Source organism: Pongo abelii, chromosome 13 (genome assembly GCF_028885655.2).
Source record: "Pongo abelii isolate AG06213 chromosome 13, NHGRI_mPonAbe1-v2.0_pri, whole genome shotgun sequence".
In the NCBI taxonomy this organism is placed as follows: domain Eukaryota; kingdom Metazoa; phylum Chordata; class Mammalia; order Primates; family Hominidae; genus Pongo; species Pongo abelii.
This window is the reverse complement of record NC_071998.2, coordinates 98789742-98933920: the sequence shown is the minus strand read 5'-3', so window position 1 is coordinate 98933920 and position 144179 is coordinate 98789742. Positions and strand designations below refer to the sequence as shown.

The window sequence follows — 144179 nt, the reverse complement described above, 5'->3', positions numbered from 1 at the left end:
TAAACACTGTCTGTAAAGTAACAAGCACTGTATCTGTACAGAATAGTGGGCCTATAAATCATGGGTAACACCATAGCCTGTTGTAGTCTCAGTTGTAAATACCGATGCAGGCATGAGCCACTAGTGTCTCCCAAAGCAGTGGGGACAATAGGACATGAGCCCACTGTCCAGCGAGCCTCTTACTGTTGCCTTTTTCTGGCACTTCTCTGCCTCTCTTCCCAACTCAAGCTCGTTCTAGGCATCATCTGCCTCCCACACAAAGAATCTTCTCCATGTCTTCATTCTGCCTTTTTCTGCAAGTCCTTGTCCAAAAGTTACCAAAGGCACCCAACCTTACCTTCAGTGAGCCCCACTCACAACTCCCTGTGGGTGCCTTAGCTCAAGCCCCCTTTATCTCTCTCCTGTGCTGCAATACTGCCTCTTCTCTGATCTCATTGCCTTTACCCCTTCTCTTATCCCAAACTCTTCATCTCTACAATCCATAGAGTTTATCAAGTCTCTCATTTATAATTTCTGAAACGGAGTACACATACCATGTGGGGTGGTCAACCTGATCCATTGAATACAGAAAGACAACCTTACGTTATCATCTCCATTGTGTTGTGTTGTATTGTATCTTTTTTTTTTTTTTTTCATTTTTGTAGAGATGGGGTGCCCCTGTGTTGCCCAGGCTGGTCTCAAGCAACACTCTTGGGCTCAAGCAAGCCTCCGGCCTCAGCATCCCGAAGTGCTGGGATTACGGTCATGATCAACCACACCCAGCCTCACCTCCATTTTAAAGATGGGGAAACTGAAATTGGGCAAATTAGTCCCAGCTACTTAGGAAGCTAAGGCAGAAGGATTGCTTGAGCCCAGAAGTTCAAGGCTATAGTTTTCCATGATTGTGCCTGTGGATAGCCACTGAACTCCTGCCTGGGCAACATAATGAGACTCCATCTCTTTAAAAAAAAAAAATGATGGAGAAACTGAGGCATGGCTGTGTTAAGTAATTTGCCTGTGGTCACACAGCTGTTAAATGTCTGAGTTTGTGCTATTAGAGTTATTCTGGTATCACAATACCACAACACATATGCATAACTTATTAACAAATATGCACAAATGGGGATGAGGTGCTCCAAATATATTTTTTGTTAGAGTTGTGTGATTTTAAAAGTTTGGATTAAATTTAAATTCTTTATCTTGGCTGAGTGTAGTGGCTCATGCCTGTAAATCCAACACTGTGGGAGGTCAAGGCAGGAGGATCACTTGAGTTCAGGGGTTCAAGACCAGTCTGGGCAACTTAGGAAGACCTTGTCTCTACAAAAAATCAACAAGTTACCTGGGCATGGAGGTGCATGCTTGTAGTCCCAGCTACTTGGGAGGCTAAGGCTGGGAGATCACTTGAGCCCAGGAGATAGAGGCTGCAATGAGTGGTGATCACACCAGTGCACTTCAGGCTGGGCAAAAGAGCGAGACCATGTCTCAAAAAAATAAAAAATAATAAAAAATAAAAATCTTTATCCTGGTCTTCCTGGGTTATTAATATGTTCTGAATACTGCCTACCTCTCACTCTTCTAGCAACTTTCCTCCCCTTACAGAAGTTTCATGACTCCAGGCCTTTCCTGGTGCTGTTATCTCTACCCAGATGCCCTTCCCTCAGGTGAGCTCAAGTGAGATTTGAACTGAAAGGGGAATTTTGTGCTTTAATGGGAAACTGTATATTGTCTAGAGAACACCTTCTAAGTTACCTGATTCTGATTCCAAGGGAGCTATTTTACAAGTCTGGAAATTGTAGATAACTGATGGTGATGCAAAATAATTCTTATTTATGGACATGTAAATTCTGTTTTATCCACAAAGGTTTCCATTGATTCCTCTTCCACTGTAAAGGAAACTAGTTTTGTTTTCATTTGCATATTCATTTCAATATTCCTCATGTATACATGTGCTAGTTCTTCAGATTCTCCTTTGAACTGGTTGTAATATCTGCCTCATTCTCTCTTTAATTAATAAGTTAAATAAAATATTTAACACGTGTTTAATTTCCACCTGTGTGAAAATCATGATGTTAGGCCAAGAATTGTAGCTCACACCTGTAATCCCAGCACTTTGGGAGGCCAAGGTGAGAGGATTGCTTGAGGCCAGGAGTTTGAGATCAATCTGGGCAACACAGTGAGTCCCCATCTCTATTTTTAAAAAAAAGAAGAAGAAAAAACAAAGTCACGATGTTCTCCTTGTTTGGAAATAATTCTCTAACAGACTGAGGTCTCACCCAGAGCCCATGATCTCTGCTGTCCTCCCCTCCATGCAGGAAATCTTCAGTGAAAACCTACATAGTGTCAGACCCTGTGCTGGGTGATAGGCATCTTCGATGAGTCAGGCATGGTTTCTGCTACCAGACAACTCCCACTCAGGAGGCATATGAGGAGGCATAATGACACAGACTGTTTGCCTGGATAAAGTGAAAGACATAAGCTGGGAGCAAAGTGAGAAGTCCCCATCCCCAGTTGGGAACACAGAAGGAGTTTCCTGAGAATCAAGGTAATAATTAATATAATGAGTTAATCGCATTACAACAAATTCTAAAACTCTATTCAAAACTATTTGCCGAAAAACAATTTTATGTTGAATATTACTTGAATTAAGTGAACTAAACCTTGGCAACATCTGGTTTCTTATGAGATATGTTAGTAATAATACTTGACCTGCACTGTATTTAAAATAATGCTGTATGCTATTCCAAAGAACATAGTTCAGGGTTTCCAAATCCCATGGGCAGAACTGATTAGTTGCAGTTATTTAAATAATGTCAATCATCAAACAGCCATCCCCATGAAAAGGAAAATGCATGCATATATAATAATGGATCCAGAAGGCTTTTCTGGACACCAGGCAAAAGGAATGACAGCATATATTTGTCTTTCCACCAAGAAAACTGATTTCATCTTTGTATTTCTTGTCCAATTTATTTGTTCATTCATTCATTCATCCATCCATTCGTTATTTCTAAAGTCTGCACCACTAGGGTCTATAGAAACTTGAGGGGATATAATGATGAAAGAAAGGTATAGTTCTTGTCCTCAAAAGGTTTACAGTCTTCTCACAGGATGGGGTCAGGGCCCAAATATAAATACCCAGAATGTAATTCAATCGTGTTATAAATAGGTTAAATTCAAAGTGCTATGGGAATAAAGAAGATAATAACTTATGAGATAGAAGGTGGCCCATGATGAGGCAGATAAATTGTTTCTACCAGGGGGAAGACACAAGACTAGGCTAAGCTTGAAAAATCTGAAACGACAGGTCACTCCCACTTTTAGGAGTATATATGTCATTAAAAGGATAATTGTTATTTAAGACTGTCATTAAAATATAATTTTTGAAGGGTTAGAAACACGACTTTTCTAAAAAGAAAAAAAAAAAAGAAGGCAGGCAGGACACACAGTGGCTCACTCTTGTAATTTCAGCACTTTGGGAAGCCAAGGCCAGTGGATCCCTTGACTCCAAGAGTTCAAGACCAGCTGGGGTAACATAGCGAAACCCCATCTCTGCTTTAAGAAGCAAAACAAAATAAAACATGACTTTTCTATTTATATTAAAAACAAAACACACACACACACACACACACAAACAAGTATCAAAGATTTTAATCAACTCTACAATTAATAAGACATTAAAACCAGTTCAAATGAGAACTTAAGGAGCTAGGTATATGTGGGCAATGTAATTGTATTAGTCCGTTCTCACGCTGCTAATGAAGACATACCCAAGACTAGCTAATTTATAAAGGAAAGAGGTTTAAATGACTCACAGTTCAGCATGGTTGCAGAGGCCTCACCATCATGGCAGACTGCAAAGGAAGAGCAAAGGCACGGCTTATATGGCAGCAGGCAAGAAAGCATGTGCAGGGGAACTGCCCTTTTTAAAACCATTGATTCACTATCATGAGAACAGTATGGGAAAAACCCACCCCCATGATTCAATTACCTCCCACCAGGTCCCTCCCACGACTTGTGGGAATTATGGGAGCTACAATTCAAGATGAGATTTGAGGGGGGACACAGCCAAAACATACCAGTAATTAAACAAAACTCACGGAGTTCACACTGCCTGAATTGACCTCCATGGTATTTCAACAAAGTGAGCAGTGGATTCATTCAGTTTGGGCTTTTTGGGGTCAGTTATAGCAACAGTGGTGGGACTAGCAGAATAAGCTGCTGTGCCAAATCTCACTAAGCTGCCTCCTCCCCAGAGCTTTGAGAAGACACATCCTGCATAGATGAGGAAGAGGCAGGTGTTTTTAGGAAACATAAAGACATTTGTTATGACAGACAGTAGATTGGAGGTTGGAGGGGATGGGTAGAGCACTATGGAGAAGTGTATGAGTTGTGTTAAGAAGCATGCAGATTCTCAATTCTGGACTTGGATGAAAGCAAAGATACTCCCAGAGGGGTTTAAACCAGAGAGACACATGGTCAATTCTGCATATTAGCAGGACCATATTGAGGAACAGATCAGAGCTGGAAGATTAGACAGAGGCTCAATGGGAGACATGAGAACAATTCAGAGAAGAATGATGAAGGATTATGTGTTTCAGAGAAATATTGAAGTAGCAGCATTCAGAGTCAATAACCAGTTCACAAGGGGAGTGAAAGAGCAGAAAAGTTGAGAATCTTGCTCGGTTTTCTAATGTGGGTGTCTGAATAAGGTGATGCCATTTAAAACAAAAAAATAGGGACTGGTTTAGGGAAATGGTTGAAAGATTATGAATTTAGTTCTACGTATAGTGAGCATAATTGGGCTTAGAAATTTCAGTGAACTGGATGGGACCCAGAAGGTCCACTGGGTCTTTGTTTTCATGGTGAAACTACCTTAGAATAACTTGTTCTTGAAAGTATTTGTAGAAGCAATGCATCTGAGGATCTCACCACAACAATTCTGGCATAATTGAGGCTTCCACCATCATTCTAGCAAACTATTTATGAAGAATTGAATATCTACTGTGTGTCAGGCCTGTGCTGGGATGCAGAGGTGACCAACAAGTTCTTTGTCCTCTAAAAACTCATAGTATCTGAGCCTGAGAAAGTTAACAAGAGTAGATAAGAATGGGGGTTGGGTGGGGGGATGCGAGTCATAGAAAAGAAGAGCCCACCCATCTCCTGGGTAACAGGTAACCACCTTCTCCAAGGATACAAGGTCAGCAGGCCACACAGGTTATGTGCTGCCTTCATCTGATGCAAGAAATCACTCACAGGAGGAAGAGGAGAAAGTAACTAAAAATAACGTGGTTTCTGATTTGAGTATATTGCAACATTCTTTGGGTTGTTTTAAGGAACAAGTGCCTATGTTCTTTCAGGAAGAACTTGGAAATCAGCAAGCATGGGTGATTTGAGTCATTAAATGTTTGAAGCCTAATCCAGGCTTCTAGAAATCCTTCAGACACTGCTCCTACCTAAGCGGAAAACAGAACTTAATTTTTCTTCTCCCCTCTCTCTTCTTCTCCTGCCCTAATTCTCGCTCTCATATTTTCTTGTCTCTCTTTCTAGAATGCAGTTGCTAAGAAACAAGTTTATTTCATCCCTTTGCTCTCCAGTCAATGGCACAATGTCACCAAAGTTGCAGGTTTAATATCAAAACCCTTTTTTCTTTTCCCACTGATGTAGTGTCTCAACTCTTTTGTGTGTGTGTGTGTGTGTGTGTGTGTGTGTGTGTGTGTGTGTGTGTGTTCCATCCAACCAGCTTCATGTTCATCTTCAGCTGCTGAACCCGTCAAAGTCTAGCCAAGCTGATAAGTCAAGTCACTATTTTTATTTTTATTTTTTGAGATGGAGTCTCGCCCTGTTACCCAGGCTGGAGTGCAATGGTGCGATCTCAGCTCACTGCAACATCCACCTCCCGGGTTCAAGCAATTCTCCTGCCTCAGTCTCCCGAGTAGCTGGGACTACAGGCGTACACCATCACGCCCGGCTAATTTTTTGTATCTTTAGTAGAGACAGGGTTTCACCATGTTGTCCAGGCTGGTCTCGAACTCCTGACCTCATGACCCGGCCACCTCAGCCTCCCAAAATGCTGGGATTACAGGCGTGAGCCACTGCACCTGGCCAGTGTCTCAGCTCTTTTAAAGTCTACATATCTTCTTCAGAAGCCCTTATTATAAGGGGATAAGACTCCCCAATTACCCACCTTTCAATCTTTCAAAAGTTGTCTTATCCATGAAGCCTCTTCCCAAGTGGACCTGATCTCTCTTCCTTGAAGCTCACATAGTGCTTGACATGCATCTTTCTCTCTTTCTGCTTTTATAACGATGACCTCTATGGACAGTAACCTTCACTGTTGCATTCCTAGTGCTTGGCATAGTTACAGGAACATTCTTCGGCAGATGTAGGAATTTGTCCACTATATCCTCAGTTCCTATCACAGTGCTGAGTAACTAGCAGGCTCTTAACAGCAAACAAATACATGAACATAAACTCTTCTTTTCCCACACAATCAACAGGTAGGAAGGATTAGATGAGTCATTACTCTATGGCTCTCCTTATTTCTCTGGACCCTTGCACTCAGCTTAGTTTACTATTTTGCACATGGTTAGTATTGGGTATACATTCCAAAAATCATTTTGGTGAGGAATTATCAGTTTCTTTGCAACTTTTACATAAATCTAAAACTATCCCAAAATACAAATTGAATAAGACAATTAATTTGATCTTCCTTGGGAGTTGATCTTCTACCAGTGAACCAATGGAACTCTTGGCAAGTTCTTTTTTATAGCTCTTTCCATTGAGAACTCTACCTTTAACAATTAAATAATTTTATTTGAAAAACATTTGTATAGCACTTACTATGTACCAAGGACCATTCTATGTCTTTTCTAAATATCTTTCATTGACTCCTAATAATAATCCTATGGCAGTAGCAACCCCTTTCTACAAATGAAGAAAATGAGGCATAGAGAAGTTAGGCATCAGGAGACATAAAACAGCACAAAGTCTGTTCATCACAGGTTGTAATTCCTTTTCTGGGACTTCTTTTTTCCATAAGCTGAGGAATGGCTTCATTTCCATTTGGTCTGAACAAGACAGTGTATGGGATTCTGTCACTGGAGAAACCTTGAGCAAGGGCAGCGTTGTATATAGCTCAGAGAGAGAGGCCACCAGATTTGCTTTCCCTGGACATGTCAAGGAAAGAATGATCTTTCTTTCCATTCTTCTGTATCTGAAACCAGCTTCATGTTCATCTTCAGTGGCTGAACCCAAGTCAACGTCTAGCCAAGGTGGCAGGTCAAGTCACCACTTTATTCTTTTTTTTTTTCTTTTTTTTTTTTTTTTTTGAGACGGAGTCTGGCTCTGCTGCCCAGGCTGGAGTGCTGTGGCACAATCTCGGCTCACTGCAACTTCCACCTCCCGGGTTCAAGCAATTCTCCTGCCTCAGCTTCCCTAGCAGCTGGGATTACAGGCACCTGCCACCATGCCAGACTAATTTTTGTATTTTTAGTAGAGACGGGGTTTCACCATATTGTCCAGCTGGTCTCGAACTCCTGACCTCAGGTGATCCGCCTGCCTTGGCCTCCCAAAGTGTTGGTGAGCCTCCATCCCCAGCCGTCACTACTTTATTCTTGCTGGTAAGATTGAGAGATGATTCATTTTTATGCCACATATACTACATGTTTTTCTAATTTTCTGGGTTAGCTTGTCCATTCCCAGATGTTTTCACTACCTCCACTATGCTGGCCACTCTCCCCAAACTCTAGTCTCCAGGCTTCTCTTCTGAGATCCAGGCCTGCATATCCCTCTGCCTTGTACAGTGAGGGACCACCATCTCCTGACCACTTAACCCATCCCTGTGGCTACCCACGCGCCTCTGTAGCCTTATCCCTTGCTCCTTCACAGACTCTCTTTCCTGTCACATCAACTCATCTGCAAGGTTCAGATGCCTCTCTTTCCAACCTGTAGCCTATGATCTCCCTTCTCTTCTTCCTGAAGTAAATTCTACACCTTGGTCCATCTGGTGGGTTTCTACTGTTTTATAGCTCATTCCAAATATCTTCTCCTCTTGGAAACCTAGGTTGCAGATAAGTTGCTTTGCTGTTGCCTGACATTGACTGTCAAGTTCACCAATTTCCAATGCCACAAGTGTACTTACAGGTCTGGTCTAAAATGAATCTGTTAGCCAAACATGATGGTGTGTGCCCGTAGTCCCAAATACTCAGGAAGCTGAGATGGGAGGATCACTTGAGCCCAGGAGGTCCAGGCTGCAGTGAGCCAAAATTGTGCCCCTGCACTCACTCCTGGGCAACAAAGCAAGATCCTGTCCCTAAAAATAAAAATTAGGCCAGGCGCTCTGGCTCACACCTGTAATCCCAGCACTCTGGGAGGCTGAGGCGGGTGAATCACCTGAGGTCAGGCATTTGAGACCAGCCTAGCCAACATGATGAAGCCCCATCTCTACTAAAAACACAAAAAATTAGCTGGGTATGGTGGCGGGCGCCTGTAATCCCAGCTACTTTGGAGGCTAGGGCAGGAGAATCACTTGAACCTGGGAGGCAGAGGTTGCAGTCGGCCAAGATCACGCCACTGTACTCCAGCCTGGGCAACAGAGAGAGACTCCGTCTCAAAATAATTAATTAATTAATTAAAATTATATTAAATTAAAAAATAAATCTTAACTTTTCTCAAGAGCTATTTTAATGGACAACTAAACTGCACAGTCTTAAATATATAATTAGATGAGTTTTGACACTCATGAAGTAAATATCCCAATCAAGAATTAGAGTATTATCATCAGCCCAGAACATTCTCTCATGCCTCTTCCAGTCAATCCCCACCCCACCCCATAAGTAACTATTGTTCCAGTACCTCTCACCAAAGCCTCAACTTGTTTGACCTCAATTTTATATAAATGGAATGATGCAATATTCTTTTCTTCGTTTTGGTCTGGCTTCTTTCACTCAACATGTTTTTTGAGTTTGATCCACGTTGTTTTCTATCTCAGTAGTTTCTTCTTTTTCACTGCTGAGTAGTATTCCATGGTATGAAGATACTGTATCCTGAGTTGGTTTGTCCATGCTCCTGCTGATAGACATTTGGGTTGTTTCCAGTTTCATGCTACTGTGAATAAAGCTGCTGAAAATGCTCTTTTACACATCTTTTGTGAGCATGTTTTTACTATTCTTAGGTAAATATCCCCTGAAATTGTCTGACCCTCCTACTACCAACTTATCAAACTCATTTTCTATCTCAAATGTTTTCATTGTTTCTCCATGGCTTAAAGTTGCGGTCCAAGTTTTCCTTTTTTTTTTTTTTTTTTTTTTTTTTTTTTTGAGATGGAGTTTCACTCTTTTTGCCCAAGCTGAAGTACAATGGCACAATCTTGGCTCACTGCAACCTCCGCCTCCTGGGTACAAGCGATTCTCCCACCTCAGCCTCCCGAGTAGCTGGGATTACAGGTGCGCATCACAATGCCCAGCTAATTTTTTATATTTTTAGTAGAAACAGGGTTTCACCATGTTGGCCAGGCTGGTCTCGAACTCCTGACTTCAGGCGATCCACCTGCCTTGACCTCCCAAAGTGCTGGGATTACAGGCATGAGCCACCGCACCTGACCCAGTCCAAGTTTTTAAGGACCACCCTTTCAATAAAACCATGAGGGAACCCTAATGAACCCCAACACTCAGAGGAGCCAAGAGATTTGCCCAAGGGTATTGCTCAAGGGACAAAAAAAGACTGGAAGATAGAGTTTCTGAGCCCAAGCCTACCTCTTTCCCTTCTGGGAAGAATGCTGCTGCCAAAAGGTGGGTGTTTTGTGAGCAGCGTCAGCTCACTTCCACCTTTGGCAGCTCCTTCAGATTTGCCCACTTTTTTGCTTTTCCTCCCACCAGCGTTTCAGAGCCCTCAGGCCATCCTAACAGTCCAGGTTCTACAAAGGGCAAGAACTCCAAGCCCAACATCCATTTATCTGCTTTGTCTTCTTCTTGCTACCCCTGCAAGTAGATACTGACTGGTTTGCTACAGATATTCCGGCATTCTTTGATAATCCTGCCCTGGAGGGGAGGGGCTAATATTTGAGCCATTCAACTATAATTCACATGGTGCTAGAATCAATCCAAAGGAAACCTTTGAGTATCTATTTTATACCAGATACAGGGACACAAAGATGGCCAAGGTCTAGTCATGAGCTTCAGGGCACTCATGGCCCAGTGAAGGCAGATAGATAAGGAAATATTGCAAACAAGACAGGTCTTGGCACTAGCTGTTAATGGTGAAGGGAGACTCCTTTCCCGGAGGAGTTAAGACTGGAAGTTTTCTTGGAGATGACAGCATTTGAGGTAATCCTTGAAAGTTGATTTATTAAATTTCTACATTTGGAGATAGAATAGTGTGAGCAAAATCCTAGAGGTGGAAGAGTTCAAAAAAGATAATGAATGCAGTGCCAGGAAAGTGTGGCTAGAGTTGATCATTCAAGTCAATAGTGGCAGGCGGAGGGGTGAGGTTGGCAACTGATTCAGACCAGGCCACTGAGAGTCCCAAATGCTGCCTCCATACAGCTTGACTTTTCCTGATGGGGATCATTAGGCAGATCCATGCTTTAGAAAGATGCTGTAGAGTTGAGAAGATGGGGTTTAGAGGAGAAAAAAGGAGTGAAGTGTCCCCAAAAGAAAGGTTCAGGTGAGAGATGACATAGCCTTAGATGACAGAGACCATGGTGAAAAAGGCACAAAAGCACTTTTCCCAGCAGAGAAAAAGTGACGTTTTAAAGGACAGGTGTTAGCAAAGCAGGAAAGAAAATGACTCTAAGGCTGGGCACTATAGGTGGCAGCCTCAAGGACAGAAGTCCTCACCATAGAAAGTGGTAGCATGGGACAAGCTTGAGATAAGCGGTGATGGAGATGTGGTCAGGGCCTGCTCTGGGGAAACTTGTACAAGCATGGGAGGTGAGCACACTTCTTCACTGGCCCCAAAGCAGCAGGCCTGACAAAGCCAGCTAGAATGTTTTGTTTTTATTTATTGGTTGGTTGGTTGGTTTTTGAGAAAGAGTCCCACTTTGTCACCCAGGCTGGAGTGTAGTGGCATGACCTTGACTCACTACAGCCTCTGCTTCCTGGGTTCAAGCGATTCTCCTGCCTCAGCCTCCCAAGTAGCTGGGATTACAGGCACGGGCCACTACGCCCGACTAATTTTTGTATTTTTAGTAGAGATGAGGTTTCGCCATGATGGCCAGGCTGGTCTCAAACTCCTGTCCTCAAGTGATCTGCCTGCCTCAGACTCCCAAAGCACTGGGATTACAGGCATGAGCCACCGTGCCCAGCCTCTGTTTTTATATTTGTTTGGTTTTTAAGCCTGTTTTGGGCAAACAGTACCTCAGATTCCTGAGAGCCGAAATAAAGGGAGTCTCTCTTGAGGGTCTATCAACCACTGAAACAAACAAATTGGAAGGAAATACTTTTCCCCTCCTCACAACCCCTCTTCTAGCAGAGAGGGTGACAGCTGGAGAACAGGGAAACCCAAGTTTCAAGGTCACCATTTAACTATGAGATCTTGAAAAAGTCGCTTTCCACTTTCTCTATGATCCTCGGTTTCCTTATCTGTGTAATGCCTGCCTAAGTGTCCTCACAGGCTTATCAGGAGGATCGAGTGAAAATGCAGGTGAATGCAGTTTCAGAGTATAGAGTGCTACTCAAATATAACACACTTTCTTTCTCATTATTATACTGCTATTATTATATGCTGCCTGCCAGGAGGGGAGAGTTAATTACCTGACCATCTCTTTAACTACGCCAGAACTCAGAAAAGGTAAAACTACGTTTTCTTGATCCTGTTTTGCCCAAGAAAATTTAAATGCACTTCTGTGCCCACAGCACTCCTGCAAATATGGTGAATGTTCCTAAAACCCACCGGACTTTCTGTAACAAGTGTGGCAAGCACCAGTCCCACAAAGTGACAGAGAATGAGATGGGCAAAGATTCTCTGTATGCCCAGGGAAAGAAGTGCTATAATAGGAAGCCAAGTGGCTATTGTGGGCAGACTGAGCCCATTTTCAGGAAAAAGGCTAAAACTACAAAGAAGATTGTGCTGAGGCTTGAGTGCATTGAGCCCAACTGCAGATCTACAGAAGTGCTGGCTGTTAAGAGATGCAAGGATTTTGAACTGGGAGGAGGTGCAAAGACAAAGGGCCAAGCGATCCAGTTCTAAGTGTCATCTTTTGTTTTATGATGAAGACAATAAAACTTTGAGTGCATGTTCGCTTCAAAAAAACAAAAACAGAAAATTTAAATGTCTAGTGTCTACTGACCGGAAAGAATGACATGTTTTATTGCATTTTTCTCAGTAGCAATTGTCCATGAAAAAGAACCACGTCCCTTGGCTTGAGGGTTTTAAGCAAGACTTACTTTTTTTTTCCTCTTAAAGAACTTCTAAGGATTTCTGCAAACACCAAATCACCCTTGAATTCTTTTATTTCCTATTAATTATCCACACAAAAAAAATAATTCTGACTAGTATAATAATAGGCTATACCATTCTGGAGAACATGGAGCATTCATTCAGACAAACATTACTAGAGGATCCAGATACAGCATGGAACATGAAGTCAAAGGAACCTCATAGGTTCCCCATCTCATCCTTTGATAGGGGCTCATGCCTCAAGGGGCATTCTGATGGAAGGGGGCTTTTCGTATCAAGGGAACACACTTCTCATGGAGAAAGAAAACCAGACTATCTGCTGGGGGTGGAAAGTTGTCAGCCGTGTCTGTAACATGGATCTGCGGAACACATACACCCTCCACCATTACCACTGCTAAAGAGACCCTATGGCCCATTCTTAGGGGAACTAAACAAGGTTCTGACATTCCATGAGTTTGTAGAGTCCCTCGGAGTTATTGCAAAGCAAGCTGTTGACCATACAGCGCTGCTCAGAAGAGCCTTATTTGTGGGAATTTTCTGTTTAATTGTATTTTCAATCAACAAGAATGTGACTTCATTACTTCAGCATCAACTCAATAAGATTATTCTGCCTCATCGTGTCAGATACACTGCCATTAGCCCTGCCCTATACAGCCCTGCCTGCTGCACAGTGCTTACGGCCCAGTGTCTTAGAATGACTGAGTTGAAGAGCAAGATGTGACTATTGAGAGATTTCACACTTTGGAATGCTGCACCTCTAACATGTTTTTTTTTTTTTTCCACTTGTTTGTTTTTGTAACTCATGGTTACTCTTTTTCCAATCCGGAATGAAATAGAAATTGAGAAATAACCAGGTTAACTCAACCCATGCAGACAGAGAAGCTGGTCAATGAGAACTCCCAACTGCACATGGAGCTGAGACGTTCTGTCCTGCTGCCCACGGTGGTCAGATTAACCTAAAGCCACCAGAAAACTAACCATCTTTAGCCAGCTCAACAAAGACTTCAGCTTGTAACATAGGAAAATGCAGAGCAAAAAATGCTATGATAAAAAGAGTTTGGGAGAGATTCAAGGAAAAAAATGTAAAGAGAGCATTGAGGAAACAGGCTGGCAAATCCACATGAAGGACACACAAGGGAATCCTTTTCAAGGTTGAATTGGCGACTAGACCAATTTTACCCTCCCTTAGAAAAACTGGCATTGATTAGTGAGTGTGACTGTATGGGCTATTTGGAGCTTTAGTTTTCATTCCAAGAAACTGGCAGCGTCTCTCACCATGGATCTCCCCAAATTGATGGATGGTAGCAATTATGTAGAGCTATTTATGTAATGCGTTGTAATAGCAGCACACGTTGGCTGTCACTTTGACCCAGACAGCCCCTTGCCCAACTATAAAGAAACCCCATCACAGAGCCGCCTTCAACAAGGGGCCAAGAAAAAAAGAAAAAAATCTTCATCCCACCCCGCCTCTCAAGGAAATAGAAATTTTTAAAGCCTTTGAGAAAATAATGCCCCGTTGGTAGAGAGTTAAAATTGGACTTTGTGGTTTATCAGTCCATCTGAGCATGTATATTTCTGCTCATTCCTAGAGCAAACAAAGGTTATTAAAGACTAAAGAACCTTCTTTCACTCAATGGATGTTTAATGACTTTTCACATTAAGGCCACATCATTGGTCTTGTCTGCAGGGGCATGCAAAGGTGAAATAGAGCCTTGGTGCTCAGGAAGCAAAGTACCTGGTGTCCTTAAGATGAGAACAGCAATAATAATCACACCTTTCATGTACTGTGTACCGGGCATTGTACCAAGTGCTTCAACACATGATCCCTTATAACACTCGGATAGGACCATCTCCCTTCCTGGGCCCTTGACTCTTCTCACTCATCTCTGTTTGTTTTTATTTTTGAGAGAGGGCCTCACTCAGTCTTCCAGGCTGGAGTGCAGTGGCACCATCTCTGCTTACTGCAAACTCACAGCCTCCTGGGCTCAGGTGATTCTTCTACTTCAGCCTCTTGAGTAGCTGGGACCACAGGCAGGCATCATCATATGCCTAGATAACTTTTCATGTTTTTGGTAGAGACAGGGTTTTGCCATGTTGCCCAGGCTGGTCTCGAACTCCTGGACTCAAGAGATCCACCCACCTCAACCTCCAAAAGTGCTGGAATTACAGGCGTGAACCACACACCCAGCCTCTCACTGATCTCTTTACTCTTCCCTGAACACTGGATGTGCTCCTGCCTCGGGATCTGGCACTGTTTTCTCCAAGGACCATTCTTTCCCCAGATATCCAGGTCTCACTCCCTCACTGCATGCAGGTTTCTGCTCCAGTATCACCGTATCTGGCAAGCCTTCTCTTGATCACTGCAGGTAAACTAGCAATGTTGTCACCTCACCCCACTTATTTGTCTTCAGTGACCTTGTCACTCCTAACAAATTAGATAGCCATTTGAAATTGATCTGGAATCAGGTATTGGTAATGGTTGCACAACTTTGTGATATACTAAAAACCCCTGAATTATACACTTTCAAACGGTAGAATTTATAGTATGTGAAGTCTATCTCAACATAGCTGTTTAATAAAATAGAATAAAAGTTGCTGCCATCTTTCTCCCCTGCCAGAAGACAAATAAGAGTTGTTTTTGTTATGTTTTATTTATTTTTTTAAACAAGCTCTCACTCTGTCATCCAGGCTAGAGTACAGTAGTGCTATCTTAGCTCATTGCAACCTCCACCTCCCAGGCTCAAGCAATCCTTCCACTTCAGCCTCCCAAGTAACTGAAACTACAGGTGCATACTACCACTTCCAGCAATTTTTTGTAGAAATGGGTTTTGCCATGTTGTCCAGGCTGGTCTCAAACTCCTGGACTCAAGTGATCTGCTCACCTTGGCCTCCAAATGTGCTGGAATTACAGGCATGAGCCACCATGCCCAGCCTGTCCTATAGCTATTTTCCTGAGGTCTAGAGAATTATGAGCACAAAGCAGGCACTCAATAAACATTTGCTGAATGAATGAACATGTGAGAAGAAACCTTGAAAACTAAAACAACATTAATTAGCCGCGAGGATGTTAGTGTTTTTATTCCACAGATAATGATAGGTTTCTTCTAGAAGACAGAGCAAGATAACTTCTGGCACAGTTTGTCTGCTTCTCAAATAATTAGTTGGGCTTCTAGACTTTCTTCTTTTTTTCTCTCTATTTTTTTTTAGTCAACTGCAATGTCATCAAGCTGAAAACTAAAAAGAACACTTCATCACATAAATAGAATCAGGGATAAAAGAACCTTATGATCATTTCATTAGATGCTAAAAACTTAAATAAAATGCAACATTGCTTTATGATAAAAGCTCTCAACAAACAGCGTATAGAAGGAACATCTCAACACAATAAAGACCATATAGGACAAGCCTACAGCTAATATCATACTGAATGGGAAAAAACTGAAAGCATTTCCACTAAGATCTGGACCAAGACAAGGATTCCCACTTCACTACTTTTATTTAACATAGTACTAGAAGTCCTAGCCAGAGTAATTTGGCAAGAGAAATAAATAAAGGGCATCCAAATTGGAAAGGAGAAAGTTGGATTATCATTGTTTGCAGATGACACAATCTTATATTTACAAAAACCTTTAGGCTCCACCAAAAACCCTTAGAACTGATAAATGAATTTAGTGAAGTTACAGGACACAAAATCAACATACAAAAATCGATAGTGTTGCCATACACTAACAGCAATCAATCTGAAAAAGAAATCAGGAAAGCAATACCATTTGCAATAAACACACACACAACCTAGGAATAAATTTAAGCAAAAAAGTAAAAGATCTCTCACTGATGAGAGAAATTGAAGAGGACAGAAAAAAATGGAAAGATATCCTACATTCATGAATTGAAAGAATTAATATTGATAAAATGTCTGTACTACCCAAAACAATCTACAGATTTAATGTAATCTCTATTAAAATACCAGTGACATTTTTTACAGAAATAAAACAAATAATCCTAAAATTTATGTTGAACTAGGAAAGACCTCAAATAGCTAAACCAATCCTCAGCAAAGAGAACAAACCTGGAGGCATCATACTATCTGATTTCAAGTTATACTACAAAGCTATAATAACCAAAACAGCATGGTACTGGCATAAAAACAGACACATAGATCAATGAAACAGGGTAGAGAAACAATAAACAAATCCACACACAGTCAACTAATTTTTGACAAAGGCACCAAGAACGTACACTGGGGAAATGACAGTGTCCTTAATAAATAGCTCTGGAAAAACTGGATACTCATATGCAGAAGAATGAAACTAGATTTCTATCTTCCACCATATACAAAAATCAACTCAAAATTGATTAGACTTAAATGTAAGACCCGAAAGTATGAAACTATTAGAAGAAAACATTGGAGAAATGCTATAGGACCTTTGTCTGGGCAAAGATATTTTTGGTGTAAGGCCTCAAAAGCACAGACAACAAAAACAAAAACAGACAAATGGAACTAAATCAGCTAAAAAGTTTCTGCATAGCAAAGAAAACACTTAAAGTAAAGAGACAACCTACAGAATGGTAGAAAATATTTACAAACTATCCATCTGACAAGAGATTAATAACCAGAATATATAAGAAACTAAAACACCTCAATAGCAGAAAAACAAATAATCTTCCTTAAACATGGGCAAAAGACCTGAATAGACATTTCTCAAAAGAAGAAATATAAATGGAAGCTGGAAGTGGTGGTGTGTGCCTGTAGTCCCAGCTACTTGGGAAGCTGAGGTGGATCACTTGAGCCCAAGAGTTTGAGGCTAGCCTGGGAAACATAGCAAGACCCCATCAAGAAGGAAAAGGAGAAAGGGTAGGGTAGGGGGAAGGGGAGAAGAAGAAAAAGGAGGAGGAGGAGGAGAAATATAAATGGCTTACAGGTATATTTTAAAATGCTCAACATCACTAATCATCAGGGAAATGCAAATCAAAACCACAGTGTGATACCATCTCACCCAGTTAGAATGGCTATTATCAAAAAGACAAATAATAACAAGTGCTGGTGAGGATGCAGAAAAGGGGAATGCTAGGACACTATTGATGGCAAAGTAGAACAGCCATTATGGAAAACAGTATGGGGGTTCCTCAAAAAAACTAAAAATAGAACTACCATATGATTCAGCAATGCCACTGCTGGATATATCTCCAAAAGAAAGAGAATCAGTATATCAAAGAGATATCTGCACCCCCCTATGTTTACTGCAGCACTATTCATAATAAGCAAGATATGAGATCAACCCAAGCATCCATCAACAGATGAATGAAGAAAATATGGTACATATAAACAATGGTGTATTATTCAGCCTTAAAAAAAAAAAAAAGTCTGTCATTTACAGCAACATGGATAGAACTAGAGGTGATTATGTTAAGTGAAATAAGGCAGGCACAGAAAAACAAATATTGTGTGTTCTCACTCATATGTATGAGCTAAAAACAAAAAATGGATCTAATGGAGGTAGAGAGTAGAACAGTAATTACCAGAGACTGGAAAGGGAAGCTGGGATGGGGAGGAGGAAGAGAAGTTGGTTAATGGGTACAGATATACAGTCAGATTGAAAGAATAAGTTCTAGCATTTGATAGTACAGTAAGGAAATTATAGTCAGCAGTTATTTATTATATATTTCAGAATAGCTAGAAGAGAATAATTATAATGTTCTCAATACAAAGAAAAGATAAATGTTGACTAGGTGCTGTGGCTCACACCTATAATCCCAGCACTTTGGGATGCTGAAGCAGGAGGATCACTTGAGCCCAGCAGTTCAAGATCAGCCTGGGCAAAATAAGGAAACCCTGTCTCTACAAATAGTTTTAAAAACTTTGCCAGATGTGGTAGCATACGCCTGTGGTCCCAGCTACTTAGGAGGCTGAGGTGAGAGAATTGCCTGATCCCAGGAGGTGGAGGCTGCAGTGATCATGCCACTGCACTCAAGCCTGGGAGACAGAGTGAGACCTTGTCTTAAACAAAACAAAAACGAAAAGATAAATGTTTGACGTGATAGATATCCTAATTACCTTTATTTATTATACATTGTATACATGTACCCAAATATTACATGTACCCCAGAAATATGTACAATTATGATACATCAATAAAAAATAAAAATAAACAAGGAACACGTAACTGACAGACATTTCTTGATTCATACACTGGCTCTGCCAATTATAGTGTATGACCTCAAGTGAAATCACTTATTTCTTTGAAACTCAGTTCCTGGATTTATAAAATGGAGATTAAAACATCTCACTGGGTCCTTATGAGGATGGAATAACAGAATGTACATGGAATAGTCTAGCACTTCTAGATATATAACAGCCAGCCAAGAAATGTCCAGATATCTGCCAAAACATCAGTGACAGATCTTAAGTGGACTCAAACTGCAGTTTCAATAGCCTCAAAAAAAATAAAATTCAGTTCTCAAGAATTGTAAACCTGGATTTCAAAGCAATTAGAAAATGCAATGACTGCCCTTCCACAAGATGCCTGGTTACATCCCACTTCACCTCCCCATCTTCCATCTTCGTGAATGCTGATTTTTCTACTCTGACTGCTGACTTCCCCTTCCATGCCAACATTATCACTTAGCACAACAGAGTGGGGACACAGAGTGCTGGTTTTCCAGCCAGACAGGCCTAGGTATGAGCCTGAGATCTGCCTCATTGTAACCCTGAATAAGAAGCTTAGTCACTCAATTCTCAGTTTCCTTATCTAGTCAATAAGAATCATGTATCATGTGCAATTCTCTCTCGCGCATGCTTTCCCTCTCTATCTCTGTCTCTCTCCATTTCTGTAGTTGAGCCAAAGTGAATGAAGTAACAGACATGCAAATACAATACATATTACTAATAATATAAGTACCTCTGTCCCCTACTCCACTCACTGGATGTCAGCTTTGAGAACTGTTCAGAAATGCATTATTGCATTCATTCAATCATTTAACATTTATTGAGCACCTACTCTGTGCCAGATGTCAGGGTTGTTTTTTGTTTGTTTGTTTTTTGTTTTTTTTTTTTTTTGAGACGGAGCCTCGCTCAGTCGCCCAGGCTGGAGTACAGTGGTGTGATCTCAGCTAACTGCAAGCTCCGCCTCCTCCGCTTCACGCCATTCTGCTGCCTCAGCCTCAGATGTCAGGCTTTGAGGAAACAGGTTTACAAGACAGATGCAATCATTTGTTCATTCCCCTATGGAGCAGAGTCTGCAGGTCCTCAGGTGAAAGAACTCTCTATACTGCCCTCACACATTTCAAGAGAAGCAGTAATACCCAGCTCTTTAAAGAGCAAGTAGCCCACTAGTACTTCTTCTTTTCCTTCTCCATAGTCCCAGGATTGTAGGAATTTGAACTCCTGGAAAGAGAGGTCTTTTGTCTCTCTCCTTGGTCACACAAATAAACTAAGGCAAACCATCTCTCCTAAGAGATCAGAATTCCTTGAAAAGATGAAATCTGGGCCGGGCGCGGTGACTCATGCTTGTAATCCCAGCACTTTGGGAGGCCGAGGCGGGTGGATCACGAGGTTAGGAGATCGAGACCATCCTGGCTAACATGGTGAAACCCCATCTCTACTAAAAATACAAAAAAATTAGCCTGGCGCAGTGGCGGGTGCCTGTAGTCCCAGCTACTCCGGAGGCTGAGGCAGGAGAATGGCGTGAACCCGGGAGGCGGAGCTTGCAGTGAGCCGAGATTGCGCCACTGCACTACAGCCTGGGCGACAGAGAGAGACTCCGTCTCAAAAAAAAAAAAGAAAAGAAAGAAAAGAGAAGATGAAATCTGATTCCCAGCCTCAAAGAAAAGAGAAGATGAAATCTGATTCCCAGCCTCAAAGGCCAATGATACAAGAAGCTGAACTACCATCAGACAGGACCCCAGTAGAGGGAGCTTCAAAGGATCACCAGATTGATCAGACTCCCTATTCACACTTGGAAACACTTCTTAGCTATTATTAGGAAGAGAAAGGACCTTCATGGATATACCATCTTCATGAACTTTCTTTGCAGCACTGAGGTTTTCTTTCCAAAAAGGAAGTCTCTCTTTCTTCCATGGACCAATAGCCTTTTTGAAAACAAAAGTATTAAACCTCATGGACAGGAAGACAATTTTAAGTATTGGAGTGCGACAGGCAGGGTTTGACTCCCTGGCTCTCCTTGAAGGGAAAAAAAAAAAAAAAAAAAAAAAGCCTATGCAAACATCAGGGAACTTTATTTTATTGCTTGCCTTAATTACAATTTAGTGAGAGGAACACATCCTTCTTTCCAGGAGACACTGCCTACCCAGAGCTTGGAAAAGAAACAGAGTCCCCCTCTGGCCTTTGTCATCAACTTTTTGCCTCTTCAGCGTTTTTTTTGTTTGGTTTGGTTTTTGGGGTTTTTTTCAGACGGGATCAGCTCTGTCATCCAGACTGGAGTGCAATGGCGTGATCATGGCTTACTGCAGCCTTGACCTCCCAGGCTCAGGCAATCCTTCCACCTCAGCCCCCCAAGTAGCTGGAACTACAGGCATGCGCCACCACACCTGGCTAAGTTTTTAATTTTTTGAAGAGACAGGGTCTCCCTGTGTTGCCCAGGCTGGTCTCAAATCCCTGGGCTCAAGTGATCCACCTCGGCCTCCAAAACTGCTGAAATTACAGGCATGAGCTACCATGCCTGGCCCATTTTTAGCCTTGGAAAGATGACTTTCCAGGCTGTCACAATTCCCCCTTGCTAGGTACCACTGTGTATCTATAAATTTAGATGCTTAGATCTGCTTTCACAGTTTGTGCTCACAATGTCTGGATATAACATTTGCTACATAGATAAATTTCTCTCTTAAAAACATTGGATGCTTTCATATCTAATAAATTATTTTACAATGCATCACCAATTGCATTATCTCATTTAATTCTTGTAGCAATTTTGTGAGGTAGGTATAATCCTTATTACAGAGGAAGAAACCAAAACTAAGCCATTTTATAGGGAATTAGATGAAGATCCAAATCCAGGTCCTCTGATTTCAAGTTCAGCATTTTTCCTCGACTCCACAGCTGTCTTACAAAATTTTTCTAAAGCTCTCTTGGAAATTAAATATATATAAATAAATATATATATATTATATATATAATAAACACATATAACACTGCCCTTATTTTATCGGCAATAATAAAATTAGAAACCAGTGCACAGTTTAGCCATAGTGAAACAGAGAATAGAGCTCACTTCTTTTCTCTACCTAGCCATTTTGCCATAATCTGGAAGATTTAAAGCAGTTTTAATGCATTAAACTTTCTTTAGACTGCTCAGTCTTTATCTGACAATGCAGAATAAATTCTGTTTTCTACATTTATAAGCGAATCACTGCAAGGCCCAGAGAGTTGGCTGGGGAGTGAAATGATCTGGGGCTCCAACAACAGCCAGGACCACTCCTGAAGGGTGAGGGGTCCATGAGGAGTGCCAGTAGAGCCACCAAATTCCACTGTGGTATAAGGGTTTTAACACATACATACTCTTTCTTCATAGTTTTTGGCATTAGGTAGCTTCTGAAAAGTTGTATGAAGTCACACGTTTATCAAGTCACTCAATAAGTAGCTATAACAGGGATCATCCTTTGGGGGAAAATACAGAATTGTCTTTTTCTCCCCTTCTCACCCCACACATCGTTGTTCATGATTTTCCCTCTTTCTGCCCAGAGGCACATATTCCTTATTAAATAAAAAAATAATTAACTAAACTTCATTGAAAGGAAAAAATGGCTTTCTACATTCCATACTTCTCCATTACCTATCAAAACTCAAGTCTAGTGGACCTGGGATTGAGAGTTTTCTACAAGCTATAAGGTAAAGGAGGAGAAACAGAAAATACTCACAAGACAAAAATAAAGGAAGATTAGGAAGGAGGAGGTCAAATGTCACCTCCAACTCCCTGTAAGATTAAAAGCCATAGATGGGAGAAGAAGTAAAGGATAATACCAAAACTCTTAATATAGCTGTGAACTCCAAATGTTGGCATAGCAGACAAGTTTTAGAAATGATTGACACTGGTGCCTTGGACAAGGGACTTGCTCTCAGACTCATTTTGGAAAAAAGAAGATCCTGAGACCGAAGGGCAGAAACAGCTCTGATAGTTTAGATTTGGAATAAGCCAAGTACATATCTAATTGACTGTGAGTTAATCCAGATGAAAGTGTTTTAAACCAGAAAGACAGTTTCCCTTAACCGGCAAACTTCTCCTCCCCACCCATCCCCCAGGGAATGGGAGTGGACGTTCCATTGCAAAATAAGGTCATTTATCGATAAACACAGAATTTATTTTTTAAACTGGGACACTTCTGAGGGTGAAAGGGAGCGCTATTAATAATTTCTCCAGAATAGCAGGCATAAATCAGAACTGTCCCAAGCAAACTAGTTAGTACAATCTCCCCAGCAATAGAAAACAAAAATGCCTCCTTTTGTGTCTTGGTTGTAACGTGTAAATATCTACCCCCACTCATTTAGTGTCTCTTCTGGACAAAACACAGTGGGAGAAGGGTTGCTTCTCTAGGGAAAACTAGCCTTCTACCCTGCTTTGCAGAATGTGGTATCCAAACTGTAGGGATGGCTGGAGGGAAGCCACATCCTTAGGCTCTCAGATGGTAAAGGGCAGTGGGAATGCAGGAAGATGGAGACCCCTGCCCACTGGGATAAGGATGTCAGGAAAGGTGCTAAGCAAAAAGGCACCTGAGACGGGGGGAACTTGAAATGGTGGAAATAAGAATATTAGAATGGAGGTGAAAATATTTCAGGATGAAAGAAGAGTATAAGCAGAAATGTGAAAGCAGGGTCCATGGATATGAACAGGGCACTGCAAGGCATTTATTTTGGCAGCACAGCTGTGTGCAGCAGACACTGGTAATGACCATTCCTACTGCCATTTCCTTCTTTCTTTCACAGAAAGCCCAACTTTGTTCTGAGTGACAGTGGTCCCACCTAAAGATATGTGGATCTTCCCGGCTCCATAGTACTCTGGCCAATGAGATCTGGCGGAAGTTCTTGTCCAGGACACTCTTTCCCAAAGCCCTGCTATGAGAAAGCCCTTTACTCATCACTCTTCACCTTTATTTTAGCCCAGGCGGAAGCCATGCCTGGAAGTGCAGGAGCCATCTCATCTTCTGTGAAGAAAGTTATAGTCTGTGAATGGCAGAGCAGGAAAATAAAAGGAAGCAGGGTTGCTGGTGGCGTATACACGCTGCCATACTAGCCCTAAACTGTCTACCTTGAACTTCCTGTTGCATGAGACAAATACATTCCTTAATTGTTTGTTCCACTGTTGGTGGGATTTTCTGTTATTTTCAGGCAACATAGTTTTAACTAAATAGATGTAAAACGGATGTAAGGCCAGTTGCAAATCAAACAGTGAGGGCCTTGAATACCAAGCCACTAGTCTGTGGAGTGTCTTATATTATCACAAATGATAAGTTTGAAAAAAAATAAACAGTAGACAAATGGAAATGCTAAGAATCTGAGGACATTGTTATTAAGATTTGTTTTTCATTCTTTGTTTTTGTTTATTGCAAATAGCTGGGGTGATCAACATAGTCCTTAAAGTCAGTGGCCAATCAAAACCTTCAGAAATACTTGAGTTTGTTGACTATTAATTTTTTTTAATTCTAACATTAACTGAGCACCCATTGTGGGCTAGTTTCCAGAGTAAAATGAACATTTTATGTCACTACTCTTAAAATGCAAAAGGTTGACATCTGTTCCCATTCTGAAGTATCTTTCTCTGTTGGCTCCTAAATTTCCTGAAATGTATGATTATAGCAGAGTAAAACAGATTTTTCAATTATTATATTCCTGGTTTGAAAAGTTTAACGAGGTTTACATACTCAGGAAGTCAATGTTTGTATACCCTACCAAGATTCAGCTCAGAGAAAAACATCACCCACAAAGTTCAAAGCTGATAAACAGCAGAAATCAGGCATCTCATAACCTAACCATCTAACTCAAACTGCAACATCTGCTGAAGAGTCTGGAGGAATTTGCTGAGAATGGGCTTATCAACAACCTCTCTGAACACTCCTTTTCTTCTTACTTCCCAAATACACCATGGTCAAGGCTCAGGAGCAAGAATTAACCAAAAAAAAATAAATTTTTTTTTTTTTTTTTTTGAGACTGGGTCTTGCTCTGTCTCCCAGGTTGGAGTGTAGCAGTGTGATCACAGCTCATTTTTGTCTCCATCTTCCGGGTTCAAGCGATCCTCCCACCTCAGCCTTCTGAGTAGCTGAGACACTACAGGTGTGCACCTCCATGCCTGGCTGATATTATTTTTATTTTTAGTAGAGACTAGGTCTTGCTATGTTGCCCGGGCTTGTCTCAAACTCCTAAGCTCAAGCAATGCTACCAGCCTTGGCTTCTCAAAGTGTTGGGATTACAGGTGTTAGCCACCGCGCCCAGCCAAAGAAAAGAATTTCAAGGAGAAGGAAACACCATGCCCACTGCTACCCTAGTGCCACATCCCACGGCTAAAGGGCATAATCTGCTGTCCAACATGCACAGCACCATGAAGTGATGTAGATGGCTGTTCGTGCATGCCCTGAGTCTACAGCGTTGCCTCCAGATGATCCTTGCAAATTTCAGAGTGAGTGTGGCATGCAGTTGAGGACATACACTCAGAATTGAATTGCCTTGGTCTCAATTCCAGCTCTACAATTTATTAGCCGTTTGATCTTGACGATAATAACAATGTCAACCTCACAGGGTTGTAAAGATTAAATAAATTAGCACGTGTATAATGTTTGGAAAAGTCCCTAATACATAGTAAATATTTCAAAATATGAGAAGATTAAAGTGGAACAGTTCTAGGGAAGCTTGGGATGGAGCCCAGAGCTTTGTCTGTTAGGATTTTCCCCCTTGTCCCTCTCCAAGAGGCCCAGTCCCAAAATTTACTCCTGTCTTAGGGAAGTCTCTCACTTAAGTTAACCAGCTATTAGGAAGCCTCTGTGGGTGGTGAGCGGTGATGACTGTTTAAGTCTCTGCTATGTTTTTATTTTTGTGAGTTCCCTCGACCAATATTCTGTAGTTTTCTACTCCAGTCCCCGATCCTAGTTTACTGAGAAGTGATTGTAGCTTTTTCCACTTTCCAACCTAAATTAGTATCATTTAATGTTCTTTAAATAGTTCAGAACTATGATGATAAAAAGGAAAAAAAGCATTTCAAGAATGCTACATTTCACGATTAAAATTCAACACGTACACACTTGTCTTTATTTAAAACCTCTTCCATAGTATATCTGAAATCTGTGACAGCTTTTCCTGCTCAATATTTAAAAACAGTTTTACCTCCCTTTGAAAGAAAAGCTTCCCTAAGGACTAGCTATTCACTGCCAACGTCAAAACAGGTGAAATATGGAAATAGCTCCCACCAGCAACATGTTTTCTCAACATATGTTTGCTACACAGCAAAGTGTAGCAAAAAAAAAAAAAAAAAGGATTGAAAATAAAAAAAACCTGGACTTTGCAGACCATTGTTTCCTCTATTTACGATTTGTTATGCAACTTCGGATAAGAAATTTTCTCTCTCCGAAACTCAGTTTTTCTATTTTAAAATGAGGGGCTTAAATTAGAATGATGGTCTTTTCTTACTCCTTTCTTGCCTTCCTGCCTCCCTCCCTTCCCTACCTCCTTTTCCTTTCTTCTTTCTTTCCTTTTCTTCCTCACATTCCTGCTTCTCTCCTCCTCTTCCTCCTGCTTCTTTTCCTTTCTTTCAATAGTAGAGACCCCTCCCCCCTCCCCAAAATCCACTGGAGTCACAGTGGATAAGAGTCCTGAAGAAAGCTAGCTCTCCAGAAAGCCAGCATTTGCTTATGTTAGACGGCAACACTTTGGGGAAAGCAGTCCCTCACTCACTCTAGGTCTCCGGCCATCTGATGTTTTCTCTCCTTCTGAACACACGCACACACAATTCATTCACATGTTTGGCAAAGAAAGCACTTGCATTGTACAGAGCTGAGAGTAAAAGAGCACAGATCTTAGATGTATTTAGACACAGTGAAATGTGTGTGTATGAGTGGGTAGTGTGTGTGTGCGCGCGTGTGTGTATGCTTTGTGGTTATCATCAAGCAAATCCATTACAAGCCAACAAACATTTGCAAACTTTTTTTTAGCCTTCGTGACTCTGTTCTCAAACCATTGGCTTATTTGTGGAACTCACTAGTATCTTCATTAGAGCGAAGCACTTCAAAACTGTGTTTTAGGCTTCTCCATCAGCCTTGAGAACAAGAGAGTAAACACAGCATCACTTATCACTTTGGCAAGCTCAACAAACACCAGAGTGTTAACAGCCCTTAATAAGGACTCTCACTGGTGTTAGTTAAACAAACAGCATTAAGCTGAGAAAAGCAATCAGCGGCCTGATCTCAGTATTGACTGATTGTTATCAGGCTTGGCCTCAGCTGGCTTGGTGAGGTGCGCATGCCTGTCCCAGCACACTTTGATGAGAGCTGGTGTTATTGGCCACCTGGGAAGTGAAGGCCTTATTATTTAAACGCTCAGCTGAAACTTGCTGTTGTCAACAGACCTTTGTGTCACTTTCAAATGCCAGAGGTCATCTTGGAAATGGAATTTGAAGATTTAAATATTGGGATGGCTGGAATATTTTCATGACTTACTACATCAGTGGGGCAGAAGTTTTAGAAAAATCCACGACCCTTAGTGACTGTACCTGTGAATTTGTCTCCTTAGGAGGCAGGAAAAGGGTGTATGATCATGGGAAGGACAAGAAGTATTTTAAAAGCTTACAGGCAAATAACAATGTCATTTTAGAGTTAGATCTACTTTCAAAGCTGGGCTACCACTAGCTCTGTTTTAAATACCCTAGAATTTATTAACACGTGATGATTTAAACTGTCCATGTTCCCCTTTCCCCACAACTAATGAAACCCCACTCACTTTTCCCAATTTCACCCACAAAACCACTCACCTCCTCTAGGAAGTTTTCTCCTCACTCCACCTTCCCCGAACTCCAGAAAAAAGCTATGTTTTATCCTCTAAACTTCTATAATGCAAACATTAGCTGGGTAAGTCACTGAGATGCTTGTAAAAATGCAGGTGCCTCTAATCCAAAGACTGGCAATCCTGGCTCCATATTTCAATCACTTGGGGACAATCGAAAAACAAAACGAAAAGACAAAAGCTCTCCAGGTGAATCCTATAGCCCAACAGAGTTGAGAACAAGTACTGCTCCCCAAAGAGATTCCCATTCTGTTTACCTGGGATAGGGCTCCAAAATTTTAATTATTTTCTTTTTTCTTTTTTTTTTTTTTTGGAGACAGAGTCTCACTCTGTTGCCCACGCTGGAGTGCAGTGGTGTGCTCTGCTCACTGCAACCTCCACCTCCCAGTGTGTCCGGAATTGGTGGGTTCTTGGTCTCACAGACTTCAAGAATGAAGCCGTGGACCCCCGCCGTGAGTGTTACTGTTCTTAAACGGGGCGTGTCCGGAGTTTGTTCCTTCTGATGTTCGGATGCCTTCCGAGTTTCTTCCTTCTGGTGGGTTCGTGGTCTCGCTGGCTCTGGAGTGAAGCTGCAGACCTTTGCTGTGAGTGTTCCAGCTCATGAAGACAACGTGGCCCCAAAGAGTAAGCGGCAGCAAGATTTCTTGCAAAGAGCGAAAGAACAAAGCTCCCACAGCATAGAAAGGGACCCCAGTGGGTTGCCAATGTTGGCTCGGGCAGCCTGGTTTTATTCTCTTATCTGCCCGCCTCCCCCCCCCCCCCCGCCCATCCTGCTGATTGGTCCATTTTACAGAGAGCCGATTGGTGCATTTTACAGAGAGCTGACTGATCCGTTTTGACAGGGTGCTGACTGGTGCGTTTACAATCCCTGAGCTAGACACAAAAGTTCTCCACGTCCCCACTAGATTAGCTAGATACAGAGTGTGGACACAAAGGTTCTCCAAGTCCCCACCAGATTGGTGCATTTACAAACCCTGAGCCAGACACAGTGCTGATTGGTGTGTTTACAAACCTTGAGCTAGCTACAGAGTGGCGATTGGTGTACTTACAATCCCCTAGCTAGACATAAAGATTCTCCCAGTCCCTACCAGACTCAGGAGCCCAGCTGGCTTCACCCTGTGGATCTCGCACCGGCGCCGCAGGTGGAGCTGCCTGCCAGTCCCGCGCCGAGTGCCCGCGCTCCTCAGCCCTTGGGCAGTCCATGGGACCCGGCGCCATGGAGCAGGGGGAGGCGCTCGTCGAGGAGGCTGAGGCCGCGCAGGAGCCCACGGCGCGAGGGGGGTTGGGGGGGAGACTCAGGCATGGCGGGCTGCAGGTCCCAAGCCCTGCCCCGCGGGGAGGCAGCTAAGGCCCGGCGAGAAATCGAGCCCAGTGCCGGTGGGCCAGCACTGCTGGCGGACCTGGAGCACCCTCCGCAGCTGCTGACCTGGGTGCTAAGCCCCTCACTTCCCGGGGCTGGCAGGACCGGCCGACCACTCCGAGTGCGGGGCCCGCTGAGCCTACGCCCACCCAGAACTGCGCTGGCCCGCAAGCACCGCGCGCAGCCCTGGTTCCCGCCCGCGCCTCTCCCTCCACACCTCCCCGCAAGCTGAGGGAGCCGGCTCCGGCCTTGGCCAGCCCAGAAAGGGGCTCCCACAGTGCAGCGGCAGGCTGAAGGTCTCCTCAAGTGCCGCCAAAGTGGGAGCCCAGGCAGAGGAGGCGCCAAGAGCGAGCGAGGGCTGCGAGGACTGCCAGCATGCTGTCGCCTCTCACCAGGTTCAAGAGATTCTCGTGTCTCAGCCTCCTGAGTAGCTGAGACTACAGGCGTGAGCCACCATGCCTGGCTAATTTTTGTATTTTTAGTAGAGACGGGGTTTCACCATGTTGGCCAGGCTGGTCTCCAACTCCTGACATCAAATGATCCCCCCGCCTTGGCCTCCCAAAGTGCTGGGATTATAGGTGTGAGCCACTGTGCCTGGCCGAGAATTTTAATTCTTAACCAGCATCTTGGAGCAGAGATTTTCAGTCCACATTTGAGCAATGCTGCCATGCCCTTTGGGTGCTAAATGGGGCCTGATAACTATCACATTAACATTGCTTTATAAGGAGCATACATTCTGGAAACTGGGGGGTCCTTTAGTCTTCTAACTATTACGATGCCTTTTGCATATATAAGAATGGAGGTAGAAGCTCGGGTATAGATTAATTGATCTACTTCATAAAAAAGAGTGCCGAATATGTGGGAATGGGGGAGGGAAGTGGATACTGTAATGGAAGAAACTAAGGCCAGCAAGGCTGAGGAAAAGGGAAAGCAGGAAACTCATGAATCTAGCACATGGCCATGTCCTAGAACCAACCTTGAATGATGAAAATGTTGCAGGGGAATGTTGTAAATTGTTTGCTAAGGTGTGCAAAGTAATCTCCTTCCTCCATCTCCCTTTAGAACTCTTGAGTAAAGAGAGGTGCTGGAAGCCTTCTCTACATTGGCAGGGGTGGGAAAAGGGAGGAGGGCCTGAAGAAGTAGAGCAAGGAGATGAAGGACAGCTCACATCTGGCTCACATGTGTGGGCTTCGTCTTCTAACACAGCCTGTTACACAAAACAGGTGTTCAACAAGTATTTGTGAAACAAATAAAATAACTACTAGAAAAAAAGCTCACAAGGAAGACTGTGGTTCTTACCACTGCAAAGGACTGACAGGGATCGAAACAGAAATATCCTTATCAGTTTGCAAAGACAAATCCTGACCTTCTCAACCTCAAGCTAGCACAATGTGCAAATGTTTGCCAAGAAAGAGCTGGCAAGTTTGTAGCTTACAGAGTCAAAGAACTATCCGTGTGACATAAGGTAGGCTTTGGGTGTTTGGCTGTTACTGCTTTGGAAAAGTTTGGGTAGGGGGGGAAATAAAGGGGGCATTCAGAATACTGGCAGAACAGTTCCCATGTGCCCTTTGATACTGATGTGCATGGCATTGGTCTTAAAGCAACTGAAGCAGGAGACATCCATGTGACACCCAGCTGGCTGAGTGAAATTTTGCCCTGAGTTCCATGTTTTAAGCCAAAGTCACAGACTTTGCCTGGGGGTCCTACTTACAATTCAGATTCACACAGCTCAACAGCAACTCTTCTGCAAATTATTTTACTTTGATGGAAGCTATATGTATTTCTAAGCCAACAGAATTCTCTTTAATGACTTTAGAAACAAATTTACTTGGACTAGGACTGACTCATAGGGAGACCTAGGGAAGAGTCAGGAGCAAACACCTCTTTCTCTAAGGCTCTTGAGGTAGATACTGCTTTGTTTTCTTCTGCCTAGCAACCTTAACGCCATTGAAGAACCGCTCGTCTCCAGTCTGTGTCTTCCCAGCTGAGCTGGGAACATCTACCAACATCCCCTTCCTCATCACAGAGTTGGTCATGTGACTCCAGATTAGCCAATCTCAGTGCTCTATGCCTCTATCAACAATGATTGGTCCAGGTGTAAATTGTGTAATCTAAGCAAGGCCAATCAAAATCTTCCCTGGATTGATAATAAATGGGCATTGGGAATTAATAAGCTGGAAAACATGTGAATCTGGAGCTGTGGGTGGACACAGCCTGTCTATAGGATACAGCCAATACCTACAGGGACTCTGAACTAAGGGGTGAAGAGAAGCTGGGCCCTGATGTCACTGTTGGAATCCCTGAATCCAGCTGCACCTAAAGTTGGTCTTGCTGAGTAAATAAAATTTTATTTATTAGTTTATGTTTAGGTTAGTTTTAAGCTGAGTTTTGTTACTTACGACTGAAAATGTTGTAATGAATATAATGTGTTTATATTTCAGTAAACTTCATGTAGCAAAACGGGATAATAACTGCAATTATTTATTGAATGCCCATTTGGAGTTAAGGCCTGTACTAAGACATTGACAGCATCTCTCATGTGAACATTCCACTGAACAAATGAAGTCACCTGAGACTCAGAGAGGTTGCTTGACTTTGACAAAAATCACCGAGCTAATCAAAGGAGGAGTGGAGATCCCAATCTAAATTTCAATTTACATTGACTCCACTCTCTGCTTCCAAAGGAAGAATGTATAGAGAGCAACACCTCTTTTGTGTTAATTAACAAGATGTCAACACTTCCCTCCGAAGCTGAGGGCCACAGAATGACTTTTGTCCTACATGAGGCTCCAAGCTTCCAAACCGGGCTCCTGAGGGTGGCAGAACCCAGCTCAAAACCCTGGCAGCAACAAAGCCTCCCTAGTGGTTGTTTGGGCTGCCTATGCCAAATGCCAGGAAATCAGTGGAGACATGCTCTGCAACTGACACTCATGGTCCTGAAAGCTGGAGGAAACACAAACGCTAAGGCAGTGCATTTCATCCAGGACCTGCCACCTTCTTGGTCCATGGTGAGCTCTTTCAAGCTGAAGTGGGGAAGTCAAGGAGCAGGATGGCTGTGATATATCAGTAACAGGAGTGGAACATATCCAAGACTGTCTCTGCACCCATTCTTGACTAACTTAGCTCATCCTCCTACACCTTCTCCTGCAGTTGCTTTGGAAGTAGCAGGAGAATAACCTCCTACATTCCCAAACCCCATTAATGAAAGTGTCCTTTATTTGAATGTAAATTCCCATTCTAATTGTAAAAAAAATGCATGATTTCTCTTATTAAAATCCCCATGCCAAGTTTTGAAAAATGCATGGATGTAGCCCTGCACTACCATTGATTGTCTATGTGACATGCGCAAGTCACATGGTCTCTCTGAGCCTCAGTTACCTCTTCTGAAAATGGAAATCATGCTGCCTACCTGAAGATATCATAAGAATGAAACAAGGTGATGTGCCATAGCTCCTTCTGCTGCGTGGCATGCAGCAGATGCTCCGTAATTGTAAATAATGGCAAGGTCTCCCGCGTGTTCATGGGAACACAGTTAATGCATGCCAGGCCCATCTCCTCTGCTGAATCTTGAATTGCTGCCTATTAAATAGCCAGCTTCTTCCAAATGAGGCAGGAAGTAATTCATAGCTTTTCCCATTTTCCATATTTAATGACTCTGGAATCCCCACAAGTGGTGCCTGGACTGGTTAGATGAGGCAGAGCTACCCCAAGGTCACATAATCACTGTGATGCTAAGGTTAACTATGGGTTAATCATGGTGCTATCATGATACAACAAGAAATACATTGGACACCATGTATAGACGTCTCAGGGCTCAGGCACTGCCTCTCTGCCTCCCACTGAATCCCCAGGACCACAAGTAGGGTGCAGCTGATGAGGAGATTAGGGACCCTAAACACTTTCTAAGATCGAAGCCTTCTTTGCTTTACTTTCCATTCTGTTAAGGTCTAGAGGTGTATACCACATATGCACGGCTAGGAAGGAGTGGTCACCCAGGCTCTAGACCAAGCTTTTCCAACTTGGGGCCCATGGGCTGCATGCAGCCTAAGATGGCTTTGAATGCAGCCCAACACAAATTCATAAACTTTCCTAAAACATTACGAGATTTTTTTTGCAAAAAAATATTTTTTTAGCCCATCAGCTATCATTACTGTTAGTGTGTTTTATGTGAGGCCCAAGACAATTTTTCTTCTTCCAATGTGGCCCAGAGAAGCCAAAAGATTGGACATCCCTGGTCTAGATGATCACAGGTGCACTGAAGTGAAGAAAAAAAAAATTGTGGTCTAGCGGTGCCCCATTGTTTCTTGTGTGGATTAATGTAATATTGTAAAATATATATTTAATCTTCCATCCTGTTACTGGCATACAACTCCTAAAATCCTTGGAATCTGCAAAGCGATGTGTTTTTGTATGCTAATGAGTTGACTGATGGCTTGCAGGCCCTAGGTAACTTCAGAATGAGGGCTAGTCACCAAGACATGATTAGAGGATTGGGACTTTCAGCCCCACCCACAACCTCTGGGGTGAGGAGAAGGGCCAAAGGTCAAGTTGATCACCAGTGGCCAATGGTTTAATCAATCGATCATGCCTACATAATAAAGCCTCCATAAAAATCTAAAAGGGCGGAGTTCAGAGATCTTCTGGATAGCTGAACTCATGGAGGTTCCTGGAGGGTGGTATACTCAGAGAGGGCATGGAAGCTCCGTGTCCTTTACCCCATGTCTTGACCTATGCATCTCTTCATGCATATCCTTTGTAATACCCATTATAACTGATATGGTTGGGCTGTGTCACCACCCAAATCTCACTTTGTAATAATCCCCGCATTTCATGGGAGGGACCTGGTGGGAGGTAATTGAATCATGGGGGCTGGTTTTTCCCATTAGTGATAGTGAATTAGTCCTAGGACTAATTAGTCCTAGGACTAATTAGAACTAGGATAGTGAATAAGTCCTAGGAGAGCTGATGGTTTTATAAAGGGCAGTTCCCCTGCACATGCTGTCTCTCTTGCCTGCCACCATGCAAGACATGTCTTCCTTCCCCTTCACTTTCTGCCATGATTGTGACACCTCCCCAGCCATGTGGAACTGAACTGTGAGTCCATTAAACCTCTTTCCTTTATAGATTACCAAGTCTCAGATATGTCTTCATTAGCAGCATGAAAACGAACTAATACAATTATAAACCAGTAAACGTTGTTTCCTTGACTTCTATAAGCTCTGCTCCAGCAAATTAATCATACACAAAAAGGGGTTCAGGGGATCCCAGACATAGACGGTCAGTCAGAAGCACAAGTAAAACAACCTGGGGCTTTTGACTGGTATCATAAGTTGGGGGCGGTCATGTGGGACTGAGCCCTCAACCTGTGGAATCTGACACTACCTCCAGGTAGGTAACATCAGAATTGAATTGGACTGGAGGGCACCCAGCTGGTGTCTGCTACAGAACTGACTGCTTGTTGGTGGGGAGAAATCCCCACAGAGTTGGTCACAGGAGTCTTCAGTGGTGATTGTTGAGTGAGAGAATTGAAAAAAACACTTTGCCTTTTCAGTTTTTTTCTACTCACAATAAGGAAGGTAGCAGTACTGGGAGTCCTCCCAATAAGTATTTCACCAAGATAGAAAAGCATCAAGGAGGCCAGGCGTGGTGGTTCACACCTGTAATCCCAGCACTTTGGGAGGCCGAGGCAGGTGAATCACCTGAGGTTGAGAGTTCAAGACCAGCCTGGCCAACATGGTGAAACCCCATCTCTACTAAAAATACAAAAATTAGCTGGGCATGGTGGCACGTGCCTGTAATCCCAGCTACTTGGGAGGCTGAGGCAGGAGAATCATTTGAACCGGGAGGCGGAGGTTGCAGTGAGCCAAGATCATGCCATTGCACTCTAGCCTTGGTGACAGAGTGAGACTCCATCTCAAAATAAAAAAAAAGAAAGAAAAGCATCAAGGATAGCAATTTTTAATCTTTCATATATGCTGTGAATCACCCAGGGATCTTGTTAAAATGCAGATTCTCTGGTTCAGCTGGTCCGAGGTTAGGCCTGAGAATCAGCATTTCTAATAAGCTCTCAGTGATGCTGATGCTTCTGGCTTAGGAATTATGTTTTGAGTAGCAGGATTTGAGGACATAGGAAGTTCACAGTAGCTGAGCACAATGGCATGTACTTGTAGTCCCAGCTGCTGGAAAGGCTGTGGTGGAAGGATCACTTGAGCCCAGGACTTCCGGGCTGTAGTGTGCTGTGCCCATGAAGTGCCCACATTAAGTTCAGCATCAATACAGTGACTTCCTGGGAGTGGGGCATCACAGGTTGCCTAAGGAGGGGCGAATGGGCCCAGGTCAGAAAAGAATCAGGTCAAAACTCCCATGCTGATCAGTAGTGGCATCACACCTCTAAATAACCACTGCCCTCCAGCCTAGGCAACATAATGGCATAGCCCTGTCTCTAAAATGAATAATAATATAGTAATAATAAAAGGAAGCTCACGGTAAATGCTTGCTAAGGAATTAGCAATAGATAAATTGCTCAATGAACATACAAATGAATAAAATAGAGGGAGGGCACCCAGCTGGTGTCTGCTACTGCTGTAGCAAGGTGAAAATGCTATTATCCAAGGCTAGACTGAGGTTAGAGACTATGCTTCCAGCCTCCTATATTTGACATTTATTCCTCCAACTGTTCCTTTTGATTTTGTTATCTCTCCTCAGTGTCAGGGCAATGAGAAGATCAAAGTCACTATATCTGGTGTACTCCCTGAGCCTCAATGTCCATATCTGTAAAATGGGAATAATACTGTCTATCTTGCAGTTGTTGCAAAACTAAATGGCTCATAAGAGGAATTTAAGAAACGGTTGCTATTGGATATTTTCAAATTAATTAACTTGAAGAGACAACAGATGCCTCTCCTCCACGTAGAAGGAACAGAGAAAAAAACTATTACTTATATCTATGTGCTAGCACTGTGCTAAGTGCCTGAATAAATTGTTGAATAAATTGTTTTATAAATTGTTTTGCTTGTAAAGCTTTTTGAAGTCCATAGTGTTAGGTCAGTTTCACAGTTGGGGAAACTGAGCCTTAGAAAGAATAAGAGACTTTTTCATCCAAGGTCACAAGGCTGAGTAAGTGGCGGGGACCAATTGTGTCTGATTCCAAAACCACACTCTTTCCCCACATCCTGCCTCTCCTCCGTGCCCTAGTAGTGGGCAGCCTGCCCCTTTGAACACAGTCGTCCACAGTCAAAGGCTCTGGGTATTAGCTGTTAAGGCTCCAGTTCCGACCCACATCCAGGGCTCATTCCTTGGCTGTGAAGCAGACAGCCTGTTTACATGACACAGGTCTGGGATGGCAAAGTCCTCAGTGCCTGTTTGTCTGCTTTTGCCTTCTCCCCTACTCAGACCTTTGGTGAGTCAGTTATGGTCAAATTCAGGGACAGTTTGTGCCGAGCTCACTCCAATTTATGGGGAAGGTGTCTTAAGCCCTGAAGTTCAGTGGGTGAAAGTGTCAAAGTAGACAGACAGATGACCTCTCACCTCCTTGCAGAAGGGAGGTGTTTGTTGAGCAAAACATTCAAGAGCATCTTCTTCCCAAACAGGCCTGAATCACCAGCCCCATTTTCCAACCACAGATGTTTTCTCACTCATAGCCAGGTTCCAAGTGGGACAGGATCTGCTGGATTGAGCTCTAGAAGAGACAGAGAGGAAAGAAATGTGAATCCGACATGTTGTTTTCACCACTATAAACCCAGCTCCTTGGCCCATATCCCAGTCCTGCCTCAGAATTCCCCCTCCTACGGTGGAGACAGCTAACTGCTTCCCTTCCATAGTGTAGAACTGTCACTGGTAAGTAGCTGCCATGTCAGTGATTACATTTCCCAGCACCTCTTGCTTCTCGTGGGTGGTCATGTGACCACTTTACACCAATGAACAGAAGCGATGTGTCTCACTCCTGGTCCAAGGTATCCCTTCTCCATCCTGTCTTTTCACATCTTAGGTGAGAAAGAAGCCACAGGAAGAAGGAGGCAGGGTTTCTGACTCACCGTGTGAAAGGTTTTCTGGCAACCAGGTACATCCATATCAACAGCTTGGTGAGTGAAAAATAGTGTTTTATTACTTTAAGGTCACTGCAACTTTTGGATTTGTTCATTAGAGCAGCTACCATTGCTCTCATTAGTATACCCAGGTTAGAGATAGCAGCATGGACGCTGACTGGACTCTCGGCACTGGGTGCAGTGCACTGTGCTCAGAACTTTATCACCATCATCTCATGGAACTTTCATATAATTTTGGCAGGTAATCACCCTCCCCATTTTAAACTACAGAAACCTTGGCTCTAGAATGTTAAATTATTTGTTCCAGATCAGATGGTTAGGAAGTGGCAGACATAAGATTCAAACAAATTTCTGTCTGACAACAGTTACAGGAAGTTCTCCCTTTTACACTCCAGTCTGAGTGACAGAGTGAGACCCTGCCTCAAAAAAAAAAGGAAGGAAGGAAGGAAAGAGAGAGAGAAAGAGAGGAAGAGAGAAAGAAAGAAAAGAAAAGGAGGGAAGGAAGGAAGGCAGAAATGAAGGAAGGAAGGAAGAGAAAGAGAAAGAAAGAAAAAAAAGAAAGGAAGGAAGGAAGGAAGAAAGAAAAGAAAAGAAAAGAAAAAAGAAAAGGAAAGAAAAGAGAGAAAGAAAGACTGCCTAAACCCTCTCACCCAGGTGTGGTGTGGTACAGACCCCAAAGAAATAGCAGCAGGCTTGGTTGAAGCACCTTTAGAGTAGTCAATGTCTTTTTAAAGTGTGTCTTAAACTTGCTGTTGGCAAGTCATAGTGAAATAGAGTTCCAATAGATTTCCCAACTGGGGTGACTCAAAACTATTGAAATTAAATTTGCAAAGGTGGTCACATTGCAAGATGTGAATTATGCTGTACTTAGATCCAGCTCACCGAGTACAACTTTAGAGGGCACCTATGACACTGGCGACAACCTTGTACTCAAGTGGAAACATAGTGAGCTTGGAGCAAGAAGCCAGGGGTCTGAGACCTAACTCCATGGCTTACTGACTTTGTTACATGTAACTAAGACACAATGGTTACATGTCAATGCACAACATCTCAGAGATGCAGCACCCTGGTTTCTGAACAGGGGGTGGAGTGGAATGGGGAGGTGCTTCTCTGTCTTTCTCCCAATGGTGTCAGATTTCCTTGTCTTTTTCATCTTTATGCTCAGACCTCAACCTCTTTTTTTTTTTTTTTTTAATTTTACTTTAAGTTCTGGGATACATGTGCTAAACCTGCAGGTTTGTTACCTAGGTATACATGTGCCATGGTGGTTTGCTGCACCTACCAACCCGTCATCTAGGTTTTAAGCTCTGCTTGCATTAGGTATTTGTCCTAATGTTCTCCCTCCCCTTTCCCCCCACTCCCCAACAGGCCCCAGTGTGTGATGTTCCCCTCCCTGTGTCCATGTGTTCTCATTGTTCAGCTCCCATTTATGAGTGAGAACATGTGGTGTCTGGTTTCCTGTTCCTGTGTTAGTTTGCTGGACCTCAGTCTCTTATACATGAACTATTGCAACAGACCCTGGGAGTAGGGACAGTGTGGTACCAGAGCCACACACCCCTCCTCATTATATCCAGTGAGATCACACTCCTATTGAAACCCAAGAGTTCCCTTCTATCCTCAGGATAAATCCAAGCTTCTCAAATTGCCATTCAAAGTATTCTATGATACAACCTTGACCTTCATTTCTGTTGGATATACCATGACTCCAATGCTTCACCCTATACTGGATCCCAATGGCAAGTCCCACCTTTCCTGTGTACCTTCCTGCCATTTCCTGACTTTAACTCCTCCAATGTGCTCTTATCCTAATCGTTATAAATTCAAAATCTACTCACCTTTCAAGGCTGATGTTGGTACAGCCACTTCTAGAAAGCCTGATGTCCACAACTACGATTTCCATTTCTCTCTTAAGAGCTCAGGCAGCAGGTTTTATTGGACTCTGATCCCTTTGAAACTTGTTGTTCATTATTTGATCCCATTTCTTATCTCCTCTCCCAGCTCCTTAGGAAAAAATGACTCCATCTCCTTCATCTTTTAAATTGTCCAAAACCTATAATGATTCTTGGTGCAGAGTCAGCCTTTGGTAAGTTTACTAAGTTAACTCAAAATCGTGAGTCAAGGAAAGACTCAGAAAAGGCAGTTGATAAGAGGAGGTGTTAGAGGAAGCCATGCTGTGGTAACAAGCAAACCCTGACATTAATGACTTAACACAATAAAAGGTTACCTCTTACTCTCCTCACAGTCTTTCATGAGCTCAGAGCTTTGCTTAGCAGAGCTCTTCCAGTCAGTGTCAGAGGGATCCAGTCTGTTTCCATCCATTGAGGGAAGCGCTCTACCATTCCAAGTGCTTTACTTGTAGCTGTACAGATAAAGCAGAGAAATCTTGGAATACTGCACATGGTATCTCATGGCCAGGTTGGAATTGGTGTACGTTCTTACTACTTGAAGTGTTGTCCATAAAACCAGCAGCACTGGTATTAACTAAGAGCTTATTGAAGTGCAGAATCATGGGCCTCACCCAAAACCTACTGAATCAGAATCTGCATTTCAACAAGATCCCTGAGTGATGGGATGACTCATTATACACATTGTAGCGTGAGAACCACTAGTGGACATCATTTCTGTGCACATCCCATTGGCAAGAACTCCAACGCAAGCCCCAACCTAACTGCAAAGAAGGCTGGAGAATTTATCCCATCCTAATACCTAGAAAGAGGACAAAAGTTTTGCCTGCCATAGACTGCTACAAGCAGCATTTAAAATGGAACAAATCCAGTTCCTCTTCCAAGTCAAGCAAGTCATACAACTCTAAACCTCATCTCCCTGCTATGCAATATCAGGGAGGTTGGAGTGTCTGTGCTGGCTGAATAAGGGACAGGCTGTTTCAAGATGGTGGACTGCAGCAGAAGGCAGGGAGTTTAAATATGTATGTAAAGAGATGGAAGGCAGGTGAAAAGGCATATTAAACAACCTGTTAGCCAACAAAGTTGAAAGAACATTTAAACCACGTGCTCTGAAGAAAAGAGCTCCCCTCTGCTCCTACCAATAAGTCATCCAACCAAGACATAGGCCTTAAGGAGACACAGAAGCAAAGCCAGACCAATGCACTGCTAATTTTCTGTGAAGTTTTTACCTGTTTGATCCAACTGTTTTCACTATTTCCAGTGGTCATTGTTCCTGGTTCTCATTAGTTGAAATTTATTTTCATTATTCTGTGACTATGTTTTTGTTCCAGAACACAAGGATTTGAGGTTCAAATACTTTCATCTTTTCTTTATGATTGGTTAATTAACCAGCACCGAGTGGGGAGTAAGGAATAGAGGAAACTTTTAAAAATCCCTTTTCATGTAAATGTATAGGGCACTTAACAAGGAACTTCGAGGTCCTTGGTAATATTTGTACTTGATGGTGTTTTACTTGGAAAATATTGTTAACTCAGCTCTGATCTTAAGTTTTAAAGCATTTCAATAAAATAAAAAGAGAACACATTATATTTCATAATACAAATTAGCTTCATCTAGCATGTGCCAGGCATGGAAAAGCACAACCCTGAAGCGATCAAAATTTCCCCATTAGTACTGACCATCTAACTTTTATAGCAGACCATCACTTCTCCAAATAATGTTGTATGTTTGTTTTTAAACCACAGGGAAATAAATGATTTATAAACTCAATAAGAAAAGAAAACGAATCTATAAAAAATGCATATCCCGGAAAGAATTTCTAGTGCCGAGTGTAAATTGGCACTTCATGTCTATTTATATGATTTAAAATTAGGTGTCAATGTGGTGTTATATAATTCACTTGTGAGCTGCATGGTGAATGGGTAATGTACATGTGTATGCCATCAGTCATGGGATAATTTCTGCATTGTTAGAGGATCATACATCTTTTCTCTTTCTATTGCTGTCATTTGTGGCTAGGCCACCACTCTTAAAGAACTGTCTCTTTCCTCCATTGGCTTCAACAACTGGGGTGATGACTTCTAAACTTCCTCTCCAGAATCTACCTCACTCTTGAGCTCCTTACATACATAACCAATTCAGTGTTGGACAGCTCTGTTTCCAGAGGACCTCAAATATGCATGTGCTAAAAGTAACTGTCCATTTTCTCCCAAAACCTTTCATTCCTTCTTGTAGTATTTCCTAAGAATGTAGGAATTCAAGTATTTGCTGAGGGAGATGAGGCATCATTCTTTCTTTTCCTCATTTTCCTTTCCACAGAATTAATAGAACCCTTTCTATACATTTATGTTTACCACATCCCACTCCCCAAAAAATCTTGAAGTAGCTATTTTAAAAATCTACAATACAATACAACGAAAACAGTCTTAAAAAGTAATGGGAATGGCAAAATTAAGTTAGAATAGTTACATGAAGCCAGAGGAAAACTGATTCTCCCAAGGTAGAGTAGGAAGTTGGGACACAAATTAACTTGAGTGTTCCACAGGCTAAGTTGGAAACACTTATCAGGGATGTGTGATTCATAATGTCTGTCAGATTAAAGGAAATTCCAGCTGCTCAAGAGGAGCATGATTTTATTACATAACAAAAGCAGTGCCAGCAGAAGTGCGAGGTATGGACTTTCATACAAGATGACCTGGGTCAAATGAACCTCCTCGGCTGCATGCCTTGTCTATTTAACAATAACATAATTGACAACGGACTTAGGTAAACACCTTAATAATTTTTTTTTTTTTTTTTGAGACAGGATCTCACTCTGTCATCCAGGCTGAAGTGCAGTGACACGATCTCGGCTCACTGTAACCTCTGCCTCCCAGGCTCGAGCAGTCCTCCCACCTCAGCCTCCAGAGTAGCTGAGCTGGGACTACAAGAATGTGCCACCATGCCCAGCTAATTTTTGTATTTTTTTGTAGATATGGGGTCTCACTATGTTGCCCAGGCTAATTGTGAACTCCTAAGCTCAAGTGATCCTCCCACCTTGGCCTCCCAAAGTACAAGTATTACAGGCGTAAGCCACCACGCCCTTAGTAAATACCTTAGTTAACTTTCTCTTGAGGACTACCTGGAAAAGACAGTGGAGGTGGGCAAAGAACTACCTTACTTCGACGGTCTCTCCTACTTCTCTGAGTATGCAATTCTAGTGAGCATCCTAAAATGAAATGTCAATCAAATATAAAGCACATTTACTGAATAAGGGTCCTCTGTGGTCTGCCTTCTGTCTCATCTCCTGCCCCGTAACCGCCACACCATCCACACTTGCTGTTCCTTTCACTACTTATGTCTTGGCTGTTCCCCCTACAAAGCATACTCTTACTCTATTTCTCTGCCTCATATTCTTAGTCATCTTATGTAACCCAATACTCATTTATTCTGTGAATCTTTCTCTGACTCCAGTATTGGAAGCTCTCTCCTTCAGGTTCCTACACTCCATGTACAATTTTTTTGCCATAGCATTTGTTTATAGGGTATTAAGATTTCTTGTTTAGTGGCTGTTACCACATATAACAAGTAAATGTTTCTGTGGGTTGAGAAACTGTGAGTGTTGGTTACCTAGGTGCTACTGGCTCAAGGTCTCTCATGAGGTTGCAGTCAAGGTGTGGGTTGGGGCAGTGGTGTCATCTGAAGACTCAGCTGGATGAGGATCTGCATTTGAGCTCACCACATATGGTTATTGGCAGGTCTTAGAAAATTCATTCCCCAGCTCACTCACATGAGCCTCTCCAGAAGGCTTCCTCAGGACAGGGCTTCCTCCAGAGTGAACAATCCGAGCAACAGCAAGAGCACTCAACAAAGAAGCCTTAATTTTTATAACCTAATCTTGAAAATGACATCCCATCACTTCTGCCATATCCTATTCATTAGAAGCAACTCTCTAAATTGAGCCCACACTTAAGGGGAAGAGATCACACAAGACTGAGAGTAACAGGCAGTGGGGAATCACTGGGGGTCATCTCAGAGGCTGCCTACCACGATCTCCTAAGCAATCCTGCAAATTCAGTCTCATAACTTGCAATTGCAGATAGAACACTGAGGCTTAGTGAACCAAAGCAACTTAGCAGGTGATTAGGTCTGCGGGACTCTCCAGTTTACCTTTCACTGGTGCATGATATATCTTTGTCTCAATGCCTAGCATGGTGCAAATCATGTAACAGGCATTCTAAAAATCAGAGATCATGGACAGCCCACAGATTTTTGAGAGTGGACCTTCATAGAGTGTTAAAATTTATTTAAGTTCAAGTCCCTTTAGAAGCCATATATCCTCTCCACAGTCTCCTTCACTCCTTATTGTCTTACCCAGGCATAATTCACCCAATTACACTGACTGTCTGGCCCCTGAAGTCATTTGAGTTTGGGTTCCTGCTATAAGTAATTGGTGACAGAAGTGAGGTTTGTCATTCTTCATCCCCTATCCATTCATTCAACCAGCAAATATTTCTTGAATGCTTACTATCAGCTAGGCACTATGTTAGCCAACTGTGGGGAGAGACTAAACTATTCAATGCAAACAGGTCCATAATTCAGGAAACTTGGTGTATATGGATCAGTATATGGATGCTTTTTACTTTCTTGTACGTTCAAAAATTTCTATAATAAAAAGGTAAAATTAAAGGTGATCCATAAAATTTCTAAGCCATGTTATGAAAGGAAGGGGTAAATACTGGGAAAATACCTTGTTGAATCCCACAATACTTCTTGAAGGAAGTTTTAATATTTCAGTTTACAGATGAAGAAACAGGTTGATTGAGGCTAGAAGGTTCTGGAGCTGAGATTCATAGCCACATCTGTTTGGATCAAAGGCAAGCATTTTCCCCCACTGAACCACACTGCTAAATATATACAAATGTTATCTCTGCATCTCAAATCTTAAGGCTGCACTGGATTCTGGAAACCAATGAGGTTGCATTCATGACCACTGAACAAGTGACTCTCAGTCTTCACTGTCCCTTACTTAACATTTCCCCCAGTTACCTGTGGTGTCTACCCTATGTTAAGCACATAATGTATGCCAGGCACTGGGCCTTAATATCAATTCACCTTCACAAGCCTCCTCATTGGTATTGTTACCTGCCTTGTCCAGAGAAGAAAAGAGGCAAGTCATACATCAAGTCATATAGCTGGATAGGGTGGAATTCAGATTTGAATCAAGGGCAGCTGTACCACAAAATGATTGTTCTTTCTGTTAACAGGACTGCCATTTTAGAACCTATGAATAGGGAAAAAACAGAAAATACAAAACTCTAGGCTAGCCATATGGTAGCATATTCCTGCTGATTACCAATTAGACCCTCCCCAGATTGTTTGCCCTCTCCAGTCACAGTCTTCACATCTATAAAAGAGAGACCTGGTTTCAATATCCCTTAAGGTGGGATTTTCAAACCGTAAGTCAGACCCATCAAAAAGTAATCAGATCAATGGGGTCACCACAAACATTTTTTATGAAACAAAAGGAACAAGGCCGGGCGTGGTGGCTCATGCCTGTAATCCCAGAACTTTGGGAGGCCAAGGTGGGTGGATCATCTGAGGTCAAGAGATCGAGACCACTTGGCCAACATGGTGAAACCCTGTCTTTACTAAAAATACAAAAAATAGCTGGGTGTGGTGGCATGCGCCTGTAGTCCCAACTACTCGGTAGGCTGAGGCAGGAGAATCGCTTGAACCCAGGAGGCGGTGGTTGCAGTGAGCAGAGATTGTACCATTGCACTCCAGTCTGGTGACAGAGTGAGACTCCATCTCAGAAAAAAAAAAAAAAAAAAAAAAAAGGAAGAAAAGAAAAACCATCATAGTACAAATGAGTATTGAGTGTTTTTTTATGACAAGTATACATACACACACGTGTGTACCTTTGTGTATGTGTGTATGTGCATTGGGTCATGATGTAAGATCAAGTTCTCACTGTGGATTACTGTCAAGCTTTTGAAAGTTACTACATTAAGGAGGATTCTTTCAGCCTAGGGACTTAGGTCTCACAATTGCAAATGCAAACCTAACAGTTTGCTGGAAACTCTATAGATCCATAGAAAGAGGAGAAAGATCGAATCAGACAGATAGATTTTAAGGGGTTTTTTGGTCTTTTGTTTAATGTTGCTCAGGCTAGTCTTGAACTTCTGGCCTCAAGCAATCCTCCTGCCTCACCTCCCAAAGTGCTGCAACTACAGGTGTGAACCACCACACCCAACCAAGACTTGGATTTGGATCTGAACTCTTCTATTTATGACTGTATGCCCTCAAGCAAGTCATTCTACCTCATTGGGCCACAATTTTATTATCTGTAAAATGCAAATAATAATGCCTATCTTACAGGGTAATAATGAGGCTTAGATGAGAAAATATAATCACTTAGCAGAATTCCAGGAACATCATAATGCTCAAAATATGTTAATTATAATAATTGTTGATTTAAATGTTTTTATTATGACCATTATAATTATTATTTTCAAATTGCATTGAAATTATTTATTTACATATCTCTTCCTAGACTAGACTCATAAAGAAATCCAAGGTAGTCTTTATCATTGTATATCAAAACCATATTGTACTCAATGCAAATTGATTATGTTGACAGTATCTCCAAAGTTACAACTAGGAGCAGAAGCCTAAAAGACTATTCCACACATCCTCAATCAATTTATAAAAGGACTTTCATTCAGTTAAAAGCTCTTTGAAAAGAAAATGCACTGTCTTGAAAAGTAATAACAATGACTTAGCACTGCAAGGCAGTTTATTATTATGTGGTGACATCACCCACATAATTTTATTTCAATCTCACGACCACATTGCAAGGGAAATACTGTTCTCAAGCCCCATTTTACAGCGTGGAAACTGAAGCTCAAAAAAGTCAAACGATGTGCCTAAGCCATAGAACCAGAACTGTTGACTTTGAGCTATATGTTCTTTCTCTTGTACTGGTGATTCATAAATCTTAGGTTGTATGCAAAATTAACCAGGAAACTGGTCAAAAACATATTGCCAGGTCCCAATCCCAGAGATTGTGACTCAGTTCTTCTATTATGAAGAACAGGAATTTGCTTTTTTTTTTTTTTTTTTCTGAGAGGGAGTCTTGCTTTGTCGCCCAGGCTGGAGTCCAGTGGCGAGATCTTGACTCACTGCAACCCCCACCTCCCCGGTTCAAGCGATTCTCCTTCTTCAGCCTCTCGAGTAGCTGGGATTACAGGCACCCGCCACCGCGACCAGCTAACTTTTGTATTTTTAGTAAAGATGGGGTTTCACCATGTTGGCCAGGCTGGTCTCAAACTCCTGACCTCAAGTGATCCGCCCACCTTGGCCTCCCAAAGTGCTGGGATTACAGGCGTGAGCCACTGCACCTGACCCGGAATTTGCTTTTCAACAAGCATCCACAAATGATTCTGATCTAGGTGATCAGAAAATGACTATTCCCCTCATCCAGCAATCTCTTAAAAACACCAGTTGAATGCCCCAGTCTGAAAATCCAAAATCTGAAACGCTCAAAAATCCAAAATTTTCTGAGCACCAACATGAGATAGTGACATATTTGCTTTCTGGTGGTTCAGTGTACACAAATTTTGTTTCATACACAAAATCATTATAATATCGTATAAATAATCATATAAATATTATCGTAAAAATATAATAATCAATATCATATAAAATTACCTTAAGGCTATTTGCAGAAGGTGTACATGAAATATAAATGAATTTTGTGTTTCTATTTGTATTCCATCCACAAGATATCTCATTACATACATGCAGATATATCAAAATCTGAAAAAAACCTGAAATTCAAAACATTTCTGATCCCAAGCATTTCAGATAAGGGATACTCAATCTGTACTCACAAACAAAGGTCTTATTTCTGTAGCCTAGTGAACCCATTTGTATGCTTGCCAAAGGCTGTTCTGTTACAATGGGCACATAAGGACCCAGGATCTGGAATTCCCAGGCTTCGCTTTGCTAACAGTTTCATTTTGCTTTCTGACCAAGCTTTAGGCCCTACTGCTGACGGTGGTAAGAAGAACGTCTTTAAATCACTTGCCTGTCTGACCAGCAGTGCATGCCCTGAGGGTGGAGCCAGCCTGTATCTACACCACATCATAATGAAGGTGTTGTAGGGGTAAGAGCTCTGAAAGGTTTTGGGAGAGCTGAGATCCATCCCATGGAAACCATCCTCAACTTCTTCAGCCAGAGTTGGCACCCCCAGGTACGGCTCCTATAATCTTTTGTGTACTGCTAACATATTGTTAGTTTACCAGTCTGCTTCCTGGAAAAAAAGGTGCAGGGAAGAGAGGGCAGAGGAATCATACCTTATTCATCTTATTTCTCTACCCCTATACTCAGCTCTAGTCACTCAGCAGATGCTGAGCGTGTGAGTCAATGAATCAATCACTGAATGCAGAACAAACAATACCACAGCAGACTTACTCTTATTACAATGTTGAATAAAAGTTTTCCAGGCCGGGTGCAGTGGCTTATGCCTGTAATCCCAGCACTTTGGGAGTCCGAGGCGGGTGGATCATGAGGTTAGGAGATCGAGACCATCCTGGCTAACACGGTGAAACCCCATCTCTACTAAAAATACAAAAAACTTAGCCTGGCGTGGTGGCAGGTGCCTGTAGTCCCAGGTACTCAGGAGGCTGAGGCAGGAGAATGGCTTGAACCCGGGAGGTGGAGCTTGCAGTGAGCCAAGATTGTGCCACTGTACTCCAGCCTGGGCGACAGAGCGAGACTCCATCTCAAAAAAAAAAAGACATTTTCTAGCTGCCTATGTCTCATTTTATTAAATTTGACCACCTCTAGAATTCAAAGGTGGTTTTTTTTTTTTAACCGTGATGGAAACATCTTTAATTTTTCTTGGAATACATTAAAAACATAAAAAAGAGCATTTTTTGTGAAGCAGAAATGATGAACAATAAACTCTGTGGTTTGTGAGACATGAAACACCATAACTGTTTTGAAAAGATAATTTTCCTGGAAACAATATATTTGGAAACTAATTTGCTATTTCAATGTCCAAACCTTGGCCCGCTAATCCCCCAGAGGAATATGGAATATGAGGCTTTGTGGTACAACCAACAACCAACATTTGACAGAGTGACTTTTCCAAGACAGATTCAGTGCACACAGTGCACAGTTCAATGTTCTGATGGTGTCTTCTCATTCACCTTCTTATGGCGGGAGTATCATTCCTATTTTACAGCTGTAATAACTTAGGTTCAAAAATCACACAGCTAATAAGAGTTAGAGCTGGAATGATACAATAGCTGTCCTCCCGTGATTGCTTTATTTCACTTGGCATAATGTCCTCCAGGTTTATCCATGTTGGTGCATATGAAAAGATTTCTTTCTTTTTTTAATGCTGAAAAATATTCCACTGTGTGGATTTACCACATTTTCTTTATCCATTCATTCATCAATGGACATTAAGATTGTTTCTATATATTGGCTACTGTGAATGCTATGGTTTGAATGTCCCTGCCAAAATTCATGTTGAAATTTAATTGCTATTGTAACAGTATTGAAAGTCAGGACTTTTAAGAGATGATAAAGTCATGAGGTCTCTGCCCTCATGCATGAATTAATACTGCTATTATGGGAGTGGGTTAGTTGTCAAAGAAGTAGGGTCCTGGTAAAAAAAAAAAAAAAAAAAAAGATAAGTTTGGCTCACTTTTCTCTGTCTGATACATTCACTCACCATGTGATACTTCCTACTAGGGGATAACCCTCGCCAGATGCTGGCATCATGCTCTTGGAATTCCCAGTCTCCAGAACTGTAGGAAATAAATGTCTTCCCTTTATAAAATACCCAGTCTGAGGTATTTTGTTATAGCAGCAGAAAATAAACTAAGCCAGTGAATAATGCTGCAATAAACACAGGAGGGCAAATATCTCTTTGAGATCCTGATTTCAAATCTTTTGGATATATAGCCAGAAATGAGGTTGCAGGTACTATGGTAGTTTTATTTTTTAATTTTTTGAGGAATCTCCATATTGTTTTCCATAATGGCTGCAACATTTTACATGCAGGCTGAATAAGTTCTAGAGATCTGCTGTGCAACATAGTGCCTATAGTTAACAATACCGGATTGTAAACTTAAACATTTTGTTTAAACATAAATCTCATGTTAAGTGCTCTTATCACAAAAAAGGGTTGGAATGCTCACTTCAGCAGCACATATACTACAATAGGAATGATACAGAAATTAGCCTGGTCCCTGCCCAGGGAAGACATGCAAATTCATGAACCATTCCATACTTTCTAAAAAAAAAAAAAAAAAAAACAGCATAGGGGACACAAGAAAACTTGGAGGTGATTGATATAGTTTGGCTGTGTACCCACCCAAATCTCAACTTGAATTGTATCTCTCAGAATTCCCACGTGTTGTGGGAGGGACCCAGGGGGAGATAATTGAATCATGGGGGCCAGTCTTTCCCCTGCTATTCTCGTGATAGTGAAACAGTCTCACGAGATCTGATGGGTTTATCAGGGGTTTCCGCTTTTGCTTCTTCCTCATTTTCTCTTACTGCCTGGATGTAAGAAGTGCCTTTCACCTCCCGCCATGATTCTGAGGCCTCCCCAGCCATGTGGAACTGTAAGTCCAATTAAAGCTCTTTTTCTTTCCAGTCTCTGGTAGGTCTTTATCAGTGGCGTGAAAATGGACTAATACACAGGGCACTGAAAATCCAGGCAGAAAAAAATGCCTCCTCTCTTCAGTGAACCCTCCTGACCCCTTCTCCAGTCTCCCCTGCCAGATCATTCAATCATAATTTTGCTTTTTTGAGAAAAAATCTAAAAATGCCACATAGTATAAACTGTATGAAACATGTGAAATTGACTGATGGCAATGTCTTCATTATCCTGAAGTCCTAAAGAATTATGGAGCATCAGTAAGATCAGGCTGTAACAAATAAACAAAATGTAGTTAAGAAATAAATTATCATACAATAAAGTTTGGAATAAGTAGAAACTAAAATAAAGAATACAGAAAAGTGCCTAATAATCTAATATGCGAAGACTGTGAAGTATTTGACTAACATTTACTTAAAGATACAAATACATATTTTACATATATAATCTATATAATATTTCAAATATATAAATATGAAATCAGAGTATGTAGCATGAAATAGTACATCTTTTTGTTTTCCACTAACATTTAAGCAGACACATTTTCTCATGTGTATTCTTCCATTTTCATACTGCTGTAAAAAACTGCCCAAGACTGGGTAATTTATAAAGGAAAGAGGTTTAATTGACTCACAGTTCAGCGTGGCTGGGGAGACCTCAGGAAACTTACAATCGTGGTGGAAGGCAAGGGAGAAGCAAGGCACCTTCTTTACAAGGCAGCAAGAAGGAGAAGTGCTGAGCAAAGGGTAAAGAGGCCCTTATAAAACCATCAGATCTTGTGAGAACGCACTCACTATCATAAGAACAGCATAGGGGAAACCATGATCCAATTACCTCCACCTGGTCTCTCCCTTGAAATGTGGGGATTATGGGAATTATGGGGACTATAATTCAAGATGAGATTTGGGTGGGGACACAAAACCTAACCATATCATCATGTGTTGACACAGTCTCCATGGGTTTTACTGGATGCATAATACATTATCAAGGAAATATTTATTTAATTAATCTTTTTAAACTATATATTTAGGTTATAACTGGTTGTTCACTTCTCTCATGGCAATTCTGTCATGAGCAACTTTGAAAGTAAAGCTTTAATTAGAACATTGTGATACATCCCCAGAAATGGAGTATGAGTCTATTAGGTATGAATATCACACAAATTGCCAAATCCTTTCTGAAATGCTGTAATCGCTTCATCTGCAGTGCATTTTCCTTCACTGTCCTCAGGGCCAGCTTCATAACAGTGCAACCTGGGCAGCCCCAGAGAACCCTCACTCAGAAGGGCCCCATGTTTGGTTTAATGCTTTGTTGGCACCATCTTGAAATTCTTAATAGTTTGAGCTTTGAATACGTGTTTTCTAAGCAAAATCTGATGGAACATGGGAACATACAGTTTACCAGAATAGATTCCGGCAATCTGTGTGCCCCCTGTTCCCTGCTGCCATATTCACATGGAGTGCCAACCACGCCTCGTGAACACAAAATTCCAGCAGACCCACAGTATGTAGAAGTTCAGTGAGGCTCAAAGAAGTACGAGGTAAGAGTGTTATTTCTAGAACTAGGTAAGCTGGGGGGTCAGGGGGCTGGGGGCACTGGCTGTCCTAAGAGACCATACTTTTTAATGAAAGCAGAACTTACTTCAAATGGCCAACAAGCCCTGTCATATGTTTTCTTGCTTGTGTTACTTTCCTGTTTCAGGCAATCATTTAGCCTGGTTTCCTTTTAGGCCATCTTTACTCATCAGTGAGCCAAAGGTAGACACCATTGGTAGAATGTTCACATATCAAGAAGTGAATTTAAAACAATTGAGTTAGTTTTGTGCACCATTTACACTGTTCTAGTAAGAATGAAATGCATATGCATGTACAAGCTACAGAACGTATAGTTCAAAGGTAATGCAAATACAAAATGTAATTTCAGTAATTCTGCACAGGAGATTGAATACTCTTTCTAAATAAATCCAATCACTTTGAGGGAGCCAGAGCAGGATTTTACTAGGAGCAATCTTCCTTTTCCTCTTCCATACCTCCTCTAACTGCCTTCTAGCTCAACAGCAGGCTGACAGCTTTTTTGCACAATCTAATCTGTGACAAACCGCCAGGCCAGCTTCTCCAGATAGTGACAGATTAATAGCAATGTTGGTTTGAGGGCTAGTCTTTGGTAAAAGGCAACTAGGCTAACATTTCTTTATTGCCATGTGCTCTATGACTCTTAGGTTCTTTATTTACTTGCTTGCTGGTAAATTTTTACAGCCTTGTTCTGCCAAATATTGTTCTCCTTTGGATTAAGCCCTCATTTCTGAAATATAACTTTTGAACTTTGGACTGCAGTAAAATCACTATTGCTATTATGAGTTGACTCTTTATAAAATTACAAAGTTTTTCAGGATAGAAGGTTGGAGAATAGTAAAAAAAAAAAAATTACAAAGTTTTCCTTCTAAGGACATTTTTATAGCAAGAGATTATCTGGTATCCAGTGTGCAAAATCTTCTTAGGCTGATAACCCATAGCCTGGAGAAGAACCAACCTAACCTCTACGGCAGATGATGAAAGTTAGAATCAACTGAGAAGCTTTAAAAAGCAAGAATGCCTGAGTCTAACTCTCCAACATGTTGACTTAATTGGTCCTGGGTGCATGCTGGGCACTGAGAATTTTAGAAACTTTGCAGGTGTTTCTTTATGCAGCTGCAGTTTTGAAGCTGCTTAGAGCCACTGCTCTAATATCTCATCTGTTTAAATTCACAGGAGGAAATACACACAACTAGGTCAGGCAGAGTGTCCACTTCTATATCATCAAGATTCAGCCAATAATTCTGGAGCCCCTACTGGCTGACTAATACTAGGCCCTTTGGGAATTGCAAAGATCAGTAAGATAACTCCTCTGTCTCAAGAAGCTTTCAAGGGATAGGGCAAGTGAGGATCAGCAAGCTAGTCTGAGAGAAGAGAGAGTGTCTAGAACAGGATATACCCATGAGCCAATAGGAGACTATACCTGTGCACCTGTGCATTACCTTTGGAAGGGAACTTCTTGGGTCTCTTTACAGAGGAAGTGTTGGGTCAGATACTTGTGCATTAGGAAGAAGAGCAAAAAAAAAATGGCACTCACAGCTGGAGATATTGTCCAAATCCATCCCAAACCTTCTTCCCCATACAAAATTAACTTCCCATACAAAATTAACTTCACTACTAATAAAGGCAAAACAGAAAATGTTTGACTCAACTTTTTTTTTTTTTTTGAGACGGAGTCTTTCTCTGTCACCAGGCTGGAGTGCAGTGGTGTGATCTCAGCTCACTGCAACCTCCACCTCCCAGGTTCAAGCGATTCCCCTGCCTTTGTCTCCCAAGTAGCTGGGACTACAGGCACGTGCCACCACGCCCAGCTAATTTTTGTATTTTAGTAGAGACAGGGTTTCACCATGTTGGCCAGGATTGTCTCAATCTCCTGACCTTGTGATCTGCCTGCCTCGACCTCCAAAAGTGCTGGGGTTACAGGCATGAGCCACCACTCCCGGCAGCCTCAACTTTTTAATAGTAATGTACTCTTTCAATAGCTACACAATCATTGACCATCAGTGCATACTAAATAAGGACAGAATGATGAGGGGATGAGGATTAGAAATCACTCTTTCCCCAGCAGGTTAAATGAACAACAACACAATTTGTATCTTTGTCTAGATGTGATGGCTAATCTCATGAGTCAACTGAACTGGACCATGGGGTACTCAGATCTTTGGTTAAACATTATTCTGTGTTTATCTGGGAGGGATTTTCTAGATAAGACTAACATTTGAATTAGTAGACTAAGTAAAGCAGATTGCCCTTAGGCCTCATCCAACCTGTCAAAGCCCTGAATTGAACAGAACAAAATTTGCCTGATTGTCTTCAAGCTGGAACACAGGACTTCTGCCTTCAGACTCAGACTTGGACTGGAACTTATACCATCAGCTCTCCTCGGTCTCAGACCTCTGGACTCAGACTGCACTATACCATCAGCTCTCTCTAGAGAACTCAGACTAATACACTATCACAAGAAAAGTTTCCATGCACATTCATGTTTAATTCTCATAACAATCCTCAGTCCAGGGAATGGTGGTATAATATGTGTCTTAGTTGGCTCAGGGTGCCATAACAAAATGTTTTAGTCTGGGTGACTTCAACAACAGAAAGTTGTTTCTCATAGCTCTGGAGGCTGGGAAGTCCAAGATCAAGGAGCCAGCCAGTTTGGTTTCAGGTGAGAGCCCTCTTCCTGGCTTGTACCTGGCTTCATTTGTCTATACCTAATTACCTCCTAAAGCCCCTATCTCCGAATACCATCACATTGAGGGTCAGGACTTCAACATATGAATTTGGGAGGACACAAAAATTCAGTCTATAACAGTATGTTTCCCATTTTACAGATGGGAACACTAAAGCCTGAAAAAGTGAAGTAACTTGCCAAAAGCCACCAAGCTTATGAAGGCAAGAGCTAGAACGTGAGCCAATCTCTCTCTCACATACACCATTCTTTCTACTACAGCCATGCTTTTTATGTTAGCTATGCTAACACATAGCAAGATACTCATCTTTGGAGATAGCCAGTAAAGGTCTGAAAAGCTACCAGCCTCGCTAGTTATCTGGAAAGTGCTAATTAAAATGACAGCAAAATTCTATTTTTCACTCATCAGTTGGGTAAAAATTAAAAGACTAATACTATCCCAGTGTCAGGAAGGGAGAGGTGAAAGGAATGCTCTTAAATACTTCTTGTAGGATCACACATCAGCAGACTGTGTGAAGGGCAATTTGGCAGTATCTATAAAAATGTTAAATGTGTATTCTTTTTGATCAAGTAGTTTTAGTTCTTAATACCTACCCAAGGGAAACAGTTTCACATGGGTATGAAAAACATCCACTGCATTTTCTGGTAACAGCGAAATATTAGAAGCACCATATTACCCATTCATAGGGAATGGGTAAACGGATCATGGTGCATCCAAACTATGGCATCCGTGAAACCTTCCAAAAGAATGTGGCTGATTTGTATATTCTGACATAGAATGTTTTATTTAGTAGAACAAAACTTGTGGTATGTATAGCATAATGTTACTTAAGTGATAAAAATGTATTGTATATCTATATGTATATAATTTTATATAAAAATTCAAGGACACATACATATCAAACTGCTAATAATTACTGCTAATCATTCTGGGATTGGAACAAAGGGAAAACAAAGAGAGCTTTTGCATTGATGGCATATTGTCTGAAATTCATAGTGAGAATGCGCTCATTATTGTTCATATCATTATAATAAATAAATAGATACATAAACAATAAAAGCATGGAAATAAAAATGCTTTTCTTTACACCATTTATTTTACTTCTCTCACCAAAATGCTATGGGGTAGACAGATTCCACATCCTAAATGAGAAACCAAAGAGTCTGAGAGGAGAGGGGACTTGTGAGATGGGCCAGGAGGGGTTAGTGATAAAGCTGGGACCAGAACCCAGGTCTTTGTATTCCAGTTCCAGTGCTCCATGGATGGCACCTTCCTGCTTCATTTAACTTCCACAGTCTTCATGCCATTTTGCCTCTTATGGAAGGAAAGCATCAACCCATTCTTTCAAGGGAAACTTCAACTCTTAAAGAGTTAGATTTGAAAACTTTTCTTCTCCCTCTTCTATTTTTTAAACCAGTCTGGGTCCAGGGGCCAGCATCCTCCTAATCTCTACTTGAAACCTGCAGGTTCACTGTTGCAAAAGACTTCTCTGATGTTCCGTCCAATTTCTATCCAAATAAATCTCATTTTGCTGATGTCTATAAAGTCTGACTTTATAGCAGAGAGCTCTCCTAGAACTCTGTCTTTAATAAAAGGGGAAAGAAGTGGAACTACTAATTTAGTTTCTTTAAAAGGCATGTATTTTCATGCACATTAAGTCCATCTGTTGGTGAAATGATGCCTTTGCACAGTGTATAATTTGATAAAACCCAAAAGAACTCAGAGCTCCTAGCTTGAAGCAGAAATAGAGAAAGTGGCTGGGAACCTGACTAAAGTGGAGAAATCCACCAAACACTATTTTTAGAATTAAAAACTGATTTAAAAAAATTATCCGTCATGGAGAAAGATTCACGTTCTCAGTGTAAGCACCTCTCAGTACGTTTGAACCACTTCAGAAATGGAGATCAAAGGCCCTTGGTCTCTGCAGCTCATCCACTGGGGATATCTTTTTCATGGCACTATGCAATATCTGACCATCTGACTGTCTTCACACTGTCCAGTGGGTCCCTACTGGCTACAGAGAACTTACAAATTGGCAGCCACATGTTTGTTTGCCAGTATGAAGTATTTTTAAATGTTAAATATTGACAACATTTAAAACTTGGCAGTCCACTTAAAATTCTGATTTCTGATTTCTCAAAAAATCAGAAGATCTGGCCATTCCACGTCCAAATTCTTGCAGAGCATTAATGTGCTGATGCTGAGTAGCAGAAGTATAAAACAGACATCACTTACTTCCTACTATGCCACAATTCCACCTGCACTGCCTGGCCCCTACAATACTTGAAGTTGCAACACCCGGTCTTAAGGATTAAACTCTAAACTTCACAAAAGGATATTCAAGGTTCTTCACTATTGGCTACTGGTCAGCTTCTACATCTTCAGCCTCTCTCACTTCCCTATTTATTTAATCAATAAACCTTCCTTGATCCCTAGCATGTACCAAGCAGTGTGCTAAGTGGATATGGAGATGAATAAAATGCATGCCTCAGTTAGGGCCCCAGCAGATGGCACATACAAATTAAGACAATTTGTGCAGGGTTGGTTGAATGGTAGGAGAACCACAAAGATAGTGCAGTACTTTGAGTCTAGGAATTTTGGGACTTTTGTATCTCTAGACCTGAAGAGGGACTTCTTCTACCTGGAGAGAAGCTACAACCTTCTGTTGGGAATGCAGTCAACTTAAGATAACCCTGCAGACCAGGCACTTTGGGAAAGATCACCTGCTTTCACTCTCATCTCTACCTCTGGTTTTCTGAGAAGGCTTCTTCTTTGGCCAAAGTCAGAAGCAAAGGAGAGGGCGGGCCTCTTGATGCAGTCCAGAGAGGTCAGCTTCGTAGACAGAGAGCAGGACAGAGATAGGACAGAGTGGGTCCAAGGTACGAAGAGATGACACTGAGCCAACCCTGCTCTGCCCTTCTAGGAACTCATAGCCAAATAAGGAGACAGGTGGGTCAACAGACAACGCCAGCATGGTGGGGGCAGTGCTGTGTTTACTAGAATCACAGCAGGCTATAGAAACTCTGGTAACTACCCAGACAGAGGCAACTAACTCAAGACAGCTGAAAGCTCCAGGAAATGGTGAACTCAAAGCTGCTCTAGAAATGACTGAAGAACAAGGAGTTAGAGGTGAGGAGGGAAAGGCGGGTCATCCCAGAAGAGAGAGCATCCCATTGCTCAGACTTCATGGGCACCATATACCCAACCCACTGAGTCATTCTGTTCCCCAGATGTTTCTCGCCCTTTTGAACTATGTGTGCACAGACACTGCCCTCTGCTGCAATAGCTACCCCCTACCCTTTTAGGAAAGTTAAATTCAGTTCAAATTCACCTCTCCAAGCAATTTCACTCCTGTATCGACCCAATAGAAATGTGTTCACACATGCACAAAAAGACACACATTAGAATGTTCACAACAGCGTTATGCATTATAACCAAATGTCTATCAATAGTAGAATAGATCAATGAATTCTTAAGATAGAATACTACCCAGCAGTGAGAATGTACAATCTAAAATTCCATGTAAAAATATGAATAAATACCACAAACATAATGTTGAATTTATTAGTCCATTTTCACACTGCTGATAAAGACATACCCAAGACTGAGAAGAAAAAGAAGTTTAATTGGACTTACAGTTCCACATGGCTGGGAAGGCCTCAGAATCATGGTGGGAGGTGAAAGGCACTTCTTACATGGCGGCGGCAAGAGAAAATGAGGAAGATACAAAATTGGAAACCCCTGATCTCATGAAACTTATTCACTACCATGCAAACAGTATGGGGGAACCATCCCCATGATTCAAATGATCTCCCACTGGACCCCTCCCACAACACATGGGAATTATGGGAGTACAATTCAAGATGAGATTTGGGTGACAACACAGCCAAACCACATCATGAGTGAAAGAAGTCAGACAGCTTTAACTGATGTACTCCTCATAAGGTTTCATTTATAAAAAGGTCAAAATCAGGCAACATCAATCTATAGTGTTTGTATTAGGCTGTTCTTACATTGCTATAAAGAAATACCTGAGGCTGGATACTTCATAGAGAAAAGAGGTTTTAAGCAGCTCATGGTTCTGCAAGCTGTACAAGCATGGCATCACCATCTGCTTGGGTTCTGGTGAGAGTCTGAGGGAGCTTACAATCATTGCAGAAGTGGGAGCAGTTGGTGTCAAATGGTGTGAGTGGGAGCAACAGGTCAGGGGGAAGGTGCCACTCTCTTTTAAACTACCAGATCTCATATGAACTCAGAGTAAGAACTCCCTTATCACCAAGGGGATGATGCTAAACCACTTATGAGGGATCTGCTCCCATGATCTGAACACCTGCCACCAGGCCCCACCTCCAACATCAGGGATCACATTTCAACATAAGATTTGGAGGGGGCAAACATCCAAACCATATTGGTGTTAGAAGTCAGGATGGTAGTAATCCCTTAGAGGAGTGGTAGGTACTGGAAGGTAGCATGATATGGGGGGTTCTGTGTTGCTAGTAATGTCTTATTTTATTATCTGGGGGCTGGTTGAATGAGTTCATAAAAATTCATTGAGCTGTACACCTATGATATAATTTTCTGTGTGTTATATTTGTTTATTTTTTAGTTTAAGTCACTTTCTCAGGGAAGCTTTCACACGTTGTTGAATAACAAGGGCTTCCTGTCCAAAGAGCTCAGAAAACTCTTCTGTAGAACTCATCAAGACATTTGAAAACGACTGAGAAAAGAGCAAGGTCTCAGGAGCCCCACACCTGCATGGATTTCCCTGGCAATTCTGAACAAGTCCTGTCTACTCTTCACCTGTTCCTTTAATGATGCAGGGGAGCAGATGTACTTCCATTTCTTTTCAGTAATCAGGAGTTTTGTAGACATCACAGATCAATGGATCATTCATCATTTTCTGAATTTCCTTGCCAACGTGGACAGTCTCTGCTCAGAAAACAACCTTGAAGGCCGGGCACAGTGGCTCACAAGGTCAGGAGACCAAGGCAGGTGGATCACAAGGTCAGGAGATTGAGACCATCCTGGCTAACATGGTGAAACCCTGTCTCTACTAAAAATACAAAAAATTAGCCGGGAGTGGTGGCTCATGCCTGTAGTCTCAACTACTCAGGAGGCTGAGGCAGGAGGATTGCTTGAACCCGGGAAGCGGAGGCTGCAGTGAGCCAAGGTCGCACCACTGTACTCCAGCCTGGGCAACAGAGCGAGACTCCATCTTAAAAAAAAAAAACAAAAAAAGAAAGAAAGAAAGAAAAGGAAAAGAAAGAAAACGACCTTGAAATAAGCTGGACCCAGGGGCTTGTGCCTGTAGTCCCAGCTACTCAGGAGGCTAAGGTTGGAGGATTGCTTGAGCCCAGAGGTTTGTTGAGATTAGCCTGGGCAGCATAGTAAAACCACATCTCTATAAAATAAATGAATAAATACATATATTTTAAATAACAACCTGAAATGGCTGCAACTCTCAGCTGAGTGGCTCCCAACTTTGTCATCGTGGAGGGACCCTGCTGTGACTTCTTTCCTTTGAGCCACACGTACTGAAAAAGGATGCAACCAATAACAACAAAGATGTTTATTGTGTAATGATCCATTTGTTTTAATTGAGACAGTTATATTAATGCCAACCTAACCCTGTGACCAGCATGAGATAACCAATGTTTCTCCACTGGGTTGTGTAATTCCTGCTCAAAGCACAGTAATAAGATAGTTTAGTTCATCTGGGAATATCCATAATAGGGGTTCAATGTAAGATTGCCATCCTTAATTTTATGATACAGAAATTAACTCAGGAGACCTCATTTATATTTCTCAAACTCCTCAAGGTGGCATTCCTAGGTTAGAACCACAGTAACAGCTCCTCATCCCACATACCAAAGAGACTTTGGATTTTGTCTTCAGATATTTCATGGTACTTCTTTCCTGACTTCTTTTCAATGATGATCTGAGTGATAAGGCCTTTGTGATGCTACATAAGCCAAGTGAAATGAAATATGAGTACTTTAATAATACCAATTGTCTTACTCTGTTTGGGCTGCTAACAAAATCCCATAGACGGGGTTATCAACAACAGAAATTTATTTCTCATAGTTCTGGAAGCTGGAAAGTCCAAGATCCGTGTCTGGTGAGGGCCTGCTTCCTGGTTCATAGATAGAGCCTAGCTCTCTGCGACTTCTTTTATACGGGGACAAATACTGTTCGTGGGGGCTCTGTCCTGTGACCTAATCACTTCCTAAAGGTCTCATTTCCTAATGCTATCACTTTGGGGGTAGAATTTTAACATATACATTTGGGGGGCAAGGGAGGACGCAAACATTCAGATCATGGCACCAATATTGGCTTGCATGTGCGGCTGTTGTCCTAGGCAATTTACATGGGTTAATGCAGGCTGTGGAGTCAGATGGTGTGGGTTCAAATCCCACCTCTGATTCTTACTGTCTCAGTGACCTTAAGTGGGCAGGTAGTTAACCTCACTAAGTCTCCATTTCCTTATCTGTAGCATGAGACTTAATAGTTATTGAGTTCTTTGGATGATCCAATGTATATAATCCATGAAAGAATATGACATATGGTTTGGCACATAGATATATTTAAAATAGTCAGCTTCTAATAGTAATTCTACTTTCTTTTTTTTTTTTTTTTGCGGCAGGGTCTCATTCTGTCGCCCAGGCTGAATTGCACTGTTGCAATCTCGGCTTACTGCAACCTCCGCCTCCCAGGTTCAACAGATTCTTCTGCCTCTGCCTCCCCAGAGGCTGAGACTACATGTGTGCACCACCATGCCTGGCTAATTTTTTATATTTTTGGTAGAGACAGGGTTCCACCATGTTGGCCAGGCTGGCTGGTCTCAAACTCCTGACCTCAAGTGATCCACCCGCTCAGCCTCCCAAAGTGCTGGGATTACAGGAGTGAACAACTGCGGCCAGCCATAATTCTACTTTCTTCACAACATTCCTTTTAAGAAAGTATCATGATCCCCATTTTATAAAGGAGAAACTGAGGCTCAGAGACTTGCCCAAGATCACACAACAATTGAATGGCAGATCCAGAACTTTTAACCCTAGTTCTTCTTGATGCCAAAGCCTGACCTATTTCCATGAGTCAATCCTTCAACCTGGCAGATGTGGGGGCTGAATACCCTCAATAAGTGCTTCAATTCTCTGATAAATATTATTTTTGAGAAAAAATAACATTTTAATTATTTTAAAGAATAAAAAATAAATACTTAGGCAGGCCTTTTGCCCTTGTCATCATTTTTTTCCAAGCTCATTTTTTTATGGACCCATTCAAGGTTGTCAGTCCTAATTTTGTGACTGTTGCCAATCTTATATTGGGCTTTCATTAGCCAAAGAGAGCCCTGGCCAAGCTGTGTGACTGTGGGCACCTCCTTCCCTCTCAAAGAGACCTCAGTTTCTTCTTCTGCAGAACGGGGGAGGGGATGGAGGCTCTCCCAGTTCCTGCAGCCTGACCTGGAAGCTTTTCTCCTGACATCACTCCAGGGCCTTTACCCTTGTGAGCAGCTCAAACGTTTGACTCCTGCCCCGGCTTCCTGAACTATGTCAGAGTGGAAAGGAAAAAAAGATAGAGAGAATCAAACATCTGTTTTCACACCAGGGCTAGGAACTCATTCCTAAAACATTTCTCATACTTGACCAGAAGGGCATTTCGTCACGAGGAACAGGATTCGTCCCTCACTCTCTGGCTGCCTCTGCGCTCTGCTGATAAGACAGTAACAAATGTGCTGATGTGCATTTCCAGGAATCGAAGCTTCTCCCTGACCAGGGCCAGCCCTGCTGCGTTCAGAGGCAGGTGCCAGCACCCAGTGCCCAAAAGCCCTTCCCTTCCCAGGCGAGCTGGCCAAGACCCTGTCCTTGGGGCTCTCTTCCTCCCGCTCAGCACCTCTTTCAGGCCCTGTAGACAGGGATTGGTTGCTTGTGCAGTCACCAATCGCACCTCCTTCTTCCTGACTTCCTGGTTCAGCTGTGGGAGAAAGCCCGCCCCCCACCCCACCGCCTGGTTCAGCCATGGGAGGAGCTAAACAAACCCTCAGTCCTACCAATCAACAGCTCAGGGCTTTGCCACCCACTCCAGTAGGACCTTGAACAGGTCTCAATGTCTCTGGGCCTCCATGCTAGCTAATCTTCAAAGAACACTGTTTACCAGGCAGTATTCTAGTTACTTTTGATAGGAATCAACTCCTATTTAATCCTCTCAACAACCTTACATCCCATGTGATTAGTTTTTGGGGTTTATTTGTTTGTTTGTTTGAGACTGTGGAATCTCACTCTGTCACCAGGCTGGAGTGCAGTGGCGCAATCTCGGCTCACTGCAACCTCCGCCTCCTGGGTTCAAGAGACTCTCCCACCTCAACCACCCGAGCACCTGGGATTACAGGCACCTGCCACCACTCCCGACTAATTTTTTGATATTTTTAGTAGGGATGGGGTTTCACCATGTTGTCCAGGCTGGTCTCGAACTCCTGACCTCAGGTGATCTGCCCGCTTCGGCTTCCTAAAGTGCTGGTGAAATTACAGGCATGCGCCACCGTGCCCAGACCCCCACATGATTAGTTTTATTGTTACCCTGTTTTGCAGATGAGGACACTAAGCCACAAAGAGCTTATGTAGTTCACCTAAGAACACACACATCCCAGATTTGAACCCAGGCCTTTGGACACTAGGCATGCGCACACCCTGTCAGCAGTCCTCGAGCATTTGGGTCTTAGGATCCCTTCACAGTCTTTAAAAGTATTGAGGATCCCAAAGAACTTTTGTTTCTGTGGGTTATATCAATCACCATATTAGAAATTAAAACTGTGAAATTTTTAAAGCTCAAGAATACACAAGCATATGTTCCATTTGTCGTCCGAGTACAACATCATCTCACATCAAACAGCCTCCAGAAAATGTCACTCCAAGCCCATGAGAGAATGGGAGTGAAAAAAGCAAATGACAACTTAGTATTGTCACAAAAATAGCTTTGACCTCAAGGACCCCCTGAAAGATTGTTGGGGACTCCTGGGGTCCCCAGACCACACTTTGAAAATGTATGCACTACACAGCCTCCATGACCTTGCTATGGCATGCGCCTTGGAGTAACTCCTCTACCTTTCTCACAAGGTATTAATTCATTCAGTAAATACTAATTGACCACCGACTACGTCTCAGGCACGATGCTAGGCACTAGGATACAACGGCCATCAACAAATACGTCCCGGCTGCTGTGACACTTCCAGGAAAGTGGAGGAGTCAGATATTAAGCCAAAATAATCACTCCAATTAGTAATGTAAATCTATTAAGATTATTAGAAAAGAGCAGGACACTAGGGGACCATAACTTAGAGACATGACTTTGTTTGAGCAATCAGGAAAAACTTTCTTGAGGAAGTGGCTTATCTCACTGAGGTTTTGCAAACCATAATTGTGCTTTGCAAGAAGAAACTGCTGATGGTCTCCTTCTAATGAGGGTCTGAGATCTGTCATAGCCTCCTTTCTTACAGCATTTTCTGTTCTTAAAACTACCCCAGGTAAATCCTTTCAGTCCAAAGACTCTCAACTGGGGACCCTTAGTTATTTTCAACTCATGATCCTTTCTCTCCCATCATTCGGTCCCAACACAGCTGCTCCCATTGCATATATACAGTGGTAGAAATCGGTGGCAAGGAAGGGAAGAGGCAACGTGGGGGAATGAAAAGACTCTGGCTTTGGCTTGAGTCCTGGTCTCCATTCCTCTCCTTCCTATTCATGGGACCCTGGCCAAGCTGCTGTTCTAGATTCTCAGCATCCTCAGCTGGACTCATGAAGAGCATAGCATCTTCCTCGTGTGGTTCGGATGACTAGTAAGTGGGTTGGCATGTATGAAAACACCCTGCAAATGTAAGATACATAAGGAAATGCACAAATATAAAGTGCAGTGCCAGTACAGCGATAATGACAATATTGAATTAGAATCGGACAGTGAGACATACTGGATGAAACAGCTTTATCTGTGTTGTTCTCAGGTACATGTTGAAATTTGTGCTTAAAAATAGGTCATGTCAAAGAACAGCTATAATTGAAAATACATGTTCTTTGAAGGAGGCATGGGTTTTTGGTTTTGTTTTTGTTTTTTGTTTTTTTTTGGTCTGTTTTCTGAATGCAGAACCAGAAATGCAAAAAAACAGCTATAATTTTTCCAAGACAAAAGACTTAGTAATTCAGAGCTTTGCTTTATTCATGTTGTTTATCATTCGAAACCAAACCTTCTTGCAAGATCCACTGGGGTGTTTGGTAAAAGGCACATAGAGCTAGGAGTCAGAAGCGCTAGATTCTCATTCCAGCCCAGCCACTGATTCACTGATTGCTTTTGAACAAGTTTCCTCTCTTGTTTGGGCCCCAGTTTTCACATCTATAAGATGGGCAGGGAGGTGGTGGGAGGTTTTAACTATGTTATTATTTCTCAACGAATGGGCACAAAGCAGTTGCAGAACCCCTATGAGAGAAGACTTCAGGAATCATAGGCTTAAAAGAAAATCACTAGTAAAAAGGGTAACATGTTTTAACTCTCTTTTTATCCTTCGAATTATATGTCAAGGAGAAATTCTTATATCAGAGCTAGCCTGTCTTTAACAGCTTTCTAACATTTGCTACTTTTCTCTTCAACTGAGAACACTCCTTAGGACAAAGCTTCAGAAGGCAAGAATGTTTAGCTAGAATTTAGTATCATTATTTTGCTATCATCGTGCATGCATTTTGATTGACTTCTGTTTTAGCAAATGACTCTTTTTTTTTTATTAGAGTGATATAAAAGCTTCCTTTGTAAATAAATTGTTTAGTTTTAAAAAGTGATTTGTTTTTTTAAATGTAGCAGGTATTACAAGAAACACATAGCTATGGTGGTAATCGTGGCCATACCTCTCAAGTTTTGGAGCTGTGTGCTGATGTCTGAGGTGACTCCCCTCACTGCTGAGGGTCTAGTCTTAGGTCCTAGTTAGTGGCCATAAATGGCTTGGTCACAGGATGTTCTCACTGTTGTCTGTTGTCCAGGCTCCCTGGGTGCCAAAGTTGCGTTAGACTCTGGGTGAGGGGTACAGAGGTCCAGGTTGCTCAGGAATTTTGTTCTGCCACAGACCTAAGAGCAGCAGGTGCACTCTCTGAGAATAATCCTACTTATAGCAAGGGGAGGGCTCTAGCTGTCATTTCAACTGTATTCAGAAAAAATTACCATAATCATGAGTTCTGGGTGGTATAAGAGTTTATGAGGTCCTTTCTTACATATGAGCTCAGGAATTCTCACCACACACCTCCAACTTGGGTATTATTTCTGACTTCATTTTTAGTTGAGGAAACAAAGGCTCAGAGAGCTGAAATGTTATGAAGCCACACCCCCAGAAAGGGGTAGAAGGAAGACTTTCAATCTGCATCTTGTGCCACCAGAGCTCATTGCTTTTTCCAATGCAAATGATGCTAAAGAAAGTTTGGAAATAAACCTGAAAGACGAAGTGTTACAGCTCACTAGAAAACCCCCAAATAAAATAAGAATAAAAAAAGAAATATGAACCCAGATTTTTTTTACAGTGACAAGTATCCCATTTTATGAATATGCTATGTAAATAGTCTCATGCTTTAGAACACATATCTTGTATCCAAAAAATGAACAACCTGTGGCTAATTGTGTGCATCTATAATATGCTTACAAGATAAATTTCTAAAATTCTAACTGCTGTGTCAAAAACTGAATGTACATTTTTAAGCTTCTTGACACTTATTGACACATATTGCCAAAATGCCCTTCAGAAAAATTGCACCAATCAATTCGTGTCGTCCCTGAGAGAATGAGAGGGCCCAAATCTCTCATGCTTCCTCTACTTCTGAGCATTAGCATTACATTTGTAAAAATAGGAAAGAAATGGTACACCAGTTTTTTATTAGCATTTCTTTGATTATTAGGGAAGCTAAATATTTTCCCATCTGTTCATTTATCATTTGGATTTGTATATTTAGGACCTTTATGTTCAAGTCAATTACTTACTTTTTCAAAATTTTATACATTCAGGATTCAAAATAAGGGGGAAAAATTCCCAGAAACTCTCTGGGCCTTGCTTTTCCTAATTATGAAATGAGTTTTGGAGAAAGTGCTCTCAAGATGCCCTTGGTTCTAATCTTAACTGGGACAGAAACAACAGCAATGTTGCTACAGTCTGGACATGCTCCCTAGACCAGAGTCTCAGCCCCAGCAGCCGCTTCCTGCTTGAGCCAGTAAAGACAGTCAAGGCTGCCAGATGTGCTGGACCACCCCTACTAGAATCAGCACCATAACCTGGCTTCCCCACAGGGACACCCCACCCATGATCATTTATTGAGACAGTGCCTGTCTATTTCATTCATGTTAAATAAAATTGTGAAATCTCTCCTTAGAATTTAAGAAGTAATTTTGCTCGTGCTTGTTACTTTCATCATTTTTAATTACTCCTCCCTCTTCTCACATCCCTACCAACATCACCAGCCATCCTGTCCTTAGGAAAGTAGGCATGCTAACGGGGCACTTGCCACGGTGCCTTAACCATCTCCATGATAACCAGTGGTGATGGCCTTGACATGACTATAAAAGAATGTATCCTCAGCTTATAAGAAAAGAACTGCAAAGACTTAAGAAAAATCTCATGCCTGCCTTTACAAAAAAGGTAACTGGGAGATTAATTTCTAATTATAGATCTTCTTTAATAATGATGATGAAGTTAGAAAATATTTTCATTTTCTTTTTTTCTTTTCTTCTTTTGTTTTAATATAGACAGGGTCTCACTAGCTGGTCTCGAACTCCTGGGCTCAAGCAATCTTCCCACCTCAGTCTCCCAAAGTGCTAAGATTACAGGTGTGAGCCACCGCGCTTGGCCTTTTTTTTTTTTTCTTTGAGACAGAGTTTCACTCTGTCACCCAACCTGGAGTGCAGTGGCACAATCATGACTTACTGCAGCCTCAATTGCCTGGGCTCAAGTGATCCTCCCATCTCAGCCTCCCAAGTAGCTGGGACCACAGGCATGTACCACCATGCCCCGCTAAATTTTCTTATTATTTTTTGAAGTGAGTTCTCACTATGTAGCCCAGGCTGATCTTGAACTCGTGAGTTCAAAGGATCCTCCCACCTCAGTCTCCCAAAGTGCTGGAATTACAAGCATGAGCCACTGCGCCCAGCCCGTAATTTCATTTTCATCATGTGTGGATATCTGTTTAAGATGAATTACATTTAGCTGAAAATTTGGTTTTCATTGAACAAATGAAACTGATCATTGCTTGAAAGTGAATATGAAGGCATAGAATGGTAATGAGGAAAGTATTGGAAGTACATATCTTAATATCCTAGAGAGGCAGGTATAATATGTTTTATTTCACAGAGATCTTCTTGAGAAGGAAGACATTGTATGTTTTAACCCATGGCCTCTCTTTATGTCCCATGTCCTATCCTTTCAGCTAGACTGACTCATCCATATATCACACTCATGGTGGTTACTGAAAGTCAGCTGCAAACAGAGCTGGTCTTTGAGTGCATGGAGTAGCTCCATTCTCTATGTCATCTCCACCTGCTCTCCCTCTTGAACTCTTGATCCTATGCACTGCTCTCCTCTGCTGACTTTCAAAGTTGTGGTGCTCTTCTTGACTGCCTATTGTAGGGTTTCTAGCTTTGCCAATCCTTGTGTTCTGAAAGCTCTTGAAGTCCCAGTCTTCCTAATCCCACCCCACTCCTTGCTCCTCAACTCTCAGTAGGGTGAGGAAGGGTAGAGGCCAACGTATTCCTGGTTCCATCTTTGGAGAAGGGGCCATCTGGCATAGCTGAAGGTGAGTGCTCTGCTAAATCACTGCATATAAGCATTTGAACCAAACTGTGGGTTTGCCTAGTGTCTTTTCCAGCCTCTTCAGTATATTTCTGATTATAGATAATTAAATGAGGCCAGGCACAGTGACTCACACCTGTAATCCCAACATTTTAGGAGGGCTAGTTAGGTGGATTATTGACCTCAAGAATTTGAGACCAGCCTAGGCATCATGGCGAAATCCCCCTTTTTACAAAATATTTTTAAAAATTAGCTGGGTGTGGTGGTTTGCACCTGTAGTCCTAGCTACTTGGGAGGCTGAAGGTGGGAGAATCACCTGAGCCCAGGAGGCTGAGACTGCAGTGAGCCATGATTGTACTACTGCACTCCAACCTGAGCAATGGAGTGAGACCATGTCTCAGAAAACTAATAATAATTAAATGCTAAAAACTATATTTCAAAATTATCTTTTAATCTAGAGCTCATTTTCTAGAACTTCCAACAATTTTGTACACATCATTTTCCTTACATTAAATTGTTTTTATGCCTAAACTAACTAGGATACTTTCCATTGCCTGTCCAATACATTTCTTCTCCAATAACATACTTTAACATAAATTTTACTTTTATAAAATACACTTCTTCTCCAATAACATACTTTAACATACATTTTACTTTTATAAAATACTGTCTTTGAATTATTCTCTTTTCTTTCATGGAAGCCTCATAAGACCCCAAGAAAAGATATGCATGTCACTAGACCCATTTTTTCATAGGATTAAGCTTAGGTTCTAGGTAGTAAGCACCCTATGGCTAGAAGGCAATAGGACAATGCAAACCATTTCAAATCCTAAGCTCTTTCCTCCATATCATATAATCTTAAAGCCCAGGCATTTCAGACAGGGCATCTGGGTAAAGGTTCTACTTCAGGTGGCATTACAGACTCAGTGAAAACATAATAGAGCTGGTTGATTAGCCTTGCTGGCACAGGGACTGGATCCTGATATGGTTTGGCTCTGTGTCCTGGCTCAAATCTCATGTTGAATTGTAATCCCCAGTGTTGGGGGAGGGACCTGGTGGGAGGTGATTGGATCACGGGGGTGAATTTCCCCCTTGCTGTTCTCATGATAGTGCATGAGTTTTCATGAGAGCTGGTTGTTTAAAAGTGTGTAGCACTTCCCCTTTCGCCCTCTCTCTCCTGTTGCCATGTGAAGGCATGCTTACTTCCCCTTCCCTCCTGCCATGATCATAAGTTGCCTGAGGCCTCCCTAGCCGTGCCTCCTGTACACAACTGTGGAACTGTGAGTCAATTAAACCTCTTTCCTTTATAAGTTACCTGGTCTCAGGTAGTTCTTCATAGCAGTGTGAGAATGGACTAATACAGAAAATTGGTACCAGGAGCAGGCTATTGCTGTAAACATACCTGAAAATGTGGAAATGACCTCGGAACTGGGTAATGGGCAGAGTTTGGAACTGTTTGGAAGGCTCAGAAGAAGATAAGGAGATGAGGGAAAGTTTAGAATTTCCTAGAGACTTGTTAAATGGTGGTGATCAAAATGCTGACAGTTATATGGGCAATGAAGTCCAGGCTGAGGTGGTCTCAAATGGAGATGAGGAACTTACTGGGAACTGGAGTGAAGGTCACTCTTGCTATGCTTTATCAAAGAGACTGGAGGCGTTGTGCCCCTGCTCTAGGGATCTGTGGAACTTTGAACTTGAGAGAGATGATTTAGGATATCTGTCAGAAGAAATTTCTAATCAGCAAAGCATACAAGATGTGGCCTGGGTGCTTCTAAAAGCCTACACTCACTTCCACAAGTAAAGAGAACTTATATTTAAAAGGGAAGCAGAACATAACAGTTTGGAAAGTTTGCAGCCTGATTTTGTGGTAGGAAAGAAAAAACCATTTTCCGGGGAGAAATTCAAGATGGCTGCAGAAATTTGCATAAGATGAGCCAAATGTTAATAGCCAAAACAATCGGGAAGATGCCTCCAAGGCATTTCAGAGACCTTCATAGCAGCCCCTGCCATCACAGGCCCAGAAGTCTAGGAGGGAAAAAATGGTTTCATGGACCAGGTCCAGAGCCCTGCTGCTCTGTACAGCCTCAGAACATAGTGCCCTGTGTCCCAGCCACTCCAGTTGCTGCTATGGCTAAAAGGGGCCAATATACAGGTCAGGCCATTGCTTTAGAGGGTGCAAGCCCCAAGCCTTCATGGCTTCCACTTGGTGTTGAGCCTGCAGGTGTGCAGACTGCAAGAGTTGAGGTTTGGGATCCTCTGCCTAGATTTCACAGGATGTATGGAAATGCCTGGATATCCAGGCAGAAGTCTGCAGCAGAGGTAGAGCCCTTATGGAGAACCTCTACTAGGACAGTGTGAAGGGGAAATGTGGGATTGGAGCCCCCACACAGAGTCTCCACGGGGCCACTATTTAGTGGAGCTGTGAGAACAGGGCCACAATCCTCCAGACCCCGGAATGGTAGATCCACCAACAGCTTGCACCATGTGCCTGGAAAAGCTTTAGGCACTCAACGCCAGCCCATGAAAGGAGCCGAGGGGGCTGTACCCTGCTGAACCACAGAAATGAAGCTTCCCAAGGCCATGGGACCCTGCCGCTTGCATCAGCATGCCCTAGATGTGAGACATGAGTCAAAGGAGACTATTTCAGATCTTTAAGATTTAATGACTGCCCTGCTGGGTTTCAGGCTTGCATGCAGCCCGTAGTCCCTTTGTTTTGGTCGATTTCTCTAGAAATGTCTTCTGCCAAATACACTAAAAACCCTGATTTCTCTCTGTTCCAGGTTTCTTTACTTAATGCCTGTACCCCCATTGTATCCTGAAAGTAACTAATTTGTTTTTTATTTTGTAGGCTCAGAGGCGGAAGGAACTTGCCTTGTCTCAGATGAGACTTTGGACTTGAACTTTTGAGTTAATGCTGGAATGAGTTAAGACTTTGGGGGACTGTTGGGAAGGCATGACTGGTTTTGAAATGTGAGAAGGACATGAGATTTGGGAGGGGCCAGGGGCAGAATGATATGGTTCAGTTCTGTGTCCCACCCAAATCTCACGTTGAATTATAATCCCAGTGTTGGGGGAGGGACCTGGTGGAAGGTAATGGGATCATGGGGGAAGATTTCCCCCTTGCTGTTCTTGTGATAGAGAGTGAGTTCTCATGAGTTCTAGTTGTTTAAAAGTATGTAGCACTTCCCCCTTTGCTCTCTCTCTCTCTCTCTCCTGCCACCATGTGAATACGTACTTGCTTACCCTTTGCCCTTCCGCCATGATTGTAAGTTTCCTGAGCTCTCCCCAGCCATGCCCCCTGTACTGCCTGTGGAACTGGGTCAATTAAACCTCTTTTCTTTATAAATTATCCAATCTCAGGTAGTTCTTTATAGCTGTGAGAACAGACTAATACAGACCCTGAGAGACCTGCATTTAAGCCACAGCTCAGCCATTACTCTGCACCAGCTGCGTGATTTTACTACATTTATTTAACCTTTTTTGAGTCTAATTTTTCCCGTCTATAAATTGGAGATAATAGCACTTCCCTCATAAGGCCAATGCGATAACTAAATAAGATAAGTTATGTGAAGTGCCTAACACAGTGCCTGACTCCTAATAAACATTCAATAATTCAGTTAGCTCTCAGGATATGGGAACTTTCACTGAGGTATGCTTGGTAGGAAAGCCAGCATGAGGCAGTGAGAGAACACTGGGTGAGGATAACTGTCTATCACTGCCATGAATGCACTGCATGACCTTCACTACCCTGTGAAGCCTCCCCTGGTGGACTTGAGACTCCATTACTTGCACCTTCACGGTATCTCATTTGTGTCTCCATTAAGGTATTGATCACAATGCAGTCATGGTCCATTTTCACTTCTACCTCCCCAGCAGACTTCAAGCATTGTGGGATCAGGGACCCGCCTTCTTTTCTCTCTATTCGTAGGCCTGCTACAGTGCCTAATGCAAGTGCCTGTTTATGAAATGTGGTTGAGTTAATAAATTAATGAATGAAGGTTATATAATTGTGAAACTTCAAGTCAACATCACTCTGCAGAAGCAAGTTGTCCATGGCCTTACTGGTAGCAATCCTCTCAACCTCCGATATTCAAAGTCTCTTCCAGTTCTTACAGTTTTATAAAAATACTGGTTAAAGGGGATAATTTTGCACCCTAATAAATGCAAAACCTTAAAACTCATACTCCTGGCACAATTTATAAAGAATCATTGACACTGATTAATAGTTCTAATCAAGATTACAGAAGTTTTTAATTAAGCAGCTGCCAAACAAAACAACATAGAATACTAATTAATGAAGTAAAATCTTCTCTCTCTTTTTTCCTGAAGCATCTATCTAGTCTTTTTTCAACTCAGTCTCTACCTCAGTAAAATAAAATATATAAACAAATATTATTTATTGAGCACTTTCTACGTGTTATTCAGTACTCCAAGCATTTTACATATAATAATTTCTTAAGTCTTTATAACAACTTTATGAGGTAGATTTCATTCTTACTTCCAACACATCAGGAAATTGATGCACAAAGAGATTAAATATCTTGCCTGAGGTCACTCAGCTAATAAGAGGGCCAGCAGGAATTTGAATGTATAGGCATATCACCTCCAGGGCCTCTGGTCTTAATCCCTACTCAAGATAACATATTATTTTACTTAACATTTAATAATAGCATGCATAAAATGTAAACCATGTCCAAAATTCTTTATTGTGTTCATTCTCACTGACTTCAGCTTCTAAAGGATTTCCCTTAGTATCTCTAGTGAGAGGTTTTATTTTAATTCAGGAAGGCAAAAGGTGGGCTAAGCTCATCTATGCCTCTGATCAGTTGAAGACTCTTCAGCTTTGGACTGATTGTCATTCTGGCCAGGAGCCTTTGGGCAGGGAATTAGTTCTGTCCTAAGGTGGCTGATGAAAAGTGGATTTGGACACCTTCTTTTAGCTCTTCTCACCCTAATCTTGCTCTGAAGAGGAAGAGAAGGAGGGAGAATGACATCTATTGAGCACCTGGTTTATTACCAAAATACATACTTTTGCTAAATTCCTAGCCTTATAGCGTTTGCATTATTTTCTCCATTTTATAGGTGAGGGAACTGGAGCTCAGAAAGGTTGAGTGACTTACCCAAGGTCACTCAGATAAACTGTGACACTGACCACGGAACCCTGGTCTTTCTGGCTCCAAAGCCCAAGACTACATTTCCCAGTGCCAAACGAGGCTTTCCACAGCCTCTTGTTCCAGCAGTGTCCTGAGGGATGGAGAGATTTGGCCTGCTCATGGGGCTCCAGTCTATGTTTCCATGACAAGGCCATGTGGTCAGCACAACGTATGTGGGAGGAAGCCTGCATCAGCCAGGGCGTGAATGAGGGCTGCAAGTCAGGAGCTCAGCACCTCCCATCCATCTGCCTTACCTCCCACAATTTAACTGTTACCCTCACCGCCCACCCCCAAGATCAGGGCAGCAGAGAAGATGCTGGGATTGTATGCATGCTTCTGTGTTGGCCTTGCAGTGAGAGATGATCAAGAAATACTTAGAAACTCTATGTGCATGCAATTTGGGTACCTCCTGAGTGTGAAGAGCTCATTGATCCCATTGCAAGTATTGGTGGGCCATCAGATGAAAGCTCCAAATTCATAGTCCCCCTAAGAAAACCACCCCATTAAAACACTAATGAACGCACTAGCAGGAAGGGAATGGAGAAGAGAAAAGGAAGCAGATGATATTCTCTCAAAACCAAGGATTCCTCAGTAATTCTTTTCCAGGTTTCCAATACTAGCTCTATGAGAATCATCCACTGTTATCTTGGGGAAGATCTTTGACTTGATCTTTCTCAAGTGACTTCCTCTGTAAAAGGATGGTAGTAATACTCATCACTGGGCATGGTGGCTTAACACAGTGCCCAGCATCCAGTAGGACTTCAATAAATGGTAGGTCCTTTTGTTGTCCTTCTCTGTGGAAACAAAGGCTAACAGAGCAGAAGTCCTTGAGCTTACAAGAAACTCTAAAAATGAACAAGTTGGAGCCAAAAGGAGGCTGGGAGAGTAGGAATCTTTTGAGCCCTGTAGCATGATGGGGATGAAACTGGTGGGGATGAGGAAGAGAATGAGGCTAATGAGGATGAAGGGATGGGAATAACCAGGCAGCAGCAGCAGCAAGCACAGTACCTCTGGTTTAGAAGGCTCTGGCCTCTTCCTGCAGACAAAGGGACTGGGGCTCCTAGCAACCTTTGCTGCCTGTCACACTGTGAGGTGAAAGAGACACCGAGGGTATGGGAGGGGGATTGAGAATGAGAAAGGGGCCCCACTTTGGCCCTAGCCTCTAGCGTGACAAGTAATAGGAGAGGCTCTGGATTCTAGTCCCCTGCTCCTGTTTTCTAAGTTATGACCTCCGTAACCTCAGGCAAGTCAGCTCACATCTCTGAGTCTCAGATACCTTATCTGTAAAATGGGTATAATGATAATTCATAACTCAAAATGTCGCAGAAATGGTTAAATTGAGGGAAAGTTATGTAAAGCACTTAGTATAGTTTATTCACTTAGAAAACACTCAGAAGTTGTCATTATTGCTGTTATTATTATTATTATATTTTATCTTAACGATTGTTACAGGGCCCCTGTGAAGTCGCTTTCATGCAACTTTTTTATGCTCTTTGAAAAGTCTCTGTAACAGAATCCTGCATTGTGGCTCAAAATGAGTTAATGCTGCCAAACATCAAATGGGGTTGAATTCATTGCTATTCACTGGGCCACTCTGAACCTCTGTTTCCTCATCTGAAACCCAGGATGGTCTGGACACTGCAGGGTTATTGGGAGGACTCCACAAGGCAGGAAATGGAAAGTGGCGAGCACCAGGCTTGGCACAGAGAAAGGCTTGAGAAATGGGAGTTGCCTTTATTTTCCTGCTGGCTTCCTGGGAAAGTGCAGAAATCCAGGTTAAGGACCCCCTGGGGCTTCCCTGGTCACCTGACCGGAGAGCTAGGGTGGAGAGCAGGAAGGGGGTGGTGTGATGTGGAACAGGTCAGTTTCTTTTTCCCCTGTGACCCTGCAATTTGGAAACACACTCCCTATCTGTAGTGCTATTCTCCTGCCGGTCGGTCCCACCGTGGTCATTCCCAGAACAATGGCAGGATACAGGCCTGTGCTTACGAGCAATGGCATGCAGCTGTTTGAGCCAGGTTGAGTTGGACCAGGCCAAATGGGGCTTATCCTAGGCATACAGAGGGCCAACAGCCTCGACATCAAATGCAGCAGCCTCCTGTTGCGGCCCTGGAGTTTTCACCCACTGCAATTGTCAGGGAGATCCAAGAGTTAAGTCCAAGGAGTTAGGGAGTCCTTGGAGACCTGGCTGAGAGGTGACAGAGGGACTCAAGGCTCCCTGGAGCATTGATTTGAGGGGCTCCACACAGATTTCCCTCCCACTCCTATGGGCACCAGTTGGAGTTTGGATTCCTGGTGCGCCCTAACAGATCTTTACCAGATTCTATGCTTTCCCTGTTTTTTACTGGCCAGTTACTAAGCACAGTCAAATCATTATTTGCAGATTCCATATTTGCAAATTTGCATACTTGCTAAATTTATTTATAACCCCAATATTAACATGGGCAGTGTTTCAGCATTTTCATGGCTGTTCACAGACAAGCACAGAGCAGCAAAAAAATTAGTTGCTTGATGCACACACACATTCCCAGCTGAGCAAGGCCATGCTGTACCTTCCTTTTTTTTTTTTTTTTCTGAGATGGAGTCTCACTCTATCACCCAGGCTAGAGTGCAGTGGCGTGATCTCAGCTCACTGCAACCTCCTCCTCACAGGTTCAAGAGATTCTCCTGCCTCAGCCTCCTGAGTAGCTGGGATTACAGGTGCACACCACCATGCCCAGCTAATTGTATTTTTAGTAGAGACGAGGTTTCACCATGTTGGCCAGGCTGGTCTCACACTCCTGACCTCAGGTGATCCACCCTCCTTGGCTTCCCAAATGCTGGGATTATAGGTGTGAGCTGTCACTCGCGGCCCTCTACCTTTTTTTTCAGCTCTCATCCTATAAACAGGTGTCCTTTCTGCAGTCTATTTAGTGCCATGATTTTCTTTTTTTTTTCTTTTTTTTTTTTTTTTGTGCTTTTATTGGAGATTTTGCTGTTTGAAATGGTCTCCAGACATAGTGCTGAAGTGCTGCCTGGTGTGTTTAAGTGCAAGAGAGCAGTGATGTACCTTCAGAGAGAATATACATATTAGATAAGCTTCATTCAGGTATGACTTAAAGTGTTCTTAGCCATGAGTTTAATATTAATGAATCAACAATGATATTAAATAAGGTACCTTTAAAAAGAAACACACATACAACATGGTTATGTATTGATCAGTTGACAAAGATGTTGTGACCAGAGATTTTTCAGGAACCTAATCCTGTATTTCCAGTAAGAGCAATGGCTCACTATTCCAGTAATTCAGTGTTTGCAGTGACTTTATAGAACATTAATTGCCTCAAAAAAATGGTATGCCACTGTATGTGTTATTTCATGTAATCCTCCAAACAGCCACGGAAATAAATATTATTGTTTCCATTTTACAGAGGTGACAATTGAGGCAGAAGGAAATGGGCTTTCCTAAGGTCACCCTGCCCAAAAGTGGATTAAACTGATCTGCCTGTAATGTTTGCATCCTTCCCCCTGCACTGGGCTGCTGTTTGAGGGACTACTTCCCAGAGGGCTGGTGTGGCCTTCACATTCATATGAGCAGGATGTGTGAGCAGGCCCAGAGCACTGAGATACAACCTTGTTCTCACCTTATGAGGAAACAGAAGTCTGAAGAGAACAAGTATTAGATCCAAGAGACTTATGGCTGCTGACCAGAGACCCGCTGCAACATTTGCATCCTCTGCCTTTACTAGAGACTACTACATGAAGTAATTTTGGCTCCTAAAATCTCATTTTGTAAGATTCCCTTGAGCCTTTCTTTGGGGGAAAATACTGACTTTTTTTCTTTTTCTTTTTTTTTTTCTTTCTGAGACAGGGACTTGCTCTGACACCCAGGCTGGAGTGCAGTGGTGTCATCACTGCTCACTGCAGTCTTGATCTCCCAGGCTCAAGTGACTCTCCCACCTCAGCTTTCCGAGTAGCTCGGACTACAGGAGCATGCCACCAAGTCTGGCTGATTTTTCTGTATTTTTCGTAGAAATAGGGTCTCACTACTCAGGCTGGTCTCAAATTCCTGGGCTCAAGCCATCCATCTGCCTTGGCCTCCTACAGTGCTGGGATTACCGTTGTGAGCCACCACGCCCAGCCTGATTTTTTGAAAAAAACAAATTTATATATATCAAGCACCAGGCACTTATATCATTTATTCTCAGAACAACTCTGAGAAGTATAGGATATTACCCCTATAATTGTTCTTATAGAAGCTCTGCCCACATGCCTTCATTATTAGCCTCTGCACACCAAAGCACATGTGCTTAACAGAAAGTGAGCACATGTAATTTTCTTTTTTTCTGGTCATGAGTCTATTTGGCCCAAGCACAGGGCAAGGCAGAGGGCATAGAATCAATGCCCCTGTGAACAGCCCTCTGACATAGTACAGCTTCCTTGCTTCTCTGTTGGTTCAGCCTTCAGTCACGATCCATACCATCACCCAGGGCTCTCCATGGGACTGAGCTCCAGTAGCTTATAATAGCAACTGGCTTGATGATATTTCCCTCCCCTCTGTGTCTCAGATCTAGCAAAATTTGTTGGGGCCTCCTTCCAAATAAACTACCCACACTCAAATAACAGCTTTCCATCAAAAGGACAACGTTCTGGGAACATGGACGGGAAGTGGTAGTGGTGGAAGCTCTGTTTTGTTTTGTTGTTTTTTTTTTCCATTTATCCTTCATTTCTCCATTATTTATCCTTTATTTCCATTTTTTTATTTATCCTTTTATTTCTCTCAATTTTCATTTTATATATTTTAAAGATTGATATGAGTGAATACAAATTTGTAAATGTTATGTCTTACAACTGAATTGATCTCTTTATCAGTAGAAAAATTCTTCTTTATTTTTGGTAATATTTTTGGTAACATTCCCTCTGAGAACTAAACAAGACAAGGATACCCACTCTCACCACTCCTCTTCAACATAGTACTGGAAGTCCTAGCCAGAGCAATCAGTCAAGAGAAAGAGATAAAGGGCATCCAAATTGATAAAGGGGAAGTCAAATTGTCACTGTTTGCTGACAATATGATCGTTTACCTTGAAAACCCTAAGGACTCCTCCAGAAAGCTCCTAGAACTGATAAAAAAAAAAATTCAGCCAAGTTTCCAGATACAAGATTAATATACACACATCAGTAGCTCTTCTATACACCAACAGGGACCAAGCAGAAAATCAAATCAAGAACTCAACCTCTTTTACAATAGCTGCAAAAAAAATAAAATAAAATACTTAGGAATATATCTAACCAAGGAGTTGAAAGACCTCTACAAGGAAAACTACAAAACACTGCTGAAAGAAATCATAGATGACACAACCAAATGGAAACACATCCCATGCTCATGGATGGGCATAATCAATATTGTGAAAATGACCATACTGCCAAAAGCAATCAACAAATTCAACACAATTCCCATCAAAATACCACCATTATCTTCATAAAATTAGAAAAAAAAATTCTAAATTTCATATGGAAGCAAAAAAGAGCCTGCATAGCCAAAGCAAGACTAAGCAAAAAGAACAAATCTGGAGGCATCACACTACCTGATTTCAAACTATACTATGAGACCATAGTCACCAAAATGGTGTGGTACTGGTGTAAAAATAGACACATTGGCCAATGGAAAATAATAGAGAACCCAGAAATAATCCCAAATGCTTACAGCTAACTGATCTTCGACAAAGCAAACAAAAACATAAATTGGGGAAAGCACACCCTTTTCAACAAATGGTGCTGGGATAATTGGCTAGCCACATGTGGGAGAATGAAACTGGATCCTCATGTCTCACCTTATACAAAAATAAATTCGAGAAGGAATAAGGACTTAAACCTAAGAGCTGAAATTGTAAAAATTCTAGAAGATAACATTGGAAAAACCCTCCTAGACATTAGCTTAGGCAAGGATTTCATAACTAAGAACCCAAAAGCAAAAGCAATAAAAACAAAGATAAATAGCTAGTACCTAATTAAACTAAAGAGCTTTTGCACAGCAAAAGAACAGTCAGCAGAGTAAACAGATAACCCACAGAGTGGGAGAAAATCTTCACAATCTATACATCTGACAAAGGACTAATATCCAGAATCTACAAAGAACCCAAACAAATCAGTAAGAAAAAAACAAAAAATCCCATCAAAAAGTGGGCTAAGGACATGAATAGACAATTATCAAAAGAACATATACAAATGGCCAACAAATATATGAAAAAATGCTCAACATCACTAATGATCAGGGAAATGCAAATCAAAACTGCAATGCGATACCACCTTACTCCTGCAAGAATGGCCATAACAAAAAAATCAGAAAACAGTAGATATTGGCGTGGATGTAGTGAACAGGGAACACTTCTACACTGCTAGTGGAAATGCAAACTAGTACATCCACTATGGAAAACAGTGTGGAGATTCCTTAAAGAACTAAAAGTAGAACTACCATTTGATCCAGCAATCCCACTATTGGGTATCTATGCAAAGGAAAAGAAGTCGTTATTCGAAAAAGATACTTGGACAAGCATATTTATAGCAGCACAATTCACAATTGCAAAATCATGGAACCAACCCAAATGCCCATCAATCAACGAGCGGATAAAGAAACTCTGATAATGTTAATTCATTCTGTTTTATGGCTGTATACTATTCCATCATATATATATATATATATATATATATATATAGCTGTATAGTATTCCATCATATGTATATATGTATTCCATATATACATACATATATACATACTTATGTATTCCATCATATGTGTGTGTGTGTGTGTGTATATATATATATACACACACACACACACACATATGATGGAATACTATACAGCCATAAAAAGGAATGAATTAACAGCATTTGTAGTGACTTGGATGAGATTGAAGACTATTATTCTAAATGAAGCAACTCAGGAATGGAAAACCAAACATTGTATGTTCTCACTGATATGTGGGATCTAAGCTATGAGAACCCAAAGGCATAAGAATGATACAATGAACTGTGGGGACTTGGGAGCAAGAGTTGGAGGGAGGTGAGGGATAAAAGGCTACAAATATGGTTCAGTGTATACTGCTCACATTATGGGTGCACCAAAATCTCACAAATCACCACTAAAGAACTTACTCATGTACCCCAATACCACCTGTACCCCAATAACTTATGGAAAAAATAAACAATAATAAATTAAACTAAATTAATAAGAATAAATAAATAAAACTTTTAGGTTCAGAGTACATGTGCAGGTTTGTTATATAGGTAAACTATATCATGTTTAGTGTACAGATTATTTCACCACCCAGGTGATAAGCATAGTACCTCATAGGTAGTTTTTGATTTTTTTAAACCCTCTTGATATATCTAAGTAGATTACACCAACACTACCGATGAAAAAACTGAGTCATACAAAGATAAATATAGGCAAAAGTTGCATGGTAGTATCTGGCCTATCTGACTACTAAGCCTTTGCTCTTCTCCTTAACTGCCTTGCCTCTAAAACTCTAAGAAGTTTACTCAGGCCAGGTGCAGTGGCTCATGCCTGTAATCCCAGCACTTTGGGAGGCCAAGGCGGGCAGATCAGTTGAGGTTGGGGGTTCAAGACCAGCCTGGCCAAGATGGTGAAACCCCATCTCTACTAAAACTACAAAAATTAGCTGGGTGTGGTGGCGCACACCTATAATCCCAGCTATTCAGGAGACTGAGGCACAAGAATCACTTGAACCTGGGAGTTGGAGGTTGCAATGAGCTGAGATCACACCACTGCACTCCAGTCTGGGCAACAGAGTAAGACTCTGTCTCAAAAAAAAAAAGAAAAAAAAAAAAAGAAGTTTACTCTCCAATTGCCAACATGCAATGGAGGACTATTAGGGGCTGGAACACCTGGTGGGATAGCACTTGCTCTCAAATTCTACTTTGTGGGTAGCTGCAGATGATACCAGCTTGTAAAGCAGGCATATCTGCAGTTTTGTAATCCTTAACATTAACTATAATAGAGTCTTCCAGAAGCAGATTACTGCACCGCTCATTTAGGAGAATCTGTTTTCGTTATCTATTGCTCTATAACAAATTATCATAAAACTGGCAGCTTAAAACAATACACATTTATTTTATAGTTTCCATGGGTTAGGAGTCCAGGTTTAACTTAGCTCTGCTCAGGGTCTATTATTCTGAATGAAGTAACTCAGGAATGGAAAACCAAACATTGTATGTTCAGGGTCTCACAAGTTGTCAGGCAGGTTGTGTTCTCATCTGGAGGCTCAATTGGATGAGTTGTTGGGAGAATGCATTTCTTTGCAGATACATGACACAAGATGCTGTTTTTATTGGCTGTTTTCTGAAGGCCAACCACAGGTCCTAGAGACCACCCGCAGTTCCCTGCCACATGGACCTCTCCATAGGCAGGTCACCACATGGCAATTTGTTTCTTCAAAGCCAGCAGGAGAATCTCCTGCTTCAGTCCACTAAGATGGAGTCATATATAGTGCAATATGATCATGAGAGTAATAGCCCATCATTTTTGACCTGCGATGGATGGATTTATTTGTATTTTTATCACCACTATCATTTACAATAATTAATATTATCATTCATCATAATCATGCTAACTTTGGTATCCTGAAATATAGTATTAAGATTCCATTTACCTTTTACATAAAAACCTTCCTTAGTTCTCAGTGCCTATGGAATAAAATCTAAGTTCTATAGCCTGGAATTTATGCCCCCCATCCCTGTTATATTCCTGGCCTCATCTTTGCCCAATCCTGGCTCTTTCCCAATGATGCCAAACACTTTCGTCTCCTTTCCTCCTTTCAGCACAGGTAGCCTCTCTGCCTGGCCTGCCCTTTGCTTTCCTCTTGGTCAAGTTGGTGTACATACCTTTGCAAATTCATTGGGAAAATGACTTTTACTCTCCCGGAGCCTGCTCAGCCTCTCCCCTCTCTGGGCTCCATAGCTCTGGGAATGTGCATCTTTATACTGTCAGTCACACCATATTATATAATTGCATCAAGCAGTGAGTTTCAGTTCATCTCTAAATTCCAAGACTTGGTACAGATTAGGTCTCAACAAATCATGCTGAATAAATACACAATTAATTTAATTAACAGCAACTTTTCTTTTATGTCCCCTTCAGGTTTGCAAAGTATATTAAGCTGATATGGGCAAGTCTGGAGTGAGGACGTTCAGCAAAAGACAGAGGGAACCAGCTGGATGACCCTAACAGGCCTGGAACAGTTTGGAACCGGACGTCCTCTTCTTGTAGACTGACAGGCTCCGGAAAGAAGCCACAGCTTCTCCGTGGAGCCCTGGGCTCAGCACTTCCTGTATTCACTACTGCTATTCTCAGTAGTCCTCTTCCCCAAAGTCTGCTTCCATATTTTCAGGTCTTTGAATGTTGCAGCCAAACCACTGCTCTAGTTCTGAAAGCAGAACCAAAACACACCCCAGGCACCGTTCCCTCACTGACTTCCTACTCCTGGGGCTCCAATCCCAGCCTCCCACCCCTTCATCCTCTCCCTGCTCCCTTACCCTAGAAGACACACCCACGTTTTGCACCTTGGCCTTGCACACTGCCCAGCCTCCTGCATGCTCTGAGTTTCCCTCTGGGATTCCTCTTCCAGCCAGGCTTCCTGAGACCCCTGCGGGTCTCAGGAACCCTGCTCCTCCCTGCTCTCCTCCTTGCTGAACCACTTCCCCATTTGAATCGTTAATCTCCTCCTCCCTTTATTCTGGGGGAAGCCTGTTCCAAAAGCCAGTGGTGACTTTCTTGGGTTAAAGGCCAGGATTAAAAATAAGTAGGAGTTACCATTTCTGGCCCCGTAGTTCCTCAGGCAGGAAGGAGCTACCAAGGCAGCATGGCCTGACCCAGCACAGAGACTGCCAAAAATGACCAGGCCGGCCAGGCCCCCAGGAAAACAGGTCACGAAAAGCCAAGGCCCACCAAAGGGGTCCAAGAATGAGTTTCGTTTTGTATGAAATGTAAAGAATATTCAATACACCCATTTTAGAGGCGATTTCTCTCCATTTTGATTCTAGTTAAAATCCGCAACCAGAATTCACAGAAGCAGGACTGGGTAAGGGAAAGATATGAAGAAGCTTGGATTTGAATCCCAGCCGTGTAACCCAGGACAAGGTGTGCAAAACCCTGAGAAGCCAAGTTTCTCCTATAAAACGAGAAGGAGAAAGCCCTCTACTTGGGATGGTTGAGAATCAAATGAGACAATATTTAGTAACTAGCACAGCACAGAATCCGTGGAAGTCTCGCCAAACAAAGCTAATTACCTTCTCCTCTAAAAGTGTTGTTGTTGCCTTCAGTGGAGGCCCCTGGGAGGTTGTCAGGCTGTAGCACTGCTCTACCTGGAATGCGTTTAGTACCTGTACCTGCAGGGCACTGTCGTCACTGCCTCATGGGCCTCGCGGCGGGCCTGCCACCACTCCAGCCACCAGTCCAGCCAGGGTGGTGATAAATGGCCCTGAGCCAGCATCCTCAGCAACTTCAGGAGCTGCTGGGAAGAGGTGACTTTGATGTCAAGCCAAGGGAAGACCTGTTGCAATTATCTAAATTATTTAAGGCCCCCACAAATTTCAGAGAGCTGTAGGTTGCTTGCAGATGATTGTAAATTCCCTGCCTACCACTTCTTTATCACACCAACTAGGCTTTCAGTTCCCCATCAAGTCCCTCTGTCTTACACCTCAGTGCCTTTGTATGTACCAGAGTCTCTGCTTAGAATTCTCTTTGCTCCCCTCTGTCACTGCCCAGAACATCCCCCCTCACACTTCAGATCTCAGCCCCATGGTCCCTGTTTCAGGAAGCCGTCCCTGATGGTTCTTCCCCAGTGTTCTTTACATGTGGCATTTTTGAGTCTGCTATAATCACTCATTTATGTGCCCGGGTCCCCAACAAAATTGAAACCTCTTCGTGGGTAGATACTGAGCTTTGTTCACATTCATGCCCGGTGTTCACACAATGCCTGCCACAGAGAGGTTCCCAATACATGTTCATTGAAACTCACTTCTACAACTGTGTGGTAGTAGAAACAACCAAAGCTCGAAAAACTAAAATACCTCCTTTTGAATTCAGGCTATATCACCAAATAGCTATGACATTGGTTTGAATTCGTTAGACTCTCTGCCTGTCAGTTTTCAGTTTGTAAAATGGAACTATGAAACCAGTCTCAGAAAATGGTTTTGAGAAAACACACACATGCCCCAGTGGGGCCACCTCTGCACAGTTAGAGAGAAATGGAGAGTGGAGCCATTTCACTGACACGCCAGGTCAAATAAGATTACTCATCACCACCTTGGGTGTTGACCTTGATGTCTTGCTCTCAGCCTTCTTCCATAATCCAGGCCTGGGACTCAGGAGGGAGTCCAGGAAACAGAAGGCTTCCTGGCCTTTAGTTCAAGGACAGAAAACAGGAGGACTCTTGACCAAGGGCAGAGCCCTTCACACAGATCTCAGCCAGATCTTACCTCCCTGAATAGCATCCACAATGACGCTGAAAGGGGAACTTCCAATGGATGCTCTCTTAGGCAAGAATGGACACAGTTCCTGGCTCCAAGATGCAGATTCTGGCTGCCATGTTGAAAAACAGGACAGCTGGAAATCTCAAAACAGGACTTGTTTTCCTAAAGCGTATACCTGCATTTCAAGCCAGGACTCTTTTCCTGTCCTTAAGAAGAATGGTGCCATGAGTTGGATATTAGTTACCATAGGTTGGGTTATACTCCAGTAACAGAGAACCGTCAATAATCTCAGTGGCTTAAAATCACAAACGTGTCTTGCTCACAGATTGGTTTTATGGACCTGCAGAGTCCCCAGGACCACCAACCTCCATAGGGGATGGCTCAGAGAGGCAACTTCACATCAGCATGAGTTTCCCCAACAGCCTGGCCAAGGAAGAGCAGGCACCAGAGCCATTAGCCATCACATGCTCCACCTGGACGTCAATGTGGTATCAACTTTGTGTCTGTTTATCCTCTAGAGTATAAGTGCCTTCAGAAATAGAGCCATCCTTCTTATTTTCAGTGCTGTGTACCTCTTTATATGTTTATAATTCATTTATACCTCAACTAGAACTCTGAGTTGTACCCACAATAATCTGTGCCAGGTTCTGGGCTGGGTGATGGGGACACAACTATTAACAGAAACAAGACTCAGCCTCTACCATCTGTGAGCTCACAGTCTAGAGGGGGAAGCTAATGTTAAACAAACAAACAAACACAAAAAAACTAATTCAATCCTATATAATAAGGGCCATCACTGAAATCCATGAAATCTGCTATAGGAGTGAGTTAATGGAAAAATAATCTTCCCAGGAAATCTTGGAAGGATTTAATGAGGAAATGATACTTGAGCTAGCTTTTAAAATATATTTTCCCAGGTAGAAGGGATGAGAATGACAAAGTCAAGGGCAATAGCATGGACGTGGACATTAGGGGAATTCTGGCATATTCAGGGAAGGGAGAGCTTCATTCTGTGTGTTCCTGGGAAGTTGCGGATGAGATGGGGATGGTGGGAGTACAGAGGGCAAGAGGAGCAGGGCTACATTATGGGGCACCATGTATGTCTGACTAGGGAGTTTGGGTTTTATTTAGTGGGAAATGGGAACCTTTGCAGGTTCTGCAGGAGGGACGTGATTCTATCGAATATTAGAATCTCACCCTGGCAGCAGGAGAAGAATGTATTAACAGGGGAGCACCTGGAGCCATGGGACCAGTGAGAATGCTTTTGAAGTAGACGGAGCCTCCCAAGTCTCTCTAAAAAGGGCCCTTGGCCTTGGTTCTGTAGCAAGAGGGTCCTCCTGATTTCTACAGATGTGTCTTACTTATGTGGGTACATGTGGATACATATGCACATTACAGGGTGTTTAAAGTCCTTCAATATTGATTTGTGTATGAAATCTCTCCAAGGAAGGCAAACAATGGGCAAAACTGAGCTTACCCAGAGTTCAGTATCAAAACTGCAGATGACGGTTGTCAATTTTTCTACAGAGAGCTAGAAGCATTGGAGTCCAGACATAAGACACAGCATCTGTGAAAACAGGGACTGGCCTATGGGTGGATCTCTTAAAAATGTTGATGCTTTCTATTTCTATGAGGAAATCTGCTGTGAGACACTTATTTCATTTTGTCAATGTCAAAATTAGGTGACCTGTTAAGTTCCTTTCTGCTCTGGCAGAGACTTAAGTTTTTAATAAAACTCAAGTGTTGAAGGGCTAAGTGACCCATCCAAGGTAGTACAGAGAGTTATTAGAATCCTGAGATAGCAAGGTCTGGTGGAAAAACATTCAAAGTGGGTTAGTTTGTCTTTGTTTTGCCATCACACAGAAATCCACACATGGGGGCCCTAATGATAAATCAGTTAACTATTCAGATATAAGATTATTTTTCAACTCAATAATATGAAAGTTGTTTTTGGCCAGGCACATTGGCTTACACCTCTAATCCCAGCACTTTGGGAGGCCAAGGCAGGTGGATCACTTGAGGCCAAGAGTTCCAGACCAGCCTGGCCAACATGGTGAAACTCCATCTCTACTATAAATACAAAAATTAGCTGGATGTGGCAGCACACACCTGTAATCCCAGCTACTTGGGAGTCTGAGGCAGGAGAATCACTTGAACCCGGGAGGCAGAGGTGCAGTGAGCTGAGATTGTGCCACCGCACTCCAGCCTGGGCTACAGAGTCAGACTTCGTCTCAAAAAAAAAATTGTTTTTAAGAATTACTTAATTGACTTTATTTATAAAAAGACAAAACAGATTTCCATGAGTGTAAGTCTTGTGCTGGTCCATGCTCAGTCTAAGTTGGTGAGAACATTGATGTGTTCAGACAGAATGGGTTTGGAAAGAACAGGTATTCATGGAGGACTCCTCCAGGTTAATTCCTAATTACATCAAAGAGAGTTGCTTTCACCTGTAGCCAGTCAATCATGAAAGAAGGATTTCCATAGAACCAGACAGGGCTAAACATGATCTAGAGTTTGGCCATAGGATTCAACAGAAATCTCAACTTACCATCCAGAACTTTTCATGAGTAGCCATAGTGTGTTTTTCAGCTTCATTTTTCTACAGTTGAGTCAGGCTAAGCAGGGAAGGTGCTTGACAATCATACCTACCCTCAGGCGCCCATTCCAAGCACATCGTAGAAACAGGATGGCCTGTCCTTTGATCAAAATCTGAAAAATTTTTCTGGATTGTTTCATTTCATTTATATCATATGTATCAGTCAAGGTTCTCCAGAGAAAGAAGACCAATCGTATCTAACTATCCATCTATTTATCTATTAATCTATCTATCCACTCCTCCATCTACGTGTGTATGTATATACACACATGTATATATATGTATATGTATATATGCATGTATGTGTACACACATGTACATATCTCATTTGCCTCATTTAATTGTGAGGCTGGCAGGTCTGAAATCCATAGGCTAGGCTGGCAGACTGGAAACTCAGCCAAGAATTGATGCTGCCGTCTTGAGTCAGAATTTTGTCTTCTCCAGGAAAATTCAAGTTTTGCTCTTAACGCCTTCAACTGATTAAATGATGTCCAGTTCTTTCCTTTACTTAAGGACAAGTGATTTCCTTTACCTCTTCAAAGTACCTTCACAGCAACATCTAGATTGGTGTTTGCTTAAATAACTGAGTTGACACAAAAAACTAACCATCACGCCAAGTTTCTACCATTTTTCAAAATCTGTGATTCGACTGGATTTAAGGAAATTTAGTCACACGAGGACAGTACTTTTTTCAGCTGCCATAAGCTCAATACATCTACCCAAATCAGTCACGCTCTTGTTTTTTCCCTTGTAATATTGAGTTTAGTGTGCCCGGATGTCTTGTCACATCAATTAGGAAGCAAAAATGTATGAGTCATGGAGCATGCAGCAGAGTGAATTTTCAAGTCCCCTGAACAGGTTTTTATGACCCAGCCATCTGATTGCCCTAAAATAAACCCAACTGCCATGTTCCGCCTCACCTTTTCCCAAATGCCCCATGGCCTGGAGATGACTCAGGGCCCAAGAATGAAGAAAATAATCAGAATCTCAATCACTTCCTCTATCACATCTTCAGTGAGCCTGACTTACAAAACAGAAACTCTCCAGAAGAATAAGGCAGTGAAAGCTGAACCCAGCTACCTTCTTCTTGGACATGAACAAACAATTATAATATTCTTTCCCTTTCATGGAAGGAGCCCATCTGGGTCAAGGGAACTCAATTTTTCTGCATTTAGCTTGCGTGTCTCAGATGCCATGTTGGCAGGTGGACAGCCCTGTTATTTGTTGTGTGCTAGCTAATTGTACAAGATCCTCAAGTGCAAAATGAAAAAGACAGTTTGGGCATAGTGGCTCATGCCTCTAATCCCAGCACTTTGGGAGGCTGAGGCAGACAGATCACCTGAGGTCGGGAGTTTGAGACCAGCCTGACCAACATGGAGAAACCCCGTCTCTACTAAAAATACAAAATTAGCCGGGTGTGGTGGCACATGCCTGTAATCCCAGCTACTGGGGACGCTGAGGCAGGGGAACTGCTAGAACCTGGGAGGCAAAGGTTGCAGTGAGCTGAGATCATGCCATTGCACTCCAGCCTGGGCAACAAGAGCGAGACTCCATCTCAAAAAAAAAAAGAAAGAAAAAGAAAACAAAACAAAAGAAAAAGACAGAAAACAGCTAGTTCTAAGGAGAATATGGAGCAACCATCAAACACCGCTGATGAGAATATAAACCAAGTACAACCATTTTGAAAACCTGTGTATATACACACACACACCCTAGGAGAGGAATTGCTAGGGAATAAAGTACTTATAACTTTGTAAGTAATGTGTGTGTGTGTGTACACACACCCTAGAAGACCTATATATATGTGTGTGTGTATATATATATGAGACCTATAAGACTGGGGAGGTGTGTGTGTGTGTATATATATATATATAGGTGTACATAGGTATGTATATAGTTGGACACACATCTATATGCATACCTATATACATAGTATTAGTCTGTTCTCATGCTGCTAATAAAGACATACCTGAGACGCAGTAATTTATAAAGGAAAGAGGTTTAATTGACTCACAGTTCAGCATGGCTGGGGAGGCCTCAGGAAACTTACAATCATGGTGGAAGGGGAAGCAAACATGTCCTTCTTCACATGGTGGCAGCAAGGAGAAGTGCCAAGCAAAAGGCGGAAAAGGCCCTTATAAAACCATCAGATCTCATGAGAACTAACTCACTATCACAAGAACAGCAGTGTGGGGGTAACTACCCCCATAATTCAATTACCTCCCACCAGGTCCCTCCCATGACACATAGGGATGATGGGAAATATAATTCAAGATGAGATTTGGGTGGGAACACAGCCAAACTATATCATACACCTGTATACACACACATACACACCACCCTCAGGAGAGGAATTGCTAGGGAATAAAGTGTTTAAAACTTTGTAAGTAATGTGTGTGTATGTATATATATATATATATATATATATATACACACACACACACACACACACACACACAGAGAGAGAGAAAAGTCATGGCAAAAACCACAATTAGTTTTACACCAACCTAATATATATGAGACCTGTAACACTGTGGGGTGTGTGTGTGTGTATATATAGATATAGATATAGATAGAGATAGAGATAGAGATAGAGATAGAGATAGAGATATAGATATAGATGGATATAGGTATGTATATAGGTGGACACACAGCTATATACATATCTACACACACACACACCCCCATCTCTCTCTCTCCATGTATATATATGGGGATACATGTATATATCAAACAGAAATGCACACACACTGAAATGTTCATAGCAATGTTATTCATAATAGCCAAAAGCTGGAAACAACTCAAATGTCTATCAATAATAGAATGGATAAATCAATATAGTCACACATTGGACTACAATGATGAGAATGAGAATCTGCAGCTACATGCAACATTAGGGAAGAATTTTATAAACATAATATTGAGCCAAAGAAGCCAGGCTCACAAAAAAAGAACATATTGTATGATTCCATTGATAGAAGGTATAAAAACCAATCTATGGTAGAGGAGTTGACACATGGTTACCATTGGAGGGAGCATAATGACTGGAAAGGGTCAACTGGGGGCTTCTGCGCTGATGGATTATATTTACTTATCTTATCACTGCCTAATAAATTACCCCCAAAACTTAGAGGCTTAAAACAACAATCATTTCATTATATCTCATGATTTTGTCAGTCAGAAATTTGGTCAGGGCTCAGGTGGGTGATTCTTTTTCTCCATGTGGTTTTGACAGGGGTCACTCAGTGGTCTTTAGCTGGCAAATGGGCTGCTTTGCAGGGTCCAAGAAAACTCTCCTAACAAATTTCCTGCTTTGTCAGGGATCACCAGAAGTCTGGGTTCCACTGGAACTGTCAACCGGAATGCCTATATGTGGCCTCTCCAACATGACAGTCTCAAAGTAGCTGGACCTCTTATGTAGTATTTCAGAGCTCCTGGAGAGGGTTTCCAAGAGACCCAGGGAGAAGCTGCAAAATTTTTTATGATCTAGCCCTAGCAACATTTCTGCTTCATTCTATGGTCAAAGAAGTCAAAGCCAGTCCAAATTCAAGGGGAAAAGAGGAAGAATTCAACTTCTCCAGGAAAAGGACATTAATGTACTTGGAGGAAATGAACTGATGGCAGTCATCTTGGAGACAGGTGACCACAGGGAATGTTCTGCTTTTTGATTTGGGTGTTAATTATAGGCTCTATTCAGGTTGTCAACATTTATCAACCTGTATACTTATATGTGCCCTTTTCTATGTGTATATAATTTTAATAAAATATTGCAATCTAAACAGACTTACCAAGCAGAATAACCTTTGGAGCAGACAGGTCCCATTTGGACAGGTCCCATCTCTGTGGCTGGATAGATACTCCTGCTTCACTGGAGTCACATGGCCCCTCAGCATTTCTGTGATCTTGGGTTACATAAGTGTGAAGGTCAGGCCTCTTGCTCTGTTAGGGTCTCAGTTTCAATGACAAAAGAAAACATTTATTTGGATTACTGTGAGGAAGATGAGACAAATAAAGAGAAAACTTCTGGCATATCCTAGATGCTCAGTAAATGAGCTTCATTTCATTTTAAGCCCTGAGTGCTGCCTCAGATCCCTGACTCCTAGACTGCCAAGAAAATTAGCAGCTAGGACTTTCTAGAAGTCTTGCCAGGAGTCCAGAGAGAGCTTGTCCTCCAGGTCCCCTTGCTCACCTTGTGAGCAGAGACAGGGGTACGTTCTCAGGCACCTGTGCCCTGCAGGGAGGGCCTAGGTCAGAAGCCGATGAAAATAACTTTGCAGCTGCCAGGACTAGTCCAAAGTCCCCAAGCGGAGTGACAAGTGAATCACCTCAACGAACGCTTAGTCACTGCAAGGTACTTTCCACACAGACACATGGAGATGGTTACCAAAGAAATGTCTGCTGGCTGCTCTCACATCAGCTCAAAGAAAATGTTGTTGTAACCTTTACTTTGGAGGGGGAAAAAATAGCATCACTTTCCCTTTTCCTTTCCTTTTCTTTTTTGGAGAGAGATTCATTGGCAACATTGTTGAAGTGGTTGTTTTTATTTACCCTGGAGAAAGTTTCCAGATAGCTCTGAATCCAGAGCTTTGTGTATGTAGCAGTCCCTTCAAGTCCTAAGCACTTAGTGTCTAAGTGTGTAAACAACCCCCTTAGAGGAGACTGTCACGGACCATCCAGATCACAGGGCCTCCCATGAAGCTCCCTGATTGCAAGCAGAGTCCTCCAAGCTTTTAAAAGTCAGAGATGGGAGGTTCAAATCCCCCTGCCCTGTATTATCAGTATAGCCTCAGGGCAAAGGATTCCAACTTCCTGAGCCTCATACTTCTTTATTAATAACAATGAAGCTTCATTGTGTGTACCCACAAGGTGGTTGTGAGAATTAGATGAGGTGGTGTGCAGAAGCATCCCCAACAATGCTTGGCATTCTCATAGTAGTTGATCAGTTAAAGTAAGTTAATGTCTCCCTCTCTCTCCTGATTCTTCCTTTGTTATTTCTCTTGCTGCCTTTCTCTTTTTAAACTCCCTCTCTTCCTTCTCTTTTCTTCCTTGCCAAACTTAGTCAACCCTCATGCTCTCCTATTCTCTCCTTTCCCCTCTGCTGTCTGCATGCTTTTTTTTTTTTTTCTCCTTCTTTTTTTGCCTTGTTTTCAAGCCTCAACCCCCACCTCCACACACACACACACTCACAGCCATCTCTCTGGCTGGTACAGCTTTGGCATAAAGCTATTGAAAGCCAGCCAAATTCTGGTTAAAAACACTGCAATTCTTGGCCAGACTTTCTCTCCTTACAAATGAGGGTGATGTTTCAGGCATGGGAAGTCTTCCCATCCATTTAGGCCCCAGGGAAAAAAATAGCAACGCCTCAGTGTGTGGCCTTAGGTGGACGGCGAAGTGGGGTTCTGGGTATTGACAGAAATAAATCTGGTGTTTCTGAAAATTGTGAAACATGCGCAGTGAATGTGTCATCCCAGCAAAAGTGAGTCAGCTCCTAGGCCGGGGCCCAAATCTGGCTGCATTTACTTTCTAAATAGAAAGTATATTCCTGGCCAGCCCAACTTAGCAAATCAGCGGTCAATGAGAGTGGAAAGACAGGCAGAAAAAGAGACATGCAAATGTATACTTTGCAAGAAGGTTACTGGAAAAATCAAATTCTCTCTCTGTGATTTAAAATAAAAAATCATTCATTTTCTTCTTTTCTTTCTATCCGGATATCTGCATCAAACTTTTCTTTTCATCATTATTTTACCCCAAACTTCTGGAGTGGCCTTCAAAAATAGGAACACAGCAAAGTTGCAACAAAGCAGCCTGGAGTAATTGGGTGCTGTAAACTTTGGGGTGAGACAGACCTCAGTTCAAATTCTGACCCCACCTTCAACTAGCTCTGTGTGTGTTGTGTTGTGTGTGTGCGTGCGTGCGTGCGTGTGTGTGCCCTTGGGAAAATTTCTAACCTCTCTGAAGATTTAATATCACTTTAATCAAATGGGAGAAATCCAGTGGAGAGTAAAGTATGTAACACCAGCAGTGCCTAGTTTATGGCAGGTGTTTGTCGTCTCTGAGTCACCTTTCTCTTTTTTAGGAAGGGAAGTATCTAGAACTCTGATGCCTCTTCACTCCCTAGTTCTCTGTCCACATGGGGTTATCTCTTTTAGAGGGTGTGAGCACCCAGAATATGGGAGCAGCAGCTTTGCCTCTTCCACTCCAGACATAGAATTTGGAGAAAAGAAGCAACACCAGGCTCAGGGCCTTCTGCCCCAGCATCATAGGCAGGCAGGGCTCCCCTGCATCCCTGGCAAGCCCAGATGCTAGAATCATGTGGCCTCCACTCTGCCAGAGGAAGTGATGCAACTGCCCATTGGCTTTGGGTCAGCCTAGAAGAAAGTGTCCTGTTACAGCGTGGGCGTGGCTGGCTTCAGGGCTCCAGTCGGGTGCCCTGTTCCAAACCTACAGCAGAGGGGCAAGCAGGAGATCCTGCCTTTGTACATAGACTGCCTGCTGTTTACCCAGCTTTGTGCACCACTATCCAGGCCCTCAAAAGGGCCCAGCCAAGCAAGTCGTCTCTGGCCCTTGGCCTCTCCCTTCCCTCTGCTCCAGCTCACAAATTGCCCTCACTACGAACACCTGTTTCCTTTCTCCCAGACCCCGTGGGGTCAAGCTAGTCTATTGACCTCATATGCATGGCAGGGATATAATTGAACTCAATTATAATAACTACATCCATTAAAAACCTATGTAATGTTCATTAAGCAGCCTAGGTAATATGCAATTAATGGCATTACCATATGAATTGTGCATTGGGTCACTAATATGCAGATGATATGTAATGTTCAGTGTATGTATTCATTACAGCACATGCTGGAAAAGCACAGCACTCCAAGCTTGCAGGTCTGTCCCAGTTAGAAACCCTTTTGATCTCATACAAATCCCTTTATAGAAGAGCCTTTTCATTCTTTGGAACATTTGCTTTTCGCCTCTTTACACAAAGATGACTATTGGAGAGAAAGGACTCTGAAAAGCTGGTTAGCGCTAGAGTCGGGTAAACTTGAGAAGCCTGTATTGGAGCTACTGCTGGAGAAGGGCCATGACCTTCAGGGCATAATTCAGGCTTCAGAGTTCTGACCTAGCCTTTGCCTGTAATTTTTCTGCCAATCACTGCCACCTCCAATGGGATGCCCGTCATCTGGGAAATGGGCATAATAGGCCTTGATGATGCCTACGTCACCAGTACATTACATAGATTCTCTCATGAGGGAGACTAACATGCTTTGGAAAGGCAGAGTGGTAAAGGCATTGAGCATCATTTCCACGAAGCTCCCAATGGAAAATTTCTTCACTAAAAAAAAGAACCTGCTCCATTCCTCCCAGCCTGCCCTTCATGTGGGTAGGTTTGTCCAATAATGCTCAGCCTTAATGAGAGGGCATCAGTGATGTCCGCCCTTTATGTGGAGTTCTCTCATAGTTTCTCTTCAGAGTATATTACTGGCATTGCCAGGGTCCTCGAGTTACCATCTCTGTTTTAAAGAATTTGGAAACAGAGGCTCTGGTGAATGAAGAGAGTTGCCCAAGTTCATGTTAGAGAGTGTCCTTGACATGAAGGAGGTGATAGAAGCTGGACAGAGAGATGTGCATCTCAAGTCCTTGTAACTGGCTTCTGACTCTGCACCCAGCCTTCACCTCCTCAGCTGACATGAACAAATTTCTGAACACTCACATCCATCTCATTCTTCTTTCTATCTGTTGTTGCCTATCAGAAAAGCCCTGGTCATCCGACCTCCAAACCATCTGGCAGTCCACACTCTGCTCTCCGTATAACATTCATTTGAGCATTCGGTGAATACCAACTCAAGACCAGGCACTGTGCTACACATGGGCTAAAAACATGAGGAACTTATGGCCCTGCTTTCAAAGAGCTCAGTGACAGTCTTGGTTCAGGCCTTGACTCCCTGTTCCTGAACTGTGGATGGCCTAATGGGTCCTTTCCCTGAATTTTACCTTTTTCCAATCCAACCTTCTTACAGCCACTGGAATGGGTTTTTTAAATCCAAAGCTGGCCTGCTTAAATCTTTTCAGGAACGCTCAATGCTTACGAAATAAAGTTGAAGCCCTTCACTTGGCATTCAAGGCCCATCAGGATGTGCCTTTGTCTCTTTGGTTTCCTCTTCTCTACCATCACCATATGCAGAAAGAACACTGGATTTCCCACCCATAAATCCTTCCCATACCTGTAGTGTGAGTTGTGGCTCCTTATATTAAGAAGTGGAACATATTTCTCTGCCTCTTGAATCTCAGTAGGCCATGAAACTGTCTTTGGCCAATGGGACCATTAGCGAATGTGAAGCAAGCAAAAGCTTGAAAGCTATTTCTTTCTGCAAGCCCCTCCAGCCACTATGGTTACTAACCTTAGCTAGACTCCTTAAGGATAAGGCCCATGTGGAAAGAGATCTCAGCTGAGGCCTCAAACATGTGGGTAACACCATCCCAGACCTTCCAGCAACAGCTAAGCTCACTTAGACCAGGAGAATCACTCACTTAACCCAAAAAATCATTCTAAAAAATGATAAATATTGGTTAAGTCACTAAGCTTTGAGTTGGTTTGTTATACAGCAAAAGCTAACTTACACAGACTCACAATGTGCATGCTCTTTTGTGCTACTCTGCTCTACCCCATACTGTTCCCTTCAACTGGTGTGCAGTTCATCCTCCTCCTGTGCCTGAACACATTTCTGTTCTGCTCACTGAACGATAGGCAGGGAAAGGGAGAGAAATCCCCATAGAAAGAAGAGCATAAAGCCAAGTTTGTGTTGGCTGTGCATTCTGCTCTCAATATTCTTGGCCTGTCTTACAATCATTCCTCTGGGTGGGCATACGTGCTTTTCTTTCTCATGAAAAACTGGGCATCTCGGAGCATGGACTAAAACCCACCTACTACCAAGGCTGTGCCCGCATCTGACTCATCACCATCAAAGCCCTCCTCATCCTCCTTTCTCATTCCCTCATTTTCCTCACTAGCCTGGGAGAGCACTTTGCCCAGCATGGTGCTTGGCTCACCATTAAGCTTCTTGAAAGGACCCACACCATCATCACTTCCTCCATGAAGGCTTCAACAACATCCCAGGCTAAGTTGCTCTGTGTTTCCACCCAGTGCTCCCACATCCTGTTTTGCTTATGGCTGGCACCTTGTAGGAAAAATCTGTTTACCTATCCATTTTCCACAACTCTCCATTCCCAGCACACAAACACTGTCAGTCACCAGCAGGCCTTCTCTATCTTTGTGTCTCCATGCAGTAGAATCAAAGAAAGAATTGGTTGGATTAGTTAATCCATCACCAAGGGTGCACAAGGGAGCCATGGAGAATTAAAAACAAGCAGCTTCGAGTCAGACAGCTCTGAATGTAACCCCTTTTATTTACATTTTCAGGTAGAAAATTACTTAAACCTTTAGATTTTCAATCACCTCATGTGTGAGTGATGTCAATCAAGGAAAGTGACTGAGACAAGTCTCAGTCATTTTAGGTGGTTTATTTGCCTAAGTTAAGGATACCCAGGCTGGGCGCAGTGGCTCATGCCTGTAATCCCAGCACTTTGGGAGGCTGAGGCGGGCCGATCACCTGAGATCAGGAGTTCGAAGCCAGCCAGGTCAACACGGTGAAACCCCATTTCTACTAAAACTACAAAAAATTAGCTGGGCATGGTGGTGGACACCTGTACTCCAGCTACTTGGGAGGCTGAGGCAGGAGAATCGCTGGAACCAGGGAGGTGGAGATTGCAGTGAGCCAAGATCATGCCACTGCACTCCAGCCTGAGTGACAGAGCAAGTCTCCATCTCCAAAAAAAAAAAGATACCCAAGAGATAGGTCTATGCCTTTCTCCAAATATGATTTTGAGGGCTTCAATATTTAAAGAAGAAAGGGTGAGAAATTGAGAATACACAATTTTCATGTGAGAGGCGGGGAGGGGAAAACAGTCATTCATGCCTTAGTCTGGCTCAGTGAATCTGCATTTTTATGTAAGATAACATAGACAATAGGGCAGAGGAAACAATCAGATATGCATTGGTTTCAGGTGGGTAGAGGGATGACTTATAGTTCTATCCTGTATTGCCACACCTGTGAAGATAAGCTATCTATTTATTAACAAATTGCCACATTGAGCTTTAACAGAAATGCTTTAGGGTAAAGATCTTGGGGACCACCGGGAATTTCCTTGTAGCTTTTCATCTTTATGTAGCTTTTCATCTTTGTACCCATCTTATTTAGGAACAAAACTTGGAGGCAGGTTTGCATGACCCAGTTCCCAGCTTAACTTTTGCCTTCAGCTTGGTGAGTTTGGGGTGCCAAGATTTATTTTCCTTTCATGGTGAGCATTGTCTAAAAGATCATTGACCCTTGAACAACGTAGGTGTTGGGGCACCAGTCAAAAATCTGTATAATTTTTGACACCCCAAAAACGTAACTATTAATAGCCCACTGTTGACCAGAAGCCTTACCAATAACATAAACAGCCAATTAATACATATTTTGTATTTTATATGTATTAAATACTATATTCTTGCAGTAAAATAAGCAAGAGAAAAGAAAACATTATTAAGAAAATCATAAGGAAAACAAAATATATTGACTATTGACTGAGTGGAAGTGGAGCATCTTACAGGTCTTCATCCTTATTGTCTTCACATTGAGTAGGCTGAGGAGGGAGGAGGAAGAGGAGGGGTTAGTCTTGCTGCCTCTTGGTGGCAGAGACAGAAGAAAATTCACATGTAAGTGTGGGCAGAGGGATGTGCGCGGCTCGAACCCATGTGGTTCAAAGGTCAACTGTAATCCTTTCCTCATGAGATGGTTTTGAGGATTCATGAGATGGTTTTGAAGACTCATGAGAGATTATAAGTAAAACTCCACACTCAAAAGCTGGCACATGGGCGAGATTCAAGCCAAGTTCTGGACATCTTCTCTCTTCTCTCCAACTACCCACAAGTTCTCCTGCCCACTTTAATTTTTGGCTCCACCCCTGGCTGTTTCCCTGGATCACAGAGATGTCTTTCCCACACCACATGGGTGTCCTGAGCTGGGAAGAAATGGAGCATCCCCTCTGCTCAGCACCCTCTTGGAGCCTGAAGTTTATACACTTTATCTTAGCTTCCTTCTCCTTTATGAAGAGAAATAAGATGAGGCCTGCTGGTGTGGTTTATGAACTGTAACTCGGGATGCAAATTTTCACTGTTACCTTTCCAAGATGAAACAAAGGCTTTCAGCTCTCACCTCTCCTCTCCTGACCTCACTCTCCTGGAGTCTATACTTGCAGATGGCAAAAGTCTCTGGCCTGGTTTGGTATTAGAAATGGTGTTAAAAGAAGAGGGCTACTCCATCCTCATTCATCCCATTCATTCATTCTCTCTCACACACACACTCTTTGATTCATTCATTCATTTATGCGTTCTCAACATAGGCATGGAGCATGTGTTTTCTGTGCCAGGCTCTGTGCTGGGAGCAGAATGAAGAAGCAAATATGACTCAGTTGGTCTCTTCCCTGAAGGAGTTGAGTCCTCTGTTGACTTCTCTGTTATGCGTGTGTATGAGAAGAGATGCAGGTCATCACAATGTGCAGTGTGTCTTACGAGCCTGCCCCAGGACACAAAGGTAGAATCACCTTTTCCATGAAGCTAGAGTGTGAGCATGAAGTGCAATCGACAGGGACAAGTGCAGAAAGTACATTGGATTGTGGCAATTGTGAAGGGCACTCCAAGGAGCTCTGTTTTTTGCCTCGGGCAAACAGGAGCCACTGAAACCCTTAAAACAAAAAATAAATGGGAGCACTTTCTAGTTACTTCTTCAAATGCAGCTTGATCTGCTTCCCAATAGTTATTCCCCAAGAAAGTAGGAATCAGAGCAATTCTACAAAGCATTCCTTTGTATGGCTTCAGCAAATTACTGTATCGTTTTGAATCTCAAAATAGGAAACACCAGAATTACTGACTTCCCTCACTGAGTGGTTGAGCCTTTCAAACGGTTCTAGCTAAGCAGTTAAGTGTGTAGTCTCAGGGATCAAACTTGGTTTGCCAACTCTGTTGTTCTGGGACCACTCAACTGTTTAAATCCCCAGTTCTCCCACCTGTAAAATGAGCATGATCACATTTCCTTCATTGTTGTGTGAATGAAAAGGGATAATGCAAGTAAAAAGATTAGCACAGAGCAGGGCATGGTGGCATGTGCCTGTAGCTCAAGCTACTTGGGAGGCTGAGGGAGGAGGATCACTTGAGCCCAGGAATTTAAATCTGCAGTGAGCTATGATCATGTCACTGCACTCTAGCCTGGGTAACAGAACAAGACCTCAACTCTAAAAAAATTTTGGAATAAATACATAAATAAAAATACATTTTTTTTTTTTTTTTTTTTTTTTTGAGAAGGAGTCTCACTCTGTCGCCCAGGCTGGAGTGCAGTGATGTGATCTCGGCTCACTTCAAGCTCTGCCTCCCGGGTTCACGCCATTCTCCTGCCTCAGCCTCCCGAGTAGCTGGGACTACAGGTGCCCGCCACTGCGCCCGACTAATTTTTTGTATTTTTAGTAGAGACGGGGTTTCACCATGTTAGCCAGGATGGTCTCGATCTCCTGACCTTGTGATCCACCCGCCTCGGCCTCCCAAAGTGCTGGGATTACAGGTGTGAGCCACTGCGGCCAGCCATAAACATAAATTGGAAAAAATAATAATAAATAGGCCAGGCTTGGTGGCTCATGCCTGACATCCCAGCATTTTGGGAAGCCAAGCCGGGCGGATCACTTGAGGCCAAGAGTTCGAGACCAGCCTGGCTAACATGGTGAAACCCCGTCTCTACTAAAAAATATAAAAAATTAGCCAGGTGCAATGGCTCATGCCTGTAATCCCAGCTACATGGGAGGCTGAGGCATGAGAATCCCTTGAACCTGGGAGATGGAGGTAGCAGTGAGCTGAGATTGGGCCACTGCAGCCCAGCCTGGTCCCAAATAAATAAACAAATAAATAAATATTAAAAAATAACGGTTAGCACAGTGCCAGCACGTAGTAAGCACACAATACATGATATTATTATCTGTATTAATTGATAGGATAACTCCCTGACACGTGCAACTCTATCAGAACGGCAAGTTCATTCCATGTTCTTGCCTCACACACTCCCAAAGGTCTCAGGGACCACACAGATTCCAGGCCCATGTAGCGCCCCCTCCCAGAGCTTCATATTTTGAGAAGGAAAGAACTGCCAAAGAAAAATCCAACTGCGTGCTTTTCCTATCAAAGAGAAAAACAAAAAAAATGCAAAACACTTGCCGGAACACACCAGTTTTCTTCCCGGAACTTCTTCAAATTCTATGGGCCTTTCCATCATATTCCTGGCCTATGTCTGCCACCAGGATATTTCCCGGCAGATATTGCTGGTGCCCCCAACCAGGCTCCGAGGAGAAGGAAAGGAAGGTCCTGCCAGGTACAGACGTGCCCAAGGCAGAGCTGTGCTCATCTTCCGGGCCTTGTTGGCCTGCAGGGAAGGCAGAGCAGGCTTTGGGCTGCATCCAGAGTTCTCAGGAAGAAGCCCTGTTCATCTCCAGAACAGGAGACCTAAGGCTTTCCCACCACCCTGGGCATCCTGCCACCCTGCTCCTCTGGAGAGAGAAGCTCCTATGATCAACCAGAGCACCCATCGCTTCCCATGCCTCCTGGCCTTGTTCTGCTTTCTCAACTGGGAAAAGCCAAGGCTTTGTGCAAAACCCTCTTTGAGCCCTGGAGAGGGGCACTTAATCCTCACAGTGCAGCAGGAATTGGGTGCTGGACCCATTGCTGGAGCTCCCTGAGGGCAGGGGCTGCTCAGAGTCATCACTGCGTGATGGGAGCTGACAGCAACCCTCCTAGCACAAATGAGGTGCTTTGAAAATGGTAGCTGCTTAAGCAGCTTATCAAGTTCTGGAGCAGTTAGATGGAGGAAGCAGAAGAGATCGGCCCTCAGTAAGTAGCAACTGGCACTAGGTGCTGTATTTTCTCATTTAATTCTCTTGCTAACCCTGGAGCTATGTCTTCGTAGCTCCACTTTGTAGACAAGTAAATTGAGGCTTAGAAATAACTTGACCCAAGTTGCAGGAGTAGAAAGTGGCAGCACTGGAACAAAACCAGGTTTTTCTGACCCCAAGGCTCTTTCCCATGAAAGCCCCTGCCTCTCTGGAAAGGGAGATGTCTCCATGTTGACAAGCCTGCGGCCTGCAGACCTTGCCCACAACACTATGCCAGGCATGGGGAGGGGGACTGAGTTCTGACCAGGAAGGCAACGCAGGGAGAAAATGCAGAATGACGACAACAGCAAGTGGCATCGAGGAGCTGGGAGCAGGAACGGGCAGAGGGCATGGCACGAATGTGATCTGTGAGTCTGTGCAAAAGGGCTTTGGACATCCAGGGCCACAGAAATGCCAGGCACTAACTCCTCTCACCTCTTTGGAAGTCAGGAAGACTCTACACAGGAGGGACCTCTGAAATCCAGATAAATTGAGGGAGTAAAGGAATAATAACAAAAATCAGAGCTGCCATAAATTACCTATGCTGTCCAGAAATTCCACTAGGTACTGTAAATACATCATTGCATTTAATTCGCAAAACTCCAAGAGGTGAGAGTTATGATTCCCATTTTACACATGAGAAAATTGGGGCTCAGGTCAGGTCACTGACCCATAGCTGGCAAGTGGCAGTCAGAATTTGCACTCACATTTGACTGATTCCAATTCCTATTCAAATTCCCTATTCATAAGCCCCAAAGGCTACAGACACCAGGCAGATTATGCAAATGAGGAAAGCAGGGTGGGCTTAATAGGAAGAGGTGGAGAGAGCAGAAAACCGCAGAACACATGCTTCATCTAAAGGGGCAGCTTCTCCTCAGCTTCAGCTTCAGCCAACTCTTGCCATTTGAGAATGTGGACCCAGTGTGGCCAGATCTTTCCATGTCAAGATAAGCCAGAAATTATTTATATTTCTGGGTGTAAAATCTGATTTTTAAATACTGAAGAATAATGTTTAAATTGTTTAAACACATAGAAAACTAAACAAATCCTGTCTGAAAGACAGATATGGCCTCAGGTCAACATTTTGCAATCTCTGTTCCGCAATGTGGGGTGGCAGAGGGCACCCCATCCCTACAGATGTCAAGCATACTCTGAACAACAGACCCCAGGGGATGGTGGAGAAGCAACTGGAGGGGGTGCTGCTGAGGACGGACCTGGTAGCCTTTAAGCTTCCTTCAAAAGTTTGAGACCAGCCTGGCCAACATGGTGAAACCCTGTCTGTACTAAAAAAAATTTAAAAATTAGCCAGATATGGTGGTGGGCATCTGTAATCCCAGCTTCTTGGGAGGCTGAGACATGTGACTCACTTGAACCTGGGAGGTGGAGGTTGCAGTGAGCCAGGATCACCCCACTGCACTCCAGCATGGGCTACAAAGTGAGACTCTGTCTTAAAAAAAAAAAAGATTCCTCCAAAACTTGAGACTGCGTGAATCCAGGAACTGGCAGAGTGGAGATGGGCGGGATCCCTAAGCAAGGTGAACACTATGAGCAGAGGCGTGGAGCCAGGAACAGTCCTTTCGTCTTCATTCACTCCCTATTCTGAAAGCCTTCGTGTCCTCCCCCGTCTCCTCATTTTGGTGATGGCTCTGCCCTAAATCTCTGGCCTAACCATCAGTTGCAATGGTTCCAGGAAAAGGCACCCTCACCGCTTCCTAGACCTGCCTCCAGATCGCTCTCCACCTGCCTCAGCCCTGCCTCTCCTCTCTGAGACACCTCTCCAAACTCTCACCTTATGCGTAATCTTAGCTACCCAACTCAGGTGACCCAGACGATGGTGGCCTGCCATTTGTCTTTTCTCTTCCAGATAATCCACATGCCCTGAATATTTATTCCCCAACTACTCATTGCACCCCCACTGTCTGTAGAGCTCTGTGCTAGGCACGCAGGGTGCCGCTGGGAACAAGACAGATACCATTGTCTAGTCCAGTGCTGGCCATGCGGGGACTGCTCAGCAAAGACTTTTGCTAAATGGAAACAAGTGATGATAAAGTGGAAAGAGTTTTGACCTCCCCCATCTCTCTGGCTTCAAGACCCTGCATCTCTTCACCCTACAGACACCCAGTCCTGTCGATCCTACTTCCTTACGATCTCTCCCAGGCATTCAAGGAGGCACAGTGGGGAAAAGCCCTGAGGATCCGAGAAGAAGGTAGTTACAGGTGGCATCTTTTCTTTTTTTCTAATGTTCTCACTCCCCCACCCACCATGGCAAAGGCCCCACTTGCAGACACACTCCTCCTGAAGTTGGAAGCTGGCCTTGCCTCTGCTATGGCAGGCAGCCCTGAGTCAGCTGCCAGGACCCGGGGTGGAGTACAAACAGCCCCAGGCCCCTCCAGGCAGACCAAGAGCCAGCAACTCACCCCCTGGGCGCCCAGCCAGGTTTCCTTCAAGCCAGGGCCTGAGCACACGGACCCTAATCGGCGAAACCCCCCACCCTTCCTTTGCAAACACCCTTGTGGTCAGCTCAGGGCGGGCCGACAGGCAGAGTGATCTACCCCGTGCTCCCTGAAACGCTCCACACTGAGAGAGCTGGCGCAGGACCGCTCAACCCTGGCCAAAAGCAGCCCGGCCATCTGAGAAGGGCTGGGAGCTGCCCTCCGGACAAGGAACGGAGCTCTGGGATCTGAATAGACGCTGACTCTGGTGGACTCTCGCCTGCATGTCCTCCAGTCCTCTGCTCAAAGCCCTGCTCCCACCTACTGCGATTACACACATACACCCCAGCACCCCTGTTTATGCCCCTTATCAGGTTTTTTTTTAATAGGATTAAAAATTTTTTTTTGCCATTTGGCATATCATAATGTATATTATTCATTTGTGGGAAATTCACTAGGATGAAAGTTCTATGAGGACAGCAAGCTTTTTGTTCTATTCCCTACTATATCCCATTTCTAGCTGCTAATAGGTGCTCGGTAAACATTTGAAGGAGGAGGAAGGAAAAGAAGGAAGAAAGGGAGGGTGTGAGGGAGAATCTTTAGAGAGAGTAGGTCTGGTTAGCCTTCTTCTCTTCCTGGCTGGCATCTCTCCTTCAGAACTACCCCAGACTGGTGGCCTTATAACCTTTTGGAGAAATGACTTTAGCAGCCACTTTTTAAACTTCTATTTATCCCATTTATCTGGGGCTCACTCTGTGTCAGGCAGTACAGATAGATGATCTCACGTGATCTTCTCAGCAACTCTGAGGTCTGTGTCATTGCTGTGACTCAGGCTTTCTCAACCTCAGCCCTAGTGACAATCGAAGCCAGACAGGACCCTGTTGTGGAGGGCTATGCTGTGCATTGCAGGACATGTGACAGCATCCCTGGCCCCAACCCACCAGATACCACCAGTACCCTTACTCCTAGTGTGACAAACAAAAATGTCTCCAGACATTGCTAAGTGTCCCTTGGGGTGGCAGGCAAAATTGCTTCATTTGAGAACCTCTGTGTTAACTCCACAAAGGGGGAAACAGGTTCAGAGAAGCTAAGGAAGTTGCTGGAGGCCATGACAGAGGAAGGAAGCCCACCTAGGTCTGCCTTGCTTCAAAGCCAGCGTTCCCTCCATTCTGCCAGGCCATTCTCCCTCGGCAGGCAGGGCTCACAGACCAGAGAACTATTACTGGCAAGACCCAGAGGTCTCTGCCTAGCCTCTGCCCAGCCCCTGCCTGTGTCCCAACGACGACAGAGCGACGACAGTGCAAGAAGAGCCTTCCCCAGCAGCCGCCGCTGAGTTTAAGGCCAAGCAGCTTGAAAAACACTTACTCATACTCTGGCCATGACGGGGAAACATCACCAATGATAAATCATATCTCTTAATTATCTGTGATTTCTGAGGCCGGCCAAAATTTCCTTTTCATGACAAATATTTGCTCTGAGATTTCTTTTCCCCTGAAAAAGAGAAGCAATGCAAGGAGAGCCCTAGGGCTGGTCTCCCAAGTGGGAATCCCAGCGTCTCTGATCAGCCCTCTTGTCCCACCCAAGCTGTCTGGAGCTGGGTTCCTGCCTGGGCATGCCTCTTCCCTCCACGCTCCAAGTAGTAAAATCCCCAGGTTTCTGTTTTGTTTTGTGTTTTTCGTTTTCTTGGAAGGGTGCCTGAATTGGAGATGTTTACTCACTTAGATGAGACCTATTTGAAATTACTCTGAGGGCGGGAGGAAGACAGAAAATAAAAGGGCATAGGGCCCAGGGTGAAAAGGCCAGGGTTCGAGTCAACTTGAAACTGCTGCAGGAAAATTTATTCCACCAGTCTAGCACCTCTTGGCATGATAAGGAGAGTGCCCAGTCTTCTCAGCCCCCATACCTTCTGGCCCTTCACCCTGCGGGGCTCTTTCTAGCTTCATCTTCCCCACTCTTCCCTTAGGGTGAGCCCATTTACTGGCTTTTAAACATGATTTTTCACATGTTTTTGTCTTTGCAGTGAATGCTTTTCCCTATTTTCTGCCCATAAAACTCCTATTCCTCTTCCATAACCCGATGTAAATGTCCCTTTCTTCGCCAATCCTTGCCCCACCCCAGGTAGAATTCATCTCTCCCTCTCCATGATTCCTCAATAGTTTACACAGACGTCGATTTTCCTTGGTTTATACTCTCTTGGAGATATGCATGTACCAGGCCTCTGGAGTCCAGGGGAAAAGCTGAGTGGGCAACCAGAGCAAGCCAACTGCCACTGGAGACAGAAAAAGACATTCAGGTTATTTCACTCCAGGGCTTTCCTGTCCACCCAGCTTGGTTTTCCCTGGTCCACTAACATGTATGACTGTCCTGGGCACATCTTCCAGAAGAAATTGCAGAAGAGTTTTGTAGCAGTCAGAAACTCTAATCCTATTTTGTTCTACATTCTGAAGCAGGTGACATGGGCCACCACGTTCTTCTCTCTTTTCCTTCCTTCCTTCCTTCCTTCCTTCCTTTCTTCCCTTTCTTTCCTTTTTTTTTTTTTTTTTTTTGGCAGAGTCTTGCTCTGTTGCCCAGGCTGGAGTACAGTGGCATAATCTCAGCTCACTATAGCCTGAACCTCCTGGGCCCAAGCAATCCTCCCACCTCAGCCTCCTGAGTAGCTAGGACTACAGCCATGCACCACCACACTCAGCTAATTTTTTAATTTTTGTAGAGATGGGGTTTTGCTATGTTGCCCAGGCTGGTCTCAAACTTCTGAGCTCAAGGGATCCTCCTGCCTTAGCCCCTCAAAATGCTGGGATTACAGCCATGCACCACCATGCCAACCGGGCCACCACCATGTTTCTATGAGAACATTCTGGGTTCTGGTTACACTCATGTGCCATTGTCATGGAGCTAGGCTCATTGAAGGCACTTGACCATAGTCAATCTCAATCTCTCTCCTCTTGGCATAAAAATGTGGGGTGAGCAGAGTGGGGTGCCTGGTCCTGGCTGAAAGAAAGCAGAGAGCTGATATCCATCTCTGCAGGTCAGCCTCCCACTACAAATTCACAGCCACCCTACTGACTACCGACGAGCTCTGCTGAGACTCAAGGATGCTTCTCTTCTGCTCCAGTCCTAGTGATGAGGGAAGAGCAGGTCAAAAGGCCTGCCTCAGCTGCCCAGAGCCAGCTCCTGTCCTTCAACAAATCCTGAAGTGCCACAACTTATCCCCAGAGAGTACCATCATACTTCCTTTGACTTGCGCTGCCAGTGAAAACCAGCATCTGCGGTCCCTTGCAGAAGCTGGGTTGCAGTTCGTCTGCAGAGCTCTGCTTGGCAGGCAGGCAATGATGTGGGTCAGCTGGAGGTAGCACAGTGAGGCACCCCTACTCCATTATCTCCCCAATGTCCTGAGTTTATAAAACAGCAAATAGATCTGGAATGTCACCCCAGTACAATCATTCAGAAAGTGGCTTCAGGACCCACCCAGGGATTACCAGACTGTTATGTTTTAATTAACGGCAGGAGATGAGACCAAGGATGAGGGTGGGTCAGTAACTTAGGGATAGGCAGCAGCAAGCATTGAATGTCAAAGTCAGGAGTTTGGCTATTAATTGTATAAACAGTTTGCAGCCAGAGGAGTGGCGAATTCTAGCCTGTCTCAGAAGCTCACCCAGATGCAAGTGGAAGACACACTTCCAAGGGGGCAATGCTGGAAGCCAGGAGATAAGAGAGGGGCTGTTGCTGCTGCCATTAGGAGAACTGCCAAAGCCTGAGTTGCTGAACTGTGGAAACTGGGAGGAAGGGGCAAATTCAAAAAGCCTGAAATCCATAAAATCAACAGGACTTGGTCATTTATTAGACTGGTGGTTAAACAGAAAGAGTCATCAAGATGAGTGCCCGGGATCAGGTAACTAGTTGGGTGGTGATAGCATTAGCCAGGGCAAGGAATCAAGCACACAGGACCATTTGTTGGAGACGGAGGAGGTGGGGAGGACAATAGAGAGGTCAAGCATGTTGCTTTGGGTCTATTGAGTAAAGGCCCCTGGCAACATCCAAGTGAATATGAATATATGGGCCTAAACTCAGGGAAGAAGTTGAGGATGAAAATACAGCATAGAAGTTGTTAAATCTATAGAAAAAGATGCATCTGCCTAAGGAGAGTGTATGGAAACAGAAAAGAGGAGACCTGCAACAGAGCTGTGTGAACTTGCAGCCAGTCAGGAAAGTCAAGAGAAGAGAGAATCATGCAGAGAAGAAAAGATACTCAGCAAGGTAAGAGGCAGAGGTAGGAGACAAGGTGGGATTCTCATTAGAACTGAGTTAAAAGCAGCTAGTACAGCACCTGGCACATACAAAGTGTCCTCAATATTGGCAATTTTCTACCCAACTGGCAGGAATGTGAACAATAGTAACTGTCATTGAGTTATTGAACTTTTTTTTTTCTTTTTTGTGACGGGGTCTTGCTCTGTCACCCCGGCTGGAGTGCAGTGGTGCAAACAGGTCTCACTACAGCCTCTACTTTCTGGGCTCAAGAGATCCTCCTACCTCAGCCTCCCAAGTAGCTGGGACCACAGGGGCATGCCATCATGCTTAGCTAATTTTTTTATTTTTTGTAGAGATGGGAGTCTCACGATGTTCCCCAGGCTGTCTCAAACTCCTGTGCTCAAACAATCCTCCCTACCTTGGCCTCCCAAAGTGCTGGGATTACAGGCGTAAGCCACTGTGCCCAGCCATATAGAACTCTTACAAGGCCAAGTACTAAGCATTTTCCCTAAATAGCTTATGCATCCTTCATAGCCTATTACTGTTGTCCCCATTTTCAAGATAAAAGGAATGAAGCACAAAGACGTTCATAAGTGTAGGTAACACCCTAGTCTATAGATGGAGAAGCCAAGCCCAGGGTGACGATGCACAGTTCATTTCAGATAAGTGGCCTTTGAGCACATGGTAAAGAAGCAAGCACAGTCCGCAGGTCCAAACCCCTGTTCCACCTACCAGTTGCTGCTGCCTCTGCAGATTTTCTCCGGCCCTGCTGGGGCGTCCAGAGCACTCAGCACCAAACTGTACAGCACATCTTGACTCCAAGTCAAAGGGCCTAAAAAAAAAAAAAAAAAAAAAAAAAAAGCCTCCAAGATCTCCTGGCTGCCAAATTGTGATTGCAAAACTACTGATGATTTAACTGTAAATGAATCTGAAACATACGGACTGAATTTCTCTTGAACTACGCATTAAAATGCTCATTTGATGAAAACAAAGGCCCTGTTGAAAAACTGTAAAGAAAAAAAGAAGAAAAAAACAAGGTGGTAAATACGTGAGATTCAAGGGGGTATGGAAAGTGAGGAGCTGGCAGAGAGAGAACACTTTTGACATCCCCTAAGTGCAAGGCAAGTGAGAGATTTTATAAGGGGACTGTGAATTTCTTCTGCCTCTCCAAGGGGATACAGCTTTGCTGGCCCTGACAGCCATGTGGGGGTGTCCAGTGACTGCTGAGGTATGGCAGCTTAAGAAAGAGAAAACTCTATATACGAGATGCTTATGTACGTCTGTGTGTGTGTGTGCAGGTAACTGGAAAAGCTGGAAAAGGAGAAATATATATATACGTATATATACATATATACATATATACACATATATACATATATACATATATACGTATATATACACATATATACATATATACATATATACACATATATACATATATACATATATACATATATATATACAGTGTGTGTGTACGTGCGTATATATCTATTTATATGAACCATCTTCGCTGTATATAGATATAAAGATATATAAATATATTTAGGAGCTGGAAATACATAGATATATAGATATCTTGAGAAATAACCATTCTATGTATAAAATTTAAAGTGATAAATATAAATATTATACTTACTTTATGTACAAATAATGTCAAGCTTAGATGTTTCATATATTCAGAATATGCATATTCTAGAAATATCTATGTTAAATATATATGCTAAGTATGTATCTTTAAAATATATGTACTATATCTAGTTAAATATATCCATGTGTATTCCAAAACCCCAAAAGGAAGGACAATGTGCAGGAGAGCAGTGGGTGCTCACAACCCTGACCTAGCTCCAATCTGATTCCCTGGATGTTGGGAAAAGGCCAAAAATCACTGTTCGGATTTTTTAGGAGCTGTGCTTCCAGTGGCCTCTGGTCCAGTCTGTTCAACTCAGGATGGTATGAGCAGCGGGCCCCGTCAGCAGGCCTGAGCTGGACACACGTGACACCAGTCACCATGCAGAACAAGGAGTTACTGCCCTTGAAACCCACAGGTCATCAACATCTTTGCATCTGGCCTCTTCTATGACAGGGTATTTTCCAGTCATCCACTGCCTGCATCTTTCTCTCCTGGAAGTCACCGTTGCCAACTGAAAAATTCCAAAGGGGTGAAGAGAAACCCCTCTCTGAACCTAAATAAAAACAGAGATCGCCTTTGCCAGAGAAAGGCCACCTGCTCAGAAGCTCTGATTTCAAATTATGAAGAGCCGAGAGCCACAGTCCAGGCTTAGGAGTGATGCTGGTAAATGGTGGTGGTGGTTTCACTTTGTGTTTTTCCTCCGCAGTAAATTCTACTATCCTGTTCTATTTTCTTTCCTCCCCCAACCCTTTGCTTGGTGCTGTTAGGAAGTAGTTTTGGGAAACACTTGTTCAAAACACAACAGCAGAAAACGTGTGAGCTGCCAATAAGTTTTTCAAAAGAATTATTTGGCAGCCCTGAAACAGATTACAACGCTGGTACAAACCTTGACTGACTGCAGGGTTACAGATTTCAGAATCGTGTGTCTTCAGAAATATGCACAACAACAATTGGATTCCCTGTTGTAATGCCTGGCCCTACTAACATTGCAAAACGCTGGCCGGCAGAGAGGACAGAAACCATTCGGTCACAGCCTTTTTCCTGAGTAATAGTGGGGTCCTGCAAGCTACAACTCAGTTGTCAATAGGACTGGAAATTCCTTGACTAAACTCATATAAACTGGACCTTTCCATGCATGTCTCTGTCAACAATGACTTTCTTTTAAGAGACATCTGTCAGCAGAAGGGAATGGGAATCTGTGCCAAGGCTGCAAAGGGATGAATACACACTGCCAGAAATCTGCCAGTTCTCCTGGCACAAGGCAAGAATTAACCCTTGACAGGGTGCAGGAAGTGAGATAACCCACTGCCGAGGTCCAGAACTCTGATGCGGGAGGGAGACTGCATTAGTTCAAACCTCGGCTCTGAAACTTACTTGTTATGGGGACAACTGAACCTCTCCATGTCAGTTGTTATAGACAACTGAACCTCTCCATGTATCAGTTGCTCCTCCTGTAAAATTGGCATGATAATAATTGTCACTATATCATAAAGACAGTCTGAGAATTAAATGGGTAAACATGAGAAGGACTTGGTACAATCCCTGATATATAGTAAGTTCTCACTAGATAGTAGTTATTATTTGTGTTGCTTTTTTGTTGCTGTTAGTTTCAGCTCACTACAATTAAGAAGCTACAAAATATGCTTTGCCTGAATTGGCACTAGCAAAAATTTAAGTACAAGAAGTACAAATTCACATACAAGAAGTGTATACATGAATCCTTCTCCTAAGTACCACAGGGATATTTATTCACGATGGAGACTCCACCCAAAATGACACTATGTTCATTTTAACTACTTAACTAATACACTGATTGATTGATTCCTAATCATTTAACATTAGCATGGAGGGATAGCTACTTGAAGAAGATGCATCTCCTGCTCTGATAGGATTCTTAGTCTATTCGAAGACATAAACGTGGACAGAATGATGACACAAGACACAGTCACTCACATTCTAAATAGGAGGACCCTCAGGAGCCAGAAGAAACACAGGTCCACTGGGTGGCTACTTGTCAATTCTGGCTCTCGAAGGGCACCTTTTCCGACATTTCCTCCCACCCTCAGCCTGGTGCGCACCTGCTTTCCTCCAGCACCCACAGCCTGCAGCTGCACTCCTCAGCTACTGTGTCTCCTCCTCTGGATTGGGTGCTCCCTGAAGTCATGGCTGCTCCCAGTCTTGTCTACCATTGTATTCCCAGTGCTAGCTTACAATCCTCATTCAGAGAATGAATATATGAATGATGAGACAGGGAACGAAGAAGGGAATAAGGTAGAGTAGATTGAAGATGATAATTCTGGATTATCAGCAAGAGACCTGTTAGGAGGCAGTAATGCTGGCCTTGGACAACACGATCTGCATAGTCAAAAGACCTCAAGCAGAGAAACAACTGTCTACCTTTAGGCACACAATCAGTCTGTCTTCACTATGAAGACATGTGTCAGTGCTGAGATCTGAGAATCCCCAGGGTGAGCTAGCACTAGGCCAGAGAGCTGCTGAGCTGGAGGTCAACCTGTACCATGTTAGAGTGACAAGTGTTGGTATAATAACAGTGCCAATTGCCCATGGAAATGGGCCATCAGGAAACTAGCATAAGTATGACCCATACAAAGTAGCCTCTTAGCTTCATATTTAGAATCTACCTCCCAGCCTTTCAGCCAGTGGATACCCAAAACAGAACAGGAAAGGAAAGGAATGTTGATGATTAGAGTTCCATGATATTGCCGGTACTATTCCCTTTACATACAGTGTTGGAAGGTAACTAGTATTATTTCTATTGTATAGCTAGGGATCTTGAGGCTCAGAGAGGGCAAGTAACTTGTCTAATGACACACGGCCACTAAAACACAAGGATGGGACTTGAGCCCAGATTTTCTGACTTCAAAATCCATGCTCTTGCTTTTGAATCACACTGTCCCTCTTCTCTTACATATTATGATGGACTCACTCTAACTCCCATCACAAGGCATTTGTTTCTCAAAGGAAATCACAAACTGCTTATTTCACTATCATTTGGCAACTGCACACAGTTCTTCAGGGAAATTGGGGAGCCCGGGATGAAAATTCCACTCATGGATTATCTTAAATTGCTTGTGTTTCCTTGAAAAATGCCTGGCACTACCAACAGCTCTGGTATGGTTTCCAGCAGTGACCAGAGCCTTGTTCAACAAGGACGCTCTGATAATTGATTGGCTGTGCTCTTCCTAACATTTGACACCAACAGATGCTATGAATCTGAAGCTGCCATCTGTTCATGACACTCAGGTTTATGGGGGCCCCCAGGGATTCAACCAGCCCGAAGAATCAGCCTTGGCTCCATTAGGGCACTGCCATGGCAAATCCAAGGCACTGGAGGAATGCTAGCTTCCCAGTGGGAAAGCCTTGGCAGGCTTTGGGATTCTGGGTGTGCCCAACTGCAGAGTGGAAGACAAAGGCTTCCAACAAAGACGTCGGTCTCCAAAAGACACCAAATGTATAAGAGATGGAAGAGTATTTGGGTGGGTCAATGATATCGAGGTAGCAGAAAAAATACCAGCTTTGACCTCCCTTGAGAGACCAGGGAAATGGGGACTCTGCATCTCAAGCCCACTGAGAACATCATGCCAGCCACTGGGCTGGACACTTTACACAATTATCTCTAGTGCTCACAGCAGCTCTTTGAAGTTGGAATGACTATCTTCATTTTACAGATGAGAAAACCGAGAATCAGAAAGTGTGTTGTCCCAGGTCATCAACCTCCTATACTATACTCTATGCTAGGGCAAGGACCATCGCTGGTTTTTGCTCAGCTCTGGATTCTATACCTAGCAACAGGCATCAGGACCAGCTACATAATTTGTAGGCCTCAATGCAAAATGAAAATACAGGGTTTCAGGGCTGTTTTTTTGTTTTGTTTTGTTTTGCTTTTTTGAGAAAGGGTCTTGTTTGACACCCAGGCTGGAGTACAATGGCATGATCATAGCTCAGTGCAGCCTTGAACTCTTAGTCTCAAGCAGATCTTCCCATCTCAGCCTCCCAAGTAGCTGGGTCTACAGACATAAGCCACACCGTGCGTGGCTATTTTTTATTTCTCATAGAGATGGGGTCTCACTATGTTGCTCAGGCTGGTCTCGAACTCCTGAGATCAAGCGATCCTCCAGCTTTGGCCTTCCAAAGTGCTAGAATTACAGGCATGAGCCACCATGCCCAGTGGAAATGCAGGGTTTCTTGTCTAACAATTATTAAGAATTTCAAGATGGTAACAGTAGATCATTAAATCAAGCCTGGGACCTTCTGAGAGACAGCTGTGCTCCCATGTTTATCACAGCACTGTTCACAATAGCCAAGACATAAAATCCACACAAGTGTCCATCAACAGATGAATGGATGAAGTAAATGTGGTACATATACACAATGGAATATTACTCATCCTTAAAAAAGAAATGATATCCTGTCACTTGCAGCAACATGGATGGAACCGCAGGTCATCACGTTAAGTGAAATAAGCCAGACACAGAAAAACAAATATTGCATGTTCTCATGCATATGTTTGAGACAAAAAAGTGGCTCTCGTGGAGGTGGAGAGTAGAGTGGTGGTTACTAGAGGCTGGGAAGGGTGATGTGTGTTGGGAGGGGGAAGACGAGAAATTGTTTAATGGGTATAAAAATACAATTAGAGGCTGGGCGTGGTGGCTCACACCTGTAATCCCAGCACTTTGGGAGGCCAGGGTGGGTGGATCACCTGAAATCAGGAGTTCGAGACCAGCCTGGCCAACATGGTGAAACCACATCTCTAGCGAAAATACAAAAATTAGCTGGGCACAGTGGTGGGCGCCTGTAATCCCAGCTACTCAGGAGGCTGAGGCAGAAGAATTGCTTGAACCCAGGAGGTGGAAGTTGCAGTGAGCTGAGATTGTGCCACTGCACTCCAGCCTGCATGACACAGCAAGACTCCATCTATGAAAAAATAATAATAATAATAATAATACAATTAGATAGTCCAGGAGTGGTGGCTCAGGTCTGTAATTCCAGCACTTTGGGAGACTGAGGCAGCCAGATCATTTGAGGTCAGGAGTTTGAGACCAGCCTGGCCAATATGGTGAAACTCTGTCTCCACTAAAAATATAAATATTAGCTGGGCATGGTGGTGCACGCCTATAATCCCAACTACTCAGGAGGCTGAGATGGGAGAATCGCTTGAACCCAGGAGATGCGGGTTGCAGTGAGCCAAGATTGTGCCACTGAACTCCAGCCTGGGTGACAGAGCGAGACTCCATCTCAAAAAAAAAAAAAAAATTAGATAGAATGAATAACTTCATATTCAACAGTGCAGTAGTGCAGTAGGGAAATTATAGTTAACAATAATTTGGAACAATGGTATATTCCAAAATAGCTAGAAGAGAAGAATTGTAATGTTCTCAACACAAAGAAAAGTTAAACGTTTGAAATCATGGATGTCCTAATTATCTTAAGTTGATTGTTACACATTGTATGCATGTATCAAAATACCACATGTACCCCCAAAATATGTACAACTATGATATATCAGTTTTAAAAACGCAAAAAAAAAAAAGCACATGCAGGAACCCCCCACGTGTGGAGTCCTGTGTAACTGCAGAAGTCATGTGCCCATGACACAAACCCTGCCCAGCATCATTTTTAGCACATAATAGCTTACAAATCAGAAGCCTGCAGAATAAATGAATGACGAACAATAAAACTGAAAACTAGGTCTGTCTGTTAGATCTCAAAGCCTGTCTAGATCTTTGCATCATTCTTTGCTGCCTTCCCCCTAAGTATAATCTCCCTGGTCCCAGTTTTTTTTTTTTTTTAATCTGTTAAGAGGTCAGAGCAAAAGAAATGTCAAAACAATGAATGAGAAAGCATTTTAAAATGACGATATTCTGTAAAACATTCCTGGTTTTCTGTTTTGTTTTGTTTTCTTTCAGATATAGCTCTTACTGTGGCTACGTTGCCCAGGCTGGAGTACAGTGGCACAATCATAGCTCATGGCCTCAAACTCCTGGGCTCAAGTGATTCTCCTGCCTCAGCCTCCCAAGTAACTGGGACTACAGGCACACCCCACCATGCCTGGCTGAAATACTATTTTTAAAATGTCTCATTTCCAAGTTTTTCATGTTACCTTAGGTCATGACTGTGGTCAGAAGAAGAGGTGGCATAGGATGAGTGCATATCACCCTGAAATCTAGTAGAGTCCCCTTTAGCTCCCTGACACACAGTACCAATCAGATCCAGAGAGGGGCCTGCTAGCTGTGCACTGCCTTCTCCATCAGCAGCACTGATGATACCTTCTAACCTCCTGCAACTCATCCCGGCACTATTGCTAGCATGGTGCTTCTGTGCTAATGTTTTAAAAGCCTTTTTGTCTCCAGGTGGATGCAGCACTCAACCCCTGGAGTGTAGTGGCATGACCATAGCTCACTGCAGCCTTGAACTCCTAGGCTCAAACAGATCCTCCCATCTTAGCCTCCCAAGTAGCTGGGACTACAGGCATGAGCCACCATGCTCGGCTATTTTTTATTTCTTGTAGTGATGACTAAGTGTCCTCAGGAACCCAGAGCCTAATTACTGTTCTAGGAGCCAAAAGCACTGGCAATGCTGTTGAATGAATCTGCCTATAATCTGAGGGAGAATGGAGTAAGGGGCAGAAAGAAAAGGTTGACAAGGGATGCCAGTTGATAGCTAAGATTCCTCAGTTACAAGTGATGTGAACTGACCTTCTTGTTCAGGCACAGAACAATGGAGGACTGGAGTGGGGGCAGCTTACAGGAAGGATTCAGAGTTGCTCACAGAATCCAAGGAAGACCAAAACAACAGGCCTTGGGAGAATGCAGGAGCCAGAGAAACTCATAGAAGCTCTGGAAACTTCTCTCTAAGCAGCATTTTTAGACTATTGGTTTAGCCCATTCATGAGTCATGAAATGAATTTAGTGAGTTACCCTCAGTGTTTTCTTTATTATTAAATACAGAGATGAGAAAGAAAGGGAAAGGGGAGATAGGAAAGAGAAGGAAAGGGAGGAAAGAGAAAAAGGAGAGGAAAGGAGGAGAGGAGAGAAGAAAACAAGAAAGAAAAGGGGATGGAAGGGAAGTGAAAGAGAGAGAAAAAGGCCAGGCATGGTGGCTCATTCCTGTAATTCCAACACTTTGAGAGGCCGAGGTGGGTGGATCACGAGGTCAGGAGTTCGGGATCAGCCTGGCCAACATAGTGAAACCCAGTCTCTATTAAAAATATAAAAATTAGCCAGGCATGGTGGCACGCACCTGTAATCCCAGCTAGCTACTCAGGAGGCTGAGACAGGAGAATCACTTGAACTCAGGAGGCAGAGGTTGAGGTGAGCTGAGATCGTGCCACTGCACTCCAGCCTGGGTGACAGAGCAAGACTCCATCTCAAAAATAAATAAATAAATAAATAAATAAATAAATAAATAAATAATAAAAATTTTAAAAAGGCCGGGCACAGTGGTTCACGCCTGTAATCCCAGCACTTTGGGAGGCCAAGGTGGGCAGATCACGAGGTCAGGAGATCGAGACCATCCTGGCTAACATGGTGAAACCCCGTCTCTACTAAAAAAAACACAAAAAATTAGCCAGGTGTGGTGGCGGGCACCTGTAGTCCCAGCTACTCGGGAGGCTGAGGCAGGAGAATGGTATGAAACTGGGAAGCGGAGCTTGCAGTGAGCCGAGATCACGCCACTGCACTCCAGCCTGGACGACAGAGCAAAGACTCTATCTCAAAAAACAAAACAAAACAAAACAAAAACAAACAAACAAACAAAATGGAGAGGAGAGGAGAGTAACACCAATCTCCAAAAATGTGTGGGGTGAAACTACAAATTTTCTAGGTATCAGTACTATGCCTAGCAGGTAAGAAAATCTATCAGCATATGTAAACAAAAACATTCTGCTTTCTTGAGAAGAAATTTACCAATTAATCGACGTCTTAAACAAACAAACAAAAAACCTATCCAGGGCAACGTGAAGAAACTCTGTCTCTATAAAAAATCAGAACTTAGCCAGGTGTGGTGGCACGCACCTATAGTACCAGCTACTAGGGAGGCTGAGATGGGAGGATCACTTAAGCCTGAAAGTTTGAGGCTCCAGAGTGAGCTATGATTGCCACTGCACTCCAGCCTGGGACACAGAGTGAGATCCTGTCTCAAAACAAAACAAAACAACAACAAAAAGGCCTGGAGTAAAAAGTATGCTGGATTTGAAATTGAAATTGGAAAACTAGACTCAACCTCCAGGCCCTACCACTCACAAGTTGGATGACCTTAGGCAATCACATATTCTCATTACACCTCAATATCTACATAAATGAAATGGAAATAGCACCACATTACTCTAAAGAGTTCTGGTTAAAACTAGACAAGATAATGATGCAAAACATCTAGCCTGGCACCTCATGGGCACACAATATATGCCAATTCCATATGAATATCACCTCTTACTCTGTAGTGGAAATATAGCTCTTGCATCAGAAAAAAAAACACCTAAAATACAATCCTGAACTAAATACACACCCGTGATGTGGCGTTTCTTTTGCACAAAGTTGTGGTCTGCTTCATAGGCAACAGTGAAATACCCATTGGCCTATGGACACTATCAGACAACAATTCCAGCCCCGGTCATACACGCACATTTGCTCATGCCCCCACACTTGCCTCTAATCTGGTTTCTCTCAAGTGAATAATATCTGCCTTGGCCTAACCTCTTTGTTGCTATGCATACAACCACAGAAAACACTGTTAATGCCTTGGCCTGACCTCTTTGTTGCTATACATACAACCCCAGAAAACACTGTTAATACCAAAGCATCCTAGATCTTTCCCGGCACCATGTATCAAATGGAAGGATTTCTTCCAAAGTCAAAGTTCACTTCATATCTGATGAGTCAACAGGATCCAAATTTTCCTTGGACTTATATTGTACTGCTCAAGTTGCTTGTGTGCATTTATGTAACTTTGCTAGAAACAGTTCACCAATTTCCTCAGACTTTAATTTTTAATTAATTGTTTTTGTATTTCAAATTTTTGAATTTTATTTCTAACTTTTCTGGGTTCATAGTGCGTGTATATATTTATGGGGTACGTGAGATGTTTTGATACAGGCATGTGATGTGCAATAAGCACATCATGAAGAATGGGGTATTCATCCCCTCAAGCATTTTCCTTTGTGTTACAAACAATTCAATTACATTGTTATTTTAAAATATATAATTAAGTTATTATTGACTATAGTCACCCTGTTGTGCTATCAAATGGTAGGTCTTATTTATTCTTTCTATTTTTTTTTTGTACCCTTTAACCGTTTCCCAACCCCTACTACCCTTTGCAGCTTCTGGTAGCCAACCTTCTACTCTCTATGTTTATGAGTTCAATGTCTTGATTTTTAGATTCCAAAGTGAGAACATGCGATGTTTGTCTTCCTGTGTCTGGTTTATTTCACTTAACATAAGTCCTTCCATTTCCATGCATGTTGTTGCAAATGACAGAATCTCATTCTTTTTTATGGCTGAATAGTACTCCATTGTGTATAAGTACCACATTTTCTTTGTCCATTCATCTATTGATGGACACTTACATTGCTCCAAATTTTGGCTATTGTGAACAGTGCTGCAACAAACATGAGAGTGCAGATATCTCTTCAATAGCCTGATTTCCTTTCTTTTGGATATATATCCAGTAGTGGGACTGCTGGATCATATGGTAGCTCAATTTTTAGTTTTTGAGGAACCTCCAAATTGTTCCCCATAGTTGTGCTAATTTACATTCCCACTGACAGGGCATAAGGGTTCCCTTTTCTCCACATCCTTGTTATTGCCTGCCTTTCTTTAGACTTTTTATATGTCAAACAAATCATCTGGGGCTCCCCACAATCCCCCTCCATTGGCAAAGACGAGCTGGAATCCTCTTTGAAAGGTGTCTAAAATGTCTTTGGTTTGCTTTGCATGTTAAGAGTGTTAATGGTCATCAGAAGGTAGACTTTCTTGTGGGAATGTCAGTAGTCAAGAATACCATCTAATGAATTGGACAAAATTTTCAAACCATAATAGATACTTGACAGTATTGTCGATTTGGTTTGCTCTGACTCGCTATGAGGACCTCAAGTTGTACATCATGGTGCTGACAGAGTCTGGTTTTAAGCCTCTCAACTATAAGGCTCTCTTAACCAGATGTCCATAACTGCTACCCAAAAGAACTAATGCTCTGAGAAATGTGGGCAAATCTAACTGCCTTGTCATCACTACCATTCATATTCCCACTCTACCTTAAACAAGCTTGCAAATCTGCCATGGCCAGCCGAGTGTGGTAGCTCACACCTATAATCTTAGCATTTTGGGAGGCCAACCTAGGAAGACTGCTTAAGCCCAGGAGTTCAAGACCAGCCTGGGCAACATTGTGAGACCCCATCTCTTAAATTTTTTAAAAAAATTAACCGGGCCTGGTAGCATATGCCTGTGGTCCCAGCTACTTGGGAGGCTGAGGCAGGAGGTTCACTTGAGCCTGGGAGGTCAAGGCTATAGTGAGACTTAACGACGCATGCTACTGCAATCCAGCCTGGGCAACAGAATGAGACATTATCTAAAAAAAAAAAAAAAAAGAAAAAAAGAAAGAAAAAAAAAAGTCTGCCATGGTCATTCATACTCTTTAGACTGGTACTCATGGCCCTTCATAACCTGGCCCCCCAATCTTCCTATTCAGTCTAATCTGTAATTTCTCCTCCTTCCCTGGACTTTATTCGGTAGCAGCATTGATAAAACACCAGAAGGAACAAACAATCTCCAAATCACAGTGATCTAAGCAATAAACTTTTCCAGCTCAAGTTAGAGTCCTCTGGGTCTCTATACCACACAGTCATTCAGGGGCCCTGGCTCCATCCAATTTTTGGTTCTATCATCTTCGTCTTTGGAGTTCTCTTCATTAAGCCAAAGGATGGAGAAATACAGTGTGGGAGATTGCACACATTTCACTGGCCAGAACTTAGTCACATGGTCCTGCCAAACTGTGAGAGGGAATGGGAAGTATAGTCTAACTGTATATCTAAGAGGAGAAGGGAAAGGGGATTGGTGAGCGCACACATTGTCCCTGCCACACACACTAAGTAGTTTGGCATCTCCAAACAGCTTTACTTCATGTTCCTCTATGAGGAATTATAAGCATTCACCTGGGGCCTCATCCCTATATTCCCAACTCTTCCAACCCAGGTCAATGCCATTGTCAGCATGAGAACTTCTATTCTTTTTTCTTTAGAAGCTCACCACATCCTCCTACACCCGAGCAGCCTGTTGCCTCCTCCTCTCCCCTTTCCTCCATCACTCATGCCATCACCAACTCTCACCGCGGTACACGACAGCACTCTCTTGATGCTTCTGCCTCCCTAACTAGACTGAGAACTCTAAGAGCAGGGAGCAGGCTTATTTCTGTGTGCGCTTCCAGCCTCTAGCACTGTGCCCAAGATATGTCTGGCATTCTGAAAATATAGCTGAATTATGGAAAGAGAGTGAAAGACATGGGTTATCAACAATACATGACATGGAGTCCATGATGATGGAAGCCTCTTCTGGATCCTCTATTCTGAGACCTTTTTAGAATAACCTCAAAAGACTGTCATTTAATGGAGACCTCTGAAAAAGTGTCTTGTAAAAGAAGTAGGGGCCGGGCGTGGTGGCTCACGCCTGTAATCTCAGCACTTTGGGAGGCAGAGCAGGGCAGATCACGAGGTCAGGAGATCAAGACCATCCTGGCCAACATGGTGAAACCCCGTCTCTATTAAAAATACAAGAATTAGCTGGGCGTGGTGGTGCGCGCCTGTAGTCCCAGCTACTAGGGAGGCTGAGGCAGGAGAATTGCTTGAACCCAGGAGGCGGAGGCTGCAGTGAGCCGAGATCACACCACTGCACTCCAGCCTGGGTGACAGAGTGAGATTTCGTCAATAAAAAAAAAAAAGAAGAAGAAGGAGGAGGAGGAGAAAGAGAAGGAGAAGGAGGAGGAGGAAGAGAAGAGGAGGAGGAGGAGGAGAAGGAGAAGGAGAGGGAGAAGGAAAGGAGAAAGAGGGAGAAGGAGAAGAAGAGGAAAAAGCCCACCATCACGAGTTTTTGGGAGAAGTGTCCTGTCAATGGCCACTGGCTGATGTGCTTCAAGGACAATCTTGTGCAAATGGCTGAAGGACCCCAAGAGTCTGGAGAGGTCAACAGCACCTAAAGGGAAGAGATAAAGCACTAATTGGCAGGGGACGAGAGGGGCTAACCGCTTGAGACATGCAAAGTCACACCCTCAGGGGAAGAAGACGGATGTGCCATGGCACTCCCTGAAACAGAAGCATGAGTATGAATCTCAGTCCACAAACTCAGATGCGAGGGAACAAGCATAGTAATTTTACACAAATCAACTTAATTCTGATCCTGAGCTCTTTCCTACCAAAATGGAAGAAATTCAATCCTACTTTGGATCTCTCCTTCTCCCAAGGTTGCATCAGTGACTCCAGGGTGTCACCTAGTATTAAGGTGTTCAGGAAGGCTCTCTATGGTTATAAGTGGTTTGTCCAAAGCAATTTCTCCTCTAACCACCCCCACCCCTGCCACTGTCCAGTCCACATGACCCCTTTGGGCCTGACACCCTGATATGTGACACAAGCTTCTCTGGATAGGGGAGCCCCACATGTGTTGCCAGCCTCCTATGTGAACCAAGTAGCTTTTCCCCCTAGGGTCTTACCGTATCCCAGGGTGCAGGTCTTTCCATCAGGATGCAGGTCCCTTTGCTCAAAGAGTCCCTAGAGGCCAGGAGTGGTGGCTCACACCTGTTATCCCACTCCTCTGGGAGGGCAAGGTGGGCGGATCACCTGTGGTTGGGAGTTCGAGACCAGCGTGGCTAACATGGTGAAATCCCATTTCTATTAAAAATACAAAAATACGTCAGGCATGGTGGCGTACGCCTGTAATCCCAGCTACTTGGGAGACTGAGGAAGGAGAATCACTTGAACCCAGGAGGCGGAGGTTGCAGTAATCACAAGATTGCACCACTGCACTCCAGCCTGGGTGACAGAGGGAGACTCTGTCTCAAAAAATAAATAAATAAAAATAAAAGAAAAAGAGTCCCTAGAGACATCCTTCTCTCCCCATATCCTAAGTGAATCTCTCTTTCATTTGGGGGATGCTTCTTCTCTCAAACCCTATATTCCTTGGCTATACCAGAGGACTGCCTGCAACTGTCAGGGTAAACTTTTTTTCCAGCAGTGTGTTCGCCTGCCTCTAGCTTAAAAAAATCAAGCTGAATTAATTGTCAAAATTTTAGATCAGGACATTCCACACAGATATCTTTGGAAAGTTATAAGATCTGGTATCGCTGGTCCCTTCGGATAGAGTATGTACACATCAGTTTGCCCCAACTTCTCCACCATTATTTATTACATTTGTACCCAGCCTGTTTCCTCTGTTTTGCTGACATTTTACCTACCTGAACCCTGCAGGACTTCGGTCTATCAGCACTTAGCTTAGGCCACAAACCTCCAATCGCAAGCCTCCTACTATAAACTTCTGAGCTAAGGAAGCACAGACCTTCTGCATACTTGAATGGAGGAAAATGAAAGATAAAGGAAAAGAGAAAAATCCAGGCAGATAAAAACAAATGTTTTCAATTACCTTGCCTGAGAAGCATTAACTAGGATCCAGTGAGGGGCACAAAAACATGTCTCAGGGATTCTCACATCTCTCATCTCACATCTCTCACCCATGCTATGAGTGAGAACGTCATTCATAGGCCATTCCCCCTTAGAATCCTTAGATTCCCCTTAGAGCTGGATCTCTAATGACATCTGAGCCACTAAATGTAATGAGCTCATTGGCAGTGAAGCCCAGGGGTAAGTAGAAAGACTTTACAGGGTGTTGTCACAGGGTTCTTGGTGTCTATGAAGTGCTAGGATAGGGACTGCACACAATCGGTACCCAATCAACAGGAGCTATTACTACTTTAAAAGTCAGAATAGCAGGCCGGGTGCGGTGGCTCACACCTGTAATCCCAGCACTTTGGGAGGCTGAGGTGGGTGGATCACCTGAGGTCAGGAGTTCGAGACCAGCCTGGCCAACATGGTGAAACCCTGTCTCCAATAAAAATACAAAAATTAGCCGGGTGTGGTGGCATGCACCTGTAGTCCCAGCTACTTGGGAGGCTGAAGTATAAGAATTGCTTGAACCCAGGAGGCAGGGGCTGTAGTGAGCCAAGATCATGCTACTGCACTCCAGCCTGGACAACAGAGAAAGACCCTATCTCAAAAAAAATAAAATAAAATAAAAATGCCCATAACCTCCTTTAATTCTCACTATAACCCTGAGTGAGCAGCAGAGATATCCTTGGGTTAGAGATGGAGAAACAGGCCTCAGGAGACAAAGTTAACTTGTCCGAGGTTCCAAAGTTTGAGAGAAGCAGAGAGATTTGGGTCAGATAGTGCAGTTGGAACTCTCTACTATATCAATCAAGTGAAAGAACCAGTGACCACAGTGGGCTTGGGGTTCCCAGATATTCTAAATGGGGTTGGCCCCAGCCAGGGAGCCCTTGGCACCCTGCAAAGAGAGCATTCAATACAGGAGAGGCAGCCACAAGCAGCCTGGAGTGACTGGTGAAGAGCACAGAGTACAGCTGGAGGGCTGAGGTTTAACTCTTCGTTCTGCCTGTTTCTGCCTGTGTGACATGGGGCAAGTTCTTTAACTTCCCTGTGCCTCAGTTTCCCTACCTGTGAAATGGGGATAGTAACAGTATCACCTTCATAGAGTTATCATTTTTTTTTTTTTTTTTGAGATGGAGTCTCACACTGTCGCCCAGGATGGAGTGCAGTGGCGCAATCTCAGCTCACAGCAACCTCCACCTCCCGGTTTCAAGCGATTCTCCTGCCTCAGCCTCCCAAGTAGCTTGGATTACAGGTTCCCACCACCATACCTGGCTAATTTTTGTATTTTTAGTAGAGATGGGATTTCACCATGTTGCCAAGACTGGTCTCGAACTCCTGACCTCGTGACCTGCCTCCTCCCAACCTCGGCCTCTCAAAGTGCTGGGATTACAGGTGTGAGGCACCACATCCAGCTAGAGTTATCATTTTGAAGGAGTTGGTGTTTGCAAAGCACTGAGTACAGTGCCTGGTACAGAGTAAGTTCTGTATGATTGTTAAAAATGTGACCTTGTGTCACAGCATCTGGCAAGCCCACACCTTCACACCTGGGTCATGTTGCTCTGTGCCATTATGATGCTCAACTGCAGGTATTGGGCCTGGTGCTCTGTCAGCCTTGGGACAGAAGCTGTCTCTGGAGCGTTTCCCTCTGCAAAGCCCCTGTAATGTGTCCAGGACTCCTCTTCACCATGCTCCTCCCATTCTTCTCTAAAGCATGCACCCTACTGAGGGCAGGCCCAAAGCTGGGGCTGACTCTTGTTATTAATCCTAATGCAGCATTCAGTTTCGGTTACTCCTTTTTGCAATTTGAGTGGAGCAGGACTCACTTAGCAAACAAGAAACACAGGAAGTGTTTTTGTTTTTTGTTTGTTTATTTTTAGAGACAGAGTCTCGCTCTGTCACCCAGGCTGGATGGAGTACAGTGGCACGATCTTGGCTCACCACAACCTCTGCCTCTTGGGTTAAAGCGATTCTCCTGCCTCAGCCTCCCGAGTAGCTGGGACTATAGGCGTGCAATACCATGCCTGGCTAATTTTTGTATTTTTAGTAGAGATGGGGTTTCACTATGTTGGCCTGGCTGGTCTTGAACTCCTGACCTCGTGATCGTCCCGCCTCGGCCTCCCAAAGTGCTGGGATTACAAGCGTGAGCCATTGCGCCCAGCCAGAGGTGTTTTTTGACTTATGGGGCATTCCACAGCTGGAGAGACATTGGGAGAGGCTAGTTAAAAGGCAGGGGAGAAGGTGCAGGATTTCTTAGGCTGACATGGGGCATCCACGCAAGCATCAGGGGGATGTAAGGATGGACTTACAGCACAAGAAGCACAGCGGGGAACAGCATGGCACTGGGGGGCCTGATGGGGAGCATTTGAAAGAAGATAAAACTGTGATGGGAACAAAAGACACTTTGCAGAGGTGACAAAGCCTGGAAGACATAGCCAGGTGTCTGACTTCCAAGCCAGGGTAGACCCAGAAGTTGGCAACCACAGGGACTGTGGGGATAGAGGCGACTCTCTGCCTGTCCCCAGCCTTCCCATCTACTCTGGTGCACTAGTGGTTTAGACACTTAGAGCAAGGTTTTGAACATAAAGTTCACATAGACAATACTTAAGACACAGATCCTTCATGTGCCAGCTCTGTGACCCGGAGCAGGTAGTTTCTGGCCTTAAAGAATTGCTGTGAAGGTTCAGTCAATTCATCTAAGTTAAGCTCTTGGCAGCACTGATCAAGTTAAACATAAACTACTATAGTTATTGCTCCGGTGAGGGCCTCAGATGTGGGGCTTATCTTCTGATTTCCTTACCTCAGCCAGCTGAGCTTCCTGCCTCTCGTTTTCTCTACTTCCAGTGGTTTCTCTGGGCGGTAGACTTGCTGCCCTCTCTAACCTGGTCACAGGGCTCCTCTGCCTACAGTCTTAGAATGGCTTCCGGAAGATACTGCATCTTGGCAAGCCCTTGTGTCTGCTGCTATCTCCGCAGGGAGCACCAGACTTCCTGATGAACCCCGACTCGTCCTTCTGAGCCAGTTCTAAGTTCTCTGCCTCCTCTGCCTAGAATCAGCCAGTACCTGCCAGCCCAGCACATACCTTGATTAATGCATTGATCACACGCCCCTACCATTATCCCCTTCCGGTTTGGTTCTTACTACATCATTATCTCCTTTCAGACAGTGTATTATGACCTTTATGCACTGGGCCCTCACATCTCCAGCGCTGGGCCCTCTCATCTCCAGCGCTGGGCCCTCTCATCTCCAGGGCTGGGCCCTCTCATCTCCAGGGCTGGGCCCTCTCATCTCCCGCGCTGGGCCCTCTCATCTCCCGCGCTGGGCCCTCTCATCTCCCGCGCTGGGCCCTCTCATCTCCCGCGCTGGGCCCTCTCATCTCCCGCGCTGGGCCCTCTCATCTCCCGCGCTGGGCCCTCTCATCTCCCGCGCTGGGCCCTCTCATCTCCCGCGCTGGGCCCTCTCATCTCCCCCGCTGGGCCCTCTCATCTCCCGCGCTGGGCCCTCTCATCTCCAGCGCTGGGCCCTCTCATCTCCCCCGCTGGGCCCTCTCATCTCCAGCGCTGGGCCCTCTCATCTCCAGCGCTGGGCCCTCTCATCTCCAGCGCTGGGCCTTTACATCTCCAGGGCTGGGCCTTTACATCTCCAGGGCTGGGCCCTTAAATCTCCAGCGCTGGGCCTTTACATCTCCAGCAGCAATATAAAGCTGAGGATCCAGCAAGTGCTCAGTGAGTATTAGTTCAATGAATGCACGAGTGAAGGAATTACTAAATGAATGAATGAGTGAATGGTTTACTCCTTGGCTTCTCCCTAAATTCAGCCACCTTTCTGGCTCCACAAGGATTGCCAGTTTTTCGTGTAGCCGAAACACAGGGCTTGACTTTTGGGGGTCTTGGCTGCACCTCACCCTAAAGACTATGGAACGCTCATCACTTCTTAGTGATGCTGGTGAATTTCCATTGTTTGTGTCCCTAAAAAAATAATCTATAAAAGAGAAGGGGTCAATAAGATTGTATTTGGGACTATGGTATCCAATTTCTTTGCAGTTAGAGAGCAGAATGGGTTGTTTTTCAAAAGTCGGAAATGGCCTTTAGACATTAGAAGAAGGTCCCCCAAAGCATGACTTCCCTGTTCCCAAAGGCACTTGCCCCCACAGGGCTGCATTATGCCGTCTGTTTGTGGCCCAAAGCTGCAGCTGCAAACCTTTGATTGTCTCTCCAAACAGCTGCCTGACCATCCAGAGAGAAGGCAAAGCCAAGGCTTTGTACTTTGTGTCATGTGGATGAGAGCCTGTGTCCCCCCTGGCCTGGCTGGGCAGGTCATCTGTCTCCAGCATGGTGTGGGAATACAAGCAGCAGAAGCCAAAACAAAAGAAATTATCACCTACTCGGTGCTGAGGCCCTCACCACGTGCTGGTCACTTTATATTTGTGATCATACTTTACCTTCTCAAGTAGAAGGGGAATCTGATAAGACAGAGGGTCAAATCTCCATGTGTCAGATGAGAAAATCACAGCTCTTTGAGCAAGTTGCCTGAAGCCTCACAAGTAAATAATGAGCACAGGATTGGAACCCACACCAGTCTAGCTCTGAATCCTACATTCTTGGTTCTTTCCTTGCAGCCTCTGGAGAATTTGATGAATTCTATGCATCTGAAAGGCCTCCGATGCTTAAGACCTTTTTTTCTTTTCAAGTCTCAAACATTTATTGAACACTTATATGTGCCAAGCACTATTCTCAAACTGCCCCATGAGGAATGGACCACAGAGCTCCATTTTACAGATGAGAAAACTTACTAGCCAGATGAAAGAAGATGCTTTCCTGGAAAAATGACCTCTGCCAGTCTGAAGCACAAGCAAATCTCTGACCCCAAGGAAGGAGAAAGAGCAAAGACAGAGCTAATTCACAACACACGTGTTTTTGTCTCCTTCTCACCAGCTTGTCTTATCTGCCCACACTGCTGCAGTCAGTTCTGGAGACTGCAGAACACTGGAGAAGGCTTTTCGTCTGCCTTCTCCAAATCCTTCCCCCATGACTAATAATTCTTGAGGCACCCCAAGAAGGTACATATTGTTCTCCCATTTTTCCAGATGGGGAAACTGAGATGGGAGGATGAGCCTGAGACCACGCAGGAAGCAAAGCCCACAGCTTCCAAGATGAAGCATGGAATTCCAGACTGAGGGGCTTTACAAGTTCATCTCTCTCCCCACATCCAACTCAGTCTGCTCCTACGACAGATCCCACTGCCAGAGAGAGAGTAAACAGGCACTTTTACTTACCACAAAGAGAGGCATGGACCTTACTTTGGTGAAGCAATTGGGGGCTCTTCGTGGATGGTTTGGATTATAATCTTTTCTTTTTTGCTTTTGTTTTTGTTTTCCTTTTTGAGATGGAGTCTTGCTCTGTCACCCAGGCTGGAGTGCAGTGGCTTGATCTCAGCTCACTGCAACCTCTGCCTGCTGAGTTCAAGCGATTCTCCTGCCTCAGCCTCCTGAGTAGTTGGGATTAGAGGTGTCTGCCACCATGCCTGGCCAAATTTTTATTTTTTTATTTTATTTTATTTTGAGATGGAGTCTCCCTCTGTTGCCAGGCTGGAGTGCAGTGGCGCCATCTCAGCTCACTGCAACCTCTGTCTCCCGGGTTCAAGTGATTCTCCTGCCTCAGCCTCCAGAGTAGCTGGTACTACAGGCATGCACCGCCATGCCCAGTTAATTTTTGTATTTTTAGTAGAGACAGGGTTTCACCATGTTGGCCAGGATGGTCTCGATCTCTTGACCTCATGATCCACCCACCTCAGCCTCCCAAAGTAATTTTGTATTTTTAGTAGAGATGAGGTTTGGCCATGTTGGCCAGGCTGGTCTCAAACTCCTGACCTCAGGTGATTCACCCACCTCAGCCTCCCAAAGTGCTGGGATTACAGGAGTGAGCCACTGCACATGGCCTGGATTGTAATCTGTAGAGTTGTGTGAGGTAAGATTGAGGTTGAGAGTAAGGATGCCCAGGAAGATTGCAGAGCTGAGGCCATGAGCAGCTCCTTATTCTCCATCCAAGGGGAGACTATAGACCTTCATACATGAAGTGCTTCTTTGACAAAAGTAAATTTTCAAAATCCAAACCTCACCAAGCAACTCCCATTTTAAAAATCCTCTAGGCCTGGGCGCGGTTGCTCACGCCTGTAATCCCAGCACAGCACTTTGGGAGGCCGAGGCGGGAGGATCACCTGATGTCAGGAGTTCAAGACCGGCCTGCCAACATGGCAAAACCCCATCTCTACTAAAAATACAAAAATTAGCTGGGCGTGGTGGCAGGCACCTGTAATCCCAGCTACTCGGGAGGCTGAGGCAGAATCGCTTGAACCGGGAGGCGGAGGTTGCAGTGAGCTGAGATCACGCCATTGCTCTCCAGCCTGGGCAACAAGAGCGAAACTTCATTTCAAAAAAAAAAAAAAAAAGAAAGAAAAGAAATCCGGTAGGGCTGCAGCTCACTCCAGTTACCCACAGGATTATGCCTGAGCAACTCAACCAGATCCCCCAGTCTCCCTTCCCCTACTCCTCCACCAGAACACTGCCTTCAATCAGGACAAATAGCTCGCCCGCCCTAATGCCCTCCAGGCTGTGAAGTGACCTGGTATCTTTGCTGATGCTATTCTCATCACGGAATTCATAGCCTCCCTTCTCCAACTAGAGGATGTGTCATCAAGCCTCAAGACTGACGCTTGAACAGCCCCTCATCCCATGACACCAACCTAATGCACTATCCAACTGCCATCATTACAACCCAACAGAATCCACATCCATTACTCTTGATGCTTTCCACACACACAAGGTCTCTCCACTGTGGCATTTAACTGTAATTCTTACTTCATTGGCCAATCTCCCTAGACTGTAAGTCCTTAGAGGCAGAGTGACTAGATCCAGTCAGATTCTAGATGTCTTTCACCAGCTCAGGGTCCAGCCCTGGCTTCACTTAGTGAGCCTGCTAAATGGTTGGGCAAATAGTCCTTTTCTCATGGGTAAACAGAGATCAAGGATACTTTCCTCTCTGTATGATGCCCACTTTAAGGATCTCTCTGTCCTATTTCTTACAACTGTATATGAATCTACAATTATCTCAAAAATTTTAATAAATTTAATCTAACATTAAATTAATTTAAATGTAATTAATGAAAGGAGTCCTGTACATTGGGGCCTGCTCTCCTGTGAAGCCCTAATATATTTCTGTTGCAGGAACAAGAGATCCTCAAACACAGCATCATGACCTGACTGCTTATCCCCCAACTAAAATCTGAGACCCCTGAATCTGGACAAAGCATTCTCCTTGGAAGTGCTGACAGCTTGCATCGAGCTTGTATTTACCAGTTTTCATTTTACTTGCATTTTACCCAGTTTGATACTGATCCTGGGGGCCACTGTGTGTCCCGTGGTCAGGGCCAATCAGAAAGGCTGGTGGGTTCCTCACTCCAGTCCTACCTGCTTCCACTTCTCTTTCCCCGCAGCCCGTGAGTGAGATTTCAGCATGCCTTGTGGTTAATGTCTCAAAGGTTTCCTGAACACTGACTGTGAGTCATGCTATCTGACAACCACTGGGTGTTCAAAGAATAATAAGACACATTTCCCTCCTGTGAGGGTCATACAGACTCATGTGGAAGAGGAAGGAGAGAGCAGGTGACTCCAGCAAATGAATATGGATCCATTTGTATTAGGTTGGTGCAAAAGTAAGTGCAGTTTTTGCCGTTCATTTGGCAAAAACCTCAATTACTTTTGCACCAATTTATATATTTTACAAGATGCTATAAGAGGACAAGAGAAGGCAAGAGGACCTAAACCTGACTAAAGATGTCAGGGAAGCAAGTCTTAGAGCTGAGACTTGGAAGATATTCAAGGACTAGGCAAGGAGACAAAGTGAGGAAGGGCTTTTTAAGGAAAAGGATCAAAAGGGCAAAGACCTGGGTCAGCATGGCCATTTCTGGAACTCCCAGGATGCCGGTACAACTGGAGCATGAATTGTAAGAGATAACAGTTCAGAGAAAACATCGAGACAAAGGCAGGCAAGGGCCAGATCATGGACAACTTGGAGATGCCTTTATCAGGAGTTTGGATTTCAAACTTGAAAGTGAATGAGGAGAAGAAATTAATGGTGTACCTCTTAGATCGAAAAAAAAAACAAAACAGATTATCTGGAGATGTTGGTAAATCAGTCTACATGATCCCATAAACAGCTGAATTTGACCTGATTTTGACCTGAATTTGGTGCTGATTAACGTAAGTCACATGATTTCTTATACTCTCCATAATTTGCTGGGAGGATATTGCTTAATAGAATTGCTCTTCTGGATTGCTGGGGCTTAAACATGTAGGAGACACAGGTGAATTGCTGTAGCTCCTTAGCTATAAACTCTCCAAATGGAGTAATGGGGTGACTCATGGTAAAAGCACTTCTGCCATGGAGCAGTCTCTTGATATTGCCCTCATCGCCAAGAAAAAGCTATGTCCTCATGGCACTCGGCCAGTATATCCGGGCATCTGTTCAGCAGATGCTCTTCCCTCACACGGGATGCAATTGGCTTCATTACTTCCTGGATCACTCTCTATTATGGGAACTGCATGTAGGGGAAAGGACACACCTGTGTTCACATCCCAGGCCTACCACTTACCAACTGTTTGACCAATGGCAAGGAACTCCTGAGCCTCAGTTTCCCCATTTCTAACATGGAAATAAGCACCCTTACCTCAGTGTGTTGTTAAATGACATAATACATGGGAAGTGCCTAGCTAATTAGAGATTAGCTCAAACAGAGAGAGATTATCTCAAACAGAGAGAGATGGGTGTTATTAGTGTTGGGGGCCAAGTGTTGTTTTCAGTTCAGATCTTCAAAGAGGTGGAGAGGGAAGTGCTGAGGATCTCAGAGTCAAGATCTCTCCTAACCGTGTGGCTATACATCACCTCAGGGCATGCAGTGCTGGGCCAAGGAGATGACTGCCCGTCCCCAGGAGGACACTTTCATTGCTGCCAAGGACCTTGCCAAAGGACCTGAGTTTGAAAGACTGAAGGGCAATCCTGGGAAGACAATATTTGCACAAATCCGTTTAGAAGTCCAATATTTCAATCCAGCCATTTCAATGAGGGGCAGAAGGAACTATCTCCCAAATGCATTGCAAGTAAACTTAACCCAGGAGGAAAAACAGAGAAAGAAAATTAATGCATATCAAGTTACCTAAGAAAATTATTACATATCAATTACCACTTACTTAGAATCTACTTTATGCCAAGCATTTCCACAGTATTTCATTGATTCTTCATAAAAGCCCTATGAGGTAGGTCATATTTCACAATTTTCATAGGCATGAAAACTGAGTCCATATACTCCTATACTTGTATATTTCCTATACAAGTTATTAAGAAAATATGTCTCATATCCCACAGCTATGATGCAATATAATTGCCTTAGGATTCTAAGAAGACTCCATCGTAGCCCTAAATTAATTTTAAATACTGATGTCAGGGGATGTTAAATACTTTACACAGGAAGTATAGTGGAGCTACAAAGGTATTCTCAACAGACAGTGATTATTCCTGCCAATCAGGACTCAGATGCTCTTTCTAGACTTACAACAAAGAATGGCCACCCTGAAGCAGGACATATTTTTCCAGCATGAGTGTAGCCCAGCATGTTTGATTAGAAAAAGGCAGCTCCCACATTCATTGTCATTGCAAGCAGTGGACACAGGCAGCACTTTAGAAGGCGCATTAGAGGCAAAATTCAGCTTCCATAGAAACCAAGTGATAAAGATGAAGCACTTTCAGCAACTCCTTTGAGTAAGTTCCTAAGAAAAGACTACGTATTGTCTATGATGAGTGATAGACTCTGAAGCAAGAAGTATGTGCCTTGGTATCCACTGCCTATGATAAGATGGCATGGAGCATAGCAGAGAACTCCTGGGAGAAGAGTCGCAGTGGGATCAGAGCTGACTCCACACCCACACTGGGTAAGCTCTAGCTACCGAAGGGCAGAGGAGAGAGATTCTAACATCAGTGCCTAATATGTAGACCTTGTAATTCCTTGACTCTATATTCATGTAGAAACTCTGTCATCCTTCTTAATATCATCCTCGTTATTATCATTATCATCACAGAGTATGGACTCAGTCTCCCAGTCATTATCAACAAATCCTCCAGTCACCTTCCTAAAGTCCTAAGTCAAAGAACTACTCTAGATACTAGTATAAAAGATTCCCAAGCTGGGCGCAGTGGCTCATGCCTGAAATCCCAGCACTTCGGGAGGCTGAGGTAGACGGATCACCTGAGGTCAGAAGTTCCAGACCAGCCTGGCCAATATGGTGAAACTCCAGCTCTACTAAAAAAAATACAAAAATTAGCCGGGTATGGTGGTGCACGCCTGTAATCCCAGCTACTTGGGAGGCTGAGGCAGGAGACTGGCTTGAACCCAGGAGGCGGAGGTTGCAGTGAGCTGAGATCGCGCCATTACACTCCAGCCTGGGCAACAGAGCAATACTCCATCTCAAAAAAAAAAAAAAAAAAAAAAAAGATTCCAAGATTCCCAGCTTGGAAAGACTCTACCTGGATATGAAAAATCAAGATTTTGGTGCCCTGTGCAAATAAAATCAGATACATAATTCTCCCAGAGACATGCTTTTTTGTCTCTGGCTATGTTGCATGTTACTCCAGGATTGTGCTGGCCTTTTCGAGTTGGGGCAGACGTGGACCAGGTGCACTGCTCAGATCTCTCTTAAAGAAAGAACTTGCCATTGTCCTGCATGAGAGAAGGTAGCTGATAGTGTCCTGCCATAACACCTTCAGGATGTACTCGGCTTTCAAGCCAGGACCACCTTCCTCCTGAGCATCCTCTAGCCAATGGCTGGGCACGAGGAGTACACCTGGCCATTTCTGCCTAATATGGGACTCCTTTAGCAGGCAGTCATTGCTCTGGAGCTCTCATTTGGGTTGGCAGAGACTTTGGAAGACTTGAATTGAGGTCTGAGGTTCTTCTTGTCATAGTCTGAAGGCTTTCCTTGCCCAATTCTGCTTCTTGTGCTTGTTATTTAACACAAGTGACATTGCTCTCCCCAATAAACTGCTTATATTTCTAACTTCCTCTCATAGGCTGCTTCTTAGAGAACCCAATTGACAAACATATGTTATCTTAGTCTGAGAGAAGAGAAGAACTCAAAAACTTTCTTTGCCCCTTTGGAGATTTTTCTGGGCAAAGGAGTGATCTGTGACTCCTGAGGCTTTTGAGAATGAGCTGCTACCATCATGAAAAGCATGCATATCTGTACATGAACTTCTTTGGTAATCTGGTGATACCTACAGACACCTTCTCAGATTTGGTCAGACCAAAGCCAGCAGGATCGGATTGGAGTTTGTGCAGTACCTGGAGTCATGCTCAAAGGACTTGTTTTTGTTTTGCTTTGTGTGTGTGTTTTGTTGTTGTTGTTGTTGTTGTTGTCTGAGACGGAGTCTCATTCTGTCACCTAGGCTGGAGTGCAGTGGCGCAATCTCGGCTCATTGCAAGCTCCGCCTCCAGGCTTCATGCCATTCTCCTGCCTCAGCCTCCTGAGTAGCTGGGATTACAGGTGCCCGCCACCATGCCAGCTAATTTTATATATATATATTTTTTTTTAGTAGAGATGAGGTTTCACCGTGTTAGCCAGGATGGTCTCGATCTCCTGACCTCATGATCCTCCTACCTCAGCCTCCCAAAGTGCTAGGATCACAGGCGTGAGCGACCGTGCCTGGCCAAGGACTTGTAATCAATAGGATTGCATTCAGACAACAACCAGAGGGACCAAACACTTTGACATAGGAGTGGTGGTCTAAGTCACCAGTGGCATTTAGTCTGATAAAGAGAAATTTTGGAAGGAAAAGGACACAGAGATAAGGCTACTATGTAGAACAGGGGTTGGCAAAGATATCCTGTAAAGGACGATACAGTAAATATTTTCAGCTTTGTGGACAGATGACACATCTGGTCTTTGTCACAGTCGTACACTCTGCCATTGTACACAAAGGCAGCCATAGAGGATACAGAGATGAATGGGTGTGGCTATGTTCCAATAAAACTTTATTTGCAAAAACTGGTAGGCGGTCAGATTTGACCAGTCGGCCATAGTTTGTTGACCTCTGATGCAGAAAAAGGAAAGTTGGAGGAAAACAACATTTACTTAGAATCTACTTTATCCCAAGCGTTTGCACAGTATTTCACTGATTCTTCATAGAAGCCCTTTGAGGTAGGTCATATTTCACAATTTTCATAGGCATGAAAACTGAGTCCATATACTCCTATACTTGTATACTTCCTATACAAGTTATTAAGAAAATATGCCCCAAATCCCACAGCTATGATGCAATAGCCTTAGGATTCTAAGAACGTTCTATCATAGTACTCCCTGGAGAACAGCGGGGGTAAAATCTACATCTGGCATGATTCATCACCCTAGTGATAACACATAGTACATCTGTAAGGGTCACCAAGTTCCAGACGCATCCTGAGAAATGTGAAGACTATGATTCCAGCAACGAGGAGGAGACCTGGGTCACTGGGTTGAAAGATGTGATGAGGCAACATGTGATGCCCATTCTTGATGGAAACAAACCAGCAAAGGGTTTTTCTCATTGTTTTAAGTGCTTTGAATGAATTGATTCATTAACCACAGAGATATTTTCCACAGCACCACTTACTGCCGAACTTTCTGCCAAGAACAAGGCCAAAGGCAAAGATCTCCGGACAGCTGCATCAGGGAAGACTGACGCAGTTATATCATCCCCCCCACCCCATCCAGGCAGAAGAACTGCTTCTCGCCTCTCCCCTCTTCCCATCCCATTAACTTGAAATATATCCCTTGAAGTCTTCCCCATATTAAACTATCCAGCCAAACACCAGATAATGACTCTCTTCTCCACAGCCTGTCCACACTGCCATTATCACATCTTTTTCTCCGAAAGACCATCCCAACATTATTTATCACTGTACCCAGTACTCAGAGAATGCCTAATACACAGACTCACTCCATAGTGAGTTAAACTTCATTTAAATGTGCCTCATCCAAATACATTCATCTGTGTTTCTTATTTAACCCCCATGGCAATCACTGAGCAAATTATCATCTCTTATTTTATAGATGAAAGAAACCAAGGCTTCAAAAGGAAGCTACACTGAAGGAGAAAGAACTAGTGGTGCCCCTGGAAGCCACACCTACTCTTCCGATGCTCCAGGGCTCTGTGCCCTTCCTGCAGCTCAAGCCAGGAGGAATGTTTGCAAGGATACCAGCCATTTTGCCAATGTGCACAGTTTTTCTTTAGTCATTACTGGAGGAGACTGACTTTCTTCTGTTTCAAATATCTAAAGATCACTTTCAGAACAAACTGGGAGTAAACTAACTGGATGGGCCAATCCTACCTTGGATCCTCCTCTGCCATTTCATTGTTAGAATCGATTTCTGCAGGAGTATTTCACATATTTTACTGTCAGTGTCTCTGCAAACCCAACACACTATGGAGGAGAGAGCAAGCCTCTGAAGCCAGACACACCTGAGATTAAATCCTGGTTCTGCCATTTTATTAGCCATGTGACTTTAAAGGGTTGCTTAATCTCTCAGGGCCTTGATTTCCTCATCTGTAAAATCGGGTAAGAATGCCTACTTTGTTTTATTTGTTGTTGTTGTTGTTTTGTCCGGTTTGGGGTGTTTGTTTGTTTGATAGAGACAGTGTCTTACTCTTGCCCAGGCTGGAGCGCACTGGCATGAGTATAGCTCACTGCAAAGATGCCTACTTTGTAGGCTTATGGAATTAAGAAAAATAATGAGCCAGAAAAAAAATTATTTAAATGTTTATATAGATGAAATATATAGATGACATATGATAGATAGATATAGAGATGATAAATGATGATGCTGATAGATAGATAGATAGATAGATTGATAGATAGATGGCAGCATGTAACATTAAACTTATTTTGTAGCCTGAGAAATTGAATGTTAAGAGTTTAAGAAAAGGAAGAATAATAATACCCTCCATAAACACCTGGCCTCTTTCTGGATGGGAATCTGAGACTGAGATATTGAAGAACTTGCCCAAGGCCACAGAGCTAAAAACTGGCCAAGTCTTATTGCACATCCTGCACTTGCACAGTGCCTGGCATGCACTAGGCATTCAGTGAGCCTTTGCAGACTAATTAACTGAATGCATAAGATGTGGCCTAAAAACTAGGATGTAATTCAAGAGAACAATTGTCTGGCCTTCTTCAAGCAGTGCCATTCTTCTTGTCTCTTATTTGGATGAGAAATGTTACTTGAGTTTTAGCGACCACAGTGGGAATTGTCTCCACAGCCCTGAGAGCTAACTCAACCGACTGTCTATAACCTTCTCACAAAAGAGAGACCAGGGCTCAAGAACACAGGAATTTTAACTGCTCCAATGACTAATCTTTAACAAGTGAGGTCAAGTTTTCTTTTTGCCTTGAGAATATTACAGAAATACGTTTCCAGTTGGTGATATTCAATGTACCATCAGTTCTCATTTGATTTAATGCTATAAAATTAGGTTTGGTTCTACAAACACGGAGAACCATAATTGCATAATAGAAAGAGCACTGGCTACAGAGTTAGGAGACATGTGTTCAAATTTCAGTTTCTCTCCACTCTGGGCATGAATCTCAGCCTCTTTGCCTCTGTTTCCTCATGTATAAAATGGGAATAGTAATACTTGCTCCTCTCCATTACAGTAGAGAGGAATAAGCAGGATCATGTATGTTAAAGTGACTAGCTTAATGATTCACACATAGAAAGTGCCTAATAAATATTTATTCATTTCATGGAATGTTTGTGCAGTGTCTGGCATATTCGAGATGCATAATAGAATCCTATCCAATTAGTTCAATTCTAGCCTTATACCTGGGTCCATAGAAGGTCCGTAATAGGTGTTTTCATTCACTCAATGGAATACTTACCCAATGGCTGGCATGGTAGTTGCTTAATGGGCATTCATTCATTCAGTCGAATTCTAGTACAGTGCATACAATTTAGTCAGCACTCAATAAATGATGGCTGAATCCAAGTAGGAAAAATGGAACTTTGTTCATTTAATGAGATTTTGCAATCCCATAAATATTATAGGTTGCTGCCAGTGCTTTACAAAGTGAATCAACCATTGCTGAAATGTTCTAAGCTTATGCTTGTTAACAAACCATTGTAAACTATTTTCCAAACATACAGCATTCCATGAATGTGTCATAATAACATTGGCAATGCTAAGCACCCCCAGGACCCCAAATAAGTGGCAGAAGTATACAATATATGAATTAATTTAGAATGCAGAAAAGGATCCATCTTTACAAAAAGATATGCAGCTGCACAATTCCTTCTATGTGTGTCCAAAGCTCAGCTTGACAGTTGTTCTGGCAGTTCATTGAGAACTTGGGCCCCAAGGAAAAAAACCCCATGCATAGGCAGAAACTATCAGGAATTAGAATTACATATATTATAATGTGTGCATATATGAGTCTGTGCATATATATATAATATTTTTAAATAAAGGATTAGTCTTTGAAAGTTTTGCTTTATTTAACTACTTTACAACAATAAAGCAGTCCCCTGGGAAAAAGGGGGAGTGGCTTTTAATAGTATAATTTCTCCTTTCAGAAGCCACATTCTCTAAAAGGACCAGCAAGCAACAATTTTAAAGAAAGGAGAGGCCAGGCATGGTGGCTCACACCTGTAATCCCAGCACTCTGGGAGGCTGAGGCGGGTGGATCACCTGAGGTCAGGAGTTCGAGACCAGCCTGGCCAACGTGGTGAAACCAGTCTCTACTAAAAATATAAAAATTAGCCAGATATGGTAGCACATCCTGTATTCCCAGCTACTTGGGAGGCTGAAGCAGGAGAATCACTTGAACCCAGGAGGCGGAGATTGCAGTGAGCCGAGATCACGCCATTGCACTCCAGCCTAAGTGACAGAGACTCTGTCTCAAAAAATAATAATAATAATAATAAAGGAAAGGACACAGATTTCTTTTCAACAGGCATCTCGTTTCTCCAGTTAATTGGAAGTCCAAGAGGGAGAGGTTAACTCTGCATGATTCCTTTATATAACAGTTGACATTGAAGTTTGGTCCTGGAGAGTGGATGTGAGTTCTGCAGGCATTCCAAGTCTAAAAGGGAAAGTGGAACATAAGATATGGCAAGGAGTTTCGTATGGCTGGACATCAGGTGTGATTGACCCAGGGAGGAGTAGCAACAAGTGATGCTGAAGAGGTGGACTAGCTGGGAGACCTTTAATGCCATGGAATGGAGTTTAGACCTTACTCAGTGACGTTTGAGGAATGTTCTATTTATATCTCGTTTACAACACTTATCTTCATCTGTCTTATTTTAGACCTAATTGCTTATTGTTTTTTTTCACTCTACTTCCTTCTTCTAGTCTGAAAATTCCTTGAGACCAGGATGTGTGTGTTTGATGCTGTTATTAATATCTTCGCATCTAGTTAAGCACATTACCCATAATAAGTACAAAAGAAGTTCTAATGTAAATAAAATGCGGTGACACCCTTCCAGAAGTTAATATCCATTGCCTATTATCTAATCCTCCTTTATACACAATCAGGTAGCAGTTAGGAGTCAGCGCAGGAAACAGAAGCCCCTCTCAGTATTTTAAACAGAGGACATTTAATACAGAAAATGAGGTGTTTATATAATCCTTGGAAGGTTAGAGGACCCATTCTAGAGGACTGCTATGCTAGTTCAGTGCACGACTCCAAAGCCAAGATCAGAGATCAGAACACTGTTGCTGCTGCCGCTTCTGACTTAAACCACCAATGCCTCTCACACTCAAAAAGCCAGTGACTGCATGACATGCCATAAATCTGTGTCAGTCCACAGACACGCATGTGCCTATGACCTCACTTGCCAGCAGCAATGACAACAGGACCATGGCTTCCATTTCACTTCCAACTTCCAAGGCTCCTGGGAGTTCATCTCATTGGTGGAACCTAATTTGCTTCCAAAACTCCAACTGCAAGGAAATCTGAGAAATGTAGTTATCTGCCTTGCAGGCTTTGTGGTAAAGAAAGGACAATACGAGCCGGTGGCAAAAGATGCCTGGTTCTAATCAAAGATATCCATACAGTCAAGATTAGTTCTGATTATTGCCTGCTTCATTCACAAAATATATTCTCTTTTTTACTTATTTATTTATTTTTATTTCTCTTTTTGAGACAGGGTCTCACTCTGTCACTCAAGCTGGAGGGGACTGGTGAGATCATGGCTCATGGTAACCTTGACCTCCCAGGCTCAAGCAATCCTCCTGCCTTAGCCTCCCAAGTAGCTGGGACTAAAGGGGCATGCCACAATGCCTGGCTAATTTTTTTTAATTTTTGTACAAACAGGATCTCACTATGTTGCCCAGGCTGGTCTCAAACTCCTAGCCTCAAGAAATCCTCTTGCCTCAGCCTCCCAGAGTGCTGGGATTACAGGTGTGGGCCACACTACACCCAGCCCTAAATATATTCTCCTTTAAAAAATATTCTTTTAGCCTGGATCATAGCTCCTAAGAGATAAAAGATGATTTTTAACTCATCAGCTTTATTGAGGCATGATTGACAAATTGCCTTATTTTTTAACTGAAGTGATAAGCACTTGCTTTTTTCTCCTTCTCTATCCTCTTCCTCTTTCCTTCCTTTCCTTTTTCTTCCCTTTTCTTTCTGAAAAATTCAGTCCTAAACCATTAGTTAGGACAAAGCCATGTCTATGCTGGGCAGGGAAAAGCCATGGTGGTTAAGAGCAGGGTGTCAGAGCCTGAGCCTACAGAGGGGACACCTGGCACAGGGTGCTAGCTTCCTAGCAGGGTCAGGAGGGAGTTTGTATAGGGCACATTCTGGGGTGGGGTGTCAGTGCCTAAGCAGGGTGAGAAAGATGTCCATATGAGGGAGGGATGGCCCAAAGAGAGGGAGTTGGCCAGGCCTGGTGGCTCATGCTTGTAATCTCAGTGTGGTAAGAGGCTGAGGCGGGAGGATAACTTGAGGCCAGGAGTTCAAGATCAGGCTTGGCATCATAGTGAGATCCTATCTGTATAAAAAAATAAAGATAAAAGAGAGGAAGTTAAAGCCTAAGAAAGGTGAGGCAAATATACATGTGTGGGGATGGGTGTCAGAGCCTGAGATAGGGGAAGACGCCTTTCGTGCAGATGGGGGTAGTGGAAGAAAGGGAAGATAGGTCACCTTCAGGGGAATCAATTCATAAATATGACTGGGCGAGGTGGCTCACGCCTGTAATCCCAGCACTTTGAGAGGCCGAGGTGGGTAGATTGCTTGACTCCAGGAGTTCAAGAACATCCTGGGCAACATGGCAAAACCCCATCTCTGCAAAAAGCTTTCAGTGTGTTGTGGCACATGCCTGTCGTCCCAGCTACTCAGGAGGCCAAGGTGGGAGGATCACCTAATCCTGGGAGGTCGAGGCTGCAGTGATCCCTGATTATGCCACTGCACTCAGACCTGGGTGACAGAGTAAGACCCTGTCTCAAAAAAAATAAAAAATAGATAAATAAAATAAGTAAATCTGTTAAGGATAATGGAAGCTAAGTTTTACACCATGGGACAAGAGAGTTACAAATATGGAAAAGGAGAAAACTAGAATGAATCGTATGGTGTTAGTCTGGAATTGGAACTACATGTGTGAACTTACTATTTTCAGTACATATGTAGAAAGAAAGTATAGAAATAACTATAGATATAAATGTAAGCCTGTGTGTGTGTGCGCGCGTGTGTGTGTGTGTTGTTTATTTGCTGGCTGTGTCCACACCAAGGACCTGAGAACAGCAACACCCTGAAAGCAATGAGCACATCTAGCACCCAAATCTTAGCTTTCAAATAACATTTTGAACTAAAAGGAACCAGGGTTCCTTGGAGAAATGGCTGATTCCAAGAGTAGGGCAGGGAAAGAACAAGATGAGCCTGGAGCATCTTGTGCCAGAGAATGAGGAGGGACTCACAGAATGATGGGGACATGTCAAAAGGACACAGAGGCCAGATTGGAAGGACTCCTCCCACTGCCCGAATCTGGCACACTTTAAACATCAAAACAGATCACGATCGCAATGGATTATAACTCACGAACAAAATAGGAAACCACAAGTCCATGCTGACAAACAACTTCAAAAGTGAAAGTGTGGTGGAGAACAGTCTGCATTATTTCAAAAGTATCTCCCTACAAAATCACAAAGGGGAAAAAGAGTGTAACTTTCCAGTGGATAAGCCTGGCAGATGTCACCTTAGGAAGTGAGTGTAGTGAGCATCATCAGTAATGGGACAAACTGGAATTCCACACCCTGCGATGGGAGGCAATGAGAACAGTGTCGCTTCTGCGCTATCCCTGCCGAAGATGCACAACTGGAAAAGTATCATGAAGACACATCAGATAAACTCACACTGTGAGGTGTTCTACAAAATAGCTGCTCCTGATCTTCCAAAGTGTCAAGGTCATGAAAATAGTCAAAGACTGAGAAACTGTTTCATGCTACAGGAGACTGAAGAGACATGACAACTAAGCACAATCATTCTAAGCAGGAGTCTTTCAGGACTGAAAAAACGTTATGAGGCTGTTGGTGAAACTTGAATGGGGTTTGAGAATTAAATAATCATATCGTATAGATGTTAACTTCCTGATTTTGATGGCTGCATTGTGGTTACATAGGAGAATATCCTTGCTTGTAGGAAATACTAAGTATTCAGGGATCCTAAGCCATCAGACTGGTAACTTATTTCCAAATATTGCAAAAGGAAAAAAATTTCTTTGAATTGTACTTGCAACTCTTCTTTAAGTTTGTGAATATTGCAAAGTAAAATTTAATTTTTAAATAAAAGTACCCAAATTTCAGGAAAACTGAAGTGTATAAAATCAATAACCAAAAACCTCACCAGTCTCACAGCTTCAAACAAAACTCCATTTAAACTATCCAAACAGATGAGAATCCTTCTTTCTTTTCATATTAGAGCTTGGAAGTATAAAATGAAATTCTATTGATAAATTTTCTGAAACATGCAGTATCCCTGGAGGCTGCATTGAATACACATATCTCCAACCTTCCAGTGTCTTATCATAATGGATGAAAGGAAGGCTTAGTTAAGAGTAAGAAGACCCAGGTCTGATTGTCATGTTTGCCACTTCTTAAATATGCTACTTTGGGCAACTGCTTAATCTCCCTAAGCTCTAGTTTCCTTAACTATAAATTAGAGATAATAATATTTACTTCACAGCGTTGTTCAGAGAATTTAATACAATAATGGGTGTGAACCTGCCTACATAATGATCAGCATAGGAGTACAAAGTTTTCTGTTTTGTTTTTAATTGCACAACAATTTAATCTTACATAACCCAACAAGTACCTTTGACCCTGACATAATTTCTCCTGCCTATAGCTAGACACATTTGCTATTTACTCATTCATTGTCACTCATTTTTGCACTTAATGTTTGACGAATTGTTATTGAGAGCGTACTATACAGAATACTGTGTTCCAAGTCAGAAAGAATGAACTCCAAATTACCTTTTTTTCAATCCTACAAAGAGGCAGACGCAATGAAAAACAATGCTTTACATACCGCTGTGAATTATGAATTTAAATCAGTTTAATAATCCAACCAAGGGTGTGTTTTCATTTCATTCCCTCTCTCTTATTGTAGCTATTGAATTCACTCACTTCTCCATCACATACATATTTATTTTCCAATGAATTCTGAAAGATTTCCAAGGTAGAGCAAGAAACGGGGAATGCAGCTGACGTCTGTCTCCCCCTGGGAATTATGTCACTCCTTGATTTAATTCCTTCTAACATTTTCCCCATCATACTTTCTGCTCTTCATCAAAATACATCCCTCTCGAAAAACAAATGTGCTTATTGACTACCCATGACGATCTTGGAAATGGTTGCAACTGTTCATGTGTAGGGTTAAAAAAAAAATTAAAACAAAACAAAACAAAAAAACCACAGGCAAACAAAATCTAGCCATAAGGTCAGATGAGCACAAAAGGGTTGGTTAGTCTATCCAAAGTCTCAGGGGTTTAGGCAAGCTAGAGGGATTTATTTTCCATTTTTAGGCCATTGGCAATTTTGTTTGCTTAAGCTTAATTGTTCCCGGATACTGAAAGGGTACAGAAGGTAACTGCATGTTTGATTTTAATGACTCTTTTGGCATTGATTTAACATCCTCACTGACAAAAAATTACCAAAACACACACATGCAAAACAGGCAGAGTTTTGGGTTTGGTTTGGTTTTGTGAAAAAATTCCCATGGAGGTGAAATGCAAGTAAATCCAGCCATGGAAACATGCTCCTTATGTGTGTTGACTGGAATCACAAAGAGACATGGGGCCAGACACCGCGCGCTTTCTGTTTGTCAGAGCAGAGCTGACTTTCCTGCGAGAAACAGTAGCTATGCCCTCAGCCAGCCAAGGAGAGAACAGTCCATCCACATCCTCCCTGCTCCTCTATCTTCCTCTCACTCCCCAACTCTCTGCCTCCACTGTTTGTCTGAACTGGCTCTGGACAAATGGCACAGTACCGGGGCCACCCACCTCCCCGACTTC

At 43.1% G+C, this 144179-nt stretch overlaps 2 protein-coding genes, 1 long non-coding RNA gene and 1 other non-coding gene across 5 annotated transcripts; 3 read left to right on the top strand and 1 right to left on the bottom strand.

Annotated features, from left to right (window-relative positions):
- The first annotated feature begins 11844 nt into the window (after nt 1–11844).
- LOC112134976 (large ribosomal subunit protein eL42-like) lies at nt 11845–12165 on the top strand. Its single transcript, XM_024252715.1, has one exon. The coding sequence runs from the start codon at nt 11845–11847 to the stop codon at nt 12163–12165; it is 321 nt and encodes a 106-aa protein (XP_024108483.1).
- Nucleotides 12166–34672: 22507 nt separating this feature from the next.
- LOC129047981 (uncharacterized) lies at nt 34673–108134 on the bottom strand. 2 transcript variants are annotated; one of them, XR_010136576.1, is made up of 5 exons: nt 108033–108134; nt 90408–90568; nt 43804–43942; nt 38611–39134; nt 34673–36408 (listed from the first exon to the last, which is right to left on the bottom strand). It is a non-coding gene; the product is annotated as an uncharacterized LOC129047981 (long non-coding RNA). The 2 variants fall into 2 exon arrangements; XR_008509933.2 differs by lacking the exon at nt 43804–43942.
- On the top strand, nt 48868–48971 carry LOC112135007 (U6 spliceosomal RNA). Its single transcript, XR_002916329.1, has one exon. It is a non-coding gene; the product is annotated as a U6 spliceosomal RNA (small nuclear RNA).
- Nucleotides 108135–124853: 16719 nt separating the features above from the next.
- Nucleotides 124854–127868, top strand: LOC129047765 (uncharacterized). Its single transcript, XM_063714105.1, has 3 exons — nt 124854–125002; nt 125753–126315; nt 127209–127868. Exons 1-3 carry the CDS (start codon nt 124854–124856, stop codon nt 127295–127297), a joined length of 801 nt encoding a protein of 266 aa, XP_063570175.1. The 3' UTR covers nt 127298–127868.
- The last annotated feature ends 16311 nt before the right edge of the window (nt 127869–144179 follow it).

What these genes read in the sequence shown, in the direction of transcription:
- LOC112134976 (XM_024252715.1), top strand. Translation starts at nt 11,845, where the DNA reads ATGGTGAATGTTCCTAAAACCCACCGGACTTTCTGTAACAAGTGTGGC.
- LOC129047765 (XM_063714105.1), top strand. Translation starts at nt 124,854, where the DNA reads ATGGGGCATCCACGCAAGCATCAGGGGGATGTAAGGATGGACTTACAG. An exon ending in ACAAAAGACACTTTGCAGAG is followed by an intron (nt 125,003 to 125,752) that starts GTGACAAAGCCT and finishes ATCTCCTTTCAG; the next exon opens with ACAGTGTATTATGACCTTTA. An exon ending in GAGGATCCAGCAAGTGCTCA is followed by an intron (nt 126,316 to 127,208) that starts GTGAGTATTAGT and finishes CTTTCCTTGCAG; the next exon opens with CCTCTGGAGAATTTGATGAA.